Here is a 135,549-nt window from a genome sequence, read left to right as displayed (position 1 = left end):
GTGGAACCAACTCTGTGCAAACCTGGTCAGGTTAGGGGATGGTGGTGGATAGGGGAGTACGAGATCTTTCCTGTAACCACGTGTAAGATATCAGACCTGATGCAAGAAGTGTCCCCAGCTGGAAGAGTGTTGATGCTACAGATGACCAGGAGCATGGTGAATGGGTGTACAGGGGCAGACCATGTTTTAGACACACCATATATGCATGTGTGTGGATGTAATGGAGTACCAAGAGGGATGTAGACTGTGTGGATCCTTTGAGGCAGGCCTTAGTCTGCTCTTTTTGGGGCCAGCCCCAGAAGAGTGTGGGGTACTCAATCATGCATTGGACCCTGCCCACATGAACATCACTTAGCCCTGTGGTTGTCTACCACTGCTGGCAGTGTCCAAATCAGTTTATTATATAGGAGAGAATATTTAAAAAACAATCCTCTATTGTAGCACTACCCCCTTAGGAGTCGCTAGAAAATTTGGGTCCCCTTACGGTCCTGCACAGCCAGGCATCACACATTTCCACAATAGCTTGTAGCCAAAGTCAGAAATCAGTCCTTGAGCTTTTGGTTTTGTTGTTTGTTGAAGGGATTTAGCTTGGATATGGTTAGAGGTGTACAGGATTCCCAAGGGTACCGATCATCTGAGGACAGCTTCCTGGAACTATGTACAAACTTTTTCTATGTACGAACCTTTTCTGCAGTACAGTCTTTGTTGGAGAGCTAGCAAGCATCTCCTTAGTGTACCACCCTAGACTCTAGATGAACTTCTCCTCTTCACCTAGCTATATGGAGGTATCCCTTTCTCTTTAAGGAGGTGAACAGTCATAAGTAGGGGGCTAATCTGATTTCACACCAGAGTGCACCTTCCCCTATCTGCCCAGGGGGTGTAGGTGTACTCACTCAGATCCTCTCCTGTACAGCTTGAGGGTAGGCTGCTGCTCTAGGCAGGGGGGAGTCTCAGAGGGCTAAGTCTGCATAGACTTCCAGCTCCTGACCAAAATTTTACCCCTCTGACTATTACACCTGAGCTGCTAGTCAGCACCTTTCTAACCATTAGGATCTAGCCAACTATAGCTGACTAGGAGGATGGTACACTATTGTTGTCTTATTTATTATGGACATTAGCAGCCACCCTAGCCAGTCCACTGGATTATTGATGGGCCCCCTTTTTGCTTTTTTTATCTCTACCCATGACAGTTCAGAACTTATGTAGGATGATGTTGACAAATACAGTTAAAGTATATGTTCCCTTTATCCATGCAGGGCAAAGGAAATGGTTCACTTAGCTCCCCTTATCCCCAACAACATATACTAACCTCTCCTGACATCCACTCTGATCTGTTCATTCACTGTGAGTGATTGATATACCCAGTACTCCTGGGCATGGGTAAATACGTGACTCATGCTCCCTATCCAATGTGACAGTGCTGGGTACCATTGGCTTTGACAGCATGCTGCCATATGGTGTCGGGAAAGGAATCCATAGACCTGTGCAATCTCCAACACGTTAGTTTGGAGTATACCCTGGGCTTTCTTTCTTTGGTTCCAATGGCTATGCAGATCAGCACAGGAGCAAGGAAAGCACAATTTCAGACAAAAACATCTTTACATGTCCTTGTTGCTGATTTTCTACCTTCACCGAATATGTCATCCATCTTCTGGTTCCCTGAGTAGTTGCTCTGAAATAGTTAATTCATTTTCAAATCAAACTGTTAATTCTCTTTGGTTTCCTGTTTGTAAGACCAGTGGCTGCTATGCCTCCTATTCCCCCAATCACTGGTCTTGTCACATCCCTTCTGTAGTTCTTTCTCCAGGAAGCAGTGATGTAATTCAGCCCCACTTGCAGTGGTGGGCAGAGTGAGACACTGACGCATTCAACATTTACAGGGCTAGTGTAACTGCCCACATTCACTACTATTCCCTTTGGTTGATGGGAACTATAGTTTCGTTTTAATGCAGAGAGAGATAAGAGAGGATATGACGTAATCCCAGCTGTTACACCTCCTATTGGCAGAGCAGATGCTGCTATCTTTTGAATTACAGAGATGACATCAGGAAAATTCAATTAGACTTTTCTCCTAAATAGTAAGGATATTCAAAATTGTATCAACTGTTTAATGTTTTGTGTAGGAGGGTGTACTAATGGGTGATCTTTTTGACTATCCCAGAATTCTTTTTTAAGTAAACTTTTTACTTTGCCTGCAAAGTTCAACTTAAGCAAGAAATTGTACAATTTGATAATATCCTAAAATTAACTGATAGCACCACTATATTGGATACTAGCAAAATGGCAATCTAAAGTGGCCAGCTAAAGCAGAGGTAAACCCTCCCATCAACATCAGAAATCCACAAATAATCCACTCTTCTTTTGCCAATAACTACACTGGCATGTACAAGTAGACATATTGTATTTTAAATTTTTTTGGAGTGCATAACCACAGTCGGAGAAAATTTTGGCTCAGATTTAGTACTTCTCTTCCTGAAATGTGTCACACCACGCCACTAACTTCACACCGAGTCCCCTTTAGGTTTGCAACAGTGTTGCCCTCATGAAGAAGGGAAGGGACTGGCATAATGTTGCTGAATGCAGTGAATCTCGGTACCACCAGTGTGCCGAGAATGATGCATCTGCTGCCTGGTACCTTTGTTGGGCTTGCTTACTATCTGCAAAAGTAAGTAATATAAGCTTTCTGATGGTGGAAATTGAGTTTAATTCTGTGTTATTAAATCTAGTGTGCACTAATGCCAGATAATATTATACAGAATATCGATAGGGATGTATGGTGGTCATCCAACCAATGGCTACCTTTAGAGTACAAGGAACCCATGTAATTTAATATACTGATTGTTCTAAACTCTAAAGTACTGCACTTACGTTTTCATTTTTTGCAGAGCATCAGGCAGAACAAGACACAGCTGCTGAACAAGATTCTGGAAGGTTAACCAGCCATAATACCCACTCTGAGGAGCACAACAATGGAGAAGATTGTCAGACCACATTAGGTAAAAACAGAACTTTTAAAGTTTCTGTCTTATAGCATAATGATATTTTTTAACTGGCTATAGATCTATTTGCTTCACTCCATGTGTTATTAACACCACAAGCCAAAATCAGGAAATTGTGGAGCTGAATTATCTGATTAGATATGCTGAATGTAATATGTAATTTGCATTATGAGTCACTGTTATTGGATGTAGTTAAAGCCCTATTTCATTCAAATCTGTTTCTTTTTTGATAGAGCAGAGCAGAGGAGGTCAGAACACCTGTCAGTATTTATTGCTGTCAGGGTTCCAATGGGGAGATTACTCCTCACGTCCTGATCCTATGCAGGGCCAGAAGTAAAAAGTGACAGGAAATTTCTCCAATACTGAAAGTGACAGCAAAAAACATTCTTTACAGAGAGGGTAGAGTCCAAAACACTGGTGGTCAATTTTCTTGATATGGAGGTCTTCAAATGGCACATCACCAAAGAATTGCACATAAAAAGACTATGGGCATGATACAAGAGATGGTCAGAGACTATGGGCATGACACAAGAGATGGTCAGAGACCATGGGCATGATAAGAGATGGTCAGAGACTATGGGCATGACACAAGAGATGGTCAGAGACCATGGGCATGACACAAGAGATTGTTAGAGACTGTGAACATGCTGCAGAAGAGTGTCAAAGACTGTGGACATACTGTAGATGTTGTTTGAGATGGGGGGTATGCTTCAGGAGACCATTATAGACTGGAGACATATTACAAGAGACTGCAAGAAATCACTACAGGGAAATAGAGAAACACAGATTACTGTTTGCAAGGGCCCCAAGTGCCACACACAAAGTGACAACGGGCTGCATGTAGACCCTGGGCCGCAGGTTGGACACCAGGATCTAAAACCTTTGTGAGGTTTTCATTGCTGTCTGTGCCTTCCTGTTACTGGTGCAACAGGGTAAGACGTCAGGAGAAATCTCCCGATAAAGTCAAAGTTCCAATTTCCCCACTATTTACAAAGCTAAAAACAAAAATCATCTGGAGTTGGTCTATCTACCTATCAGTCTATTTTTCTGTGCATATAAGGGCAATTTTGAGTACAGCTTGCTCATCTAGTATCTGTCAGTCAATTTTGGAAGGTTGCTGAAGCTCAATGACAATACGGTGAATGAAGAAAACAAGTTAACAAATTTTTACTCAGCAAATGAAGAATCTGGCACACGGTTCTAATTTTACTGGTCCTAATTTCCACTAGAATATTGGATCAGTAAAAATATAAGCCTATATGAGATGATTTTATTTCAACCAATGATGGTTAAAATATGCATCCAATAATTATACCAGGAAAAGTGGCCCATCTGCCTTTAGATCAGAACCACTTTGCTGGTTACTACACAAGCCCCCTCCCCACTTGGGATTATATACAATTGAAAAATAACAGCAGGACACCAAAGAGCTAAATAGTGTGATCATCCCATCCAGGGGTGAAAGATTAAATCAATCCACAACGAATTTCGTAGGGTGCCCTGCTTTTTCAGGAGGATATTTAATCTGTTGGTAGCTGTAATTTACTTATGCTTTTCGTATGATAAGTGTTTGTATGTGGGATCCAGGGGATCTAGTGACTGAACCGGTCCACCACAGGAGAAACAAACTGAGCAGCAGGGGACAGGTACCCATATACCGTACATGCTTCCAGATGTAGGGGTTAATCAGGTCAACACTGGAGATTGAGATGTACTCCAGATACTGGCTCTCTTCTCTGCTGACCATAAACATAGATTGGGGCAAACCCCACCAAGGCATAGTTGCAGTATGTAACAACCCCCATTTCAATAGTTTTACCTCCACTTTCCTATTACAGCAGTTGTGCAGGATTTCTAAAGATGACCATGCAGTCCAATAGGCACCAGAGTTACTGTAAACCCAGTGTACACTGTATTCAGCATTCAGTAACTGACCTGGCCTGACATACCCCCTACCTCCCCATCCTTCAATCACAAAACATGTCAGCTATACAGGTCTATAAAGGGTTAGAATTGTATGAAATAAAGTTTCAATTTTCCAGTCTTCGCTAGAGAAAAAAATGTTATTGGTTGCTACTGGCCTCACTTTCGCTCAAGATTTATTATGCGGTCTCAATAATATTGTGCTTTATTAATATACCGTATCACGTACTTTGCTTTTATTTAACAGTAACGCTATACACTTTTACAGAGGTGGAAGGTGTCAATGTCCCACCACATGACTCTCCAGGTCAGGAAGAAACCACCAAACCAGAAGAGCAAGAGGAAAACAAAGCAGAAGCACAAGATATCTTTATGTACAAGCAGGCCAAAACCCTTTCAGAAACTAGGGAAGAAGAGATGCTGACTGAGACAGAGGAAGAAAACACATCCATTGAAACTGACAATGATAATGGACAAGGGTCATGTGATGAACAAGAAAATAGACCCAGGCCAATCTTCTCGGTCAGTCCAAGTGGCAGCCTTCTTGAATCCAACTCAGATCAGCAAGAACCTGGAAACCGGCCAGACATCTCCAGGAATAATTATTCCAGATACGACACCGTATCATATCGGAAGATCCGCAAAGGAAACACAAAACAAAGGATAGATGAATTTGAATCTATGATGAATTAAGTATTGCCAACGCTGCTTTGATTATTTCCTGTTCATGTATGCAATGTGTTGACTAATCATTTCCTCTATGATTTCCTCTGTATAAAGAAAGCAGAATAACCCACTTTCCAGTAGTTATCCTCACATAATATCTTAATGTTTTTCTGGTATACATTGCTATATCTTATTTAAAAAGATTGTGTGGAAAATATATATTCTGATGGAAGAGTTCCCATAGTTAGGAAAAATTTGGAAAATAAAAATGTATAAAATACAAATGGAATAATACACTTGTATTCCCACTGGTATCTGATACTTTATGTATAAAGGGATATAGAATTCTATTAATACTGACATTATTTAGCACAGAAGTATTCAAAGAGTTAGAAAAAAAAGTTCTAAAAGCCTGAAATGTAAACTTTTAATCTTAGTCCCTTGGTATAAGCCTTGTGCTTGCTTACAACTATAGATATCAGATCAATGATGGGCAGTTGGGCACCCAATGAGATCTGGAAGTTCCTGAATGCTGCTGTTGACTGCTCAGTAGGGTTGAATGTCGTTTTATCTTTTTATTATCTTTTTTATGTCTTAAAGTGGAATTCCAGGCATGGACCAATGTAACTATATATACCATACCTGGCTGATGCCCTTAACAGCTGGAAATCACTGAAATGAACATTGCTAATCAAGTGATCGCCAGTTGCTTCTGGGTCCTGTACTGTCTGGCCTGCTGCATTCTGAATACAGGAGGTTGGCCACTTGGTATGGGCTACATTCAGAGAATGCTTTATATTTTCTCTCTCTGATTGGAGGAGGTGGAGAGGTGAGGTGGTGAGTTCATGCTCTCCATCTTGGTGGATCCCTTTGAGAATGTGCGTGCGCACGAAACGCGTCAGAGAGGATCCTACGTGCTGACATCACGCTGCCGCGTCCACGTGATGGTCCGGCGGCCATCTTTGTAAGTGCTTTTTATCCATTGATGATTTTATGCTCCATGTGGTTGCTATCTTTTTAATAAAACCTACTACACTATATGATACCGTCTCCGGGCTCGGTCTATGAGCTTGCCCTCTAGGAGGAATCCCTTTCTTTGGTTCACCATGGGCTGGAGATGGAGACTTGGCTACTCTACTTTTGATTGTTCATTTGGTGTATCACTGGCTTCTGGAGAGATCCCACCTTCAACCGGGTCACCTGCAGGAGGAACAAGCAGGGACACCCCTTAGTGTCATTCTGCTCTGGGCTTGCTTGCTACTTACTTCTGGTGAGTGCATTATGGTGGAGATGCAGTGCGGAAGTCACTACATTTTGTTGATTTGATCACATCACTATTTTTGGGACTATTATGATATTTAGAGGACTTATTTATTTTCATTTGTTATTTGGTATACCGTCCATTTTGTTTCTTCATTGAAGTATTCACTATTCTCTATTTCTTTTTTATGATGTTTCCTTTCTCTTTTACTATCACACTGGTCATCATTGATTATAACACACATTTTTATTAGCGCTGCACATTGATATTATAATGCCCTGTAAAACACACTTGCAGGCTGGGGGCAGTAAAACCCCCCGGTTGAATCACATTTCTACTGCCGCACAATGTCTCCCTCTTTACTTGAAAAGACAGCAGCCGGGGGGTGTACACATGACACAGCCGTGATGCTTTGTGACAGGAGTAATACTGTACCTCCATCATGTTCAGCGGGCACCACTGCCCGCAGAACATGACCCATTTAGGTGAATGGGCTGCTCTGCATCTGCCCTGCAACTGTGTGCCACATGGTGCAGCACTTTGGGGGTTAACACAACTGGTGATGATGCGACATATCGCTTCCTTACCACCTGTCAAACTCCTATGAAAAGCAATCCAGATGGGGACCACATTTAGGAGGAGGAGCAGTCCGTACTGCACATGTGTACAAGCCCTATGAAAGGCTGAAAAGCTGGTACTTGGCAGTTTGTATCAGTTGCAAATTGCCCCGAGTCAGCCTCTCACTGAGTTCTAGAGGCTCCAGGCAGCGGGGACTGGACGGTGCACCTGTACTTCCACCCGCACGAAACACCAGAATCTCATACACTGGGGCTAAAAGCCCAATATGTAGAAAGCCACAAATGGAGAATTATTATAACTGCACAGTCCTAGTCTTTGTCAAAACCTGACTCTTCCGCTTAAATATTGGGGTCACAGGGTCACTTGAAGTATAACCTTTACTGCCATATCTACTGTCTGACCTTACATACTGTCTACCAGCTCCAGAAAGTGCATAAAACAGTGTCAGATAACAAACCCCTAGAACTGCCTACATTTCTGTGTTCATTGGACTTCGCTATTTGATACATGTATACAGTTTCATTTGGAACACAGTGGACCATATTTGCCGAAAGGTAAAGCAATGAGAACTAAACTGAAGTGCAGCCATGATTACTTCAATGTGGTATCAAACCAAAAACACCCGGTGATCTGGTCAATAACACATCTCCTGTATTAAAGTGCCTTCACTCTGGATGAAGGTGAGCAGGGGGCACAGCCAACAGCAGGAAATTCAGTGTATTCAGTGTATGCAACGCTCAATATTTGAAGTAAAACTAAAGGCAAAACTTTTTTTTTAATTTTGGATACAGTGAGGGAGGGTTATAACCTGTCAGCTTTTTTCTTTGCCAACTGTGTCCAGTTGGGGAGATTTCCCTTCACTTCCTGTCCCATAGCCAAAGCGTGAAGTGAAAAGAAGTGAAGGAATTCCCGGTTGTCACCAGATCTAGTGTCCTGTTGGAAGATTTCCCCTCTATTCCTTTTCTGGTGACAACTCAAAATGTGGGATTTTTTTTTACTTTAAAACTCAGTAACAACAGCAAACAGGACATACAGTGAGGGTGAATCTTACTAATGGGGACACAGATGGCAAAACAAATCTGACAGATGTTCTAGTTGCTCTACACTCTGTCCAAATTAAAAAAAAAAAGAAGTTTTGCCTTACTTATATTTTAAATTCTGTCCTCTACGTCTCAAAAGTATGTACAATTTCTCTTGAATACTTTTTTACTGTTTTCAGTGAAAAATTATTGGAAGTACAATATGTTGCTGATGTCTGCATAACTGTCTCAGTTGGCTGTGCAAGATTACAGACATAAGAGTTGCAAATGCACAGTCAGGGGCAAAAATTTTGGCACCCCTGCATTTCTGTCAGATAATGCACCACTTCACCCAGAAAATAGTTGCAATTACCGTATTTTTCGCTCTATAAGACGCACCTGACCATAAGACGCACCTAGATTTTAGAGGCGAAAAACAAGAAAAAAAAATATTCTGAACCAATGGACCGCAGACACAGTACAGGGGATGACCAGAGACTGCGGACATACTACAGGAGATGACCAGAGACTGCGGACACAGTACAGGGGATGACCAGAGACTGCGGACACAGTGCAGGAGATGACCAGAGACTGCGGACACAGTACAGGAGATGACCAGAGACTGCAGACAGTACAGGGGATGACCAGAGACTGCTGACACAGTACAGGAGATGACCAGAGACTGCAGACAGTGCAGGGAATGACCAGAGACTGCGGACACAGTACAGGAGATGACCAGAGACTGCGGACACAGTACAGGAGATGACCAGAGACTGCGGACACAGCACAGGAGGTGACCAGAGACTGCGGACACAGCACAGGAGATGACCAGAGACTGCGGACACAGTACAGGAGATGACCAGAGACTGCAGACACAGTACAGGAGATGACCAGAGACTGCGGACACAGTACAGGAGATGACCAGAGACTGCAGACAGTGCAGGGAATGACCAGAGACTGCAGACAGTGCAGGGAATGACCAGAGACTGTAGACAGTGCAGGGAATGACCGGAGACTGCAGACAGTGCAGGGAATGACCAGAGACTGCAGACAGTGCAGGGGATGACCAGAGACTGCAGACAGTGCAGGGGATGACCAGAGACTGCAGACAGTGCAGGGGATGACCAGAGACTGCAGACCTTTGGGGAGGGAGGGGGAGCGGGTACCTGAATTTGACAGGTACCCGCTCCCACTTCCGCGGAGTTGTCCTTCTCTCTTCTTCCCGGGCCGGCTTCGGTGACAGTCGGGTGCGCACTGCGCATGCGCGAGAAGCGCTGCGCTTTGTGAATGGCCCGGCGCCTTCTGGGACCTGTCATGTGTCCCAGAAGACACCGGATCATTCACAAAGCGCAGCGGGCACCCGGCTGTCACAGAAGCCAGCGCGGGAAGACTGTGCAGCGCTGGAGCGAGGAACAGGTAAGGCCCTGCAGGAGAGAACAGCTGAGCGGCCGGCCCGGTATTCTGACATGGTGGCGGCAGAAATACCGGACCGGCCGCTTTATATTCGCTCCATAAGTCGCACTGACATTTCCCCCCCTTTTTTGGGGGGAAAAAAGTGCGTCTTATGGAGCGAAAAATACGGTACACATTTTTAGGTATTCTCATGTTTACTTCTTTTGTTTGTATTGGATGACACAAAAAAGTGGAGAAACAAAAAAACAAATCTGACACATTCCACGCAAAATCCCAAAAATGGACTGGACAAAGACTGGCACCTTCCCAAAATTGTATGAGATAATTGCATTCCACGTTTGTGATGCTCCTGTAATTAAACTCACCTGTATTAATGAGCAGACCTTAATGTTCCTGTGTCCACTGTGCTCAACATTGTCAAGTAGTTTACAGCCCATGACACTGTAGCTAATCTCCCTGTATGTGGATGAAAGAGAAAAACTTGATCAAAGATTGCAACAAGGGATTGTTCGAATGGTGGCTAAAGAACCTCCATCTTCCAGACAAATTCAAGCTGACCTTCAGGCACAGGGTACAACTGTGTCACCTCACACTATATGTTGCCATCTGAATGAAAAGGGACGCTATAGTAGGAGACCCAGGAGGACCCCACTGCTGACACAGAAACATAAAAAAGTCAAATTGGAGTTTGCCAAAACTTACCTGAGGAAGCCAAAATCCTTTTGGGAGAATGTGCTGTGGACAGACGAAACAAAATTACAGATTTTTGGAAAAGCCCATCATTCTACTGTTTTCAGAAAAAGAAATGAGACCTTTAAAGAAAAGAATACAGTCCCTACAGTCAAACATGGTGGAGGTTCACTGATGTTATGGGTTGCTTTGCTGCTTCAGGCACTGGATTTCTTGGCCTTGTGAATGGCATTATGAAATCTGAAAACTACCAAAGAATTCTTGGGTGCAATGTAGGGCCCAGTGTCAGAAAGTTGGGTCTCCGTCAGAATTCATGGGTATTACAGCAGGACAGTGACTCAAAGCACACATCAAAAAGCATCACAAATGGTATCAGACAAAGCGATGGAGAGTACTGAACTGGCCAGCAATGAGTCTCTGGACTCTCAATCCCATAGAGCACCCGTGGAGAGATCTCAAAACAGCAGTTGGGAAAAGGAATCCTTCCAATATGAGAGACCTGCAGCAGTTGGTGAAAGAAGAGTGCTCCAAAATTCTATTAGAGAGGTGTAAGAAACTCATTGATGGTTACAGGAAGCAATTGATTTCAGCTGTTTTTCCAAGGGGTGTGCTACCAAATATTAAATTGAGGGTGCCAATACTTTTGTCCAGTCCATTTTTGGGGGGGGGGGGGGGGTTTCATGGAAGGTGCAAGATTTGGCTTTTTGTTTATTTACTCTTTCTGTCATACCAATACAAACAAAATAAATACACATTGAGAAATTGCCTAAAGATTTGTAATTTATTTATTTCAGGTACTTATATAGCGCCATCAATTTTATGCAGCGCTTTACATATATATTGTACATTCACATCAGTCCCTAACCCTCAAGGGGTGTACAATCTAAGGTCCCTAACTCAGATTCATACATACACATACTAGGGACAATTTAGACAGGAGCCAATTAACCTAGAAGCATGTCTTTGGAGTGTGGGAGGAAACCCATGCAGGCACAGGGAGAACATGCAAGCTCCAGGCAGGGGGTGCTGTGGCTGGGATTTGAGCCAACAACCCTAGTACTGCCAGGTGGAAGTGCTAACCATTTAGCCACTGTGCTGCCCCAATTTTCTGGGCTAAGTGGTGCATTATCTGACAGAAATGCAGAGGTGCCAATATTTTTGGCCACAACTGATTTATTTCAGGTACATATATAGCGCTGTCAATTTATGCAGCACTTTACATACATATTGTACATTCACATCACTCCCTAACCCTCAAGGGGTGTACAATCTAAGGTCCCTAACTCACATACACATATTAGGACCAATTTAGACAGCATGTCTTTGGAGTGTGGGAGGAAACCCATGCAGGTATAAGGAGAACATGCAAACTCCAGGCAGGTGGTGCTGTGGTTGGGATTCAAACCAACAACCCTAGCACTGTCAGGTGGAAGTGCTAACCATTAAGCCACTGTGCTGCCCATAAAAACCATTGTAAAAAAGTTTGGTTTGCTATCCACTTCCTATTCCTATTGGTCCATAACTATAATGGGTGGCAATAGGAGTCTGTAGGAATTGGGAGAGGGCGGGCAAACATAAACACAAGCGCTGCAGATCAAAGGAGTTCAGGATTCAGGGTTATCCCGGAGGACCAGATACCTCCCATATCGTTGCTGAAAAACTCACAGAAATGGCATCCTCCATCTTGCCTTGTTGCTAGGTTGATGATAAGACACTCCCAGCTGTTTCTGTTCATTCCCTCCACCACAGGAGCGAGCTCCCAAACCCTGGTGCATGCCCAGTTATCTGCTGCATGGCAACATCAATGAACTTTGGAGGGGAAGACGGCGCATGCAAGGGGTCTACATGGGAGAAAGAGCTCACTCCTGTGATGGCAGGCGCAATGGACAGGGGGATACATCTCTGGGAGTTTTCCAAGTAGGCTTCAGGAGGTGTGTAGATGGCCTACACCTATAGCAAGGGCATTATTTAACTTTGTTCAAAGCTGCACCGTTTGTTTTTATCTACAGCCACTCCTTACCGGCATAGGTAGTTTTTTTGGTAAAGGTGAACTAACCCTTTAAATCTTTTGTAAATGTTTGTAAAATATCTGTTTAGGATTGTAGACACAAGGGCTGCAAACTACAGTAAGTCCTTATAAAAAAATCAGCCTGTTTTGTACCAAGAAGACGTCTGATTATCTCTGTATATTTTTTTGTAACCCCTCACTGAAGCACAGCAGAATTTGAGACTCAAAACACTTCGAAAACAACATAAACAGCAAAGTTCTGTCAATTAGATCACATTTTCCGAGAGAAGAATCTTTCTTTTGACACCAAAGAACATCAAACCAGCCAGTGTTGTTTGTATTTCTTTTGTTTCCCAGCACAAAGCAGGATTGACTATGCAAGCCTCGGCAATTCCTTCTCCTCCTCAGAACAGTCAAGTGTTTGTTCCTTCCAGCTGCTTGTTTGCTTCAGCCGGCCTCGGACAATTCAGGCTATTGCTTCCAGTGGTAATAGCTGTGTCCTTGTGTCCCAAATTTACACACTAAGCTTGGAAGATGTAGAGATAAACACAGAAAAAAGTTACTATTGCATTAGGCTGAGCAGATAGAAGAATGGATAAAATCTACATCTAGCCAGGCCAAATTTTTAGGCCTTAGTACACTTACGGATGGAGGGCAGTAAAAATGTGGTTGAGGTCCCCCCCAATTGCTCTTCTTTAAAGTGGTTGTAAACCTCAGACATGAAATATAAACAAATCACACCTTTCTATAGTCTTTTACTTGCCTCTCTTCAAAGCACTAAGTGTAATTTCTCTCTGCTGCCTTGTTCCTCTGATATCAGTATGAGTCACTTCTGACAACTTTTCCTGACACCAAGTGATAAAACGTGATAAGTGAGTGAGCTCCAAGCACATACCCTGTGATTGACAGCCTCAGCTCTGTTCCTTTAGGCCAGTGGTCTCCAAACTGCAGCCCTGGGGCTGGATGTGGCCCTTTGCTTGCCTTCAACTGGCCCTTGGCCCAAGGGCCAGTTGAAGGCAAGCAAAGGGCCACATCCGGCCCCAGGGCTGCAGTTTGGAGACCACTATTCCTTACACTGATAAGACACACTGCTTTGCCAACTGATACCAACAAAATGGGTCACCATTTCGCCCACTGACACCAAGAATGGGGCAATATTCCTCCCAATGTTACCAGTGATGGAGCACTAATACTCCCCCTAATACTGAATGTGGCAATGTTTATTCCCACTGATGCCAAGAAAAAAATCCTGCTGGCCACAGTCCAGCCCCGCTAAAGTCTGAAGGACAAAAAACTTGCCATTTGTTTAGAAAGTTTGGAGACCCCTACTTTAGACTGTGTAAAGGGGGGGTGTCCCTTCCCTCCATTCAGCTCTCAGAGCTCTTGTACTGTGTGTAACTGGAGCTCCCCACCCCCTGCTTTGAGAGTTATTTTAATTTCTGAATTTTACAGGGATGTACAGGACAAATTTCTGCAGATAAACAAGTACAACTTATGTAGTAAGATTTGTTTCACCTCTCAGACCCCATGAAGGGCCAATACCTGTTCTCAACCCAAAACGGGGAAAAGCATTTTGACTAGTGTTTCAGTTTTAGAAGTGACAACAGGAAAAAATGAATGAAACATCCATGTTACTGAATTTTAACACATAACCACTTTATAAATGTCAACATGTAAGTGCAAAAAACAATTCCTATTGTCCAAAAATAATTTATTGAAACATCTTCCCAATTTACACATGAAAGTACATTAAGAGAATAAAAATAAGAATTAATCAAAATGAACATTTCCTTCATAGCCACAAAACATTTCAAGTCCAGCTTAATTAGAAAATGTCGATAATCATTCTACCGTGGAAAGATAATTTTTATTTCATTACTTTTTCATTCATAGCAGAGACCAACCCCAGGAGCTGGATGGCCAAACAGAGAATGTGGTACCTTTTTAATGAATTTTTATATAGCTGTTGTCTGTGGTCCTTGGTTTCCTTAAAGCCCAAATGAAAGTCGCCAAAATAGACATTCAGACACATGAACTAACAATACTAACAACTTCTACTTTTATGATCTTACTTACTGTTGCAGCAGTTGTGGGTGGTGTCTAATCATGAATATGCAGTTCAATAGGCAGTAGAGCTGGACCTAGTGCTCTCAGCAATCAGCACAGCTGGTCAGACATGCTCCCTCCCTTTCACTGTTGGAGGAGGTTTGTGCTGAGGGGTGTGGCTGTTACTCTGCTCTGCCTGCACAGAGGACATCAAAGTCACATGACAAGTTGCAGGCCATTCTTTTCACTGGTACATGTTCAAATCAGTGTGACTTAAAGTGTTACTAAACCCAGAACACTAAAATCAGTCTGTATATGCAGTAAAGCATGCTTGTTATACTCACTGTGGAACCTAATGGGTTAATCCTCTGCATTGTGTAAAAAGGCTGTTTGATCCTGACTTCTCTGCTCCTCCTCTTGTTCAAATGTCCACAACTTATCTCCTTATAAGACAGACTGAACTGTTGCCCTTCTGCACATGCTCAGTTTAGTGTGCATTGCTAGAGAGGTTTTTCTTTCTTGGGAGAGTGCATGTGATCAGCACAGGGCCAATCAGCACTGTCCAGACAGAAAGTCAGGAGTTCTGCATCTTCCTAGAGCAGATAGAAAACTTCTCCGAGCTTTAACCAGTGCTCTGCTGAACACTGATAGAAGTCACAAGACTGCTTTAACTGCTGATGAGAAAAGGTATTTAGCAGTTTATATTTACTGCAATAATTGCACTTCCATGTTCTGTGTACTGTGGGAGACCAGATATAGTGATTGCAGGGTCCGGGGAGACCAGATATAGTGAATGCAGGGTCCAGGGAGACCAGATATAGTGAATGCAGGTTCTGGGTTTAGTAACACTTTAATGTCACAATGACTGCACTACATTGATGTGGGTTCTGGTGCAATTTTGATCCAGAAAGTGTAAAGTCAGATCAAAGTTGCACTGGAAATCTCATGACTTTGGAGTTGCACAAGTGTGAATGGACCCTTAAGGCATGTTGTGAATGATAACTCTCATATTTTCTTGTGCGGTTTTCTGACCTTTTAAGCCATCAAATGGCTGGGGTCATAACTGATGACATGTGCAGCATCATGGCAACTGCAGATCAAACAGAGGCTAAGATGGCAGCTTCCTTGGCAGTAAAGGATAGGAAGGTTTAGTTCCGCTTTAAGTGAGCAAAGCATGTTTCAGAAAGTAAGAAAAAAACTGTGCTGAATGGGTAAGTTTGGGGTGGGTGGGTAATTAAATTTTTCCTAGTGATGGACTTTAAATATATTTACTGCTAAACATATTTTTTGATTAGATGAATGACTGATGCAATAACATTTATAATATTCAAAATATTACTCTGAAACCCATTATGTCACAAGATCAGAACATCAAGAATCTAAATGCAGCATATGGAAAATACAAGCTTTGTTCTTTCTCCAAAATCAATGATCACAGCTGATATCTTATACTTTTTATAACATTAAATAACACCTCTGACTAATTCTCATATGACCACGTCCACGCTTCAAGTCTGTACAATGATTAAAGAATATGTTACCCCAACATTTCCTATTCCTGATATGAGTCGATTGTGTCATGTACTTGAGGCAAAAAGTATACTGACCTCTTTGCATTGCTTCTTTTGTGTGAAATTCTTGGTGTTCCTGCAAGTCCTCCTGCTCTCCTATTTAAAACTGACCACACCAGGCATGAGAGCACATCCATCCCAGTGTGGTCAGTTTCCTGGCTGTGGTGGGAGAACAGCCTGCCTGTCCTCCAATGGACAAGATTTGTGCTGACATGCCCACCCAGCACAGCCATGCATTGGGAAGACCATTGTACTGCTGTTACTCCACCTCCACTTCTCTATGAAGTTGAGAACAGAGGGTATGTGATCACTTATAAAAAACGGACAAAAGGTATAATGTTTTTTTTTTATGCACAATTGTTTTGAACCTTCATTTTAAACCAAATGGATTGTTTTACAAGGTGAGGGTTCACATATACTTTAAAACTGCAAAAGATTTCCAAGTAGAGCTGCACCATCCTGATTGGGCTCAGACCAGTTATAACCTCAGGGAGTGCTTGTAGTGACTGCAAGGGATGGCAGCATGCATAACCAAAAGTAAGTCATCGGCATTTCAAATAATGATGTTTCCCAATTTCCAGTTCACCTTGAAGAAGGGGACCCTGCAAGCACGAAACATTGGTATTGCAGGTTGACCTATATGACACAATACATTCAAAATAAATTGTGGAATTCCATATTTCTGGAGTGCTGGTGACTTTTTGGCAGAAAGGCCATTTAAGATCAACCTTTAAGGAAAATGCAAGATCTACTTCTGTTGCAGCCTCTCACATCCCCAATAAAAAAGGGATTAGTGAAAGCTATAAAGCAGCCTTTCTCAACCTTTTCAACACAGAGGAACCCTTGAAATAAATTAGATATTTACATCTCACGATACATTAGCGTGATGGTCAGTGGGAAGAATGCTCCTTACACTTGTGCACAAGACAACAAATAAAGGAGCACTCCCAATGCTGTGGAAGTCAATAGAGTCACAAGTTCAGGAACAGATGAAATCAAAATGCACTTTAATTTTCGGTTAAAAAGCATGACATTGAGAAGTTCCCAGATTTATGTATCACCAAGCCAGTGGAGAGGGGAAACACATATTCCCAGAAGCTGGAAGATAACACATGATCCTGAACCTAACAGTAGGTTGCTCAGCGCAGGAGCCTCAGGACAGTCGGAGGAGTGTGTGGATGACGGTTGCCAAGATCACCAACATGGCGCTTCCACCAGAAGTCACCTGTCCCGGAACCATTTGTGGTGTCATACGCCTGGTGAAAGATTGCCTGAACAACGGCTGGTGAGGGCAAACTGGAAGCCTAGGAGACCACTCAAACCATGTCAACCCCATGTCTCATGCTATTTTAGCCCAAGATTAAAGTTTAGATTTTATCTGTTCCTGGGCTTGTGACTCTATTGACTTGCACAGAGTTGGAAGCACTACTTTATTTGTTGTTTTGTGCTCATGTCTCATTGCTCGTTGGATGAGTTTTTGGAGCTGCCCATACTGTGGTTATTTACATATCCCATGGAACCTCATTGCACTTGGTATTTGCATTTTTTTCCTTACACTTGTGGCCATTGGGATGAATTCCCATCTTACAGACAGCTAAAAGAGTCAGTGGTGTCAGTGGGAACTTATCCGAGAGGCAGAAATTGCTCATTGATCAAGCAACCTCTGGAGGAACCCTAGTTGACAAACCTTGCTATAAAGCAATAAACATCTGAAGAAAAATGTTAAGAGCACTAACTTTACACACTAGCATACTAGGCGAGGGTAATGTCACTGAGCTCCATCAGTGGAACCTGGGAAATCTGCAGATTCAAAATTCTTAAACGATGTGCCTCCACAATGTGTTGACGCATCTGCTTATGATATTTTGGATCCTCAGCCTTCATAGGATCCCACACTGAGGACCAGAAATGTCACCAGTAAGAGGATGGAAGCTCAAATATCTCATTATTTTATTGCTATTACTGAGCATGTTTTATTCATGGAGGTGGGGGAGCAACATAAGCAGACCTTGCATTTCTAAAATTAAATATTTTTGTTACTCACTTTTCAAACTGTCACCAAAAACAGTTACAAATCAACAGTTACAGAGCTAGCGTACAGACTTCACAACAATCAGCGTATAGCAGTTTAATGCAGTTTAACATTTTTGATGTTATGATTTACTCCACTCTGCACGTTCCTGCTTGCATGATCATACCAGGGCCAGAAATAAATAAATAATTTAATGGTGGCCAAAATGAGCACATATATTAAAATTAACCAACAAACAGACACATTGTAACAGTATTGTACCATTTAGCCTAAACTGAAACTCCAGTTTTGTTGAGAAAAAAAAATATATACAGTATACTGCAAGGATCTTTAGCAAACATTACTGAAACTGAAATAGGCCACTCAGATGCAGCTGCCTAGACGGGTTACAATGATGCTAAGTGGAAGGTTCTGTGGTTTTGTGGTCCTTCGTAGTATTATAAAAAAATAATATTAAGGTATTATCAGCATCCTTTTAGATGTGCAAAAACAAAACTTCCAGTGCAGTAATCATAAGGACATTCCCAGGGATGGTATATTCTAAACAGTGGGTTGTCCATGGCAGCAGCAGAGGAAGGGGAGTGTTTGGAGAACATGGCCTCACGCAAATTGGGCGTTTAGACCTGAAACATTAGGCTCTAGTGTTTAACTGTGGCTGAAAGGCTCTCTATGAGAGTCTCACAGCTATTGCAGCTGAACGGGGATGGATGGTACACCTAGCCATATATACCTTTAGTAGCTGGTTTGTGCTGGAGACCGGGCTGGATTGACCAGATCAGTCACTGGTCATGAGTGGGTGATTGTGTGGGCAAAGAGGAAGAAATCTCTGCCAGTAGGTTGTGCCCAATGGTGAATGGTGGTGTTGGACCCTCTTGGAGGCTTGGTCTGCTACTTTTCCGATATGGCCTTATGGTTGTTTCAGCGAGAAGACCAAAGACCTGGGTAGGATAGAAGTAGTGCCCAATGTCCAGAAAACTGTAACTTTGATGTATGATTATAATACAATGTGTAAACATGTACATTGGTCCAACGCTTCTCCAAAAACACGTTGGCTCGATGTACATTTTTAATAAATGTCTTATGAACCATACATCAAAGTTTCAGTTTTATGGACACCAGGTGCTCCTTCTATCCTGCCCAAGTATGCATGTTTAGGGCAGTATGCATCCAGCGACTGAATGCTTAGAATGAAAGCAGTCTACGTTCTGGACATTTATCCTTGGACGCACAGTGCCCTAAATTGAAGTGCCAGCGGGTGCACTGCCCAGCTCTTTCCAGCTGCACTAGCTGTCAGACTCTCATAGTGCTTGACAGACTGCTGGCAGCAGACCTGGATGGTGTGCCTATGCCTTCCAGCTGCAGCTAAACACCGGAGCCTCATGCACCAGGGCTAAGTGCCCAAGGTGCATGAGGCCTATAGAGAATTATTTCTATAGCTGAAAATAAAAAAGTTACCTATTTTTCAGCAGTTACAGAAAATCATCGCTGGCTACAGAAACAGAAATGCCATTTTAAATAAAATAAAACTGCAAAAGGCTTCTGTTGCAGTTGGATATGTTATATTAAATTTTCAAAAAAACTGGAGTTTTTGCCTTCAAAAATCTGTGCACCTCACTAACCCTAATTTAAAAAAAAGTTTTTTTAGCAAAATTTTAAGGAAGATAGCTACAGGCCTCCCAAAGTCACATTTACAGTAAGTCCGTGCTCTTTCCATGGTATAAGGTCACAGTGTTTGGTCCATGTCTCACTATGTTATAAAAATAGACATAAGTTTGTAATGGCGGCACCTTCAAGGCACAAAGTATTTCTCAAACTGCCACTTTTGAAGCTTATTGGCAGGATTGCAGGAGTTTGTTCTTACTGTCTTGAGAGTAGGATCCACCTCTAAACACGTTGGCCGCGGTATGCTTTCCAAAACAAAATGGGATTCCTGTAATGCAAAAAAATAACATAGCACTCAATTACTGTGATTAGCAAAGGAAGAACATACTATCTGCTTAAAGTGCTCATAGATGGATCAGTGACCTCATGTCTGCGATTCACTCCCAAACTGTCTACACACATCCAGACTTACCAAGCTTGGGGAGGATATCTTCCTGGGGGACCAATCTTGGAGGAGGACATCCTTCGGGGGGACCAATTTTAGGGGAGGACATCCTCCTGGGGGACCAATTTTAGGGGAGGACATCCTCCTGGGGAACCAATCTTGGAGGAGGACATCCTTCTTGGGGACCAATCTTAGGGGAGGACACCCTCCTGGGGGACCAATCTTGGAGGAGGACATCATCCTAGGGGACAAATCTTGGAGGAAGACATCCTCCTGGCAGACCAATCTTGGAGGAGGACATCCTTCTTGGGACCAATCTTAGGGGAGGACACCCTCCTGGGGGACTAATCTTGGAGGAGGACATCATCCTAGGGGACAAATATTGGAGGAGGACATCCTCCTGGCAGACCAATCTTGGTGGAGGACATCCTCCTAGGGGACCAATCTTGGAGGAGGACATCCTCCTGGGTGACAATTCTTGGAGGAAGACATCCTCCTGGGTGACAATTCTTGGAGGAGGACATCCTCCTGGGTGACAATTCTTGGAGGAGGACATCCTTCTGGGGGACCAATTCTAGGGAAGGAAATCCTCCTGGGGAACTAGTCTTAGAGGAGGACATCCTCCTTGGGGATCAATATTAGGGGAGGACATCCTCTTGAAGGACCAATCTTGGAGGAGGATATCTTCCTGGAGGACCAATCATGGAGCAGAACATCTTCCTGGGGGACAAATCATGGAGGAGGACATCCTCCTGGGGGGCAAATCTTGGGGGAGAACATCCTCCTGCACCAATCTTGGAGGAGGACATCCTCTTGGGGGACAAATCTTAGGAGTAGGACATACTCCTGTACTAAACTTGAAGGAGGACATTCTTCTGGAGGACCAATCTTGGGAGAGCTGAAATTGATATTTAAATGGTATTGTTCCACCCAAAATACCAAAGCCATCACATGGCATAAACATAGATGCTCTGCGAATATGAGCATACAAGCTTATCAAGTGGTTGCACTTCAAGATTCTCACAGATACAATGCAGCTGTATGAATATGGAGCAGTCTTCAAAGTTTTTATTTAAGATTCAAAGGCTTAGTCTTTTTTGTTCGCAGCCTTGGTTTTGTTATTTATTTATTGCTCATTATTGTGGTCTGTTGGGGTTCTTAAAAGTTGGAACTGATATGCTGTGTCCCAAGGGTGTGGATGGAATATAGACTACTGGGATCTATCTTGCATAGCAATCGATCATTTGTGCTTTTCTTCCTGTATGGTTATCCTCTTAAGTGCTGTTTTGATAAGTAAAAGCAGAGGAAGAAGAAATCACAGCAACAACTTATTTTTTTACAGAACATTTTGTGTTTTTTCTAAAATTATCAAAGAAACTAATGAAGAGCCTCTAAATATAGAATATTACAAGCTTAAAGCACATGCTAAGCACAACATTTTTTAAAAATTATAACAGGTGGTTCGTGTGACCAATTTAAACTAAAGAGTTTTAATGGAATTATTTAAAGATTAATTCCACACAGGCAGTTAAATACACAGTCCAGATATATTTATATGAACTGTTTAATCTGCCAAACAATTTATAATGCTTCCTGGCCAGGGATATGATTCAGTCACCCCTGCCAGACAGCACAGCCAGGTCTTGCACTGCTCTGAAGATTGCAGTGAAGTTAAGAAGGGTAGCCTGGTCCAGGATGTTCTCCAGTCTATGGGTGGACATGAAGGAACAGCAGCACATCTCTTTGTACTGATGTCCTGTTAGCATGTTTACAGACAGCACTGTTCAAAGAATTAGAGCTCTGATTGCTTTAGAGTGCTACCCCTCCCTCTTCCAGTCTGAGTGCTACTTTGCAAAGAATTATAGGAAGATGATTTCAAGACAACTTCAGGCACATATACCAGACAGATGGTGAGGGGATTTCCCCACAACTGGACACAGGTATCAGTAAAGACTGTACAAAGGTTCTTAACCTGTCACCTTCATTCCTGGACACATAGGGCCCCAAACGCCAGTACCACCTGGCACAGCTTTTACCCCTGTCCAGCTACAGCCTGCTATGGACTGTGTCAGGCAGGCCTGGGTACTGCACCTGTCCCTCTCGGTTTTTTAGGTGCACTAAAATATCAGGAGGGTGCAAGGGGCCTTACAAAGAGAGTTAGTGTGAAGGTTACAGGAAGGGTTGGTGTTATAGAAAAGATAGTGTTAGGGTTACAGGGAGAGTTTGTGCTACAGGAGGTATGAGGTCACATAAAGGGTTAGTGTCAGTAGCACAGGGAGGGTTAGTGTGAAAGCTACAAAGAAGGATAGTATTAGTATTAAAGGGAGAATTAGTGTTAGAGTTACAGGTAGAGTTAGTGATCTAGGGAGAATTAGTGTTAGGGTTACAGGCAATGCTAGTGATCTGGGGAGAATTAGTGTTAGGGTTACAGGCAATGCTAGTGATCTGGGGAGAATTAGTGTTAGGGTTACAGGCAATGCTAGTGATCTGGGGAGAATTAGTGTTAGGGTTACAGGCAATGCTAGTGATCTAGGGAGAATTAGTGTTAGGTTTACAGGCAATGCTAGTGATCTAGGGAGAATTAGTGTTAGGGTTACAGGCAATGCTAGTGATCTAGGGAGAATTAGTATTAGGGTTACAGGTAGAGTTAGTGATCTAGGGAGAATTAGTGTTAGGGTTACAGGTAGAGTTAGTGATCTAGGGAGAATTAGTGTTAGGGTTACAGGCAATGCTAGTGATCTGGGGAGAATTAGTGTTAGGGTTACAGGCAATGCTAGTGATCTGGGGAGAATTAGTGTTAGGGTTACAGGCAATGCTAGTGATCTGGGGAGAATTAGTGTTAGGGTTACAGGCAATGCTAGTGATCTAGGGAGAATTAGTGTTAGGTTTACAGGCAATGCTAGTGATCTAGGGAGAATTAGTGTTAGGGTTACAGGCAATGCTAGTGATCTAGGGAGAATTAGTATTAGGGTTACAGGTAGAGTTAGTGATCTAGGGAGAATTAGTGTTAGGGTTACAGGTAGAGTTAGTGATCTAGGGAGAATTAGTGTTAGGGTTACAGGCAATGCTAGTGATCTAGGGAGAATTAGTGTTAGGGTTACAGGCAATGCTAGTGATCTAGGAAGAATTAGTGTTAGGGTTACAGGCAATGCTAGTGATCTAGGGAGACTTAGTGTTAGGGTTACAGGCAATGCTAGTGATCTAGGGAGAATTAGTGTTAGGGTTGCAGGCAATGCTAGTGATCTAGGGAGAATTAGTATTAGGGTTACAGGTAGAGTTAGTAATCTAGGGAGAATTAGTATTAGGGTTACAGGCAATGCTAGTGATCTAGGGAGAATTAGTGTTAGGGTTACAGGCAATGCTAGTGATCTAGGGAGAATTAGTGTTAGGGTTACAGGCAATGCTAGTGATCTAGGGAGAATTAGTGTTAGGGTTACAGGCAATGCTAGTGATCTAGGGAGAATTAGTGTTAGGGTTACAGGCAATGCTAGTGATCTAGGGAGAATTAGTGTTAGGGTTGCAGGCAATGCTAGTGATCTAGGGAGAATTAGTATTAGGGTTACAGGTAGAGTTAGTAATCTAGGGAGAATTAGTATTAGGGTTACAGGCAATGCTAGTGATCTAGGGAGAATTAGTGTTAGGTTTACAGGCAATGCTAGTGATCTGGGGAGAATTAGTATTAGGGTTACAGGCAATGCTAGTGATCTAGGGAGAATTAGTGTTAGGGTTACAGGCAATGCTAGTGATCTAGGGAGAATTAGTGTTAGGGTTACAGGTAATGCTAGTGATCGAGGGAGAATTAGTGTTAGGGCTACTGGTAATGTTTCAACCAAAGTGTATATGTGTATGTTATATTCGACATGAAAACAAAAACCTTGTCTTGTATAGTGCATGTCCTTGGACACCAACAGCATCTGGTCATTCGTGGGTTATGTGGGGTTTGTGTTTCCAGGGTCACAAAGGTAATTCCTTTGTTTTGGCAATCGTACAAAAAAAATGATATACGGTATGTTGTTATTGTTATTGACCGATCACTTTCCATCATGGAAACGATTTGATTCTATCAGTTAGTGGACATGTCTCACACTGCAACCGGCCACAATTCTATATATGTATGTCCAGCCTTAGTGTTGGTGTTACAGGATGAGTCAGTGTTAGGGTTACAGAGCAGGTTCATGTTAGAAGCGGTATTAGTGTGAGGGTTACAAGGAGGGTTAGTGATACAGGGTGGGTTAGCGTAAGTGTTAGGCCCCTTTCACACAGTGGGTCAGTTTTTCAGGCGGAAGCTAATCAGAAGGTCCATTCACCCCTATTGACATGTGAGTGTAAACGAACTTTACACCCTTCTACCTCTGGGTCCAATCTGGTCCACTCAAAAAAAACAGAAGGGGATCCGTCCTCTTCCATTTAGGTGGATTGGAGGGTAGTTGGGTGTAAACAGACAGCAGAGTCCATTTACTCGCAGCCGCCCATAGAGCAGAGTGGGCTCTGTCTGTGTCCGCTCTGCAGAAACTGAGCACACACAGATATACCATCCGCCTGCTCTGCTCTGATCAGCACAAAATTGTGAACTGATCCCCTGTGACCAGAACAGAATCCACCCCATAAGAAGGCCTTAGAGGGAGGGTTAGACTGATGAACACAGGGAGAGTTATTGTTACAAAGGATTAGTGTCACTGTGAATGTTAGGGTTAAAGTGAGAGTTAGTGTCATAGTCAGTGTTACAAGGAGGGTTAACCTGTACGCAAATATGCAGCTTCTGGGCAGCTGGGCCTTGATTTGCATACCCCAAGTAGACACATGTGTCGAGAGAGCATGCCCTGCGCATTCTCTGCACATTGTCCCCTGCCTCACCTTTCCGATCACGTGACCGCTGTGACAGCCAATCACGGCGGTCACATGACCCTAAATCCTACTCCACTACCCAATGTCTCAAACCCCTTAAAGGCCTGGGATTAAGTTGTTAAGATGGGGCACCACTCTGCTCTGGACCGAAAACTACCATCATGTTTCCTACAACTAAACGCTAATGCAATATGTATCCCTTCCACACTCAAAACTATAAAAAATGTTTTTGCTGGATCTGAAATTTAAAGTAGAATTCCGGGCAAAAACATTTTGTACCATGCAGTGGGGTTGTGCCCGCGATGCATGGGCTAAGTGCTCACTTGCGTCTAGTTGTGATAAGAGCGGAGATATACGTACCTATTCTGCCAATCCTTCGAGCGCAAGACCGGTCCCTGCCGCTTCTGCCCCCCCTGCATGCTAGCGGCCTTGTGAATGGAGTGTTCCTGGTGCCACCTCGCCCATAGACTGGCTCCAGGTGTGAAGACGGCAGGAACAGTCCACCGATGGATGTGGGGGAGTGCTGTTTTTGGAAGGTTCAAAGGACAGGGTAAGTATAGCCTTTCAGGGCCCCACCCCCGGATAAAACAAGCGGTTAACCCATGCAGTGCAGACACAGCCCCACTGCATGAGACCAAAAAAAAAAATTTATAGATATTCAGCTTTAATATTTTGAGATTTTGGAAGATTCTTTTATGCCCATGACACAATCAGCAGCGTGGTCTCTCTGCCAGCTTAACCAAATGTAAACCACGATTGTGAGATATCAGCCGCAGGATTGCATCACAGCAAGAATGGCCAATGCTCACAATGAACACGGATCTCTCAAAGCAAAGGGGAACATTTGTTTTATTTATCTTAATAAAACTTTCCTTGGCAGATCACTCCTCAGGGTGAAGCGGCCTGCTGGGGACAAGGTCAGCACACAAGGTCTGCTTAGAGTCCACATTTCACCTGACGTGCGAGCGTTCTGTCCTCAGAGAACTCAGAGAAACCTTCTTTTTCTTCTGATCAAAGTGAATGTAGGGTGGAAGTTTATGGACTCACCAGCGCTGGCTGAAACGTCGTCAGAGATTTGTGTAACCACCGGAGGTTCCCGTTTAGATTGTCACATTGTCGTAAAGCCAATTTCTCTTTGTCCCCAGGGGCGATGCAGAGATCCCGCTGTTTAATTAGTCTTAACCAGGTGAAGTTAAAATGCTGGTTCTGTAATTACAAGAAGAAAGTTCAAAATAAAGTAAAAAAAGAACCTCATTACACTTGCCGTATGGTATTTGGAAAAGGTAAAAAAAAAGAAAGAAAGAAAAATTGACTTCCGCATTCCCACCGCAACATTCCATCTTCTGGAAAGCGGTCCTTGAAGGCAGCATTTTGGGGCAGGAAGCAACTCCATATTAAAGGAGAAGTACAACCAAAGTTTTTTTGCCTGTACTTCTGTGGATGACAGGAGTGCAGTTCGTTCTGCACTTCTGTGACCCGTTTTCAGGTGACAATGTTGGCTGACATCACTCAGCTGATCCAGGCTGGGGAAAGATCCTGACTTTAAAGTCAGGATCCACCCCAGAGTCTGGAGCGGCACCTGGCTCAGCCTATCAGCGATCTGCTAAGGCTGGCCATACATGGGTCGATTTGCAAACGATTTTTAGTTCAAAAATCGGACCTAAGAATAATCGGCTGATTTTCGCTCTGTTAGTGGAACAACGGCACCGGCCGATTTTCCTCCCCATGCCGTTTATGGGGCATGCTGGAAGATTCGTGAAAAACGACCGATTTTCGAAATCACTGGTGGCACCATCGGATTACAGAACAAATGATGTTTTCAATTTTTGTTCGCAAAAACGTTCAGAATTCGACCTATGTATGGCCTGCTTAAGAGCATGAGCCTCCAATGAGCGTGGGGGGGGGGGGAGGGGGAATCACAGCAGATAGTGGTGGCTGATAGCCAACACTCTCTGCTCACAGCAGCGGTGAGAACTCAGCGATCAGCAGTCATATAATCTCCAATTTCTCACACTTACAGCCGGCAGGGGACAGATGCAGCATCCACCTAGATAACTATGATTTAAAAAAAAAACAAAATCCTATACTTCTCTAATAACCATGAAAAGACTAGGCTTTTTCTGGCACTTTTTGTTTACATGTAGCAATCAGTATGTTTTGCTACAAAATTCCTTAGAACCCCAAAACATTATATATATATTTTTTTAGAGCATAGTTTGGTGGGTGTTGCTATTTCTTATGTCACACGGTATTTGCGAAGAATGCAATTGTTTTGGGAAAAAAGACACTTTAATGAATTTTAATGCACAAAAACACAATATAATACCCAATTGTTTGGTAAATTATAAAAGATGAGGTTACGATGTAAATAAACACCAAATATGATTTACAGAGGATCTCTGGTGCTAGAATTACTGCCCATGATCTGACATTCGCAGTGATACTTCACATGTGTGGGGCGATATGTGCAGGACCGATGCATGCATTTGCCTTGTTTTCTTTTGTCTCTGGTCAAAGTTTATGGGGTAATGTCACCCGCTTTGTGAGTGAACGCTGTGTGCAACAGTAGGCTTGGTGTGATTATATTTTGTTCAGCTTGAGTCCTAAAGACTAAGCAGTTTGGTATTATTGCTAGAACTTGTTGCTTCATTCTTTGTAAGTTTTAATTTTAAATTAAATAATGTTATGATTAATATTTCAAAAGCCCAACCATCTGGTGTGTGTGTCTATTCATTTATCTGTATAGTAATTTGTTTTGGATTTTGGGAGAACGTATGGGCGTACAATCCCATGTGAATGGGTCTGTGGCACATAAAGACAAGAATAAAAAGGCTGGAAACAACATAAGTCAGGGACCTGTCATTTACCGCTTGAAACGTGGCAGATTTGCAGCCAGAGGTAATGTCACCAGTGTAGGAATATGTCTTCTTGTTATCCACTGGATTATCCATGGCCAGGGTATTCAATAATCATTCACTATATGTACATATAATTAATGTTATCGTGTAGCAATCACGGATTTTTAGTTGACTTCTGTAGTCATGTTGGCATGTTTGATAGACACATTTAATTAATTGTTATTAAAAAGTAGCATTTTTGCGGCACAGTGGTAGCACTATGATTATGTTTTGGATTTATGCACACATTGGATTTGGATTATGTTTTGGATTTATGCACACATTGGATTTGGATTATGTTTTGGATTTATGCACACATTGGATTTGGATTATGTTTTGGATTTATGCACACATTGTGGGAACACAACTAAGGCTACCTTCACACTGATCCGTGGCAAAATACGTTTTTACCACATTTTTTACAGGACATGTGATTCAAAAACTGCACCAAAAACACAACATGGGTGTGTCTTTGATGCAATTTCTAATGCGTTTTTGCCATGTTTTCCATTGATTTCAATGAAAGGGTGCATTTTTGGTGTGTGTTTTTTTTACCGCACCAAACCTGCACAAAAAATGCAGCAAACAGGATTTTAAAAAACAGACTGGACCTGCAATGGATCAGTGTGAAGAGTTCCATAGGAATACATGGTCAAATGTTATTCTTCTGCTCTTTTTAACGAAAAAGCGGAAGAAAAACGGATCAGTGTGAAAGCAGCCTTAGTGTTAGCAGTCACCACAATGTTGTGTTTGGTTGTATTTGGTAGTGCAGGAGTTACATAGTTACATAGTTAGTCTGGCTGAAAAAAGACAAAAGTCCATCCAGTTCAACCATTTAAAAAAAAAAAAGTTATAATCCTATACCCACAGTTGATCCAGAGGAAGGCAAAAAAACCCCCAGCAAAGCATGAACCAATTTGCTCCTGCAGGGAAGGAAAAACTCCTTCCTGACACCTCGAGAGGCAATCGGATATTCCCTGGATCAACTTTACCTATAAATGTTAGTAACCAGTTATATTTTGTGTATCTAGGAAAGAATCCAGGACTTTTTTAAAGCAATCCACTGAGCTGGCCAGAACCAACTCTTGAGGGAGTCTATTCCACATTTTCACAGCTCTCACTGTGAAGAAACCTTTCCGTGTTTGGAGATTACATTTTTTTTCCTCCAGACGTAAAGAGTGCCCCCTTGTCCTCTGTGATGACTTCAGGGTGAATAACTTTACACCGAGTTCACTATATGAACCACTGATGTATTTATACATGTTGATCATATCCCCCCTTAATCTCCTCTTCTCAAGAGAGAATAAATCAGTTCCTCTAATCTTTCCTCATAGCTGAGCTCCTCCATGGCTCTTATCAGTTTGGTTGCCCTTCTCTGTACTTTCTCCAGTTCCCCAATGTTCTTTTTGTGAATTGGTGCCCAAAACTGAACTGCATATTCCAGATGAGGTCTTACTAATGATTTGTACCGGGGTAGAATGATATCTCTCTCTCTGGAGTCTATACCTCTTTTAATACAAGAGAGGATTCTGCTCGCTTTAGAAACCGCAGCTTGGCATTGCATACCATTATTAAGCTTGTGATCTACCAGAACTCCCACTGATCCCCCCAGTTGTACTCCCCCCAGTATGTATGAGGCATGCATATTCTTAGCCCCCAAGTGCATTATCTTACATTTATCAACATTAAACCTCATTTGCCACATAGTTGCCCAATAAAACAGTGCATTGAGGTCGGCTTGTAGGTTGGAGACATCCTGTAAGGAAGGTATTCCACTGCACAGCTTGGTGTCATCTGCAAAGACTGAAATGGGATTTTTCTTTATTTTAATATTTTAACACTTCATTTGGATGGTATTTTAGTGACTACTTGAGATTTGTGGAAGCGCGACCTAATAATGTTCTGACCATAAGTCGTGGACCTATTGACTCCAATTGAACCACCTTGAATACAGCTCTCCACTTGCTCTGAACATTCACAGTCCAAATCTCCAAAGAATCCCACCACCTCTCAATTTTTATAGATTTATCCAAATGGAAACCTGAATGAAATTATTTATTATTTTTAAAAAAATCAAAGTAGTCACACATACCGTTTTACTGGCATCGCAGTTATCAAGGATTAGAGTGGAGTTTTGCAATGAAAGACATTTGCCCAGGGCGATGTTTGCTACCTAGGATAAAATGAAATTCACAATCTATAAGTCTGACTGCATTTCACCAACAGAAGATAAAACACAAATCTATAAGTTTGACTGCATTTCACCAACAGAAGATAAAACACAAATCTATAAGTCTGACTGCATTTCACCAACAGAAGATAAAACACAAACTGTACAACCAAAAGGGAAGTTATTTTCCTCTTAGTAAACAGAGCTGTGTTCTAGTGCACTCTAGTGGTAACTATCGAGAAATACAGAAAAGCAGCAAACTATGAAGACCGCAAGCAAATGTGCAAAATCTGAAAAGGTCAGAAATGAGTTTCTTACAGCGACAAGTCAGATCGCTAGAACTCAGGACAGAGAAGTAAAGAGCATCTATGCTGAAACGACTTTTAGTTTTAGAGTGGGGATATTTATAGTCTCCCTTGGGGAGGTTCACCTTCTCTATTTGTCCTGATGATCAATGTCACCAGGACAAAAAGTAATTGGAAACTGAAAAGATTACAGCTGTTGTCAAAGCAGCAGGTGACAACTGTCTGAATGGGGAATCTTTGGAGAGATTCCCCCCTTCACTTCCTGTTGTGTCTCTAGAAGAGGAAGTGACAGGAAATCTCCTCAATGGGACACAGAGAGCATAAAAACCCTGGAAGGGGTTATAGCCATTCTCTACTGTATCCAAAACTAATAAAAAAAAAGTTTTGGCTTTAGACATATCTTAAAGTGTTACTAAACCCACAACAGTAAAATCAGTCTGTATTTGCAGTAAAGCATGCTTGTTATACACACTGTGCAACCTAAGGGGTTAATTCTCTGCATTGTGTAAAAAGGCTGTTTGGTCCCGTTTTCTCTGCCCCTCCTCTTGTTCAAATGTCCACCTGCTAAGACAGTCTGAACCCGTAGCCACATGCACATGCTCAGTTTGGTGTGTATTGCTAGAGAGGGTTTTTTTTTCTTCTGAGAGTGCACGTGTTCAGCACAGGCCAATCAGCGCTGTCCAGACAGAGGTCAGGGGTTCTGCATCCTCCTAGAGCAGAAAGAAAACTCTTCCTACAAGCTTTAAGCAGTGATCTGTTGCAGTCACAATACTGCTCTAACTGCTGATGAGAAAACTTATTTAGCAGTTTATATTTACTAAAATAATTGCATTTCCATGTTGTGTGTACTGTGGGAGACCAGATATAGTGAATGCAGGGTCATGGGTTTAGTAACACTTTAAAGTGTTACCAAACCAAGACCAGGGGCGGACTGACCATTTGGAAACTCGGGCACTGCCGAGGGCCCGGGGTCAGTAGGGGGCCCCATGAGATGCCCCTGATACCTTTTTCATAGGCTTTTTTGAGTTTGGGCGAGGACACAGGGGCCCCATGATCCCCTATTGCCCGGGGGCCCCATAAGTTGTTAGTCCGCCCCTACCCAAGACCCTGCATTCACTATATCTGGTCTCCCACAGTACAGCAGAGCACTGATTAAAGCTTTAGGAGGAGTTTTCATGCTCCTTTCACTGTCCTATGAGACTGCATAACCTCTTGCCCTCTGTCTGGACAGGGCTGATTGGCCCTGTGCTTCACTATATCTGGTCTGCCACAGTACACAGAACATGGAAATGCAATCATTTTAGTAAATATAAACTGCAAAATACCTTTTCTCATCAGCAGTTAGAGCAGTCTTGTGACTTCTATCAGTGTTCAGCAGAGCACTGGTTACAGCTTGTAGGAGGAGTTTTCATTCTCCGCTGATTGACCTAGTAGGCTGCATAACCCTTGACTCTTTGTCTGAACAGTGCTGATTGGCCCTGTGCCGATCACATGCACTCTTCCAAAGAAAAAAAAAGCTCTCTAGCAATACACACAAAACTGAGCATGAACTGAGTGACTCCAAGAGCTCTGTGCTATCAGCAGATGGATTGGGAACATTAGAAGAAGGAGGAGGATCAGAGAAGTCAGGATCAAACAGCCTTTTCACACAATGTGGAGTATTAGGTTAGGTTCCACAGTGAGTATAACAAGCATGCTTTATAATTCATATTCAGACTAATTTTACTGTTGTGGGTTTAGTAACACTTGAAAACCCAACTCAACTGTCCCCTTCCAGCATGCTGCACAAAAGGACCCCTGTGCTCTGTGTGGAGGCAGTGGTCTCTCTGCTGAATTAGCTCTATAGCTTGCAAGAAAAAGTATGTGAACCCCTTGGGATTACGTGGTGTTTTGCATGAATTGGGCAGAAAATGTGCTCTGAACGTCATCTAAGTCACAACAATAGAAGAACACAGTCTGCTGAACATAATACTACACAAACATTAGAAGTTGCCATGGTTTAATTGCACATGTAAACATTCACAGTGCAGGGAGGAAAAAGTATGTGAGGCCCTAGCTTAATGACTTCTCCCAGAGCTAACTGGAGCCAGGAGTGAGCCAACCTTGACTCCAATCAGTGTGATGATATTGGATGTGTTGCTGACAGCTGTCCTGCCCTTAAAAAACACACACCTGTTTTGGGTTTACTGGTTTCAAGAAGCACTGTCTGATGTGAACCATGCCTCGCAGAAAAGAGCTCTCAGAAGACCTACGATCAAGAATTGTTGACTTGCATGAAGCTGGAAAGGGTTACAAAAGTATCTCCAAAAGCCTTGATGTTCATGTGTCCACGGTAAGACAGACTGTCTACAAATGGAGAAAGTTTAGCACTGTTGCTACTCTCCCTAGGTGTGGTCATCCTGTAAAAATGACTGCAAGAGCACAGCGCAGAATGCTGCATGAGGTAAAGAAGAATCCCAGAGTGTCATCTAAAGACCTACAGAAATCTCTGGCACATGCTAACATTTTTGTTGACACATCTACAATAAGGAAAACATTAAACAAGAGTGGAGTACTGTCAGGGCAGGGCTTTGGAACGGACAGGTAGGCCTAGTGGCAGGGTAACGCACTGACTGACGACAACCACCACCAACAGACCGAAGTCCCGCAGGGCGCAGAGTCTAAGTCCCAGGCTGCCCTTCACCAGGGCCCCTGATGGTGGGGATGGACTTGACGCAGCCAGGAACCAGGTCGCGGCCCCCGAGACACCCCGGCTGCGGTAATGGCCGCCGCCAATGGCGTAGCTGGTAGGAATGACAATAGCGTAGTCAGGCAGGCCGGGTCGACAACAACGGGACAAAACGGTACAGAACAGTAGACGAGAATCACAGGTCATGGGCCGGGTTCAGCAACGGAAGGTCAGATCAAAGGAAAACACAGAGAATGGTCTAGTCACAAGCCGAGTCAGATTCCAGAAGAGTCACAAGAGTATAAACAGAGCTGTAGCTACACAAAGACACAAGACACAAGTGCAAAGAGCATGTGCGGATCACAGGCTTATATGTGCTCAGCCACACCCCTCTGGGGGATGGATCTCAGAGACCTGAAGGCATAAAAGACTCCCACCATGCTCTGCAGAAACCCAAGATGGACGCCAGCACATGAAGCCGCACAATCTCCGGGAAAAGGTAGGACCTTGACAAGTACATGGGAGGACACCACGGAGGAAGCCATTGCTGTCCAAAAAGAATATTGCAGCACGTTTGAAGTTTGCAAAAGAGCACCTGGATGTTCCACAGCACTACTGGCAAAATATACTGTGGACAGATGAAACCAAGATTGAGTTGTTTGGGAAGAACACACAACACTATGTGTGGAGAAATAAAGGCACAGCACACCGACATCAAAACCTCATCCCCACTGTAAAACATGGCGGAGGGAGCATCATGGTTTGGGCTGCTTTGCTGCCTCAGGGCCTGGACGGATTGTTGTCATTGATGGGAAAATGAATTCCAGAGTTTATCAAGACATTTTGCAGGAAAACGTACGACCATCTGTCCGCCAACTGAAGCTCCGCAGAGGATGGGAGATGCAACAGGACAATGACCCAAAGCATACAAGTAATTCAACAAAACAATGGCTGCAACAGCACAGAATACGCCTTCTGGAGTGGCCCAGTCAGAGTCCTGACCTCAACCCGATTGAAATGCTGTGGCATGACCTTAAGAGAGCGATTCACACCAGACATCCCAAGAATATTGCTACACTGAAACAGTTTTGTGAAGAGGAGTGGTCCAAAATTACTCCAGATCGTTGTGCAGGTCTGATCTGCAACTACAGGAAACGTTTGGTTGAGGTTATTGCTGCCAAAGGAGGGTCAACCAGTTATTAAGTCCAAAGGTTCACATACTTTTTCCTCCCTGCACTGTGAATGTTTGCATGTTATGTGCAATAAACCATGGCAACATCTAATGTTTGTGTAGTATTATGTTCAGCAGACTGTGTTCTTCTATTGTTGTGACTTAGATGACGTTCAGAGCACATTTTCTGCCCAATTCATGCAAAACTCCACGTAATCCCAAGGGGTTCACATACTTTTTCTTGCAACTGTATTTTGGGTTGTTCTTTGGTGGTAGGTTATGGTAGCAGCAATTAATACACAGCTAAATTTAAAAAAATATAATCTGGGACAGTTTTCCTTTGATAGTAAAACAAAAAAAAATCAGGATATATCTGTCACCATTTACCACCAAAAGAAAGCTCAATTTGTCCTGAAAAAAACAAGGTATAATCCATCTGAATACACAAAGTTGTTGTGGTGATATGTACAGTTTTATCAACATATGCCAAAGTTGCAAAATTGTGTCTAGGCATTAACATTTGTTTTACCCTTAGGTGGGAAGGGGCTGTTAAAGTTGGATGTGATCTGACTTTATCGGTGTGTGCCTTTCTGCTCTCCTATGATGCCAAACATACCAAAAAAATACACTGCTCAAAAAAATTAAAGGAACACTTTTTAATCAGAGTATAACATCAAGTCAATGAAACTCCTGGGATATTGATCTGGTCAGTTCAGTACAGTAGTAGAGGGGGTTGTTAATCAGTTTCAGCTGCTTTGGTGTTAATGAAATTAACAACAGGTGCACTAGATAGAAAACAATGAGACGACCCCTAAAACAGGAATGGTTTTACAGGTGGAGGACACTGAAATTTTTTTCCCTACCCAACTTTTTTGACTGTTTTTCACTAGTTTTGCATTTGGCTAGGGTCAGTTTCACTACTGGTAGCATGAGGCGATACCTGGACCCTACAGAGGTTGCACAGGCAGTCCAACTCCTCCAGGATGGCATATCAATACGTGCCATTGCCAGAAGGTTTGCTGTGTCTCTCAGCACAGTCTCAAGAGCATGGAGGAGATTCTAGGAGATAGGCAGTTACTCTAGGGGAGCTGGACAGGGCCATAAAAAGTCCTTAACCCACTAGCAAGACCGATATCTGCTCCTTTGTGCAAGGAGGAACAGGATGAGCACTGCCAAAGCCCTACAAAATGACCTCCAGCAGGCCACTGGTGTGAATGTCTCTGACCAAACTATCAGAAACAGACTTCATGAGGGTGGCCTGAGGGCCTGAGGTCCTCTAGTGGGCCCTGTGCTCACTGCCTGGTACCACAGAGCTCAATTGGCATTTGCCATTGAACACCAAAATTGGCAGGTCTGCCACTGGCGCCCTGGGCTTTTCACAGATGAGAGCAGGTTCACCCTAAGCACATGTGACAGATGTGAAAGGGTCTGGAGAAGCCGCGGAGAACGTTATGCTACCTTTAACATCGCTCAGCATGACCGTTTTGGTGGTGGGTCAGTGATGGTCTGGGTAGGCATATCCATGGAGGGATGCACAGACGTTAACAGGCTAGACAATGCACCCTGACTGCCATTTGGTATCGGAATGAAATCCTTGGACCCATTGTCAGACCCTACCCTGGTGCAGTGGATCCTGGGTTCCTCCTGGTCACAATAATGCCCGGCCTCATGTGGTGAAAGTTTGCAGGCAGTTCCTGGAGGATGAAGGAATTGATACCTTTGAATGGACTCCACGCGCGCCTTACCTAAATCTAATAGAACACCTCTGGGATATCATGTTTTGGTCCATCCGACCACGCCAGCTTGCACCTCAGACTGTCCAGGAGCTCAGTGATGCCCTGGTCCAGATCTGGGAGGAAAATACCCCAGGATACCATCCGTTGTCTCATTAGGAGCATGCCCCGATGTTGTCAGGCATGCATACAAGCACGTGGGGGCCATACAAACTACTGAGTACCATTTGGAGTTGCTGCAATGAAATTTCAGCAAAATGGACTGGCCTGCTGCATCATTTTTTCACTTTGATTTTCGGGGTCTTTGAATTCAGTCCTCTGTAGGTTGATAATGTTCATTTCCATCAAACGATGAGGCATCCTGACGTTCCGAACACATTACCCAGTCCATATCAGTATAGATATCCAGCATGATATTTTTGCCCATTAAGATCTGATGTGTTTTCAAAGTGTTCCTATAATTTTTTGAGCACTGTACGTTCTGTGTACACATTGAAGCAATTCACAGAACTCCTCTCCTTCTGACTTCTTAATGAATGGATCTATGATCTGACAAGCAGCTGAGATGCCAAACAGACCATTAAAGAATATCCAACATTTCATATACCTGAGATGTGCCTGCTGTACCACGTACTTGTTTGAAAAAGTATCCTGTTCTCTTTGTATTGCTTCCTTTCTGTGAAATCCCTGGTGTTCCTGCCAGTCTCTCTGCTTTCCTATTAAAACTGACCACACTAGGCATGAGAGCATAGCATGGTCAGTTATCTAGCTGTGCTGGGAACTCAGCCTGTTCTCCTCCAATGATCAGACTTGTCCTGACACACCTCCCTGCATAGCCATTTATTGGGAAGACTAGTGTCCTGCTGTTTCTCCTCCCCCAGCTCTCTGATCTCCTTATACAGTTGAGGACAGAGGGGATGTGACCATTTAGAAAAAAGGGGAAAATGGTAAACACAAATATTTTACCTTTCATTTCTATTTTAAATGGAATGGGTTGTTTTACAAGGTGAAGGTTTACATATGCTTTAAATAGCATATTTCTGGGAAGAGATCCTGACACTTACCACTCCGGAAGCTCTGACCAGAGGAGCGTCCAGGTCTGGAAAGACGTTATCTAAGTACCACTTGAAGCTTTTGCACTGCAGATTCTTCCTGAGTTCTTTTTGCTGGGTCAGGTCCCCGATGTTGTTAATCTCTTTCAGAAGGTGGTATCCATGACCATAAAAAATCTCCTTGTACTCATCCAGCCAGACTTCGGCAACACGGGCCAAGTTCCTCTCTACCGTTTTTACCCGGTCCTTGGGGAATGAGTATGGGTTGTCATTTCTGAAGATATGGCCGACTCTGGAACAGGGGATAATCTCAATCTCTCCACCGCACATCCAGATCTAAGAAGGAAAGTGAACAAGGTAAATTACCTGAAGTAGTAAAACAAAAAAAATGTATTTAGTGTGGAATGTCAGCTACTTTTTTTAGTTTTCATAAAATGGAGATGAATAACTTCTGATTTTTCACTGGTCAAAAAAGCAGGAGGAAATTTGTCAATGGGGACACAGCAATAAAAGCTTTTTTTTAGTGGAGTAGGGAAACGTTCTAATCCTTGTAAAGTTTTTATGGCTCTCTGAAATTTTATCATCTTCTGTATAGATATGGACACATAATCAGGAAAAAATTCATCACTGGGGAGAGGTACAGTAAAAATTTGATTGAGAAGTGGTGCTTGGAACAAGGGTGATTGGTGATACAGATCTGGCAAAGGTCAATCTTATTCAATTTTGTAAACCAAAATGGTCCTGGCAAGGCTGCTCCTGCCAAACATGGTGTCCTTAACTGGGGTTCCTGGAGTGACCATCCAAGAAATAGAAGCTGCATAAAGATCGCCAGACAAAAATGAGTACAAGAACAGTTTAAGGCACGGGTGTCAAATTGGAGGCCCTCCAGCTGTTGCCAAACTACAAGTCCCATGAGGCATTGTAAGATTGACAGTTACAAGCATGACTCCCAAAGGCAGAGGCATGATGGGACTTGTAGTTTTGTAACAGCTGGAGGGCCGACAATTTGACACCCCTGCTTTAAGGGCTCACATACTCCAACAGTTTGGTCCATACAATGTAAATTACCAGCGTTTTAGGCACCCAGAAAGCACAGGTGCGGTATACATCCAGCTGCCATAAGCCTGTCAAAATCTATGGGGAGTGGCTGGATGCTGTACCAGGCAGTACTTGCATTTAAGGACATATGTGACAAACATGAAATTCCTGTGGCATACATCTCTGAAATGCAAGGGCCAAACTGCCTGTGTGTATTAGCCCTAATCACTCATCAGATAATTTATACAACAGCCAACACATTACAGGGGTCTGAACATCCCATTTTCATCAGAGCTTAGATATTAAATACAAACATGAACTGGTGACTTGAAAGAACTCAAAGTAGCAAAATGAGTTATGTGAAAAAAGATAAAATCTTTGCGCTTAGCCCAATATTGTATATAATGAAAAATTGAACGATCTCCAATCCCAGAGGACGCCATTTTTGGGGAATCGTGTTAGGCGCAGTCTTTCTGTGACGTCACCACGCATGAGCCGATGGATTGACACCACGGCTGATTAGTCATGTGTTTTTCCATTGCTCTCTTTAATTCATGCAAATGTAAGTGCAATACTTACCATAAGTTATAAATAAACATTTGTTTTTAACAGGAATGCACTATGAAGTATTTTCTTGTTTAAACCCTTCCATACATTACTGCAGAGAGCGGTATGAAGTGGTTGAGCTGGTTCCTGGTGTGAACACGCAGTGATCCATCCATCCTCCCTGGATCTGTCAGTGAGACTGTCAGTGTGGAGTTTAGACACTAACCGCTCATTTGATCTCTATAGCTTGAGATTAATTTGGTTCGGTAAGTGGGTTACCTGTTTTTCTGAGGAGCACCTTTTGAGCACAGCAGAACTTTATTGGAATATTGATTTGGCATGCAACACTTTTTTGCTCACGTTGGGTTGGGGACTTATTTATATGTGTTTATTTTGCTCTACATCGCACTGTATATGAAATATTATTTGGTGGTATATGTATTTTAGGTTGCACAGTTTTGTATTTCATATAGATTAATCATTGTTTGAGGATATAGGAATTCTTAGTTTGCACATATTCCTTTATTCATTTATCACATTTAAAGTGAACAGTGCTCTTTTTTGTGTAGCAAAATGAGTTGATTGAATTTTTATACAATAACAAACTGTACAAGATAAAGCTGTATGCTAGCATAATTAATTTGGACACTTTGTTATCCACACTAATTTTATATGAAATAAATCAAGTCATTTTGAAATTAGACAATCCAAACCAAATGGCACCATTCAAAACACAAAGCCTTTCATCCACTGTGGCTACGATGGCGTCACAGACAGATGTTCTGCCACTTCCCACTTCTTGTCAAAACTAAAGAAAAATGTTCCAGATACACACTAGATCTCTATTTTATGCAAGTTACCTAAGCAACCATGTTAAAGTTGTGTTTTAGAAATGTATTGACATCTCCATGAACTGAAAAACAGATCTGTCACGATGCAAGAAAGTACACTTAACTCAAGCAAAAAGAAAAAAGAATGATAGAGTTTAACCCCTTTATGACCACCCAACATGTATATGTAGCAGCAAAAAGGTAGACTTTAATGCTCACACAATGTACTTATGCATCATTTCTGACAGTGCTCTCACTGCTTGCTCCTAGCAGACAGACCGAGCTGTCCAAAACAGCTCTTGGTCCGGACTACAGATCTGTAGTCAGCAGGATCAGTTTATGCTCATGTGACCACTGTCACAGTGGTCACATGATTGCCAATCCTTTCCACCCCTCAGGCATTCAGAACTGTTTAAAGGGAGGCCAGAGCAGTCGAAAAGGGGTTAAAGTGCCTGTCCAGGCATAATAAAAAAACACATTCTGTATATGCCCTCAATATATTCACATTTCTCCATGTTTTATTTCTTCACAAATGCAAAGTGCATAAAATACCTCTCGAACTCCCAGAAATGTAGCGAGCTCCTAAATTCCTATTTGATCTGACAACACAGTGCCTCTGATGCACTGAAATCCCAAACAGTGTTGTCAGCCCTGTCCAGCTCTCCACTCTTTCTCCATTATCCTATTAAATAAGGGGGAGGTCTGTAATCCAGCCAGGGAAGCTTGAGAAAGTCTGTTTGGGATTTAAAGTGGTTGTAAACCTCAGACATGAAATATGAACAAAGTATATCTCTCTATGGTGTGTGTGATTGTCCTAATCCAGAGCACTAAGTGTCGTTCCCTCTGCCGCTTCATTGCTCTGGTATCAGTATGAGTAATGTCCGATGAGTTTTCCTGACACTAAGAGAAAAATGGTGACAGGACACAGCCTGTGATTGACAGCCTTAGCTCTGTTCCTGGGTGCTGTGTGAAGGGGGGTGTGTCCCTTCCCTCCAATCATCTCTCAGAACTCTCCTCACTGAGTGTAACTTTAGATCCCTGCCCCCTGCTTTTCAGAGTAGAGAGATCTTGTGTAAATTCTACACTTTGATTGGATGTAGGAGAGAGATGGCTATAAACAGGTACAACTTATACAGGAGGATTTGTTCAATGTGTATCACCTGCCAGCAGTCACTTCACTGGGTACATGTAAGGGATTACAAGCACTTTAGGTGCAACAAAAGCAGAGTGTAGAGAATGTTAGGAGCTCCCTGGATTTCTGGCCGGGTCAACAGGTATTTTACTGTACTTACAGCATTTTTAATGGGATAAAACATGGGGATAAGCCTGTGTATTGCAGAGATGTACTGAATATGTTTTTATTATTTTTATGGAAACGTTTGGTCTGCTATTGCCTTGTGTTGCATGATACACAGACATACAAATATTGATGGATACCTTAAATGATATTTCCATGTTTTCTCCTCCCCATACATCCAGTCCTGGGTCATAGGTACCAAGCTCATAGAAGTATTTCTTATCAATGGAAAACAATCCTCCAGCCATAACTGGACACCTGAAATAGCAGTTAAAATATAGAAACATAGTACTGATCAAAGGAAAAATTAGAAACACGAATGTCACTATCTTGTAGGACATGCTTTCATAAAGTATTCAGACCCCCTGCACTTTTTTTCAATTTTGTTACGTTGCAGCCTGATACTACAGTTGTTTAGATCAGGGGTAGGCAACCTGCGGCTCTCTAGCTGTTGTGGAACTACATTTCCCATGAGGCATTGCAACATTACAAAACGGACAGTTACAGCTATGACTTGCAGAGGCATGATGGAACTTGTAGTCCTGACTTGCAGAGGCATGATGGAACTTGTAGTCCTGCAACAGCTGGAGAGCCGCAGGTTGCCTACCCCTGGTTTAGATTAAATTGTTTTTGCTTTTTTGCAAACTCTAAGCGGTCTTTCATGTGTTTTGCACTGAGGAGAGGCTTCTGTCTAGCCACTCTTTTATAAAGCCCAGATTGGCGGAGGGCTGCAGTGATGGTTGTCCTTCTGAAACTTTGTCCCAACTCCACACAGGATCTCTGGAGCTCAGTAAGAGTAGCCATCGGGTTCTTGGTCACCTCTCTTAATAAGGCCCTTCTCTGCCGACTGCTCAGTTTGGCTGGGTGACCACCTCTTGGAAGAGTCCTGGTTGTGCCAAACTTCTTCCATTTGAGAATTATGGAGGCCATTGTGCTCTTGGGGACCTTCAGCACAGCAGACAGTATTTGCAGCCTTCCCCAGATCTGTGCTATTCAATAATCCTGTCTCTGAGCTCTGCAGGCAGTTCCTTTGACCTCAAGGCTTTTGCTCTGATACAGTATGCATTGTCAGCTGTGAGCCCTTCATAGAAAGGTGTTTGCCTTTCCAAATCATGTCCAATCAATTTAATTTATCACAGGTGGACTCCAATCAAGGTGTAGAAACATCTCAGCAACGATCAAGAGAGAGGGAGGCACCTGAGCTAAATTTCAGGTGTTGTTGCAAAGGATCTGAATTCTTATGTCGATTTGACATTTCAGTTTTAACTTTTTCATAAATTTTCAAACATTTCTAAAATTCTGTTTTCACCTTGTCATTATGGAGTACTGAGTGTAGATTCATTAGAAAAAGATGACTTTAAACAACTGTCATATCAGGCTGCAACGGAACAAAATTAAAGAGAAAGTGAAGGGGGTCTGAATTCTTTATGAATGCACTGAATTTGGACAGATCTGGAAAAGTGATTCTGTGGGGTTGATTCTAAAGGCAAATAGGTTGTTCACTTTGTAGGGGTAGTTTCACTTTGCAAGGGAATTTTGTCTAGAGCTTATTGAAAGTGGTGAAATGTAACTTTAAAAAAATACTCAATCACATGCAAAGGAAAAAAAACAGCTTTTTTGCTTTCACATGATGGGATGATGAAAGTCAACAGATCCTCACCTCATTCACTAAGCTCTGGTACAAATCCCCTTGTAAAGTGAACAGCCTATTTGCCTTTAGTAAATCAACCTGATCTGGTTTAGGTGTACTGATAATGCATCTTAAGACCTTATTGATGAAAGACAGCTTATGGTCAATTATTATAAACTGGACAGGGTGACTACCCATTATAAACTGGACAGGGTAACTACCCAACCACCCATCTCCTGCTTAATGCTTATATTGAGCCAGTGGTGTAACTAGAACCTTCACAGCACCGGTGCAAGAAACCATGAAGAGCCCCTTTGACCCCTGACCTGGGTCCTTCCCTCTGTGCCCAGTGGCAGAATGCTAGGGCCCGGTTGCAAATCCGACCTTTGTAACCCTGGTAGTTCCGACGCTGGTGTCAGTAGTTTTTTATGTTTGTTATTTAATTTTTTTTCTTTACCTTTTTTAATTTTTTTTTTACAAAATTATTTTTACATTATTTTTGACAATTTTACAATTTTTTTAGGAGCCCTGTTGGAGGGTTTTGGTGAAATATCAGGGGTCTAAACAGACCTCTGCTGTTCCACCTTCGGGACAAAGAAAGGAGTTTGAGACACAGCCCTCAATCTCCATCTGTGCAGCCTCAGCTGCACAGAATGAATGGACAGAAATAGCTCTGTACAGAGCTTCCCCTCCATTCAAAAACTGAAACATAGTAAACACACTTTACTATGTTTCAGTTATGAATGGACAAGAGTCAGTGATCACTGACTGACCATTTAGGAATAGGCCAGTAAATCTCACATTTACTGGCCCTTTTCCTGCTCTCCCTCCTTATAGATCCCCCCGCAGCAGCTGGTGGCAGAGGGGAGGGGGGGACCCAGCAGAGATGTGGGGGGGGGGGCTAGGAAAGAGCACAGTGGGGGCCTAAGAGCCTGGGGGCCTTAGAGCATGGGGGGGAGGAGGGGCGGAGAGCACAGGGGCCAGAGAGCATGGGGGCCAGAGAGCACGGGGGCAGCGGCATATAGAGGAATCAATCTCTCTATGTTCCTCCTGAAAGCCTCTGAATACCTGCAGGAGTGAGAGGAGGAGAAGCCAGCTATCAGGGGCTCCAGGAGGAACATAGAGAGATCGATTCCTCTATTTGCAGCTGCCCTCACCACTCCTCCTATCCAGGAGTACTCCCTGCAGCATGAGGCTGGGTTGCGATTGCTACCCTTGCGACTCCTGTAGGTACGACCCTGTGTTGAGCAGACTGTCTAAGGGGGCGATTTACCAAAACTGGAGCATTCAGAATCTGGTGCAGCTGTGCATGGTAGCCAATCAGATTCTAACTTCAGCTTGTTCAATTAAGATCTGCACCAGATTTTGCACTCTCCTGTTTTAGTAAATAAATAACTGTACAACAAGAGCAGGAGGAAAATGCATCTGTAAACCCATCGTGTGTTAAAAGACTTTTTGTATAGATAGCAGATTTTGAACATAGAGAACATTAATCTGTTATCGGCAGAGATTTGAAAATGACAGAAAATGAAAATAAATGTGGGGCTAGCACTTTAACTCCATGGACTGCTATATCATCTAGAGCTAGAGATGATGAGAAGGAATCCAATTCTAGAAAGACTAGACAAGCTTACTTTATTGGGTCCATCTCTGTAATTTTTTTCTCCTGAATAACTGCAGTAGGGATTGGTTTCCAGCCAAAGTTCATCGGCCATGAAAAGACACCTCGCTGAAAATTGTCCACGGACATGTAGCTGGAATATAAAGACAAAAATATTCAGATCATCATGACCTTGGCATTTTTTTTGCTACAGATGTAAGACAAATTTACTGTACATGTATGTCACTGTGCATGGGAATACTAGAGAATACCTTTTCAAGCTATGTTTTATTGTGCCATTGTTCCAAAATGAATGCAGAACCAGTTAGAATCCACTCAGCTCTGATGATTTAGAAACCAAATGAACTACCTTAAACTGAAACTCTAATTCAGGTTTTTTATCACAATTTATGGCAGATTACTTTCTTCTACATTGGATTTAGGCCAAGATCATACCATTGTGTTGAGTTAGAACTCGTTAAAGTGATTCTAAACCCTTATATATACCCAGTGAAGTGACTGGTCTACGGTGATACACAGAGATGAAACAAATCCTACAACACAGGTTGTACATGTTTTCTGCAATCTTTAATTCCCTTCACCCATTCAAAATCCAGAATTCATAAAGCTTGTTTGAGCATGAGAACAAATGGGGTGGAGAGCTGAAATTACACTCTGCAGAGCTCAGTGAGAACTCTGACAGCTGATTGGAGGCAAGGGACACACCCCCTGCACAAAGCACACTGCTGATGCTGTCAATCTGCTGAAGGTCCCTCCCCTGTCACCTTTTATTCTCTTGGTGTCAGGAAAACCTGTCAGAAGGTTTTCATACTGATAGCAGAGCAATGAAGAGGCAGACAGATATGCAGTTGTGTGCATTAAAGCTAAATTTGTGAATCCGGTCTTAAACTTTTCTGACACTCTACACGAAAAATTCTAAGATAAGCTTCCTGGTCATAGCAGCTTGCAGTTAGCACTTACATGTGTTATTGTGGCGTATTCCATTAAAGTATAACTAAGGGCATTTTTTTTTTAAATTGTGGACAGAGTGGAGAGGGATTAGAACACTGGTTAGGTTCTTATTGCTGTTTGTGCATTGGGAAGATTTGTCCTATCTGTCCTGTTTACTGTTATCATTGAAAGTGAAAGAAATTCCCAAATTTTGGGTTGTCCCCAGAACAGTAATACAAGGGAATCTTCCAATGGGGACACTAGTTCTGGTGACAACAACAAAGGGTTTCCTCACTTTGGAGGAATATCTTCGCTTTTCCTGTTTTGGCTATGGGACAGGAAGTGAAGGAAAATCTCCCCAATGGGACAAAGATGGCAAAAAAGACAGGGGTTATAACCCTCTCGTACTCTATCCAGGATAAAAAGAAAAATATTGTGCACTGTGTCCCTCGGACACAGCGGATCACCGATCAACGTAAAGAACCAAAGATGTCGGCTCGGTCATGTGATCAGCTGTGTCCAATCACAGCTGATCGCATGTAAATAGGGAAATGCCGGTTATCTGCATTTCTCTCCTCAAGAGCTGTCACGCTGACAGCTCGTGAGGAGTGGAGAGCCAGTAATCGGCATCCCTCAAAGGGGACATGTACACTGATCATCAGGGCACTGATGATCAGTGTAGCCCCAGCAGTGCCACCTGTCAGTGTTCATCAGTGTCAGCTGTCAGTGCTCATCAAAGCCACCTGCCAGTGCAAATCAGTGCCACATCAATGCCACATATCAGTGCCTACCAGTGCACATCAATGCCACATATCAATGCCCATCTGAGCTGCCTTTCAGTGTCACCTATCAGTGCCAGTCAGTGCCACCTATCAATGCCAGTCAGTGCCACCTATCAGTGCTGCCAATCAGTGCCAGTCAATGCTGCCTATCAGTGCCAGTCAGTGCCACCTATCAGTGCGTATCAGTGCCACCTAACAGTGCCCCCTATGAGTGCCAGTCAGTGCTGCCTATCAGTGCCACCTATCAGTGCCATATATGACTGCTGTCTTTCAGTGCCCATCAGTGATGCCTGTCAATGCTCATCAGTGCCACCTGCCAGTGCCCCCTCATCAGTGCCCTTCAGTGCCACCTATCAGTGCCCATCAGTGCAGCCTATCAGTGCCCATCACTGCAGACTCATTAGCAAACATCAGTGAAGGAGAAAAATCACTTGTTTACAAAATGTTATAACAAAAACTAGAAAAAAGTTTTTTTTTTCAAAATTTTCAGTTGTTTTTGGTTTGTGAAGCAAAAAATAGAAAAACCATAGGTGATTAAATACCACCAAAAGAAAGCTCTATCTGTCTCAAAAAAATGATACAAATATCATATGGGTACAGTGTTGCATGACCACGCAATTGTCATTCAAATTGCAACAGCTCTGAAAGCTGAAAATTGGCCTGGGCAGGAAGGGGGTATAAGTGCCCGGTAGGCAAGTGGTTAAACTCCGATGTGTGCATGGACACATAGGCTAACATAGAGGAAAGTTTAGGGGAAGTAAATAAAAAAACATCAAATGCCTGTAAAACAGACGTTTATAAGCTGAAGTGTGTATAAAGCCTAAAACCTATCTTTAATGGAGCTTCAGAAAAACAACAACCTTGCATGAATATGCGGAAGGGCAAGCAGAAAATGTCTGACTTACAAACTTCTGTGGAAAAAAAGCACATCGAACAACCTGTACACATAAACCATAATTATCTGGAATAGAAAAAACAAGCCAGCAGCTTACCTCATGTCCTTATCGCTAATCACTTCAATTACTGGGCAAGCGACTTTTCGTCTGTTTACTCGAACTTGTTCCAGGAGAGGCTCCAGCCATCCTACGTTACATTCGACGTGTGAGTCAAGGAAAGTCAAAACATCCCCTGCAAGAGTGAAAGGCCACTTTATCATCCAGCAAGTGTAGGATGTATGGTGTACAGAGAGGACATGTACTACATGTGTCTGCACTTTGTGCTCTTCAAATATTTACACAGGACTGATTCTACTACATGGTTCTGGGTGGAAAGCAGTTCAATACAGAAGAAAGACTGAGGAGATTTATGTCTCAGGTACTTCAAGGCTAAAAAAGGCCTCCTAGAAAAATATTTGGGCTGGTCCAACTGGAGCCAAGGCAGAATGTGGCTCTCCAAACCTTTACCAAATACAAGACTCCTTGAGTCCTCATGCACACGGGATGTTTTGATAACGCTGGTAATGTTAGCTGTGTAAAGTCATGTTAAAAACTTGGTTTTTTTAGCTATTTTTGTGTTTTTGCATTAGCGTTTAGCAGCATTTTTCCACGTTTGGGTTTTTAGTGGGTTTTTTTGGGTCAAAAAAAGTCCAAAATGCCCTAAACCCCGCCTCGCCTCCTGGCTTCTGAAACCCATAAAGGGCCGGGAGGCACCGGTGCCAAGGGGTTAAAGAAAAAATTGCAACCCTTAAAATGGGACTCCTGCCAATACTGGTTTTATCTAGTTTTGGATGGAGTGAAGAAGGTTTGAAGCCCTGTCAATTTGTATTGCTCTTTGTGCCCCAGTTGAGGGAAAAATAACCTCATTATTTGTCCTGCTGTTCATGGGAGAGAAAGTAAAATGCATTTTCGCCTAAGTAGACAAAATCCTTGCACTGGCTCTGGGTAGGGCCTGCAGTGTGGGTTTGCTCCTTGCTGCCTGTCAACTTAGCAAACATTAAAAGTCCCATCCCAGAGATGGGATTTAGTACAGTATAAAATTTCTTTTTGGGATTTGGTGCCATTGGTTGCCCTGTTTTAAACATTTTAAGGTTGTCACCAGAGCAGGAGTAGAAGGTATTTTTACTTGGAGGGAAACAACTGTCAGGAATGGGATTTCCCCTAATTTTAGCAAGATTTTTACTTGTTTGTGTCTCTGGGCACAGGAATGTCAGGAAAATATTTACAATGGGGACACAATGAGCAATAAAAACTGACAGAGGTTCTTACCCTTTTTGCAGTATCCAAAACCAAAAAATTGATTCATAAATATTTGCTGAAGTCACCAAAGGTAATCTGATTAATTCTTCTCTTTCTCTGTGTCCCCGCTAGAGAGATTCTACTTTCTGTATGCTCATCAGGACAGGATATGGGGGGAAATCTCTTCAACAGGGACACAGACAGGGATGAAAAGCTTGTAAATACGAGTTAAATTACGAGAGCATCCAGTATAGGGAATGGTCCATATAAGAGTTTTATTTATCACAATAAAAGGTGCTATCAAGAGTTGATATCCAACACGTTTACGGGTTTAAGCACACATTCCCTTCATCAGGGCTTAGATCTATTGTGCAAGAGGAATCTTGCCGAGTTAAGTTATTTGGATGGCAATATTTTACATGCATTTAAACAGAAAATTAAACCTTAGTTTGGCCAAATCTTAACAATATTTCAGATCAAAGTCATCTGAAACCTACACGGGTCCTGCAGCAGAAATATGATCAACATTACCTGTGGCAATATTTGCTCCAGCAATTCTGGCTCGAATTAATCCATGCCTTTCCTTTAAATGGAGAACCTGTACTTTGGGATATTGCTTCAGGTAGTCATCCAGGTTTTCTTTGAGGTAAGCTAAGAAAGTCAAGAAACAGGAGAGAAGTAAAATAAATCGGGATCTTACAGGAGATACAACAAAGAATATTCAGCCTCATTCATCATTTGTCCTAAAGTGTAGGGCAGCTTTGGTACAATTACAGTTCTACAGTACCTTATCCCACCCTCAGCTACCCCTGTGAATCTCATATTTACCTCTTTGCGATCCAGTAAAATATTACCCATGAATTGAGAGAGCTGACAGCATATTCTGGACAGGGCCTGTGCATGCGCTGTACACTTTCCATTCAATTCTCTGGAGGGTTGATACATTGCTGTGAGCAATAACTTGCTACATCAGAAACAGGGGAGTATATGACTTGCAGGGAGGGAGGGGTTGGCGGATGTGCAGTTACACTTTATAGTAATACTAAAGACAAAATGTTTACTTTTTAAAAAAAATAAATATGTCATACTTACCTGCTTTGTGCAATGGTTTTGCACAGAGCAGTGCCGATCCTCCTCTTTTTCGGTCCTCCACCAGTGCTCCAGGCTCCTCCCACCTGCTGAGTGCCTCCATAGCAAGCTGCTTGCTATGGGGGCTCTTGTGCAGGCTTGCTCCTGAGCCCCGCACCGTGTGTCCACTGACACAGAGAGCACGGCTCAGCCCCCCCCACTCCCTCTTCACTGTCTGTGATTGACAGATGCGGGAGCCAATGTCTCCAACTGCTGTCTCTGAGCCAATAAGGAGGGAGAGAGCCTGGAGAGCTGCCGCTCTCATGTACACCACTGGATCGAGATCGGGCTCAGTAAGTATTGGGGGAGGCTGGGGGAATCTGCTTGCTGAAGGTGTGAATGCATGAAGGTAAAAGCCATTTAGCCTTTACAACCACTTTAAAGAGTACCAGTCACCACTTGACTTATGCAAAAATCTGAATATTCCACTTAAAAGGATCATAACTTATTATGAAATAGATAAGAAGGTATATTGTATTTATTTGATTTAAACTTTTTTTTTTTACATTTCTTCAGTTAGTTACTTCCTGGTTTCTGTCCTAAGCCAAAATTATGTCATACATCCCAGGAGTCTTCATAGGCATTTTTTTTCTTTCACCTCAAGAAGGGACTTTCTCAGCTAAGCACACCATCCTATCCGCATGCCTGAGATAAGGGCAGATGGATACCAGGAAGTAAATGCTACATGAATCTGCTATTACTCAAGATGACTGTGGCTATAAATGCTAGGGTTGTGTTTTTCAAAGTAATTTCTCAACAAAATAAAGCATTGAAACATGGATGGATGGGTGAGTTTGCTCTGAATAATAAAAATGAATAAAACATTTTTTTAGCTTGTGGTGCTCAGTTAAATTCTACTTTGGATGCCAGAACTCATAATATCTTCCAGCTTCTTAGTGTTTATAACAATATCAAGTAATAGATCCAGTGTACAATGAAAGGTCTGCTAATTTTTGAACTGCAGAGAATACAGTCAACCATGGAAGAAGCACTTCACTCTTTTTTTTTTAATTTCGGTCTGGTTCTCATTTCCAAAAACAGAGCTCCCCAAAATGTGTCATCCTAGAGGTACATTCAGGTACAATAACTAATGATGAATAAGGGATTGAAAGTGTGAGTGTAATAAAAGTAGTAGTGATATCATCACTGTGCTGTACATAGCCTGTGCAGGCAATAGAGCTGTGGAAGGGTCCTAATAGGCCCCACCCACTACAGGCTGCTTGCAGAAAACTACAGGAGGGGGTGGAGACAAGACCAGTCACCCTCCACAAGGAGAGAGAGAAGCAGTGACAGGTCTTTATTACAGGATGCTCCTGCACAAAATTACACAACGGATTACTGCACAGATCTGGAAGAAATAAACAAAGCACTCCAAGATTCCAGTAAGAATACACCTGCCTCTAGTACGTAGACAATATTTGCTTATTCCAAGGTTCAGCTTTAAATTGCTTGGCTGAATGCTTTCATAATAATTAAGAGTAATGCACACCAGACTGATCAAAGTAAACGTTGCCACAGTACATTAGTGATCTATGCAGGTTTTTCTTATATAAAAGCCTGGAAGGTTTCCACACAATTTATACCGGGACCTTTACAAAAGAACAAGGCACAATGTAACATGTCACAGCAAATTGCTTACTCCACCTTTTGTGCTGAAGTCATCCACTAGAATGATCTCTTTGATAAGTTCGGAAGGTGATCGGTTTAAAACGCTGAAAACTGAGCGGAGAAGTGTAGACCAAACCTCGTCCACAAAACAGATGATGATGCTTGTGTTGGGAAGATCGTCATGGACTAGCTGGTCAGAACACCTGGAAAACAGAGAGAGTAAATTATATATATATATATATCTATTATAAATAATATATATCTCATACTCCGGACAGATGAGTTACTCCACAGGCTAAGAAATCCAACATGACTGTCAAAAGGCACTTATCAGAAGAATGTTATGAATAACTTTAGATGCTTTCAGGATAAGCCCCTCTCCTGTCGGCTTTTGATGTTGGTGATAACAAAATGACTGTTCCATTTTTACCCATCCACCATGTTATAAAAAAAGCCTTCTCTTTGGCATGGTCCAGGCATGGCTATAGACTAATCTATAAGAACTTTGGAACTGACCAGCATGCCTCTTTGGGACTAGTGGAAGAATCACATCACCCTGCAGCCAGGTGTTTTTATTGTTGTCTGTGTCCCCATTTGGAAGATTTCCCCATTTTTCTAAAATATTTGCTGGACAAATGTCACAAGCATTTGCCCACTGTCATGAAGTGTGGCTGTATTTTATTTATTACAGCGATTTGCCATGGTCTTCAGCTCCATCCAGTGGCCATAATGCAATATTTTCCTGATTGAGATATTCAAGGAAAAAAATGCATTATGGCTTCTGGATAGAGCTGATGATCATAGGAAATCAATACATTAAGAAAAATATGGTCAGAATTTGTGATGAATGCTTGTGACATTTGTTCAGCAATTTTTTTTAGAACTTCTAGATCAGCCTTTCTCAATCTTTTCAACACAGAGGAACCCTTTAAATACCTTTCTAGTGTCAGGGAACCCCTGCTAAAATGATCATATCTACAACTCATGATATATTAGTGTGATGTCAGTGGGAAGAATGTTTCTTACACTTGTGGTCGTTGGGAAGAATTACTCTCATATAGATAACTAAAAAGATCAATGTTGGCAGTGGGAACTTATCTGAGAGGTAGGAATTGCTCACTGCTCAAAGAACCCCTAGCAACCTCTGGAGGAACCCTGGTTGAGAAACCCTACCTTAGATTTTCTGGTGACTGGTGCCAACTGGGAGAGGAAATAAAGGAAAAGAGAATACAGGGAGTAATAAAGAAAAGGAAAGGGTATGTTAAGGTGTTACAATATTAAAAACCCATGAACACATCCATGGTACAACACAAACTTATCTTCCTCTTTGAACCTTGTATCTCCATTGCTTGACTTTGTAGTACTCTCTGCAAACTTATCTCTACCTGTTTTACGAACGTCTTGCCTCTTCTCATCATTATTTTATACTCAATTCGTTGTACCTTTCTACGTTCATAATACCATTTTGTTGGCGGCATGTTCATGTTATTTTGATTCCTAATAAAACTTTCAAACAAGAAAAGAAAAGGAAAGGGAATGTGAGCATAGCATCATTGGGGACTACCCAATACCGGAGAAAATAGAAAAGAAAGAGCAACTCATGGTCACATGGCCGTCTAGAAGCCTTCACTACTTAAAGTGTGTAGTGGCAAGGTTTTAAATGAACTGTCAATATGGAAGTGGGTTACATGGCTGGAGGAAGGCATAAAAGGGATTGGAGGGGTTCCAACACATAATTCTGCTTAAAAAATCTAGTATAGTGAGGAGGGTTATGTTCAGTTAGAGACATTCATCTAGGCTAGGGCAATCCAGCAGCAGACATTCAGATCCCGATTACAGAACTTTGTGGTTGATTTACTAAAGCTACTTTTCAAGTGCAGTTGCTCCAGAGCTTAGTAAATGAGGTAAAGCTTTGCTCTGCAAAGAACGCCCAATCACATGCAAGGAAAAGAAAAAAAAACACAATTTTTGCTTGCATATGATTGGACGACAGAAGTTAGCAGAGCTTCCCTTCATTTACTAAGCTCTGGAGCAACTGCCTTGCAGACTGCACAGTCTATTTACCTTTAGTAAATCAACCCCTATGTGTTCAGCACAGCCTGACATACTGTATAGACCAGCCTTTCTCAACCAGGGTGCCCTGGCACCCTCGGGGGCCTTGAAGTTTCTTCAGGGGTCCCTTGACAAAATGACTAAAAATTGGCCAACACATGTATACAAGCCAGGGGGTGGAACAAGCCTGCCTTTTATTTACAAAAAGCAACAGGTTTTCACGGTGCACCATCACGACCTTCTAGCCACTGGAATCCTGACAACCAATGACATCATCAGTTGATAAGGAGGATGTTGGTTGTCTGCACAGCATCCTAGTTTGACCCTGCCCTGCCCCTCTCCATCAGTGCTGGGGTCACATTAGCTCAGTGATGGAGAATAGAAAGTGAGGGAGAAGAGAAACACTGGAATACTAGTCAGTACCAGTGTGCAAACGTGTATTTGCTTAGGAAGAATAAATCACCACTAATGTTGGGTGTCCTACATGTGTGGATGTTGCTGCATTATATAAAAACTATTAGAATAGCCTTTCACATTTTAGAATGTGGTGCCCTTTTCAAATTATGCACAGTCCCGAGGCACCCTTTAAATTATGGACAGTCTTGAGGCACCCCATTCTAAAATGGAGTGCCTCAAGACTGTAATTTAAAAGGGTGCCTCAGGACTGTCCATAATTTTAAAGTGTGCCTCAGGACTGTCCATAATTTTAAAGGGTGCCTTGACTGAAAAAAGTTTGAGAAACACTGGTATACAGAAGGCAATTAATTGTGCATCCTATGTATTCAGTTCATACCCCGCACTCTTGGTGTGCGCTGAGAAAAAGTTTGACGTGCTGTATTTTTATGTAGTGCAACCTGTTATTGTGAAGCAATAAACCACACCAGACCACACCACAACCCGCTGACAAGCAAAAGGACTAATTAAATGAGTGACTTTTTAATAAAGTTACAAAAAAAGGTAAACAGTGTAATGAGTTGTAATTAGAGCATCGCTCTGTCCCTTCACAGCACACACCACCAGTCGCAGTATAACTGGCTGTGTTGGGACCTATTCACACCAATGGGTATCGCACCAAAACAAACCACAAACGGTGCATGTAGAATTTATGGCAGTGCACCAAACTGAAGGACTAGTGATGTTCAGAAACCATCCAAATAACTGAAGATGTCTTTTAGCACAGCTCCATATATAAACATTCAGGTGACCTGACAGCTTAAACATATGCTAATGTCGATGCCAGTGATCTTGGGGCACACAATATCGATTTTCAGGGCCAGATTCAATATTAGGCACACTAGGCTTGCAGCAGGAATGAGGTGGCTTTACCCTGTGCAATTATTGGCCACATAATTTTTTTCCATCACTAGCAGAGTTACAGAGGCTGATTTACTAAAGAAGCTGAGGATCGTCACTCCAAAAATTGTGTGAATATTCAGTTCAGTTATCCAATCATGTGAAAAGAAAATTCCAGTTCACTTTAAATACCAAACAAATGTGCAGAATTGTTTCTCATGGTTGGATAATTATGAAACGTTCACACAATTTTTTGAGCGAGGATTCTCAACTCTTTCAGTAAATCACTCCACCTGTCTTCCCATATAGCAGGGGTATTCAAAAAATCTTCAGGGGGGCTCAGTCAGTAAAACTTTCTTCCTGGTCCAAATCACGTTTGTGCTATGGCCCCCTTACATCAGACCTCCCTATCAGAGTGCCCCCTTATATTAGGTGTCCCCATCAGCTTGTCCCCTTACATCAGGTTTCCCCATCAGAGTGGCCCTGCACCTTTTATGGCCAGACAAGCAGAGGACAGGAGGTTGAGCAGGCTGCAGGTCTGGATAAAATTAGTTCCACTTCTGTTCTCCTGTGATGCTGCAGGGGGGGCACACATATGACATCATTGGTTGTTAGGATGCTGTGGTCCTTACAGACAATCACTGTGGGGGAAGGGAACCTGCACTGGGGACTGGCTGGCTGTCCAGATACAACTGTCCCTCAGTCCAGGTCCAGACCATGGTCCACCATTTTGTGATTATTTACAGCCTTATTTATGCAATACCACAATCTTCTAAGCCAAGTTAAGACCAGTAAAACAGAAAAATGTTCTTTGTGACTGTGCTGATCCTTGTAGAAAGCTTTCATTTTGGGTGCCACTGAAGGCCAGCACCTTCCTTCTCTCTGCGTTCTATTCTTGTCTCAGGCAAATGCCTGAAGCTGGAGATAAGCATTGGCTATCATTGCAGCCAGCACCTTGCTAACTGCATTGCTGGATGGCCATGTGGGGGATGGGGGGAATTTTTATGACCACATAGCCTTCCACAGCACAAAGGAAAACAGGACAAATTAGTGCAAGTTCTTTGTCCCCTGAGGGCCAGAACACTGTAATAACAAAGAAATGACACTTCCTATGTATGACATGTAAATCCAGCAATGTCAGCCCAGATTTTGTCATCTCTCAGCGTCTAGTGTCTGCAGATGTCAAAAGATATGAGATTGTGGCCTGATCCAACCAAAATCATTGTCAATATTCGATAATAATCATCCTAGATACGCCCTACAGCTACAGAATTTGAGCATTAGACGTGAGAGAAAAACCTTATCATTATGTCCTTTGTTTACGTCACGCTTCATGCTTTACTTCTCGCTTCAGCGGTGCCCCTGTGTATGTCAGAGATTTAATCTGTCCCAATTGTGCGAAGAGCAAGGTTTGTTTTTACTTTACAGGATCCCTGGATTGAAATTCTAAGTCAGTGGTGGTCAACTTTCGTAATATGAGGGTCCCCAATTGTGGCCCCCAACAATACCAAAGGGTACCTAAGATTATGTAAATATTCAATATTAAAGACAGCAGACACACAACAGTTTAATAATAAGACTACGGGTATGACACAAGAGATGGTCAGAAACTGCAAACATTATAAAAGAGATGGTCACAGACTGTAGAAATAATACAACAGATGGTCAGGGACTGTCGACGTACTACAAGAGATGGTTAGAGACTGTGGAAGTAATACAAGAGATGTCAGAGACTACAGACATAATGCAAGAGGTGGTCAGAGACTGCAGACATGATACAAGAGATGGTCAGAGTCTGTGGAAGTAATACAAGAGATGGGTAAAGACTGCAGACATAATGCAAGAGATGGTCAGAGACTGCAGATTGTGGAAGTAATACAAGAGATGGTTAAAGACTGCAGACATAATGCAAGAGATGGTCAGAGTCTGTGGAAGTAATACAAAGATGGGTAAAGACTGCAGACATAATGCAAGAGATGGTCAGAGACTGTGGAAGTAATACAAGAGATGGTTACAGACTGCAGACATAATGCAAGTGATGGTCAGAGACTGTGGAAATAATACAAGAGATGGTTAGAGACTGCAGACATAATGCAAGAGATGGTCTGAGACTGCAGACATAATGCAAGAGATGGTCAGAGACTGCAGACATAATACAAGAGATGGTCAGAGACTGCAGACATAATACAAGAGATGGTCAGAGACTGCAAACATATTTCAAGAGATGGTCAGAGATTGCAGACATGCTGCAAGAGATGGTTAAAGACTGTGGACATAATACAAGAGATGGTCAGAGATTGCGAACATAATACAGGAGATGGTCAGAGATTGTGGACGTAATACTAGAGATGGTTGGAGACTGTGTACATAATACAAGAGATGGTCAGAGACTACGGATGTAATACTAAATGGTCAGAGATTGTGGACACAATACAAAAGATGGTTGGAGACTGCTGACATAATATAAGAGATGGTCAGAAATTGCAGACATGCTGCAGGAGACTGTGAACATGCTATAGCAGTTGCTTGAGACCGATGACATGCTTCAGCAGACCGTCATAGACTGGAGACACATTACATGAGATTAGTAGACATCACTACTGTAACAGGACAATAGGGAAACACAGATTAGTATCTGCAGGGGCCCAGATGGCCCCACAAAAAGTGGTAAGGGGCTGCATGTGGCCCCAAGTCCCAGGTTGGGCATCAGAGTCCTAGGATAAAAAACAGGGTTGCACTAAGGGAGGGAACCAATCAGTCGGTGAGAATGACTATGTACTAAATTGTCACTTAGCAAATACATTTATTATACATTCACTTGAATCATCCAATCACGGTCAAGCAAATTGTTTTCCTGTTTACTCCTTGCACTTCATTCACTAAACTGAATGAACATTCTTCACTCCTCTAGAAGTGGGGAAAATCCAAACGCTTCAGTTGTCATCAGAACAGGTATTGAGGGGCTGAGCTGCAGTTTTACTGGAATCCCCCCGACCACCCACTTTATCCTAACATGGAGAATGGACGGGGCGGTCTAAGTCCTTCATTGGAGTGCTGCCTAGTCTATGACTACCTCCCAACTTTCTGAGATGGGAATGAGGGACATCTATTAGTAAATGTATGAAGGCATAAGACACGCCCCCGCCATGCCTCCCTTAAAGGAGAATTGTACAAAAAAACAAAGATTGGTTAACCACTTGCCCTCCAGAGGATTTCCCCCCCTTCCTGACCAGGCCATTTTTTGAGTTACGGCGCTGCGTTACTTTAACTGACAATTTTAACTACTATTCCTTTATATTGGCTTTTAGAATTTACAAATGCAGCAATTTACACATTTTAGCACTGTAAGACACTTTTTGGTAGAAAATAGTGAATTTTATAAACAACTATATAGGTCAGACCAGGGGCGGACTGACAACTCATGGGGCCCCCGGGCAATAGGAGATCATGGGGCCCCTGTGTCCTTGCCCAAACTCAAAAAAGCCTATGGAAAAGGTACTAGGGGCATCTCATGGGGCCCCCTACTGACCCCCTGGGCAATAGGGGATCATGGGACCCCTGTGTCCTTGCCCAAACCCAAAAAGCCTATAAAAAAGGTACCAGGGGCATCTCATGGGGCCCCCTACTGACCCCAGCCCTCGGGCAGTGCCCGAGTTTCCAAATGGTCAGTCCGCCCCTGGTCAGACCAAAATGAGGTACAAATGAGGAGGAAAGAGAGACAGAGGGACTTTGAATCAAATGAGGGCAGTCCCTTGAAATCAGGGACGGTTGGGAGCTATGCATATGCTATATGACTACAGCCAAAAAACAATTTGAAAAGATTTCCAGCAGCTTCACATCTGGACAGATAATATCAGAAAAGTTATCTGGAAGATAGATTTAGTTTTAGGCTCCATGCACACTGGGCATTCTAATAACGCTGGTAACGTTTGCGGTGAGTTTCTCAGCATTTTTGTATTAGCATTTAGCGGTGGTTTGACGCATTTTTTTCACACTTGTATTGTATTTTAGAGGGTTTTTTGCCGCGATTGACTGTGTTTTGCTGCGTTTTTCAGCGTTAGAGCGTTTTTACAGCTAAAAACCTCATGTAGAAACTGTGACGGGAGTTACTTTGGGTGGGGGGCCCATGGAAATCAGCTCACTTTAAAGAGGTGGGGAGACCCCTGTATGAGCTCTCCATATCCCTCTTATGTGTAAATCACCCTGTGCCTGTTAGGGGTACAGGGTGATCTGTCCTAATATTGGGGTGGGGGGTTGTTGATTGTTTAATGTTATGTGGCTGCATCCCATGGTTCTATTGTTTGGGAGCAAACTATTATGGGATGTATGTGTTTATGTGTATTAGCTTAGTGGGGGGTTGTCTTCAGCAGCCCTCCCTCCTGATGAGACTGTCTGCTGCTGTGAAGTTTGAATACCTGTGTGTCTCCTGTTACTAATGTAGATTGCCCCACCCTGTGTCATTATGCAGGGAGGGGGGATTGTTCTCTGAGTGTATATATCTTGTATTTGTGTTCAAATAAACTAGTCTATGTTGGGAATGCAACAGCATGTACTAGATAGTATTGTGTGTTAATATCACTTGAACAGTAGATGGCACTGAACACTAAGATTACTAGTTGTGCATATGTGTAAAACTTGTTGGTTCTCTTTATCCTCTCTTCCTCTCTTCAAAACCAAGATGTCTGCTGAAATGTGTTCTGTATGTTTGCATCTTAAGCCACACAAGTAAAACAGTGTTCTGCCTCATCACAAGCTACCAGTGTCTTCTCTAACACATAACCAACAGTCTACCTCCTGGTTTACTTCAAGACTGGTGTCGTCTAGTCTTGTATGGTCGGCTGTGGTGTCTGTTGTCGGTGTTCGGACAGAGAAGCGGTATTCTAATGGAAGTACTCAAGCGCAGTCTGGGTCGGTTCTGTTACAGAAACCCACTAGTCCTGGGTTTTTTTCCAGCCAAAAAAACGCCCCTGCCAAAAAACGTTGATTACAGTCTATGTGTGCATGGACACATAGGATAACATGCAGGGGAGTCTACTGGATGTAGAAAAAAAGCGTCAAAAGCCAAAAACAACAGCTGTAAAAACGTCCAGTGTGCGTGAGGACTTATGACTCGGTATAATTTATAAAACAGAAATCCCCAATAAGGAAGAGATCTGATAGGCAGGACTCTGATATGAGCAGATAGGTCTAATAATATCCCGGCTATCAGCTCTCCCGTTCTGTATATGATGTGTACTCTGGCAGACTGACAATGTGATATTGGGCGATTTCCAGAAACACGCCAACCACACAGAACTTCGAATCCATCTAGAACGGATCTGCCGAGAACTCTCTAATCTCTGTGTATCTTCTGGGTGTCTTCTCTGCAAATGTGCAAAGCAGTTTCAAGACAAGAAGCAACTTTTTCCATTAAAGTAGAACTCCAGCCAAAACGTTTAAAAGCTCTGAGAAAGCAAATGAGGGGAGACCGACAAAAAAAAAAAAATTAGAAAAATCAGTCATTAGTTGATGCAAGCGGTAGCATACTGAAGCATCTACATTTCAAGGCAGCAAGGCTTTAATTCCTTCCCTCCTGGCCCTTTAAGAGGATCTAAATGCCGGGAGGCGGAGGTGGGCATTTTGATCATGTGACTGCTGAGATTGGCATCTGACCTCCAAAGGCCAGGGGAAAAGAAGCTGCAGGAAGCAGCCTAGCAGCACAGAGGAGCCTGCAGGAGCAGAGAATCAAGTAAAACTGCTTTACCGACTCCCCTTGCCAAAAACCCTTGCAAAGTGGCTTTTATTTTTTCTGCAGTTCGTCTTTAAAGCAATATTAAACCCAAAACCAAAAATGTAAATATATTGCAGTTTACTAATCCTTATATGTGGTGGCTAAATTAGTTTTCTTTTTTGGGCCAGTTTATACCAGATACAGTCCATTGCATTTTTTTCTGCATCAAAAATGCATGCACAGTGTTTTCCATGTATGCCAATGGCCCTAGTTCACACCAGTGCAGTCAGTTCCAGTCAGTTTCCAATGCAGAAAAAAATTTAAACCTGCTGCATTTTTTCTGCACAAAACCAAACTGGAACATAGCAAAACATATCAAAAATGCAAGAGAACGGAGTGTGGCGTGAACTGTAAGCAAAAACGCACCTGGAACATATCCGGGGTGTTTTTTTGTGGTGTGAACTGGCCCTTAGGCTTTTTCCCCCGTTTTCACCTGGTGATCTGGCCAGTAACACATTTCCTCTACTAGAGTGCCTCTACTCTGGATGAAGAAGCACAGGGGGCACAATTTTAAGCAGACCTCCAGCTAACACTATAAGCAGTTACAGAAAACAGTTTTTTTCAGAAAAAAATGTTTTACATAAATAAACAAAAGCTGAAGTCTAAAAAAAGAAAACTAATGCAGTTAATACATCTAAGAGTTGGTAAGCTACAATATAATAAATGTTTGCCCTTGAATTTAATACTACTTTAACAGATGAAGCATTAGGGAAATTTTTGAGAAAGAAAGAAAGAAAGAAAGAAAGAAAGAAAAGAAAAGGAGGAATCCTAACCCTAAAAGAAAACAAAAGAAAAGGAAAAAAAGGAAGGAGGGAAGGAAAGAAAGGAAGGAAGGAAGGAAGGAAGGAAGGAAGGAAGAAAGAAAGAAAGAAAGAAAGAAAGAAAGAAAGAAAGAAAGAAAAAGAGAGAGAGAGAGAGAGAGAGAGAGAGAGAGAAAAGGAGGAACCCCAACCCTAAAAGAAAAAAGAAAAGGAAAAAAAGGAAGGAAGGAAAGAAAGAAAGAAAGAAAGAAAGAGAAAGAAGAGAGAGAGAGAGAGGGGGGGGGGAGTGAAAGAAAGAAAGAAAGAAAAAAAAGAAAGAAAGAAAGAAAAAGAAAGAAAAGAGAGAGGGGGGGAGAGAGAGAGAGAGAGAGAGAGAAAGGAAGAAAGAAAGAAAGAAAGAGTAAAAAAAGAAAGAAAGAAAGAAAGAAAGAAAGAAAGAAAGAAAACGTTGAAAGAAAACTAATGCAGTTAATCTAAGAATTGGTTGCCCTTGGGTTTAATACCACTTTAACCGATGCAGGTCAGGGAAAGTTTCGAGAAACCTGGAGTTCAGCTTATTGCTCTGGTAATCACTACATGACTCTGCAAATCTCTCCCAATGATTCAGGTTCATCCAACAAGGAGATGCAAAAAAGCAACACTGACGTGCAAAATCCAGTAATCAGTATTAATCAAATTTGAGTTTACTGTCAGATCAGCAAACAGGGCCAGCGGGCATGTCATATGTCTTTGTATGGGACCTGAGCCCTGCACTGGCAGTTATTATTTAAAGAGCAGAGATGATTAGCATTGGGCGATCCTCCCATGGGGTAGATGTAGAGATATCAGGACATTGTTTGATCTTGTAGCTGTAGGAGTTGTCTCATAAAGTAGGTGTGATAGAATCTCGTGTCACTTTACACGCACTTCATGGTGACGTCATAATACGGAGAGTGATAAGGCAGCAGGCTGCCCTATGTACGTGTGACTGGGCCACTGCAATGTGACATAGGCCTATAATGAGTCATGCTGAAGGAATTAGCCATAAGCTGCCAGAAAACAGAGAACCTGTATAGTACGAAAGCCAGGATTGACATAGTACACCACATTACCGATAATCAGCTCTACGACAAGCTCTGACATGCAGACTACAGAGGACGGGGACACATCTGTATTGAAAGGAATGACATCAATGTATAATATTCTTTAACAACTTGCCATTCTGGAACATTTACCCCCCTTCATGACCAGGTCACATGGCGCTGCATTACTTAAACTGACAATTGCTCAGTCATGCAACACTGTACACAAATTACATTTATATAATTTTTTTTCACACAAATAGAGCTTTCTTTTGGTGGTATTTGATCACCATTGGGCTTTTTAATGTTTGCGCTATAAACAAAAGAAGACTGAAAAAGTTAAAAACAAAATAATAATTTTTACTTTTTGCTATAAAACATATCTAATAAAAAAAATTAAAAAAAAAAAATTCTTCATAACCCTAGGCCAAAATGTTTTCTGCTACATGTCTTTGGTAAAAACAAAATCCCAATAAGTGTATATTAATTGGTTTCCGTGAAAATGATAGCATCTACAAACTATGGTATAGATATTGGATTTTTTTTTTTAATACAGCAATGGCAGCAATCAGTGACTTAATGTGGGACTGTGATAGTACGGTGGGCATTCTGACAAACTGACACTAGGTGGGAAGTAGCTGCCACTGACATCTCCACTGGCACACTGACACGACACTGACACAACACTGATACACTGATCACGCTTTGACAGCGTGAGGAAAGTGCTACCGATAACCGGCAACTGTATTTACTTTGTGATCTGGACAGGGGGTGCGTTCTGGGAGGACGTCCATGTACGCCATCCCAGAACTGGACAATCACGCTAGAGCCGTCTTTCGACTATAGCAGGGTTGGGAAGCGGTTAAAGCAGTAGTAATCCTACAAAAAAAAAAGAAAAAAGATTTTCCCCTGGAAGGAAATGTCATAATGTGCTAGTATGAAAGACTTACCTGAAAACGAAGCCCTCCAGCGGCACGCTGTCACTGCTGCAAAGGCTTCCATTTTCACGCGGTCTTCCTTCCGGGTTCCTGGGCTGAGGCCACTTGAATGGCCTAAGCCGCCATGACATCACTCCCACGCACGCTATGGTCATGGCACACAGGTCTGAAGGAATGGCATGGGTATGCTGTTCTTTCATTGGGCATGCCCCAGTGATGTCACTGGCTGCTGCTCACTAGAATATCTCCTAAATGGTGCACATTTAGGAGATTTTCATTTTACCTACGGGCAAGCCTTATTATAGGCTTACCTGTAGGTAACAGTATAAAAATTAGTTTACTACTACTTTAGGCAAGTTGATGAGGGGGAGAGAGATGTACCAGGGAAGACAAAATATAAGCAGATTAAATTTCAGTTTTAAAGAATCTAGCTGATGTTATCAAGCTCCCATGTCTCATTCTTCTACCGGCAGGGCTGGTGCTTCCACTAGGCAAACTGCCACCTAGGGGTGCCTAGGCGCAGCACAGGCCATCACTCTCTCTGTGTGGGACACCGCCACATTGTGAATAATCCTTCAGATGAGAGGAGGGGTGGCAGAGGGGAGAAAGAAAGGACAGAGGAAGATGCCGGGTGTCTGGGGCCAGTGCAGCAGCTGAGCTGCCGCGCTTTCCAGTGTTCCTCTCAGATTCAGTCCCTTACTGCAAGCCGGCTGGCAGCTGCTGATCACTGTGGAGTTCCAGCCCTTCTCTTCCCATTCATCAGCAGAGGTGAATCTGCGCCTGCGGAGAAAGGTAATGTCTGACTCTGATGTCTCGTGTCTGTGTAAGTGTGACCCGGCTGGCCGGCCATCCATCCATCACATGTACAATGTGTCAGTGAGCAATGACATTATAGAGATCCCACAGCCTTTGGGATTGCTCAGTTCAGCTTCCTGCTGTCACAGCATTTTATCTCCCCCCATTGCCTGGGGAATTCCAGCCTGGCATCTGTCAGAGTGTGGATCCATCATCCTTCACTCACCGCAGCTGTCACCCTGCCACAGCCAGCCACAGATACAGTCCATCTGTGACACTGATTTTGGTGTCCTTTTATCATGCAGCAGTAAATGACCGCTACTCAGTTCTCCAGCATTCTCAGAGGAGAGAGTTCTCCTCTCAATGCCTTTTTATGAAGCGGTGTAGATCGCTTCTCCAAATGAAGAGAGAAGTGATCTACAAATGCCTTGAACGCTGGAAAACGGCTGCTTTTACTATAATCTTGTGAGAATACAGTAAGAGATCAGTCAAACACCGTTTACTAAGCAGCGGTAAATTATTGCTGCTTAGTTTGTGATTTCCCCGATTCTCCAGCCCTGGGCTGGAGAATCTGGAGGGAGAACACAGATCACCAGTGAAGGGCTGATATCGCTCCTTCATATACTGGCCATCTGTGTGCTGAGATGATCAGCGGAGAATATGTTCTCTGCTGATCATCTCTGTTTCCTAAACCACTAATGATCGGAGATCAGCAACGATCCTCAGGATCGCCGCTGATCTCGGTTTCATAAAAGGACTCCTTTGTCTTTAATATTGGTGCTGGTGGCATCTTATGGCACTTATTTTTGTAAATCAAAAGAAATTTAGCAGTTTCATGTTTTGTTGATTTAATATTTTCTACTGTCTTTAAAATGTTTTATTTTTTTTTTTTGGCGCAAGTAACTGGTCTTGGCTAGGGCACAAAATAGTCTAGCACCGACCCTGTCTACAGTGTTTCCTTTTTTTCTAATGGTAGCGTTACATTCCACTTCTTTGTGTATGATACAACTCCCAGTGTCCGTTCACCATTTTCCATTCCCTTAGGCTACATTCACATCGTCATTGTAAATGTAACGGCAAAATTTGTGCGTTTTCGTCAGCCATTATCGGCACCCTTTTTCCTATTGGCAAAATGCTGATAGCACTATTTTCGGCTGATACATTTAAGCCATCGATATTTCGGTGCATCCCTAATGCAGACAATATATCCAAGAGGAGCTTGTGATGGAGATTTTTTGTAACTGTTGGAAGTGCTTGTTAACATTACCCAACATGTGGGTAAGCAGTAAAGTACATGGATGAAATACACATAAAGGAGTTCTTTTACCTGCCAAAGGTTTGCATTTATGTCCATTCAGCTCTGAGATTTACACAGCTCTGCTGCACAGTAAATGGAGAGGAGTACTGGTAAAGCCTTATTTTCCAGGCTCCATGTTTTTATATCATTTAGGTGGTGAAAGAGTCGCTTTAATGCAATAATGTCGTCATTTGCAGTGGGCCTGTGATCTTTATCCCATATGGTATTGCACTAGTCCTGCTGTCTATCTCTGCCTCATTAGAAAGAGATCCTACAGCTCATAGTTTACTGACCACAGAGGAAAGCTGGCAGTGGAAATCCTGTCTGCAGAAAGACAGACAAAGGGCAATATATACGGTATATATATATACACAGTATATACACAGTATATTAAGTGTATTAAAATTTTGGTAAAATGTTCTGGTGATCTCAACATAAACAGAGCAATCATATGTGTAGATCTACTCAAATGCAACTCATAATCCTATATCTATCAAATGTAGTTTGTGTTTTACTTGTAATATTATTTATTTCTTTATTGCACCTCTTGATAATTCAAATAAAAAGGTGAACACCCTAGGTCTAGCAACGCAAGCCTGCTGTCTGAAATTCAGCCAACCTTCTATATATGTTTTGGACCTGCTCCCATATAATGGTCTTTTGAACTGAATTCTACAGTCTCCTGGAAACTAGCCTAGACCTAGGCCTAGGCCCAAAAAAACCCCAAAGATGTGCCTCCTCGGCATTCTTGACAACTTTGTCCCTCATGCGTGTAGTCATTCTGTGTTCTGTTTACTCTTCTTTCTTGTCAGGAAAGTTACAGTTTTCTGCGGTATTGGAAGAACCCTGCTTCACCTACCATGTAATATGCCTGTCACCTGGCAAACTCTGCTTCACCCAAATATAAAATAATCTATGCTGGCAGGGCCTCCCCGAATAAATTTACCAAGTATCCATAGCTAGATACTTTTGCTTCCCAGATGGCCAAACCTTCTACCTCATAACTTGTCCATATGGTGGTATAGTTTCCCTATTGTGGTTTCTCTTGGAATCGTAAAAAGGTTGCTGTAGTATGACACATCACTCAAGGGTTCTAGCCAACGGGAGGTAATGGCAAAGTATGTCTGTGTGTATGCTGGTTGTTTCCTGTTGAAGCTAACATGTCTAGTCACTTGGATCAAGTCAACCTACAATATTGTAATGTTTACTGTTATTACTACTTTATATGTACGGTTCTTTCTTTTCATAATGGGCTCTGTGAAGCCAATCACTGTCTATGGTATGCCAATTGGCAGTGTTTTTGTATACTATTTCACATGCCTGATGAAGGGGTCCTGCGAGACTCCGAAACGTTGCTTTGCTGTAACTATGTGATCGTTCATTAAAAATGTTGGACCCATATTGGTAATCCTCAGTGTACTGGTGACATTCTCCCTTTCTGTATACTCTGTCTTCTTTCAAAACTATAAATGAATGCCTATTAAAAATAAAGGTGAACACAAATGTAGGATGCAGTTCTTCCTACCATCACTCACTCTAAGCTCCCTCTCAGCATTTCCATATTCCTGCAGGTCTGTGTTGGCGAGCAGCTCAGACAAAACCCCATGCCTTCTGCAATTCTGAACCACTGCTACATGGCAAGAGCACCTCACTGATCACAATGTTATGTCTCACACAAGTGGTGACGAATCAGCGTTACTGCTGACCTCTATAGTATTACAAGATGCCTTTGTTGGAGTAAATGAAGGCTGAAGACAACAATAACAAATAGGCCCCTGGAGTGCAATTCATCTCATATTTCCCTACAGCTTTATATACTACAATAAGGTATAATTGTTCTGTCTGTAGACAACATAACACAAGCTGCTATAATACTTAAAGTAAAACTGAAAGCATTTTTTTTTAGTTTTGGATAGAGTGGAAAGTTTTGAATAGATTAGACCACTTTTCAGGTTTAAATTGCTGTCTGTGTCCCCGATAGTGAAATTCACCCTTTCTATGTGTACTGAAAGTGGTCACCAGAACTGGAATGGATGGGAAATCTTCCAATAGGGATGCTAGTTTTTGTGACCCTGGTGTGTACCGGGGATTCCCTCATGTTGGAGGGATTTCCTCCAAATTCCTGTTGTGTTTATGTAACAGAAAGTGAAGGGAAATCTTCCCAATGAGACACGGAAGGCAACAAAATATAGGCAGCACAGTAGCTAAGTGGTTGGTGCTTTTGCCTAGCAGCAACAGGGTTGTCAGTTCAAATCCCAACCACAACACTACCTTTCTGGAGTTTGCATGTGTTCCCTGTGCCTGTGTGGGTTTCCAAAGACATGCAGGTAGGTTAATTGGCTTCTGTCTAAATTGGCCCTACAATGTGAGTTAGGGACATTAGATTGTAAGCCCCTTGAGGGCAGGGACTGATGTGAATGTATAATAAGTATGCAAAGCATTGTGTAAATTGACAGTGCTATGGAGGTACCTGTAATAAATAACCAAAAGCAACATTATCCAACATGAATACTTTAATGGGGCTATCCAGAGATTACATAAATGTACTATAAATCCAAAATTTATAAATACACATTCAAATTGTAAAATTCGGTGCTCCCGGTGAAGAGTGCTGTTAATAATACAGCATACAAAGTTATTTGAGACAGTTATTTACTTTTCAGCCTTGTGACAACAGTTTGGTGATGGCCCTTTCCAATTCTAGAATGATTGTTCCTCTGTGCACAAAGCCCGCTGCCTATAGACATGGTTTGATGATTATGATGTTAAGAAACTGGAGTGTCCTGCACAGAGCTTCAACCTCAACCCTACTAAACACCTTTGGGATGAGTTGGAACGCCAACTGCAAACCAGGTCTTCTCCACCAATATCAGTACCTGACCTTACACTGCTGTTTTGGCTGAATGGACACAAACTTCCACAGACACATTCCAAAATCTCACAGAAAGCTTTCCCTGAGGAGTCCAAGCTGTTTAGCCAGCAATAGCTGGATTGAATCTTGGCCGGTTCAGCAGGGACTGGTTGAGATTCGATCTATCTATGGGCAGGCTGGTTCTACTGAAGGTGATCCTTTCTGTCGGATTTTTTACATACGACTAGTGCCAACAGCTACAGCTGCTAGCAGTGATCATTGTGGGGTTTATTTACTAAAGCTGGAGAGTGCAAAATCAGATTCCCATCTGCATAGAAACCAATCAGCTTTTAACCTCAGCTTGTTCAATGAAGCTTTGGCAATGAAACCTGGAAGCTGATTGGTTTCTATGCAGAAGTGAGTCTGATTTTGCACTCTCCAGCTTTAGTAAATAAACCCCTGTGTTTTGTTAGCCTGGAAGATTCCCCACCAGCATAACACAATACCTTCGCGGGAGGGATTCCCCCATCAACACCGACTACATCAATGGAAAATTGAGCAATTTTCTTTCCTGGAACCCATCTGTGGCCAGTCTTATAGCTGCAAAGGGGAACCAACTCCACAAATAATGGACATGATTTTGGAGTAGGACATTCAATAAGTTGATATAGCTGATATATGTGTCCATAAATCTGAATCTAGAAACTTGAAACTACAAAATGCTCAACAACCAAAATCCATGGTTTTCAATTGTGCCTGTTCACACCTGACAGTGTCGCTTATAGCTAAAAAAAATACATGGGCTTCACTTGAACTACAAGCTTCAACCTTTTTTGGTCACAATAGACTTCAATGGGAGCAGGGGCGGACTGACAACTCATGGGGCCCCCGGGCAATAGGGGATCATGGGGCCCCTGTGTCCTCGCCCACACCCAAAAAAGCCTATGAAAAAGCCAATGATAGGTACCAGGGGCATCTCATGGGGCCCCCTACTGACCCCAGGCCCTCGGGCAGTGCCCGAGTGCTCAAATGGTCAGTCCTCCCCTGAATGGGAGCGTCTGAAAATGCACAAACATGCATTAAAAATGTGTAAAAATGCAAATATTGCACATTTTGTTTCCCGAGTAACCAGCTTTCCATTGGCTAAAAAAAACCCTCAAGTCTCAGACACCTGCAAAAAACATACAAAAACATCTTTTCCAAACACTCAAAAAAAGTGCCTGCAAAACAAGCTATAATGCTCAGGAGTTTTTCCTTACAAATTTCTACTCTACACAGTAGTTAGGAGCCTGTTGGCTGTGAGTGTCCTTGAAAACCAGGTGGGAAGGAAAGAAGGTAGTTGTGGAAAACATGCGGTCTTCTACACAGCGTACAGAGACAGGCACTCCACCTGTCTCTGTATGCCAACTTACAGTTGGTCTTAATTACCTCCATATTCCTTATCTACAAACTGGAGGTAATTATGTTTGGAACTGGTGCAGTAATAGTGCTACTTTGTAAGAACCAACTGAATCTGCCTTACATTTTGGTAATGCTACTGAAACTGGAGGCAGGGCTTTTTGAAACTGGTGCAGGACCTTTTAATGAGTTACCGTATGCCACCAGAAATGTGGTACCAACGCTTTACTGAATCTCTCTGTATGTACTGCTATTAAAAAAATCATCAAAGAAAGAATTAAAAAATTATTATCTAAACTACACTCATATGGAATATGTGTCATTCCTATTTCCCTTGCGCTGTGTGCACATTTTCTCTCTGGAATGGTGTCACTCTTGCAGATTCATTCATACACCCATTACAATAAAAAAGACTACCCTGAAAACAAACAGACTCCACAATATGAACACAACTAAATACCCAACATACAGACTAGTAAAACAACAAAAACAACAATGCAGAATTAATGACAGGATGGGTTAGTAACAATAACAGTTTAAATTCATTAAGGGGATTTTTAGATTTATTTAGCTACTTTTTGGATTTCTCCCAATCCCCCTCGTACACAAAATAAACCTTTAAATGCTGAAGTTTATATTTACTTGCCAGACTGGTTAATTCCATTACACTAATAGCATATTAGGGTTTTTTTTTGTTTTTTTATCTTATTTATCCTGCTTTGTATCTCAGTACTGATCTTCTGCAGCCTCTTTCACCTACTTCCTGCCTACACAGCTTTTAGCATTGGTTGCAGGTCATTGCTCTGGACAAGATACCAACAGTGACAACAGTGGTCCATGCCTCCACAATGTGTGCTGGCACAGCCACTTGTAGTCTCCATCAGTAATGCATGTGAAAGGGTGACAACACAGAAGCACAGCTGGGAGATAGTTGCCACTGCATAATAGGAAGGGTTTGAACAAGGACCTCTTCAGCTGTTATTTTAATGAAAGCTGCAGTTAAAAACTGATCTCCATGTTGCATTTAACTTTGAATAGTTCATCTGGACTAAATTGGTCCAAGATTTAAAGGAGAAGTACAGCTAAAGCTTGTTTGGCTTTACTTCTCCTGTGGATCACAGAAATGCATTTTTCCTGCACTCCTGTGACCTGTTTTCAGCTAACAGCAGGCTAAAGTTCGCTGCCGATTGACGTCACTCAGTCAGTCCAGGCTGGGGAAAGATCACCACCATGTGGTCAGGAACCACCCAAGATTCTGGACCAGTGCCTGGCTTAGCCTCTCAGCAAATCCACTGAGAGCCTGAGCCAGCCGTTCCTGACCCCTCCACAGCCCAGCGGTCCAGTGAGCACTGGGGGGGACAGAGCAGACAGCAGAGATTGACAGTCATGGCTCTCTGCTCAGAGTGGCAGGGAGAACTGAGTGATCAATCGCTCAGTTCTCACTCTTAGAGCCGGCGGGGGAAGATGCAGCATCGGATAGATGTTGCATTCACCTAGGTAAGTATAATAATAAATGTTCCAAACTTCTCTTTTAGCATGACCAGGGGCGGACTGACCATTTGGAAACTCGGGCACTGCCCAAGGGCCCAGGGTCAGTAGGGGGCCCCATGAGATGCCCCTGATACCTTTTTCATAGGCTTTTTTGAGTTTGGGAAAGGACACGGGGGCCCCATGATCCCCTATTGCCCGGGGGCCCCATGAGCTGTGAGTCCGCCCCTGAGCATGACTGAAAATAACATTAACATTTTAAAGCTCATATTAAATTTTATTGATAGAATTTAGATTTATTTATGGGCTACCAGATTTTCATATACTGTATGTACTTGTAAAAATCTGACAGCTATAGTCCCAGAAAATGTAAATGTCATCGCTCAGAGGTCCACTGAAGAGGAAGATGAGCACAAATGATGTATGATATACAAAGGATCATGGACTTCTCCGGAAATGTGTAGTAGATACTGCCCTCCTCAATCAGCAAAATCTTGTGCAAGCTGACATGTTTCGGAGGAATACCTCCTTCCTCAAAGCTAGGCTAACACATAAAAAACCCACTAAAATATAGGAGGTACGCTTCTGAAACGAGTCAGCTTGCCAGTCCAGCCGGATTGCATGGACACACGTGATTTCCCTTGCTGTGGCATCTTGTGGTTTTTATGCGATTTTACTTTCCACTTCAGTGAGCATCCATATGGCATCTATGTTTTGCGAACAATAAATCGTTGCTAATGCACTAGGCGTTTGCACCATCCTGTTTGTTCTTTTTATAATCCCAGAAAAGATTGATTTCTACATTTGTGGTCAAATATCAAGGATGAACACCACTAGGACAGACCCTGTTCATGGAGTCCCAATACTACAAGAAGCTGTAATACCAGATTTCAATAGCAGATGACCAACAAAATCTGGTGTAATAACAATGAGAGGTGTGGTTGTCATTTAGAGTGTTAAGTGTTTAGTGTTTCATGCCCCATTCAAGTATTTTATGTAAGTCTTAGGATGTTGTAAGTACACGTAACACCTTCCTAGGTAGGTTGCTAGGATGATAGGTAAATGTAGTCCTGCATTCTGAAGGCTTCCAGAACATATGGGGCTAGGAGAGTTAAATGGGCAGCTTGAATATTTAGTGTGCTTCAGCCAATCCCTGGGCAGGTGAACCCCAGTAGATGACTGGGGAGAACATAAATAGTTAGGGGCCTGGAGCAGTCCTGTTCTTGACCTGCTAGAGACGTTCCCAGCCTCAGGGTCTGCTGCCCCTTGGAGGTAGTCCTGCAGTCCACTCATCTGGAGTGTCCCACATCACCAGGTCTGGTGCTAGGCAAGACCAGCTACTTGTGCCCACCCCCCCCCCCCCCAAAAAAAAAAATGTAAACAGTAGAAAATTTTAAATCAACAAAACATGAAACTGCTAAATTTATTTTAATTTGCAAAAATAAGTGCTATAAGATGCCACCAGCACAGATCTTAAAGACAAAATATATATTGGAAAATATAAATTAACTGTATTAATCAATCAGGCAGAGAAACTAAAAAAATAAAAACACAGAGTTACAAAACTCCACAGTGATCAGCAACCTCCAGCCGGCTTGCAATAAGGGACTGAGTCTGAGAGGAACACAGTAAGGAGCGGCAGCTCAGCTACTACAATGGCCCCAGATACCCGGCATTGTCCTCTGTCCTTTCTTCCTCCCCCTCTGCTGCCCCTCCCATCAGCTGAAGGATTATTCATGATATGGCGGCGTCCCACTCGATCAATCAGCATCCGCTTCCCTCACCCCGACCATTGTTCGCCCCCTTCCTCCTCCCATCATCGCCATGACCCGCCATCCTACTATTGTAGGCTCGGTTCAGCTCTGATGAAGTGCAGAGTCCAGGCTTCAGCTCTCAGTGAGGAAAGGCGGCCTCCCAGCACTACACCACTTCCCTCTCATACACATTGGGCCCTGATCATCCTACTCACATAGGGTTAGCCCTGAAACCAGAGCACACCCCCGCCTATGGATTAGCTGCAGCTGTGTAGAAGAAGGCGGAGCCAGTGCTGGACACGCCCCATTCAGGGACTAGCCGGCTCCCTGTTACAGCTGGAGGATCATGTGTGCCACTGTGTTAACCGGAGATGTACGTACCGATCCTCTGATCAGAGACTGCTGACCGCCTGGAGTCCTGGGCTAATGTCCTCACTTGCCATCCTAGGAGGAGCCCAGGGGCGGACTGTCCATTCTAGCACTCGGGCACTGCCCGAGGGCCCGGGGTCAGAAGGGGGCCCCATGAAATGCCCCTGGTACCTTTTATAGGCTTTTTTCGGTGTGCTTTGAGTGTGGGCAAGGACACAGGGGCCCCATGATCCCCTATTGCCCAGGGGCCCCATGAGTTGTCAGTCCGCCCCTGGGGGAGCTACATGGAATACTCATACACATCATTCCCTGTGTATGAGGAGAGGGGGACTAAGCGGAGAAATTAAGAATTCATACAAGAGGTCCATAGGCAACACAGAGAGAGTGCCAGCCTGTGCTGAGCTCAGGTAACCCTAAATGGCAGTGTGCCCTAGGCAGCTGCCTAGTTTGCCTAGTGGACCTGCACATTACCCCAACCCCTGTACTGTTACAAGTTCAATAAGCTATAAATCCTAAAACGTCACCCCCTAGGCCAGCCTTTCTCAAGGTCTGCAATACAGAGGAACCATTGAAACAACTGTTTGGTCTCAGGGATGCCCTGAGACTAAGAACTCTATCTACAATATATGATACATTAGTGTGATTGTCATTGGGAAGAATTCTCCTTACACTTGTGGTCATTGGGAAGAAGTAACCCCCCGATAAATAGCTACAAAGATCAAAGGTGTCAATGGGAACTTATCTGAAAACCGGAGTTTCTCATTGCTCAAGGAACACCCAGCCACCTCTGGAATAAGCCTGGGGTTCCATGGAATCCTGGTTGGGAAACTGTGCTCTAGACTGTTTTATAGAGCCAGAGTGAATGGGCTGTTGCTTGAGTGATTGGTGGGGTCTGCACTGTGAAGCAGTTAAAATCAGCGGCTCCTACAGGGGTAGCACAAAACACAACTGGCCTGTGCCAAAAAAAAACAAAACACTAATATATATTTAACACAACACCAACATTTCTACCAAGATTTCAATACTGGGTGAAATACAGAAGCAACAATGAAGCTGTACATGGTTGTCAAATCTTGCATTTGATTAATGACACATAATTTATACAGGTTAAGTAGATTATGTAAACGCCTCACCTAGTTTTCATTAATCTAAAACATGTAGAATTCTTATTTGTCTGTATTTAGAAATGGGGCTGGTCTCCACACCCGGTAACACTGGTTTGGCCATTGTCAATTAAGTTATTGACTGTATCGGGCACAGAATTTGGATCTGCGATCGGTGATAGGTGTCTTGCAACCCATGTTTCTGCAATTCTGAGAAATCAACTGCAAGAATTAATCAAAGACATATATGCCCTGATTTGAGACAGTTTTTCAATTAAAACAAATAAACACCCCGGCTCACATATATGCAGATGTGCGTGCTGTGTTTTGCACGGGCATGAGAGCCCATTCATATGAATGGACTCCCGTGCCCGTGACATGCAGGGAAGAAGTCCCTGCGCTTCTTCCGAAAACGCAGCCCGCGCGGGAACCTCGGTTCCCAGAACGGTTGAGTTTTCCAGTGCGGGCGGCATGCCATTAGAACTAATGGCACCCGGCCACAGGTCCGCATTTCTCTGTGCGGGTGGTGTGGCTGCATGGATTTTTCCGTGGATCTGCAGCGGCACCACCCGCACAGATGTGAACCTAGACTTAGGCTTCATTCACACCGGTAATTAGGGCCGATGTGAATTGTAGCGGCAGTTCCTTCTGCAGATGTCAGCGGGTAGGTGCAGCCACCAGCCCCATTCACATAATGACGGGTCACCAGGGGCTGCACCTATTCGCAGCTCTGCACAGCCAGTGATTACCTGCGGTAATTGCTGTTGGACACAGACAATGGGAATCTAGCGATCACCGCAGGTAATCGCTGGCTGTGCAAAGAGCTGCGAATAGGTGCAGTCACCAGCGACCTGTTGGTATAGTGAACGGGGCTGGCGGCCACATCTACCCGCTGACAGCCATAGGAAAAACCGCCGCTACAATTCACACCAACCCTAATCGCCGGTGTGAATGTAGCCTAAAACCTCATTTACATGTGCACCTGGGGCTATACAACATAACATTTGGCTGTATTTCTCCACAGTTACAGCATACAGCTGCCCATAGAAATCAATGGCTGTACGAGGTGTATGCCAGTTCTTGTGCCTATGTGTGGGCATACAAACCCAGGCAAAAACTGTCTGCACCCTGGGGGTACTTCAGTACAAATGCGCATGTATAGGTAAGTACTGGCGTGTACTCGCCTACAGCCATTGATTTCTATGGCTGGTTATAGGCAGCACCTGTGGCCACCAGGTGGGCAATTACGCCCTAAATGTAAGTTGTACGGCCCCCCAGGTGCCTGTGTATATAATCCCTAGGTGCTTACTGGTGAGCACTTGTGCCGTGCAGCACTAGGGTCCTTAGTGTGAATCCCAACCAGGACACTACCTACATGGAATTTGCATGTTCTCCCTGTGCTTGCATAGGTGTCCCATGGGCACTCTGGTTTCCTCCCACACTCTAAAGACATGCTGATAGGTTAATTGGCTGTCTAAATTAGCCCTAGTATGTGCATGTATGAATATGAAAAAGGGCCCTTGGATTTTCCACTTTTTGAGGTCAGGGATTGATGTGAATGTACAATATGTAAAGAGCTTCATAAATTATTGGCATTATATAAATACCTGTAATAAATAAATAGAGAGGAGGAGTTGTTGAAACAACTGCAATCACATGTAGATCTGGCTCATATTCTGTTTGATTTCTCCTTTTATAGCCTGCAATGGCATGCAGAAATAAATGAATCTGTCCCACACGGATACCTAGGTTCTAATGGCTGTAGTTGGTTAAAGCTGAGCTAAATTGTAAAAATTAAATGGCGAGCAGGCAGGGTCTTTATTGCAGAAGAAACATGCTGGACAGGTGGAATTTTTTATATTACTGTAGTTGGCCTTTAAAGTTAACAACTAAATATAATTATGAAATATATAGGGGTCCAAATATAAAACAGTTGGTGGAATGTCTGACGCATTCATGCAAGCTGAACAAAGTTTCCCTTTATTGTTTCTAATAGATAAATTCCTGCACCATCAGCTCCATCTAATGGACAAATTGCAGTTTATTTTCTCATTCCGGTTTTTAAAAGAAAATACACTGCATTTGGGCTGCTAGATGAAGCTGATTATACAGGAAATAATCTATTTGGAAAATACAGTGAAGTTTCGTTCAGCTTGCACAAATGTTTATAAACAGACTCCATAGAGTGTATGTAAGCTTTTCTATCTGCCAAAGGATCTATATGTCCTACCATCCAGTTCTAAGATGTACACAGCTCTGCCACATAGCACAACCCTGGCAGGAAAAAGATCACATTTCCATCTGCTGCAGTTTGTTTATTTTTTGTTTGTTATTTATTTATTACAGGCACTTATGTACGTTGTCAATTTACACAGCGCTTTACACAGATTTATTGTACATTCACACCATCGCTTACCCCCAAGGAGCTTACAGCCTAAGGTCCCTAACTCACATTCATACTTGCACATATTATGGCCCATTTAGGCAGAAGCCAATTAACCTACCAGTATGTCTTTGGAGTGTGGGAGGAAACCGGAGTATCCAGAGGAAACCCACACAGGCACAGAGAGAACATGCAAACTCCAGGCAGGTAGTACTGTGGTTGGGATTTACACTTACAATTTTGCAGGTTGATGACTGTTCTGCGTATTATAGGGAGATTATATATGCACCCCCCCCCCCCCCCCCCACACACACATTATTGATTGAATCTTTTAATTTACACTTATGCTAACTCAATGGGACTGGAGCCCAGGTTTGGAAGGCTCCATGTAACTCCCTATCAGTGGCCCTGTGTTGCTTCTCCTTCTCCCAGCCTGAGCTCTGCTGTAAATGGACTTCAGGAGGCTGATACCAAGACCAATTCAGGTACTTAAACTGTTTGCAGTGTAAAGAAATACATAAATACAGAGCAACAATAATAAATGCCTTTTATATTTGCCTGAAATTTAGCAGGACGTTGCACACTGAGCCTTCATGCACACTTGACTACCCAGAAGTAGTGGGTCTCTAGAGGAGTTCTGTAGCTTTAAAAATGCTCTAACGCTGAAAAACACTGAAAAACGCGATAAAACGCCGCAAACTGGCACATTTTCCTTTGGTAAAAAAAATGCTAAAAAACGCAAATGCGGAAAAAAGCAGGAAAACTCTGCTAAACGTGGCGAAATGCAGCTAAACGCTAATGCAAAAACGCTAAAAAAAACTAAAAAACTAAAATTTTTAACGTGAGTTTACTCAGCTAATGTTACCAGCGTTATCAAAACTTCAAGTGTGCATGAGGACTAATGGTGTCAGATCACATCCAACTTTATTAAAAGAGAAGTATGGGATTTACTATATATATATATATATATATATATATATATATATATATATACTAACACAATATATTGCCAAAAGTATTGGACCAGCCCTCTAAATCATTGGATTCAGGTGTTCCAATCACCTCCATGGCCATAGGTGTATAAAACCAAGCACCTAGCCATGCAGACTGCTTCTACAAACATTTGTCAAAGAATGGGTCGCTCTCAGGAGCTCAGTGACACCAAGCATGATACCGTGATAGGTTGCCATCTGTGCAATAAGTCCATCCATAAAATTTCCTTGTTACTAAATATTCCACGGTCAACTGTTAGTGGGATTATAACAAAGTGGAAGCAACTGGGAACAACAACTCAGCCATGAAGTGGTAGGCCACGTATAATGAGAGAGTGCATGCTGAAGTGCACAGTGTGCAGAAGTTGCCAACTGTCTGCAGAGTCAATAGTCAAAGACCTCCAAACTTTGTGTGGCCTTCATATTAGCACAACAACAGTGCATAGAGAGCTCCATGGAATGGGTTTCTATGGCCGAGCAGCTGCATCCAAGCCTTAAATCACCAAGGTCAATGCAAAGTGTCGGATGCCGTGGTGTAAAGAATGCTGCCACTGGACTCTAGAGCAGTGGACACATTTTCTCTGGAGTGACCAATCACATTTCTCTGTCTGGCAATCTGATGGACGTGTCTGGGTTTGGTGGTTGCCAGGAGAACAGTACTTGCCTGACTGCGTTGTGCCAAGTGTAAAGTTTGGTGGAAGGGGGATTATGGTGTGGGGTTGTTCTTCAGGGGTTGGGCTTGGCCCCTTAGTTCCAGTGAAGACATTTTGGCCAATTTCATGCTCCCAACTTTGTGGGAATAGTTTGGGGATGGCCCCTTCCTGTTCTAATATGACTGCACACCAGTGCACAAAGCAAGGTCCATAAAGACATGGATCAGTGAGTTTGAGGGGGAGGACCTTGACTGGCCTGCACAGAGTCCTGACCCCAACCTCATAGAACACCTTTGGGATGAATTAGAGCGGAGACTGTGAGCCAGACCTTCTCATCTGACATCAGTGCCTGACCTCACAAATGCACTTCTGGAGGAATGGTCAAACATTCCCATAGACACACTCCTAAACCTTGTGGACAGCCTTCCCAGAAGAGTTGAAGCTGTTATAGCGGCAAAGGGTGGCCCAACTCAATATTGAACCCTACGGACTAAGACTGGGATGACATGAAAGTTCATGTGCGTGTAAAGACAGGTGTCACAAAACATTTGGCAAAATAGTGTACAGTATATACTCACCTAGGTGGATGCAGCATCAATCCGATGCTGCATCTGTCCCCTACTGGCTATGTACTGAGAACTGAGCAATCAAACACCTCTGATTGCTCAGTTCTCCCCTCCACTCTGAGCAGAGAGCTGTGACTGTCAGTCAGTGGCTCCCTGCTCTGCCCCTTCAGCTCTTACTGGAGCGCTGGGCTGTGGAGGGGGCGGGAGTGGGAGTGGCTGGCTCAGGCTCTCAACGGCTCACTGAGAGGCTTAGCCAACTGCCAGCTATCTGGGAGGATCCCGACTTTAAAGTCAGGATTTTTCCTGAGCCTGGACTGTCACTGTGATGTCAGCTGACAGAGGGCTTTAGCCACTGATGGTTCAAAATGGGTCACAGGAGTGCAGAATGAACTGCTCTTCTGTAAACCAAAGGAGAAGTACAGCCAAAATAGCTGTGGCTATACTTCCCCTGTAAAGTGTGACTAAAGGCAAAAATTTTTTTTTCATTTTGGATAGAGTAAAGGAGGGTTATAACCTCAGTCATCTTTTATATTTTTTATATTTTTGCCTTTGTGTCCCACTTGGAGAGATTTCCCTTCACTTCCTGTCCCATATCTAAAGTGGGCAATCCCTGGTTGTCACCAGAACTAGTGTCCCCATTGGAAGACTTCCTCTCTATTACTTTTCTGGGGACCTTTCAAAATTTGGAATTTTCTTTTACCTTCACTTGCTGTGATAATGGTAAACAGGACAAATAGAAAAAGTGAATCTCCCTAACAGGGGCACAGATAGCAACAAAAACATGATGGATGTTCTAATTCCTCTCCACTCTATCCAAAACTAAAACAAAAAAAAGTTTTGCCTTTAGAGAGACGTTAAAGTGGTTGTAACCCCTTACATATACCCAGTGAAGTGACTGGCCTCAGGTGATACACCTTAAACAAATCATCCTACATACAGTCAGGTACATAAATATTGGGACATCGACACAATTCTAACATTTTTGGCTCTATACACCACCACAATGGATTTGAAATAAAACGAACAAGATGTGCTTTAACTGCAGACTGTCAGCTTTAATTTGAGGGTATTTACATCCAAATCAGGTGAACGGTGTAGGAATTACAACAGTTTGCATATGTGCCTCCCACTTGTTAAGGGGCCAAAAGTAATGGGACAGAATAATAATCATAAATCAAACTTTCACTTTTTAATACTTGGTTGCAAATCCTTTGCACTCAATTACAGCCTGAAGTCTGGAACGCATAGACATCACCAGACGCTGGGTTTCATCCCTGGTGATGCTCTGCCAGGCCTCTACTGCAAACTGTCTTCAGTTCCTGCTTGTTCTTGGGGCATTTTCCCTTCGGTTTTGTCTTCAGCAAGTGAAATGCATGCTCAATCAGATTCAGGTCAGGTGATTGACTTGGCCATTGCATAACATTCCACGTCTTTCCCTTAAAAAACTCTTTGGTTGCTTTTGCAGTATGCTTTGGGTCATTGTCCATCTGCACTGTGAAGTGGCGTCCAATGAGTTCTGAAGCATTTGGCTGAATATGAGCAGATAATATTGCCCGAAACACTTCAGAATTCATCCTGCTGCTTTTGTCAGCAGTCACATCATCAATAAATACAAGAGAACCAGTTCCATTGGCAGCCATACATGCCCACGCCATGACACTACCACCACCATGCTTCACTGATGAGGTGGTATGCTTAGGATCATGAGCATTTCCTTTCCTTCTCCATACTCTTCTCTTCCCATCACTCTGGTACAAGTTGATCTTGGTCTCATCTGTCCATAGAATGTTGTTCCAGAACTGTGAAGGCTTTTTTAGATGTCGTTTGGCAAACTCTAATCTGGCCTTCCTGTTTTTGAGGCTCACCAATGGTTTACATCTTGTGGTGAACCCTCTGTATTCACTCTGGTGAAGTCTTCTCTTGATTGTTGACTTTGACACACATACACCTACCTCCTGGAGAGTGTTCTTGATCTGGCCAACTGTTGTGAAGGGTGTTTTCTTTACCAGGGAAAGAATTCTTCGGTCATCCACCACAGTTGTTTTCCGTGGTCTTCCAGGTCTTTTGGTGTTGCTGAGCTCACCGGTGCGTTCCTTCTTTTTAAGAAGGTTCCAAACAGTTGTTTTGGCCACGCCTAATGTTTTTGCTATCTCTCTGATGGGTTTGTTTTGTATTTTCAGCCTAATGATGGCTTGCTTCACTGATAGTGACAGGTCTTTGGATCTCATCTTGAGAGTTGACAGCAACAGATTCCAAATGCAAATAGGACACTTGAAATGAACTCTGGACCTTTTATCCGCTCATTGTAATTGGGATTATGAGGGAAAAACACACACCTGGCCATGGAACAGCTGAGAAGCTAATTGTCCCATTACTTTTGGTCCCTTAACAAGTGGGAGGCACATATGCAAACTGTTGTAATTCCTACACCGTTCACCTGATTTGGATGTAAATACCCTCAAATTAAAGCTGGCAGTCTGCAGTTAAAGCACATCTTGTTCGTTTTATTTCAAATCCATTGTGGTGGTGTATAGAGCCAAAAATGTTAGAATTGTGTTGATGTCCCAATATTTATGGACCTGACTGTAAGTTGTACTGTTTATTTGCAGTCTTCTCTTTTCTACATCTGTTTGAAGTCCAGAATTTATAAAGCTTGTCTGGGCTTTCAGAAAGAAGGGACAGAGAGCTGAAATTACACTCTGCAAAGGTCAGTGAGTAGAGCTCTGAGAGCTGCTTGGAGGGAAGAGACCCCCCCCCTTTACACAGCACACAGGAACAGAACTGAAGCTGTCACTCACAGGTTGTGTGCTGGAGATCCTTCTCCTGTCACTGTTTTTCTCTTGGTGTCAGGAAAACTTGTCAGATAGCAGAGGAACAAGGCAGCAAAGAGAAATGACACTTAGGGGTTGATTTACTAAAACTGGAGAGTGCAAAATCTGGTGCAGCTCTGCACAGAACCCAATCAGTTTCCAGGTTTTTTTTCCGTGAAAGCTTAAAGTGTTACTAAACCCGTGACCCTGTATTTACTATATCTGGTCTACTACAGTACACAGTACATGGAAATGCAATTAATTTAGTAGCAGCACAGTGGCTAAATGGTTAGCACCTCCTCCTGGCAGTACTAGGATCGTTGGTTCAAATCCCAACCACGGCACCACCTGCCTGGAGTTTGCATGTTCTCCCTGTGCCTGCGTGGGTTTCCTCCCACACTCCTGGTAGGTTAATTGGCTCCTGTCTAAATTGCTCTAGTATTTGTATATATGAATGTGAGTTAGGGACCTTAGATTGTACACCCCTTGAGGGTTAGGGACTAAAGTGAATGTACAATATATATGTAAAGCGCTGCGTAAATTGATGGCGCTATATAAGTACCTGAAATAAATAAATAAAATACAATCTTCTAAATACCTCATCAGCAGTTAGAGCAGTCTTGTGACTTCTAGCAGAGCACTGGTTAAAGCTTATAGGAGTTTTCATTCTACCCTGATTGTCCTATGAGGCTGCATAATCCCTCTCTGGACAGTGCTGATTGGCCCTGTGCTGATCACATGCACTCTCCCAAGGAAAAGAAAACCTCTCTAGCAATACACACCAAGTTGTGCATGTGCAGCTTGGCCACAAGGGTCTGTTCTATCAAGAGATGGAATGGGGACTGTAGAAGAAGGGGAGGATCAGAGAAGACAGGATCAAATTGCCTTTTTACACAATGCAGAGGATAAACCCTTAGATTCCACAGTGAATATAACAAGCATGCTTTACTGGATATATGGACTGATTTTACTTTGTGGGTTTAGTAACACTTTATTTGAACAAGCTGAAACTAAAAGTTGATTAGTTTATATGCAGATTTGCACCAGATTTTGCCTGTCCAGGTCTAGTAAATCAAACCATTAGTGCTTTGTATCGAGACATTCACACACTATAGAGGTATATGCTTTGTTCATGTTTTATGTCCAAGGTTTACAACCACTTTAAACAAGGAGATAGCACACTGCAACCCTAAAATTGGCCCTTTTTAACATTTGCAGAAATAGCAAAAAAAAAATGTATTTTCTATGTGACTTGTTCACAGCATATATGTTAAGTGGTGTACATTGCGTGAAAATGCAGCACCTATGCAGTTTTTTACAGAGAGAATCGCACATCACCATTTTGCAGTGCATAGTTAAAGTAGTTCTAAAGGCTTAAAGTTTTTTATCTTCATGCATTCTATGCATGAAAGTAAAAAATCTTCTGTGTGCAGCAACCCCCCAATACTCACCTAAGCCCCCTCTCACTCCAGCGATGTGCACTGGAGTCTCGGCTATCCCAGGACTCCCTGTTTTCACTGGCTGAGACAGAAGCGGGAGCCATTGGCTCCCACTGCTCTCAATCACAGCCAGTGAGCCAATGAGAAGAGAGAAGGGGCGGAGCCAAGCCACGGCTCCGTGTGTGAATGGACACATGGAGCAGTGGGTGCCCCCATAGCAAGCTGCTTGCTCTGGAGGCACTCAGCAGGAGGGAGGGGCCAGGAGGGCCTGCGGGGGACACGAGAAGAGCAGGATCCGGGTTGCTCTGTTCAAATCCACACAGCATGTACGTATAGACATGTTTGTTATTTTTTCCTAAAAAAAAAATAAGCCTTTACAATCACTTTAAATGAAATATCCTTTTATGACATTTCAATGAAGTAAACAATGGGGTGTGTTTTATTGGAACCTAAAGCTCGTCCGTAGGTTTGAATGAGCCCTAACGCTTATTTGTCGAAAATTCTTTCTCGCTGGCTTAGTTGTCTCTCTGTACATATATGGGTGATATAAATAGATGTGACACAGAAAAGCTGGAAGTAGGTCAGTTTAAGGTCTGCTTTAGCTCCAAGAGAAGATTTATGATTCTATACACATGCATACTGTAGTCACAATAATATAAAAGTAAAATAAAAACAAACAGTGAAGCAAACAAAACATATACACCCGTAAAGCACTGTGGAATGAGTTGTAAATGTAATCGCAGAAATATTTTTCCCATATTAAAGTGAACCTGTTAAAAAAATCTCTAGATAGCAGCTGTGAAAACTCTATGTGAATATCACCTTTACCTTCAGAAGTTGGATCTACAATGTGCACTGTATGCTGACAAACACATGCAATTACATCATCCCTCCTTCACCAAAATGTTCAATAGGAAAAAAATAACATCAAGAAAACCAGAAATGAGGGGTGATATCACTGTATCTGGGAAGACATTGTGGACTTGTCTGGGAATTCGAAGGACTGGGAAGGAATGAATGTAAATAATTAGGTAAATGGCTGGCATTTTCGGGGGGGTGGGGGGGCGATTTAACCCCATGAGTTCACATTTGCAGTTGAGGGGCGGTAACAACCTGTACTAGTTTATACAAACAGGTGTATGTCTGATGGACATACACTATATTGCCAAAGTATTGGGACGCCTGCCTTTACACGTACATGAACTTTAATGGCATCCCAGTCTCAGGGCTCGTTCACACTTGACTTTATTTGTAACTCTTGCCAAACACCCCTATAGCATTTGACAGGCGTTAGACAGGCGTTTGGGAAGCGTTTTTAACGCTCCTCAAATGCTCCCAAAATGCCCTATGCGCGGTTTTGAGGAGGTTGATAAGAGTTTGCCAAGCGTTAAAACTGTACTACAAACTCCTATAATGAAGTTAAATGGTATTAATGCGCCGCTGCCGCCTTGCAACCGTGTCGCAACCGCGTTTGCAGATCTACACCATAGACTCCTCCTGACTTGACACGAGGCGTCAGTTTTGCAGCAAAGCAAGGCTAATGCCTCCGTGTGAACAGCACTGTGTGCTGCCATGTGCAGAATATTCATAGGCATTTGAGAAGCGTTAAAAACGCTTCCCAAATGCCTGTCTGATGCCTGCTGACAGGCGTTTGAACGTAGCCTAAGTCTGTAGGGTTCAATATTGAGTTGGCCCGCCCTTTGCAGCTATAACAGCTTCAACTCTTCTGGGAAGGCTGTCCACAAGGTTTAGGAGTGTGTCTATGGGAATGTTTGACCATTCTTCCAGAAGCACATTTGTGAGGTCAGGCACTGATATCAGATGAGAAGGCCTGGCTCGCAGTCTCTGCTCTAATTCATCCCAAAGGTGTTCTATCGGGTTGAGGTCAGGACTTTGTGCAGGACAGTCATGTTCCTTTACCCCAAACTCGCTCATCCATGTCTTTATGGACCTTGCTTTGTGCACTGGTGTGCGCATTGCGATTGCAAGAATTGGATTGCATGGGTGTGAACACCCATGCGATTCGATTCCGATGTGCTAAAAAGAAAAAGCAAATCGAGCTTACACAAAATGAATGGCTCAAATTGCACTGCAAATAATCACATGTGATTTGAACAGGAATGCGATTTCTGTCCGTATCACATGCGATTTCCCATACAACTATAGAATGGATATAAAACGTATACAGTTTGCTACAGTGTTATATTTGAAAAATACAGACCACCTGGCTCTATTCTGTAGATAACAAACAGAGCTCCAGGCAAACAGATAACTGCACAATTAAAATGCAGGTATGTGAACCGCTTTTAAAGTCCAGCTATGGGAAACGTAAGTATTATCCCTTGTAGTGGGGCTGCGTCAGCACTGCAGGCGTTCACAGCTCATCTAGGTCTAGGAAACTTGTTGAGGAATCTCTACTTACTCAATCCTCCATGCTGCTAGACTGGTCCCCGCAGCATATTCTCACCTATGCTCCAGTGGTCTAAGGAAGTGTTTCTCAACCTTTTTTGCAGTCAAGGCCCCCTTTAAAATCATGGACAGTCTTGAGGCACCCCATTCTAAAATGTGAAAAACTATTCTAATAGTTTTATATAACGTGGCAACATCCACACATGTAGGACACCCAACATTGGAGGTGATTTATTCTTCGAAAGCAAATACACTTTTGCACACTGGTACTGACTAGTGTCCCAATGTTTCTCTTCTCCCTCAGTTGTTCTCCATCACTGAACTAATGTTACCCCAGCGTTGATGGAGAGAGGCATGGGAGGGTCAAACTAGGATGCTGTGCAGGCAGCTGACATCATCCTTATCAACTGATGACATCATTGGTTGTCAGGATGCCGGTGGCTAGAAGGTCGTAATGGTGCACAATGAAAACCTGTGACTTTGTAAAATTAAAAGGCAGGCTTGTTCCACCCGCTGGATTGTATACAAGTTTTGGACAATTTGTAGACATTTTGCCAGCGCACCCCTGAAGAAACCTCAAGGCACCCTGGTTGAGAAAGGCTGGTCTAAGGTCCTGAGGTCATCAAGACCAATGCAGGGTCCATAGCCCAGCACTATGTGTTATGATGCTCAGGAACAGTCCACTGCCAGAGCGTGGGGGGGCACCACCTGCCAGTGGAACAGAGGATCAGGTAAGTAAAAGCTATTCTCTTCTCCCCGAGATTGAACTAGTAATCAACCTTTGAAGTGTAGGTAAAGCCCTACTGCAATGAATATTCATTAGCTTTCCCAAAGTTTGGCTTTAAATTCTTTCCAGACACTTTACTGATTAATACATCTCTGCCAAAACAGCACACCCAGGAGGGTGACACTACTTTCTCTGTAGAAATGCTTATCTGGGAACACAGTGGTCTCACCTGCCTGCCTGGTGCCCGCTGATTGGACAAAGAAGGAGCAGCAACACCTATCATCTCAGCTTACTCTGCTTTTACCTCCTGTCAGTGTGTTACCTGTCAGTACATATGCATGCAGCAGAGCCTGACTGGCTTCTCGTTCTGCCTCTCCCTTTCCCAGTCTCAGTGCTGCTGTATTAGGGATGACCGGAGGCTAATAACACAGATTCAGGCACTACTGCTAGATCTATGTAATAATATATTTACTTATTTTGAACTATATATATTACTATCTATATATATATTAGCTGTCTTTAGTATAACTAAAGACAAAACTTTTAGTTTTGGATAGAGTGGAAAAGGATTATAACTCCTGTCAGTTTTCTCCCTTTCCAATGTTTTTTTTTCTTTGTGATCTGAACATATGTGTCTTGGTTGAGTAGGGGGTCTCACTGTCTTGAGCATGGATACTCATTGTCTCAACACCTGGACATCTATTGTTAGTCACCAACTATGACACTGTGTTAACCACTTGCCCTCCAGAGGATTTACCCCCCTTCCTGAACAGGCCATTTTTTGAGATACGGCACTGCGTTACTTTGACTGACGATTGCGCAGTCATGCAACACTGCACCCAAATGAAATTTATGTCCTTTATTCTGCACAAGTGAAGCTTTCTTGGTTTTTCTGCATTTTTTACTTTTGCACTATAAACAAAAAAGGCCGACAATTGTGAAAAAAAAAGTATATTTTTGACTTTTTGCTATTAACCAGTTGCCCCCCGGCCTATAGCCAGAAGGCGGCTGGGCGAACACCTTGTCCCTCTGGGTGGACACCATATGGCATCCTTTTCAGAGCATGCAATGCGCATGCCCGCAGGGCTACGCTGCGGAGCGATCTGTCACCGGCCATGTACCTCGGACACGGCCTATGACAGATCTGTGTACCGGCCCAGGTCACATGACAGTTGTATACAATGGATGGCTTCCTTTCATGCCATCCATTGCATACAAGTGTGTCTAGCTGTAAATGGTCACAGCGATCAGATGCACAAGCTGTGCCAATCACAGCCCAGCTATGTCATGTGATTAGCCGTGGCCAAATCACAGCTAATCACAAAAAAAAAAACTCTGAATGAATCGATTTCATTCAGGTAAATGCTTGCTTATAGCAAAGTAATTCTTTGCTATAAGCAAATTGTGTAAAAAAAAAAAAAATACTGATCACTTCCCCAAAGTAGTACAATGTTACTATGGTAACATTATACTAATTTGGTCATAGTGAAAAATGAAAAAAAAATCTTAAAAAAAGAGAAAAAATTTAATAAAAAATAATAAAATAAAAAAAATAAAAAAAAAAGTTATCAATTTTTTTTTTTTCATACTGTCACCAGTCAATGTCCCTGATCACCGCCATTCCAGTTATATGATGATGCTGTACTGCACTGGTGACAGAATGTAAAAACAAATTGTGAAAATCATTTTTTTAATTTCTTCATTTTCCGAAAAATTCTGACAAAAAAATGACAACTTCAAAAAACTTACCATGCCTCTTATGAAATACGTCGGACTGTCTACTTTGCAAAAAAGGGGTCATTTGGGGGATATCTGTACTGTTCTGACATCAGTACTTCAGGATCGATCAATTTTCAGATATATCCCAGTTTGTGAACTCTATAACTTTCCAACAGACTAAATAATAAATACTAATTTGGGTTATTTTCACCAAAGACATGTAGCAGAATACATCTTGGCCTAAATTTATGAAGAACAATTATTTATTTGCAAACTTTTATAACAGAGACAAAGAAAAACGTGTTATTTTTTCAACATTTTCGGTCTTTTTTTGTTAATTTAGCAAAAAATAAAAACCCCAGCGATGATTAAATACCACCAAAAAAAAGCTCTAGTTGTGTGAAGAAAATGATAACATTTTAGTTTGGGTACAATGTTGTATGACCGCGCAATTGTCATTCAAAGTGTGAGAGAACTGAAACCTGAAAATTGGCCTGGGCAGGAAGGGGGTAAAAGTGCCCTGTATGGAAGTGGTTAAACCTATCCAGTAAAAAAAATGTTAAAAATATGTAGTATTCTGCTCCGTGTCTTTGCTAAAGAAAATCCCAATACATGTAAATTAATTGGTTTACGTGAAAGTTATAGCATCCACAAATGACGGTATATATACTGGAATTTCTTTTCTTTTTTTTATACCAGTAATGGAGGCGATCAGCAACTTATAGAGGAACTGCGGTGGGCATTCTGACACTGGGAGGAACTGACATGGTGTCACTGACATCCCCAGTGACACCAATACAGTGATCAGTACTAATAAAAAGCACTGACACTGTACTAATGACACTTGACAGGAAGGGGTTAACATCTGGGGCGATCAAAGGGTTAACTGTGTGCTGTTTTACTGTGTACTGTGTGTGTTTTACTGTGTAAGCATACTGCTTTATATTGTTCTGCTATGCAGAGCAATACAAAGCTGCATGCTGGAGCTGATAGGGGAGAAATTTGTATTGTTTACATAGAGACCTCTCCCCTGTCAGTGATACTCGGGGGTCACTGGGTGCCGGTGGGGAAGCCGGGTTCCAGTGATCGACAGCTGAAGCCACCAATGGAATATATACATGATTTTGTGCAGCTGTGCCACCCTGTAGCAGTATTTCTTATTGTACTTTGTTTATTGTAAGGCTATGTTCACACTAGCTTTGTCAGAAGGCGTCAGCCAGGCATTTGGGAAGCGTTTTTAACCCTTCTCAAACACCTCTGAAAATTCTGCACATGGCAGCACACAGTGCTGTTCACAGGGAAGCGTTAGTGTTGCGTCACGGCAAAACTGACACCTCTGGTCGAATCAGGAGGAGTTGAAGCCTCCCATTCAAGTCTATGGTGCTGTTTGCGGTGCGGTTGTGATGTGGTTGCAAGGCGTTTAATACCATTTAAACTTCATTATAGGAGTTTGTGGTGTGGTTTTAACACTTGGCAAACGCCTATCAACCGCCTCAAAACCGCGCATAGGGAGTTTTGGGAACGTTTGTGGAGCATTAAAAATGCTTCACAAACGCCTGTCTAACGCTTGTCAAACACTATAGGGGTGTTTGGCAAGAGTTAGAAATAAAGTCAAGTGTGAACGAGCCCTAAAGGTGTTATTGTACTTTGTTTATTTCTATATCTGATGCTGATGATGCCTCAGCCTCTGTGGGACCCGGAGGGACCCTGGTGGGCCAGCAGTTTTATGAGACTCAGAGGGATTGGCTCGACTATTCGCTCTACTTAGTCTAAAGCCTCCGCACAGTGGCTGTACGTAAGTTGCCGACCAGACATGTACAGCTGAGAAATCTTTATTCTGTATTCTTGGAGCACCAATTATTGCTGCTATTCTCTGCCCACCGCAGGGTTCACCCCCTGGGGGGGGGGGGGGGTAAACACGTGTATCTGGCTATGCATATGTGCCTTTCCTTCTATGTATGAATCTCAATATTTTTGTGGATGAAACAATCAAAACATCTATACACGTTATATTTTGTTCCCTTTTTTTCATACAGAAAAAATTTGCAATAAAAACGATTGAAGCAGAACACCTGTCAGGATTTTATAGCTGTCTGTGCCCCAGTTGGGCAGATTAACCCCCTCAATTTGTCCTGTTTACCACTACAACTAAAAGTGAAACAAAAAGAGAATCCCAAATTTTGGGTTGTCACCAGGATAGGAAAAGAAGGGAATTCATCAAATGGAGACACAAGTTCTAGTGACACCGTTGACAACCAGTTATTCCCTCACATTGGAGGGATTTCTTCTCACTTCCTGTTGTGGATTTGGGACAGGGAGTGAAGGCAAAATCTCCCCAATGGGACATAGATAGCACAAAAAACTGGCAGGAGTTAAATCCTTCTCTTAGGCTATCCAAAATAAAACAAAAATGGCTTTTAGTTCCACTTCAACATGTTTTTGTAATTTGTGAAATGGGAGTTTCATTTTAAACATTACACTATATAAACACTTGGCACAGTCATGGCCCAGTCTCCCAAGACACTGGAACCATTTTTTCTTCTTACTGAATTACAGTTCTCATTAGTCTCATTGATATGCGGAGAGCTGTGAAGCTGACATTTATAGAGAAAAACAGTGAAAGGAGAGAACTTAGAGCTCCTACCCTTTTGGCCTGGTGTCCTCGATAGCTCGATCCAGAGGGATGATGTCACTCAAATAGACGTTAAAGTTTCCTTCCTTCCACCGCTTGCTTGCCTCCTGCTCCTTGTCTTTAGGAACTTTCAGAGGTCTCCCAAGCTGACCAGGAGCTTTGAGGTCTCTTGGTCTCTCAGTTGCATCCAGTGTTCGAACTTTGTGCATCCCAGTGCCTGGTACTCTGCTCTCTTGATCATGATGGATTAACTGTTTATTTTCCACATCAGCGTTACTGGAAGAACTAATATTGATACTGGCAAACCTATGTGTAATATTCTTTGTCAAAATTCTATTTACATCCTTGTTCTCTGATTCTACTAAAAGCCCTCCTTTGAAACCAGTCCTGGAGATTTTTACATCAACACCCGCACTGTGTGTAGCTGGCAGTATGGCGCCCTTTGAAATGTTCAACTTTTTAACAGTCTCTTGAGCCTGGGGCTCACCAATGGCTGCACCAGCTTTATTTAATATGATGACTGATCCATTGTTGGCAGATAACGCATTAGGTCTGTCATCTGTTATGTTGAACTTCTCAGAACGTAGGCTTTCTAAGCTTTGTGCTTTGAATTTGTCCAGTTTTAAAGTAGCAGAAGGTGGACCCTCTGCTTTGTCTTTTGAGCCCCCTGCAGCTTTGCCTTCTGCTGCAATTTTAGAGTCTAGTGCATTATTTTCCTTTATTAGAACCTCTGCATCTTTGTCCTTAACTACGACCTTAGAGCCCTCCGCATCCTGACCCTTGACTACAACCTTTGAGCCCTCTGCATCCTTTTCATTGACTACAACCTTAGAACCCTCTGCATTCTGACCCTTGACTACAACCTTAGAGCCCTCCGCATTCTGACCCTTGACTACAACCTTAGAGCCCTCCGCATTCTGACCCTTGACTACAACCTTTGAGCCCTCTGCATTCTTTTCATTGACTACAACCTTAGACCCCTCCGCATCCTGACCCTTGACTACAACCTTAGACCCCTCCGCATCCTGACCCTTGACTACAACATTAAAGACCTCTCCATCCTTTTCATTGACTACAACCTTAGACCCCTCCGCATCCTGACCCTTGACTACAACCTTAGAACCCTCTGCATCCTTATCGTTGACTACAACCTTGGAGATCTCTGAATCTTTGGCTCCTACTATAACCTTAGCAGCGCCTATATCCTTGACTTTCACAGTATCTTTGGAAGCTCTGCTATCAGGCTTTAGGTCTCCTACATCTTTGGCTACCACATCATGTTTAGGAGCCCCTGCATTTTTGGCTTCTACTTCATTCTTGGATTCCATAACATGTTTAGGGTCCAGGGGCTCCCATGCCAGTCTAGCAGCTTCTGCCCCCTTAACCTTCCCTTGAATTTTAGCGATATCATCATCCTTGAATTCCAATGCGTGGTTAGAGTCCTTAGGCTTCCCTACCTTTTTAGAGGCTTCTTCATCCTTCACCTCCCCTTGAATCTTGTAAGTCCCATTATTCCTGGATTTCACAGAATCTTTAAATGTTCCAACATCTTTGGCTCCACCATCTTTGCCTTCCAATGCATCTTTAAAGCCTACTGCATTCCTGCCACCGATGACCCCTGTATTTATTATTTTAGAATCTTCTGAATCACCCACCTTCCTTGTGACTTTAAATTGCACTAATTCTACAGGTTTATCTACCTTGTGTACTGCCCCCTCCCTCACAGCAGAAGCTGTTGCATTTTGCTTGAAAATGAAATTCTTCTTTGCTGGAGCTTTTGACAAATCAGCTTTTGCCTTCAGCCTTTGTGTGACATTCGCTGCCTGTAACTTGTTACCTTTCCCCTGAATGTTCCGATCAAGGGTGAACAACTTGGTCCCAGGTACGCCCATTGGAGCGATCGTTTTATCCAACACCATAGGCTTAATAGTCCTTTTCCTCTGCCTGAATATGCCTTTAGAGTCTAAATTAGCTACCTTACCAAATTCATCTCCAGGAGGGTGGAATATCCCTTTAAGCTTGGTGGTATCTTGGTCCCAGGGCTGCCCACCATCGCCCCACTTGCGGCGGACGCTGCTTCTCCCCGGGAGCTTCCAGGACTCAGAGCCCCCCTTCTCTCTTTTGAAAAGTTCCTCTCTGTTCAGCCTGCTGTTCATCTCATTAAAGGAGAACCTCAGTGCTGCCATGTCAAAGATCAGCCAGATGATAGAGGCAACAAAGATAAATGCCAGGGCTCTGCCACTGCCACGGAAGTACTTTCTTACCCTGTGCATCCTGGGGTCTGCTGCCTGGCAGAGCCAGGGGCCACTACTGCTGGAGCTGGTCACACAGCCGGCTTTTCCCTACAGCACATGGGCTGCCTTGCTCACTGCTGCCTGCGTGGCATTTAGGACAGGAGCTGGACTCTGCTGCTGCTGCGCTGCGCTGGGCTTCCTCCTGCTGCGCTGGTCTGCGCTGCGATCCCCGGTCCGCGCTGCCCCGCCGCAGCATCATCCCCCGTGCGCTGCCCCCCGCATTATTATCATTATCCCGGATCGCGATCTGAGCAGAGGTGGCAGCAGGGCAGACGTGGACTCTCCCCACCCAGCGACTTCTCCTATCCCTCCTGCTTGTGTTGAAACTTGAGAAGCAGCCACATATGAGGAAATGGTGTCAGTGAATGAGCCGGCTGAGCAGCCCTCACCTTGTCAGCCTGGGATAACTCTTTCCTTGCTGGAGAGAAAGGGGAGAAGGAGGCAGAAGGCAGAGGATGACAGCAAACTCAATGAAAGCTTGGAGGAAAAAGAAGGCAGAAATTAAAGTGACACTGAGCCTGGGTTAAAAAAAACAATTCTACTGAAGTATGTATTCCTAACTCAAAACTCCCTTCTATTGCTCTCAGCCTCTTCCAGATCGCCAAATTCCTTCTTTTGCTGCTATGATCTGACTTAAAGGGTGGCTACATTCATTTTCCATGGTCCCAATGTATCAGGGCTGGAGCTAGCCGATCTCATCTGGGAGTGCAGTAAAAAAAAGAAAATCAAGGGGCATAATGTGAACACATTTGTAAGTCACTGACTATCTGTCCCCATCAGAGTGCCCCTTTACATCTGTTCCCATCAGAGTGCCCTCTTGCATCAGGTACCCCTTGCATGGATTTTCCTCACAAGAGTGCCCCATTGCATCAATGCCCCAATCAGAGTTTCCCTTTACATCAGGGTCCCCATCAGAGTCCCCCTTATATCTGTTGTCCCCATCAGAGATGCCTCTTACATCAGGTTCCCCAACAGAGCCCCCCTTACATCAGGTACCCCTTGCATGGATTTTCCTCACAAGATTGCCCCATTACATCAATGCCCCAGAGTTTCCCTTTACATCAGGGTCCCCATCAGAGTCCCCCTTATATCTGTTGTCTCCATCAGAGATGCCTCTTACGTCAGGTTCCCCAACAGAGCCCCTCTTACATCAGGTACCCCTTGAATGGATTTTCCTCATAAGAGTGTCCCATTACATCAATGCCCCCAACAGAGTTTCCCTTTACATCAGGGTCCCCATCAGATTTCCCCTTATATCTGTTGTCTCCATCAGAGATGCCTCTTACATCAGGTTTCCCAACAGAGCCCCCCTTACATCAGGTACCCCTTGAATGGTTTTTCCTCATAAGAGTGTCCCATTACATAAATCCCCCCAACAGAGTTTCCCTTTACATCAGGGTCCCTTACATCATGGTTCCCATTATAGTGCCACCTTACATCAGGTGTCCCCATCAGAGTACCCCCTTACATCTGTTCTCATCACACTGGCTCATGGATTAGTGGATGTCTTCCCAGAGACCAGGGGGGTAAAACTAAAATCCTGGGGGGCACAGCCCACTCCAGCACCCCCTAGCACTGTATACAGGAACATACCCACCCTCTCCTGCTCACTGTGGAATTTGTAGCGTGCATAGAGCAGCGCACATGACTGCAGCTAATGTACACTGCCCCTTCCAAATAAAAGGAGATGAGGAGGAAAAGGAGAAGTCCAGGAGCTCACGAAGGATGTTACAAGGAGGCATAGAAACACAGTTTAGGGCTCATTAACACTTGTGTGCATCGCTCTTCAGAGAACATTTGACAGACTGCTTTACTCCTTGAACACTGCACTAGCACAGCATAACCTGGTGCATTGCATGTGGTTGCTGGGTGCTGAAAGAGTGGGCCAATTCACTTGAATTGGTCGCACTTGGCGGGGGGTGTCTACTAGGACTGGACTGATGCTGCATCCACCTGGGTAAGTATGAGTTCTAAAAAAAAAAAATCCTCATCTTCTCTTTTAAAGAGGAATTTATTTTTTCAAGAATTGAAAGTCAGCCGTTAAAAATACTGTAGCTGCTGACTTTTAAAAATCAGGTACTAAGCAGTCCTGGGATTCCATGGCTGTGTTCCTACAGCTGATTAGAAGATGACTGTGACTGCCTGTGACATCTTTTTCTTGGACAACAATCATACTGAGCAGTCTTGCCACCCTAGGACAGAGAGTAAGTTAGGACTACATAACACGATGTGAGGACTACATAACACCTCCTTCTCTTCTTCGTAACATGGGAGGTGTTTTGTAGTCCACTAAGATCACAAGGAGAGCTGTAGTGAGAAAATAGGTTGCTATTGCTGCCCTTTTTCTAAAAATGCTAGATGCCTGCCTGTTTTGTTCATCCAGCATCTTCAGTGATTTCTGGCCAGCAGATCTAGCCAGCAGACCAGGAGCGCTTCTAGGGACCTAATAGATCAGGAACACATCTGGGCACACAAATTAAAATATCGAGGGACTGGTAAGATACCATGATTACCACTTTGGATTAAATGTAAAACTAATGTCTAGCAACGGCCCTGAACTCTCCTGATCTTCATGGCTATTCTGAATCTGCAACTGAGAATGCAGAGAAGCTAGAGGGCTCAGAGTAACAGCCGGGAAACTAGCATTTTCAGAAGCGAGTCTGCAGTGGAAGCCCCCATATTTTTCTTGCAACAAGTTTACTTTAGAACTGAACTCCAGGCAAAAGATCAATACATAGATGAATTGCATATAATGCCTCGTTCACACTTCAGCATATTGGAATTGCAAGCAGAATTGTGCGGTTCCGGAACTGTGGCAAAATGCGCTACAGGCTTGTGGTGCCATTATTTCTTATTTCTCAATTGTCGCTTGACAAAACACGCAAAAATCATGGCAAAAAGCTAGTCGTCAAACACGTTTAGTGGCACAATTAGGTACATGAGTTTCTTTGGCATGACAAACATCCATAGTGCAGTCCTATGAGTGACCTGCGGAATCACGTGTAAATTGCATGCGCAAAGAAAAATGCGAGCAAGATTGAGTGTTCCTGCTATGCAAAGTATGAATGGGGTTTATCGGAGCTGTTTTTACTGTGAAAGGATTTGTACTTCTGTCCAGCCACATTTGAGATTTTCACAGCTCTGCTACATAGCACAGTCCTGTCTGGCAGGGGAGAAAAGCCAGCATGCCACGGGTGAGGCATATAGTTCACTGAGGTTCCATTGTAAAGTGCAAAAAAAACATTTTCTGTTATTTATTTATTTATTTCAGCTATACACCGTCAATTTTCGCAGCGCTTTACATAAATATTGTACATTCACATCAGTCCCTAACCCCCAAGAGGTGTAAAATTTAAGGTCCCTGACTTACATTCATACATGGGCCAATTTAGACAAGAGCCAATTAACCTACCAGCAAAACATACAAGAAAGTGCAAAACAGACATAACCTGTTTGCACTTTCTTGAATGTGTTTGCAGTTTGATTTGCACTTTACAAACTTTCCCTCCAGAGGATTTACCCCCCTTCCCGACCAGGCCATTTTTTGCCCTATGGCGCTGTGTTACTTTAACTGACAATTATGTAGTCATGCAACGCTGCACCCAAATTAAATTTACGTCCTTTTTTTCCCACAAATTGAGCTTTCTTTCGGTGGTATTTGATCGCCTCTGCGTTTTATATTTTTTGCGCTATAAAAAAAAGGCTGAGAATTTTGAGAAAGAAACAATATTTTTGACTTTTTGCTATTAAACATGTCCAGTAAAAAAAAATTTAAAAATCAAATTTCATCATAAATTTGGGCCAAAATGTATTCTTCGACATGTCTTTGCTAAAACAAAATCCCAATACATGTAAATTAATTGGTTTACGTGAAAGTTATAGCGTTTACAAATGACGGTATATATACTGGGATTTGTTTTTAATTTTTACTAGTAATGGCGGTGATCAGTGACTTATAGCGGGAATGTGGGACTGCAGCGGGCATTCTGACACTGGGAAGAACTGATTTGGTGTCACTGACGTCCCCAGTGACACCAATACAGTGATCAGTGCTAATAAAAAGCACTGACACTGACACTGTACTAATGGCACTGGGCAGGAAGGGGTTAACATGTGGGGTGATCAAAGGGTTAACTGTGTGCTGTTTTACTATGGGGGCTGAGTGTTTGTGCTTCATTGTAAGCACACTGCTATGCATGGCTCTGCTATGGAAAGCCATGCATAGCAGTATGCAGGAGCTGACGGGAGAGATCTGTATTGTTTACTTACAGTTCTCTCCCTCCGTCAGTAATCCTCCTCGATCACTGGGTATCGGCGACTAATCACCGGCCGGACCCAGTGATTGACAGCCGAGGCCGCGAATTAGAATATTTTATCACCGTTGGCCATGCACCCCCCTCAAGGGACAAGAAGGGTATGGTGCTAGGTGGATTGGACTGTTTTGGCAGGGCTGAAATTCCAGTTTTCCCTGCTGCCAGTCAGTAACACTTACAGGTCTTGTCCCTTCCCCCATTCTGCGACTGGACAGGCGGCAAATGTCATCAGCATTCCGGGTGGACGCCATACGGCATCCTCCCGCACATGCGCAGATTGCGCTCCTGCAGAGCGGCGCAGCGGTGCGATCTGTCACCGGCCGTGTACCTCGGACATGGCCGATGACAGATCTGAGTATCGGCCCCGTTGCCGGTACCATGTGACCTGCTGTGACCAATCACAGCAGGTCACATGACAGTTGTATACAGTGGATGGCTTCATTCATGCCATCCATTGTATACTAGTGTTTAGCTGTGAATGGTCACAGCTAATCACATGCACATGTCATATGATTAGCTGTGGCCAAATCACAACTAAGAGCAAAAAAACAAAAAAACCCTGAATGAATCAATGTCATTCAGGTAAATGCTTGCTTATAGCAAAGTAATTCTTTGCTATAAGCAAATTGTGTAAAAAAAAATAAAAATAAAATACTGATCACTTCCCCAAAGTAGTACAATGTTACTATGGTAACATTGTACTACTTTGGTCATAGTGAAATATGAAAAACAAATCTTAAAAAAAGAAAAAAAATTTAATAAAAAATAAAAAAAGAAAAAAGAAATATATATATATTTTTTTTCATACTGTCACCAGTCAGTGTCCCTGCTCACCGCCATGCCAGTTATATAATGACGCTGTACTGCACTGGTGACATATGTAAAAAAAAATAGTGAAACTAATTTTTTTTAATTTTTTAATTTTCCGAAAAATTATGACAAAAAAAATACAACTCGCCATGCCTCTTATGAAGTACGTCGGACTGTCTACTTTGCAAAAAGGGGTCATTTGGGGGATATCTGTACTGTTCTGACATTCTTGGACCTCAAGAAATTAGATTGGCTGTCAGTACTTCAGGATTGATCAATATTCATATCTATACCATAGTTTGTGAACTCTATAACTTTCCTACAAACTAAAAAATACATCCTAATTTGGGTTATTTTCACCAAAGACATGTAGCAGAATACATCTCGGCCTAAATTTATGAAGAACATTTATTTGCAAACTTTTATAACAGAAACAAAGAAAAACTTTTTTTTTTTTCAAAATGTTTGGTCTTTTTTTGTTAATTTAGCAAAAAATAAAAACCCCAGTGGTGATTAAATACCACCAAAAGAAAGCTCTAGTTGTGTGAAGAAAATGATAAAATTTTAGTTTGGGTACAATGTTGTATGACCGCGCAATTGTCATTCAAAGTGTGAGAGCGCTGAAAACTGGCCTGGGCAGGAAGGTGTAAAATTGAATTGGTTAATCTGTCCAGGGATATTTAGGGAGATGTGATCTCAAGCTGAAAACTATACCGTACATAAACTGTGAACAATTAGTGCCGATACTGTATGCATGTGACCACAGTTATGTATTGCATATAATTTCTTTGATGATGATCAGTACTAAAAAAAGAACAATAAATAAAAAAGGTTGTATGTAAATATTCTATAATTGCATATTCAACCAGAAGTTGGAGCTCTTAGCTTTTTTTCAAGTTTCCATACCCTGGAATGTTTGGCCTTGGTACAGACATACAAGGTGACACACACAGGTTAAAATGGCAAATAAAGGTTAATTTCCCACATCTGTGGCTTTTTAAATAGCAATTAGTGCCAGTGAATGAGTTTGTTAGCTGGCTGCACTGAGCAGGCTAGATAGTGAGCCATGGGGAGCAGGAAAAAACTGTCAAAAGACCTGTGTAACAAGGTAATGTAACTTTATAGAGATGGAAATGGATAAAAAAAAGATATTCAAAGCCTTGAATATGCCAGTCAGTACTGTTCAATCACTTATTAAGAAGTGTAAAATTCAGGGATCTCTTGATACCAAGCCAAGGTCAGGAAGACCAAGAAAGATTGCAGCTACAACTGCCAGAAGGATTGTTTGGAATACAAAGAAAAACCCACAGGCAATCTAAGGAGAAATACAGGCTCCGCTGGTAAAAGACAGTGTGGTTGCTTCAAGGAGCACAATACGACAATACTTGAACAAAAATGAGCCACGTGGTCGGGTTGCCAGAAAAAAACCTTTACTGCACCAATACCACAAAAAATCCAGAATACAATATGCCCATCAACATATTGACATGCCTCACAGCTTCTGACACACTGTAATCTGGAGGGATGAGACCAAAATAGAACTTTATGGTCACAACTGTAAGTGCTATGTTTGGAGAGGGGTCAATAGCGACAAGAATACCATCCCCACTGTGAAGGATAGTGGTGACTCACTGATCTTTTTTTGGGGGGTATGTGAGCTCTAAAGGCATGGGGAATCTTGTGAAGATTGATGGCAAGATGAATGCAGCATGTTCTCAGGAAATACTGACAATTAGCATTCTTGTGAATGAAAGCTGCACATGGAACACTCATGGACTTTCCAGCAGGACAATGAAACTAAGCACAAGGCCATGTTGACCCTTCAGTAGTTACAGCAAAAAAAAGTAAAGGCTCTGAAGTGGCCATCATAGTCTCCTGACCTTAATATCATCGAGCCACTCTGGGGAGATCTCTAACGTGTGGTTCAGGCAAGACAACCAAAGACATTTTGCCAAGACGACTGGTCAGCTATGCAACCTGCAAGAATTTGGGGCCTCATAGACAACTATTACAAAAGACAGCATGCTGTCATTGATGCTAATGGGGGCAATACACAGGAATAAGAACTAAGGGTATGCAAACATTTGAACAGGGGTCATTTCATTATTATTATTACCAGGGGCGGACTGACCATTCAAGCACTCGGGCACTGCCCGAGGGCCCGAGGTCAGTAGGGGGCCCCATAAGATGCCCCTGGTACCTTTCATTGGCTTTTTCATGGGCTTTTTTGGGTGTAAGCGAGGACATGGGGGCCCCATGATCCCCTATTGCCCGGGAGCCCAATGAGTTGTCAGTCCGCCCCCGATTATTACTATTATTATACAGGATTTATATATTGCCAACTGTTTGCTCAGCGCTTTACAATATCAAGGTAGACAATATAACAACAGTACAGTTCAATACAAGATGGTTAGGAGGGCCCTGATCCTTGGAGCTTACAATTTAATTTGTTTACTTGTTGCCATGTTTTCTTTTATGATTGTGCCATTCTGTTATGGCCTACAGTTAAATATGAATCCCATAAGAAATAAAATAAATTTTTTGCCTGCCTTTCTTTAAAAATGGTACATATTACCAATTCTACAAGAGTGTGTAAACTTTTGAGCAAAATTGTATGCTGGGTCTCCATTAAAGATGGTGGCACTGAAGAAGAGGGGCCATGGGAAGACATTTGCTTCAAGCAAGGCAATGCTGGACTCCAGTAAGTATGTTTTGTTTTTGTTTCTTTAGGACTTAAACAACTGCTAGAAATTTTTATTTTTTGGAGGGTTTAAAGAGGTGAAGTTTCTCTTCAAACTTTTGAAAATATCACCGAGCCCTGATGAAGGGGGGGGGGGGGGGGGTTGTTTGTCCCTTAATTGTGCTGGAGGTTTTAAGATCATTTTATGTACAATGAAATTATTTTTGGACAGCAATGATCTGGCACTTGTGGTGTATGTACATTCTACATGCCTTGAGTTTTCACTAAGGGGAAGTCTTTTTACGTGTGAGCAACCTTTCCAGAGCAACTTGAAGGATTATGATCTTTCCGTGTCCTGGAATGAATGAGCTTTAAAGTCCCATCTTATCTTTGTTAATCCTTTTTTAGGGCTGTGAAGGTTCCTCCACTGTCATGCGATACAGCATAGGCTTAAGGAGTGGCTGCTTAGGTGCCAAAAACTGCCTTGTAGGGGGCAAAGAGACTGTAAAGGTGTGCTGGGTATTTGTTGGGATCTTGGTGGTGGGGTAGCAAGGTAAGTCCCCTGGTATGAGGTCTTGTTTGGTGTTTGTTCTCTTATAGGTTTACTTCAATGATTGTGGGAAAAATCTTCCAGTAATATAGAATATCCCCTGACTAAAATATCATTTAATTCCATATATTATTGAAAATACATTTTCTACAGTTACAATGTATATACATGTGTTTATGTTATTTGGAGTCTTATATTTTGCTGTGTAATCAGTGACACAGCTGGTCTGGAAAGGACGCTGATGCAGCTGCAGCCTCAGGTCAGTTTGTGAAATCTTAAAAGCACATTAATAATGAATTTTATATTGTCATCAACTGAACTCAGGTCTACAGTATTAGCATCATCTGATAACAATAGCAAGCTTCCCCAGGAAAATATCTCTTCATAATAATAAGTATTTTAGAGAGCAATAATGCTCAAACCATGATATATTATAATAAATAATCTATAAGTAATATAGAGGAATCAATCAGCTGAGTTAACGTGTACACATTAATATAAAAGAAGGAAAAACTAAACCCAACAATTCATCACATTATAAAACATAATAGACAAAGATACACATTGAAATAGTGCAACCTGAACTCATTAATGACAGAAGTGTCTGGGTCATCAAGCTCTGAAAAATAAATGACTAAAAATAAAGTGACGTTCATTGTACCATTACAGTCTTAATTATATAGACAAATAATTTAGTAATAAGAATTAAAAAAATAACATAGCATGAGAAACATGCACAAAATACATAGAGAACTACAACCTGGGAGAAGCAATTCTGCATGTGCAACGAGGCGGAAGCTCATGCAGGTTCCAGGGCTCGTCTGCTCTGTCCATGTATTCTAACATCAACAATCACTGTCCCTACACTGTACACTGTGCCAGTTCTTATTCTTTTGGGAGTAATATTCACAATCATACAATCCAAGAAAATTAAAACACAATTAAACGAACAAATAAATAAAAAAAATATGCATTACAAACGATAAAATCCCTTAGTTTACAAAAGAACCAAACCAAAATATTACAGCTTTATGTCATTATACATAGTATAACATCCAAAATCAAACATTACCACTACAGTTAAAAACAATATAACAAATAAATAAATCAATAAATAAAAAGCCATAAACCTAGAAACACACTTTATTCTATACATCTACAGTGAGGATCGAAAGTTTGGGCACCCCAGCTAAAAATTTGTATTAATGTGCATAAAGAAGCCAAGGAAAGATGGAAAAATCTCCAAAAGGCATCAAATTACAGATTAGACATTCTTATAATATGTCAACAAAAGTTAGATTTTATTTCCATCATTTACACTTTCAAAATAACAGAAAACCAAAAAATGGCGTCTGCAAAAGTTTGGGCACCCTGCAGAGTTAAAATCTTGTACTGCCCCCTTTGGCAAGTATCACGGCTTGTAAACGCTTTTTGTAGCCAGCCAAGAGTCTTTCAATTCTTGTTTGAGGTATCTTTGCCCATTCTTCCTTACAAAAGTCTTCCAGTTCTTTGAGATTTCTGGGCTGTCTGTCACACACTGCTCTTTTAAGGTCTATCCATAGATTTTCAATTATGTTGAGGTCAGGAGATTGTGAAGGCCATGGCAAAATCTTCAGTTTAGGCCTCTTGATGTAATCCCCCGTGGATTTCGAGGTGTGTTTAGGATCATTATCCATTTGTAGAAGCCATCCTCTCTTTAACTTCAGCTTTTTCACAGATGGCATCAAGTTACCATCCAAAATTTGCTGAAATTTTATTGAATCCATTTTTCCTTCTACTTGTGAGATGTTCCCTGTGCCACTGGCTGCAACACAACCCCAAAGCATGATTGATCCAACCCCATGCTTAACATTTGGACAGAGGTTCTTTTCATTAAATTCTGTGCCCCTTCTTCTCCAAACGTACCTTTGCTCATTCCGGCCAAAAAGTTCAATTTTAACCTCATCGGTCTACAGAACTTGTTTCCAAAATGCATCAGGCTTGTCTATATGTTCATTTGCAAAGTTCAAACGATGATTTTTGTAGTGAGGACGTAGAAGAGGTTTTCTTCTGGTGACTCTTCCATGAAGACCATATTTGTACAAGTATCTCTTATAGTGGAATAGTGTACCACAACTCCAGTGTCTGCCAGATCTTTCTGGAGGGATCGTGCAGTCAAACGTGGGTTTTGAATTGTTTTTCTCACAATCCTGCAAGCTGTTTTGTCTGATATTTTTCTTGGTCTTCCAGATCTTGCTTTAACTTCCACTGTTCCTGATGACTGCCATTTCTTAATTACATTCCGAACAAAGGATATTGACATCTGAAAACGCTTTGCTATCTTCTTATAGCCTTCTCCAGCTTTGTGAGCGTCAACTATTTTCAGTTTCAGTTTTCCAGACAACTGCTTAGAAGAACCCACGGTGCTGATTGTTGGGGCAAGGTCAGATGAGTCTGGGCATTTAAAACCTTTGAGATTGACATCACCTGGTCTTCCCAGATGATGATTGAGAACAATCCATGACACTGGCAGGTCTCAGCTTGGCAAAGGGGGCAGTGCATGCTATAAACTCTGCAGGGTGCCCAAACTTTTGCAGACGTCATTTTTTTGTTTTCTGTTATGTTGAAAGTGTAAATGATGGAAATGAAATCTAACTTTTGTTGACATATTATAAGAATGTCTAATCTGTAATTTGATGCCTTTTGGAGATTTTTCCATCTTTCCTTGGCTTCTTTATGCACATTAATACAAATTTTTAGCTGGGGTGCCCAAACTTTCGATCCCCACTGTACATAGGTTAAGAAGCAACTCCCTCCAACAAATGCATGGATCCTTTTTCCAAAAATATATATTTTTTTAATCTACAGGGAGTGAAAAAGAAACCACACACCTGGGCAAGAAACAGTTAGAAATGCCCAGTACTGTACATGCCTTTATCTAGGTCTCCTGATATAACCTATCCTTCTAAAGCCGCAAATATTCCCAACCTCACTGAGAATGTTGTGCATCACCTTGACAGGAAAACGTTTTTGCTGCATGGAAATGTGACCCTTTGCAATTTCATGTGGTAATTGTGTACTACACTAATTTGTTTCAAAGTCCCAACTAGTCTGGAATGCCCCATATACTCATTCAGCATAATTTATGTTGGAAAGGAAAGGAATAACAAAAAAAAACTCCCTACACAATTCCAAACTAATATATTTAAGATATACTGAAGTAAGAAATACTCTTTTGACTTCACTACTCAATACTCCATTCTCGGTCATCAATGGGTTTATACAGAATATTACCTGAGGTCCTCGTTCAAAGAGAGACTTGAAAGACGAGTCAGCCAGATCCCTAAATATCAGGGGGATCCTCTCCAAATTTTTCAAATGAATCCCCATCCCACCAAAGTATTTTTAAACACGGTGACACAGGACTGCATGACCCTTAGACTCTTCAGTCTGTTTTAGGAAAACCAAAGAAAAAGAAGACCAGGTTGGCCATCCCTTCATCACCTTTTCACCTGTGCAGGTATTTCACATTCTGTTGGATGAAGCTGAACTGGAGGAACTGAAAAATATCTGTAGACCCAAGAATAAAGAAAATGGAGACAAAACTGACATGCAAGTATAGTGCTACCCTCGTAAGAGCCACTGGTTCTTGGTCCCCCTTTATTTCCTGCACAGCCAGGAAACACGCATTTTCCAGACACAAGAAATGGTCCATGGTCTTGTTTTTTTTGTATTTATTAGGGAATTTAACTTGGATAAGGTAAAGGGATTAAGGGATGTCCAACTTTATTGAAGAATAACAAAATGAGGATAGTTTCCTTCTTTAGCATATGGCAAAATTACAAACATTTGACTGTGTTTCAGCTGGAACCATGACAGTCTTAAGCAAAGTGACAGCTTTTGGGAGCTCTGGATCCACTTGAGTAGATTTTTACAAAGTCCCAACATGTAGGAGCTCTTAGTCCCCTAAGTGAACACAATACCAGCCCACCTGGTTATAGAAAATGATCCCAGAACAAGGGATTAGGTAAGTTATGAACTGTCCCCTGAAGACTTGCCAAGAACTTGCATCCAGCAGACTTCTCCTTTCTAGGCCCTGGGGGTGTGAAGCTACTCACACTGTCCTTTTCCTGCAGCTGTGGATAGAGTTGCTTTCAGGAATTCAAGCTAGGCTTCTTCCTCTCCATGTTATGCAGGCTGTCCTTCCTCTGTGGACTGCAGGGCAGTGGAGTGCCCTCTTTCAGCTATCCTCTTTCCTCCTTCAGCTTCCAGCCTCCAGCCTGGAGGCAGAACCCCCCTTCTCCGGGGTCCCCTTCCAGGCTACACAGCAGCACCTCTCAACACTCCATCTTCCACCCGACTCTCCTGCTGGCCAGGCTCTATCATATTTATGGGCTAGTCTGCCACACTGCCAGTCCTTCTGCCGAAGACTGGTCAGACTCCCATAAATGTGCAGATCAGCCCCTCCTCGCCTCTGCCTACTGACTTCTCCAAGCTTCTAGAGCAGGGGACGGTACCAGAGGACTGATCTGTAAAGCCCTCCAGCTTAACCTGAAGTAACCGTCTGTCTAAACCAGGGCTTCTAGCAAGCCTTTAACTAATATCAACAAATAATGGGTGCTACACAAGAAAATAGGAATCTCTTTATCTCAGGGATAATCACCACCTTTTCCAGTATGCTACCTTGGCATTGGCATCATCCATCTTGCTCTCCCAATTTGTATGGTCATAATGGCCTGGGCCAAATTTGATGCCAAATACCTTTTTTTCTTGGGTTCTGCAAAGGCATCCAGAGGATTGAAGCCCTCTCTCTCCTTTCTGTATTGCCTCCCTTTGTATTTTCTGTGTCTTTCGTTCACCATTATGACTGAACACAATGTCTGTGATGTGATTACATGCATGCTAGGAATTAAATAAAGAATTAGATCTTTATGCAGCAGTCACAGGCAGATATGTATTGAAGTTAAAGCAGATCTTTGCAAAGACATACTCATCTTAATGTTCCATGGTAGTTTTGTGATGTGTGGAATATATGGTAGTTCTCAGAAGGGCTGATATGTCAAAGATACCAAAAATTATCAGTGCTACAATATTGTGCAGAGATTTGAAAAAAAAGATAAAATAAAATTAAAACAAGAGTAAAAGCAACAGACCCTCCAAAGAAAATAAAAACCCGAATGCTCAACATCTCTGAGCAATCTGACAAACTTCCGGAACAAATTTATATACCATAAAACAAACCAAAAAAAGTTAATGTGCAAGCATAGAGTGTTACAGATTAAACAAGATATTACAATTACTGCACTCATAAACCAGGAAGTAGCAATGCATACAAAAACTTGGGTGGAGAGATGTTCTTATTGTATGCAACGTTGAATTATGGGTATTGCTTCAACACAGTAGTGTGTATTACTGCCATACCTAATATAGGGGACATGACTCTAAAATGGTAAGCAGGTTCATTCCTAGTGACTAAGGTTTGAGTTTTTTCTCATTTTCCTGTAGCATCGTCCTAGATAGGTGTTAGGTTAGGTAAATTTAGTTATTAGTACTTAATCAGTGGAGCTGCCTATAATTGATTTGGTCTGTTCTGAGTTTCACAGGATGTGAGTTTGACTGCTTCCCTCTGTTTTCTGGATGGTTTTGGAAAGTAATGGGCTGGGAGATGCATTGTGAATATTTATGTGGTTCCAGATGGTGGCTGGGAGGGAGCATGAAAGGTCTGAAGCCTGGAGCAGAAGGGGTCTTCTCCAGGAGGAGGTGATCTCAACCTGAAGGGTTGCTGCCTTTCTGGGCAGTTTAGCTGTGCTTTTTTACTGCTGATTGAGGTTGGCTAGCTGGGGGGGGCTATTATATTGAACTCTGCTGAGGCTGATTGAGGGACCTCCTTTTGGGGATCTGGTCTGAAGAATTAACTGGAGATGTGTCTGGCAGAAGGAGGCATCCAACTATCCAAGGACATTTGTGAGTACAGACCTACGTGTGAGACCCCAGTGACTGTATGCTGCTCCTATCCCTCTTGCAACAGAGTCAGCTTGTACTGAAACGTGGATATTTTTCTGTGGTGTCCCTCTGAAGCTTAGCCCATTATTCGTTGCTGCAGGATTGTGCTCAAAATCTGTAGGAGGAAGATAGGTGTCCTCAACATTTCTTGAGTTACCTAGAACCCATCCAAATTCAAGTCTTTCAATAAAGCATCAAAAGAATACCGTTAGACTGATCATTTAGCCAGAAGAGCGACTGAGACTATGCGTCTGGCTACTAGAGCACCTACTAGGGAAAGAACCTTGGGACCAAAACAGCGGGCCCTTTAGAGGGTGAGCGCTACATTCCTTTATTTATAAATGCATAACTTTTATCATTTATATCTATTCACTTTAACCACTCCCCGTCTGGCTGCTGTATATAAATGGCTGGAGAGTGGCAGTGCAGGGGTGGGTTGCCGTTCATAAACGGTGCTCGCCATTTTGGATTGTGCGCGCTCCCTCCGGACACAGCCGAACACTGATCGCTGTACCGGACCTCTGTTTGAAATCTGTGAATGATCACAGAGGTCACATGGTACAAGGCTATTCACAACAGCCTTGTACCATGTGACAAGCTGTGACCAATCACAGCTCACACAGTATTTCTCAATGGCTGCAAGAATGCAACCAGAGAGGATAAATGATTTCCTTTACAGCCTTTATGGGTGTAAAAGCAATCAGTGTAAAAAAAAAAAAAAATCTTCATCACCCCCCACAAGTAGTACAGTGTCACTACGGTGACATTGTACTGCTAGGATGACAGTATGTTAAAAAAAAACATAAATAATAATATATAAAATAAAATAAAAATGTAAAAAATTTTTTTTGACAAATTATAATGTGACAGTGCTAAAAGCCAAAAATTGGCCTGGACAGGTAGGGGGTAAAAGTGTCCGGACTTGAAGTGGTTAACCCTTGTGTTCTAGATTACACTTTGCATCAGTGGATCCCAAGTTTAGTGATTTTTTATTTAATAAAATATAAATATAAAAACTATGCAGTTGGCCTCCAGAATTGGACTGAAAATTGACATTCAGTACAGAATATTTTTGCTTGACAGAACTGAGTGAGCTTAGCTGTGCTCATATAAGGTGTGTTTGAATAACCCGGGGTAGGTTTGTAGGTTCGATCTGGCACTATGTTCATATATTACTCTTTACTCCACCCTTGACCCTTTCTTGTATATGCTGTTTTCCAGAATTGAGACAATTCCATTCTTATTTCACTCTTCCCAGACTCGCATTCCATTGAATACAGATCTGTTGAACATATGGTGAACTTGCACAGGTGGTACTGAGCACTTACTCTCAGCTGCAATGCATTAAGGATGTTTTCTAGTATTTTCCAGCACTCTCTGAAAGGAGGATCTAAACATACTTAAGTTTATTGATTCGTTTTACATTCTACTTGTGAAAGTGGTTTTATCAAAGATTCTCTTTAAGGCCTTTTTCCAGCTTCCAAACACCCCTCCATGTTTATTTAGTTATTGCAGGTACTTATGTAGTGCCATCAATTTATGCAGCACTTCACATCAATTCCTAACAGGGGCAGACTGACCATTTGGAAACTCGGGCACTGCCCAAGGGCCCAGGGTCAGTAGGGGGCCACATGAGATGCCCCTGGTACCTTTTTCATAGGCTTTTTTGAGTTTGGGCAAGGACACAGGGGCCCCATAATCCCCTATTGCCCAGGGGCCCCATGAGTTGTCAGTCCACCCCTGGTCCCTAACCCTCAAGGAGTGTACAATCTAAGGTCCCTAACTCACATTCATACATACACATACTAGGGACAATTTAGACAGAACCCAATTACCCTACCAGCATGTCTTTGGAGCGTGGAAGGAAACCACGCAAAGGGAGAACATGCAAATTCCAGGCAGGTGGTGCCGTGGCTGGGATTCGAACCAACAGCCCCTAGTACTGCCAGGTGGAAGTGCTAACCATTTAGCCACTGTGCTGCCCAATGTTATCCTATTTCTCCATATACACATAGGAGGAGATTTACTAAAATTGAAGCACTCAGAATCTGGTGCAGCTGTGCATTATAGTCACTCAGCTTCTAACTTCAGTTTGTTCAATTAAGCTTTGACAAAAATCCTGGAAGCTGATTGGTTTCTATGCAGAGCTGCACCAGATTTTGCACTCTCCAGCTTTGGTAAATAATCCCCATGGACTTTTAGAAGCTTTTAGTGGCAGGGACTTTTAGGAGCTGTAAAAGTAATCCACTGGCAGCACATCCAAGAGCAGCAGCATTTTGGCAAAAAAACACTTGACGCGTGTAAACGCATCTAAACACGTGTTTAGCACCTGAGTGTTAATTGATTTCAATGGCTAGAATAAATTATTATTCTGGCCCATGAAATGAATTCACGCCCCAGCACTTGACACCAGTAAACACGCCTACACTCTTGTAAAAGGTGTTTTTTCTGCAGCATTTTTAAAACATCCAGTGTGCATGAGGCATAAGAGTCAGAAAGTCCATCTACTTTGAATTGTCTATAGTTCTTTCTTGCAGGGCTAAGCAGAGTTTTGAGAGCATTTCAAGGCCAACCAACCAACCAACCAACCACATCATGCTGCGCTGTGTAACTCAATTTTCAGATCTACTGTGCACAGTGCTTCCAACAGAATGGAGTTGAGATGGGCTAGGGGTGTACATCATTTGATTATGACTGGTAAGGGACACACACTTACCCCTGGTTCACATATATGTGGTCGTGCGGGCCGCGGTTTGCGTAGGCACGAGAGCCTATTCATTTGAATGGACTCCAGTGCCCCTTGACACGCATGGAAGAAGTCCTTGCACTTATTCTGAAAACTCAGCCCGCACGGAAACCTCGGTTCCCAGTACGGTTGCGTTTTCCAGTGTGTGCGGCATGCCATTAGAAATAATGGCACCTGCCCGCGGGTCCGCATTCCTCTGTGTGGGTGGTGCGGCTGTACGGATTTTCATGCAGATCCGCAGCGGCACCACCCTCACATATGTGAACCTAGTCTTGGTCTTAGCTTTGCATAATTATTCATTGCGCTAAGACATAAACAGGGTGTACCAAACGTAATTCAAAAGTGGGCGTAACTTTTTTATTAACTTACATAGGTCATGCAAATTTCACATGTTGGGGAGTACCTCTTCTTTTACAAAGAATTTTATTTCAGAATAGATAGGAGCAAAGAATCAGTCAAAAACAGATGCATTGACCAACAGGAATAAGACATACAAGGCATTCAATGAATATTACAGAATATGTACTGGTGGAGAGACATAGAAATAAACTGTATACTTAAGTGCCATAAAAAAAAAAGGGGAGAAAACAATGAGTAAACAATTAGAGACCAATGACAATATAAACTCTGAGGAAAAATTGTCACTATATCAGCATACAGAAAGCGGAGAAGATATAAAATAGAGCCTCTCCAAATGTAGATAGGTTTTCCACACGCAGGGCTCTCGATGGAGTCCAGCATGAGGATTTAGTATTGCGGGTGTGGCACTCAAAGCAATAATCACAATCAGTACAAATAGTGTAAAAACAGGTTAGACAAGAGAAAAGAGAGGGATGAAGAGTAAGGAGATGAGGACGAAAACAGAAAGGGCTCCAGGTCGATCGCAACAGAAAAAAAAAGAAAAAGAAATTAATACGTAAATTTTATATCGACAGAAGGGACTCGTCGAATCTCGATGGTTGGGCTATATCAAGCCAGGGACGCCATGTCTGCAGGAATTTTGTGTGGGTATCCAACAGTACAGCCGTCAGTTTTTCGTTATGAAGTTCATCCGTTTTTTGACAGTCTCGAAGCTGAGGAGGGGAGTCTTCCAAGCCCTCGAGATTGTCAGCTTGGTAGCCATAAATAGGTGTGATGTCAGCTGCCGTTCAGAATGAAGTAGGCCCGCTAATGGTTTAAATAAAAGCGCTTTATACGGGTTGCACTTAATGTCTGTGTGAAAAATAGTGCGTAGAAGGGCATAAACTCTGATCCACAATCTACAAACCTTAGGGCAAGTCCACCAGATGTGAACCATAGTACCCATCTGTTTACAGCCCCGAAAACAAGTCGGAGAATATGTAGGGATAAAATGAGCTAGACGAGCAGGCGTGTAATACCATCGATAAAGAACCTTATAGGCATTTTCTAGAATGATACGATTCCTAGAACATTTAGATAATGCTTGGGTCATGGTCCGCCGATCCTGTTGATTCAAAGTGCCCCCGAGTTCCGACTGCCAACGCTGATGATAGGAATGGACCGGAGGAGTTCTATAAGAAATAATGGAAGAGTGGGGAGTAACTCTTCTTCTATACAAAGGTACTGCTCAACATAGTCTCTGTCACAAGCCTTGCATGTAAGGCCCCATGTACATGGGACACTTCTGAACGATGGAAACTGACTGCTGGAAAGCGTAGGTTAAAAAATGTCTGTTTAGCTGCGTTTGCATACCACGTTTATGAGCGTTTTAATTTAGAAGCATTTTTTAAAGAGAAGCACAGGAGAACCTCCCAAATGCCCAGAATGCACTGAAAAGTGGTAAATTATTAACTATTTCAGACTGTTTCAGAGAAATACACAGAGTAGAAGCAGAGACAGCAGTTTTTGTTGAGATTAGCTTAGGTGTGAGTTGCTCATTAACATTTCTTTTGTTTCCAAGGGTGGGAAAGGTGTCAGGTGGAGTGAGTCATTAAGGCCTCCTTTTGTTTCCAAGGGTGGGAGAGGTCTGAGGTGTGAATTGGTCATTACAACTTGTGACAAGGTTGGTAGGAACATCCTGTTTTCAGTGTTTTGTTCATCTGAGTACCTTGAAAACACTTTACATGCATTTTTAATGATGAGAAAATGCTCTGGACAGCATTGGGAACTGGAAGAGTTAAAAAAAATTTTCAGACCCAAACACTTATAAATGCATTTTGCCACGTTTAGTCGCGTTTACAAGCATTTTGCGTTTGAAACGCTAATAAAATCGACTGCTGAATGCAAGTTTTCTGCGGTCAAAAAACAACTGTAAACTCAAATGTCTGTAAACGACTGTAAACAAAGATGTGCACATGGACACATAGGAAAACATTAGGGAGAGTTCAGGAGCTGCTGAAAAAAACGCTGAACAGCTCCTAAACGTGCGTTTATCAGCTGCAGTGTACATGAGCCCTAAACCCAACTCTTGAATCTTCTTTGAAAAAAAATTCAAGTGTGCACTGTTGTACCCACTTCTTCACAGCCAATTTGACCTCGTGTGTGTTGTTGTCCCTAAAAATTGTCCTTTTTTGGACCAAACAACTGTAAGTCTAGAGATGCTAAATCTGGACTGTATAATGGGTGGGGGACCACAGACCAGCTGAATTTGCTGATTGCCTGATTTGTTGCCAAAGATGTGTGTGTGGCCGCACATTGTCATGGTGATTGTGAATTGTTTTCAGATTGTGGTTCAGGCTCTTTTTCTATGCTTCTCTAAGCTTCTTAAGTGTCTCAGTGTACAGCTCACTGGTCATGGTACAGCCACGGTCCAGAAAATCAAGGAGAATGACGCCCTTGTTATCCCAAAAAACTGTCACCATGAATTTCTGTGCTGATCTCTGTCTCCTGAGCTCTTGTATATTACAGTTGAGCTGTACAGTTGTGCTCAAAAGTTTGCATACCCTGGCATAAATAGTGAAAGTTTGGCATTGATATTGAAAATATAACTGATCATGCCAAAAAACTGTCTTTTATTCAAGGATAGTGATTATATGAAGCCATTTATTATCACATAGTTGTTTGGCTCCTTTTTAAATCATCATAATAAAAGAAATCACCCAAATGGCCATTATCAAAAGTTTAATCTCCCTAGCGGTCTGATTATGTCCATATTTCTGTGCTCAAAGTGGTACATTTTTTTGCATGGAAATATGTATTTTTTTTACTGTAGGCCTGTAATTTTTAGGAATAACTCACTGAAACCTGTCCGAACAAGAGTCTAGTAAACATCCCGGGTATGTTAAAATTTGAAACACGAAATCATACATTATAATTTAATAAATAATCATAAAAAATAATAATATAATAATAAATTTAATTCAATAATATAATCAAACCAAAAACACTGAAATTTGAAATATAACGCCAAGTTCGCACATCGCTGAGCAAAGTCGCAAAATCATTTTCAGTGTCTGATGACGAATTTCCCCACAAATCATTATTAGAGATGAGCGAATTATTCAAAAATTCAATTCGGCTGATTCGCCGAATTTGAGGAAGAAATTCGATTCGATGCGAATTTAACTTATAAAAAGGGTTTCTAGGCTTCAGAGAGCCTTTAAATTAGTGCAGAACACTGTACCTTTAATTTAAATGCCCTTGGAGATGAGGAAGGAGAAGGAGAAGGAGAAGGATGAGAAGAAGGAGAAGGAGAAGGATGAGAAGAAGGAGAAGGATGAGAAGAAGAAGGATGAGAAGAAGGATGAGAAGAAGGAGAAGGATGAGAAGAAGGATGAGAAGAAGGAGAAGGATGAGAAGAAGAAGGATGAGAAGAAGAAGAAGGATGAGAAGAGGGAGAAGGATGAGAAGAAGAAGAAGGATGAGAAAAAGAAGAAGGATGAGAAGAAGAAGAAGGATGAGAAGAAGGAGAAGGATGAGAAGAAGAAGAAGGATGAGAAGAAGAAGAAGGATGAGAAGAAGGAGAAGGATGAGAAGAAGAAGAAGGATGAGAAGAAGGAGAAGAAGAAGGATGAGAAGAAGAAGAAGGATGAGAAGAAGGAGAAGGATGAGAAGAAGAAGAAGGATGAGAAGAAGAAGAAGGATGAGAAGAAGGAGAATTCCAAGCCGGCAAAAAGTGTATCTGCAGAGCTCCGCTATTTCTTAGCGGAGCTCTGCAGATACACTTAGCGGAGCTCTGCAGATACACTTAGCGGAGCTCTGCAGATACACTTTTTGCCGGCTTGGAATTCTTCTTATTTTCATCCTACTTCTTCTTCTTCTTCTTCATCCTCATCCTCAGAAGAAGAAGAAGAGGATGAGGATGAGGATGAAGAGGAAGAAGAAGAAGTAGGATGAAAATAAGAAGAATTCCAAGCCGGCAAAAAGTGTATCTGCAGAGCTCCTCTATTCTGCAGATACACTTAGAGGAGCTCTGCAGATACACTTTTTGCCGGCTTGGAATTCTTATTTTCATCCTACTTCTTCTTCTTCTTCTTCATCCTCATCCTCATCCTCATCCTCAGAAGAAGAAGAAGAGGATGAGGATGAGGATGAAGAAGAAGAAGAAGAAGAAGTAGGATGAAAATAAGAAGAATTCCAAGCCGGCAAAAAGTGTATCTGCAGAGCTCCGCTAAGTGTATCTGCAGAGCTCCGCTATTTCTGACAGTTCTCTGACATTCACTCCATACAGCGGTTGAAACATTGTATCTATTTGTTTCCATAAATGGAAACAAATAGATACAATGTTTCAACCGCTGTATGGAGTGAATGTCAGAGAACTGTCAGAAATAGGCTATTTCTGACAGTTCTCTGACATTCACTCCTCAACCGCTGTATGGAGTGAATGTCAGAGAACTGTCAGAAATAGCCTATTTCTGACAGTTCTCTGACATTCACTCCATACAGCGGTTGAAACATTGTATCTATTTGTTTCCATAAATGGAAACAAATAGATACAATGTTTCAACCGCTGAGCTCTGCAGATACACTTAGCGGAGCTCTGCAGATACACTTAGCGGAGCTCTGCAGATACACTTTTTGCCGGCTTGGAATTCTTCTTATTTTCATCCTACTTCTTCTTCTTCTTCATCCTCATCCTCATCCTCAGAAGAAGAAGAGGATGAGGATGAGGATGAAGAAGAAGAAGAAGAAGAAGTAGGATAAAAATAAGAAGAATTCCAAGCCGGCAAAAAGTGTATCTGCAGAGCTCCTCTATTCTGCAGATACACTTAGAGGAGCTCTGCAGATACACTTTTTGCCGGCTTGGAATTCTTCTTATTTTCATCCTACTTCTTCTTCTTCTTCTTCATCCTCATCCTCATCCTCTTCTTCTTCTTCCGAGGATGAGGATGAGGATGAAGAAGAAGAAGAAGAAGTAGGATGAAAATAAGAAGAATTCCAAACCGGCAAAAAGTGTATCTGCAGAGCTCCTCTAAGTGTATCTGCAGAATAGAGGAGCTCTGCAGATACACTTTTTGCCGGCTTGGAATTCTTCTTATTTTCATCCTACTTCTTCTTCTTCTTCTTCTTCTTCTTCATCCTCATCCTCATCCTCAGAAGAAGAAGAAGAGGATGAGGATGAGGATGAAGAAGAAGAAGAAGAAGAAGTAGGATGAAAAGAAGAATGAAAAGAAGAAGAAGAATGAAAAGAAGAATGAGAAGAATGAAAAGATTTCATTCTTCTCATTCTTCTTTTCATTCTTCTTCTCATTCTTCTTTTCATTCTTCTTCTTCTTTTCATTCTTCTTTTCATTCTTCTTCTCATTCTTCTTTTCATGAAGAAGAAAAGAAGAATGAGAAGAATGAAAAGAAGAATGAAAAGAAGAAGAATGAAAAGAAGAATGAGAAGAAGAATGAAAAGAAGAATGAAAAGAAGAATGAGAAGAATGAAAAGAAGAATGAGAAGAATGAAAAGAAGAATGAAAAGAAGAAGAAGAAGAATGAAAAGAAGAAGAAGAATGAAAAGAAGAATGAAAAGAAGAAGAAGAATGAAAAGAAGAAGAAGAAGAATGAAAAGAAGAATGAAAAGAAGAAGAAGAATGAAAAGAAGAAGAAGAAGAATGAAAAGAAGAATGAGAAGAATGAAAAGAAGAAGAATGAAAAGAAGAATGAAAAGAAGAAGAAGAATGAAAAGAAGAAGAAGAAGAATGAAAAGAAGAATGAAAAGAAGAAGAAGAATGAAAAGAAGAATGAGAAGAATGAAAAGATTCTTCTTCTTCTTTTCATTCTTCTTCTTCTTTTCATTCTTCTTCTTCTTCTTTTCATTCTTCTTTTCATTCTTCTCATTCTTCTTTTCATTCTTCTCATTCTTCTTCTCATTCTTCTTTTCATTCTTCTTCTCATTCTTCTTTTCATTCTTCTTCTTCTTTTCATTCTTCTTTTCATTCTTCTCATTCTTCTTTTCATTCTTCTTTTCATTCTTCTTCTCATTCTTCTTCTTCTTTTCATTCTTCTTCTCATTCTTCTTTTCATGAAGAAGAAAAGAAGAATGAGAAGAATGAAAAGAAGAATGAAAAGAAGAAGAAGAAGAATGAAAAGAAGAATGAAAAGAAGAATGAGAAGAATGAAAAGAAGAAGAAGAAGAATGAAAAGAAGAATGAAAAGAAGAATGAAAAGAAGAAGAAGAAGAATGAAAAGAAGAATGAAAAGAAGAAGAAGAATGAAAAGAAGAAGAAGAATGAAAAGAAGAAGAAGAAGAATGAAAAGAAGAATGAGAAGAATGAAAAGATTCTTCTTCTTCTTCTTTTCATTCTTCTTTTCATTCTTCTTCTTCTTCTTTTCATTCTTCTCATTCTTCTCATTCTTCTTCTCATTCTTCTTTTCATTCTTCTTCTCATTCTTCTTTTCATTCTTCTTTTCATTCTTCTCATTCTTCTTTTCATTCTTCTTTTCATTCTTCTTCTCATTCTTCTTCTTCTTTTCATTCTTCTTTTCATTCTTCTTCTCATTCTTCTTTTCATGAAGAAGAAAAGAAGAATGAGAAGAATGAAAAGAAGAATGAAAAGAAGAAGAATGAAAAGAAGAATGAGAAGAAGAATGAAAAGAAGAATGAAAAGAAGAATGAGAAGAATGAAAAGAAGAATGAAAAGAATGAAAAGAAGAATGAAAAGAAGAAGAATGAAAAGAAGAAGAAGAATGAAAAGAAGAATGAAAAGAAGAAGAAGAATGAAAAGAAGAAGAAGAAGAATGAAAAGAAGCATGAAAAGAAGAAGAAGAATGAAAAGAAGAAGAAGAAGAATGAAAAGAAGAATGAGAAGAATGAAAAGAAGAAGAAGAAGAATGAAAAGAAGAATGAAAAGAAGAATGAAAGGAAGAATGAAAAGAAGAAGAAGAATGAAAAGAAGAAGAAGAATGAAAAGAAGAATGAAAAGAAGAAGAAGAATGAAAAGAAGAAGAAGAAGAATGAAAAGAAGAATGAAAAGAAGAATGAGAAGAATGAAAAGATTCTTCTTCTTCTTTTCATTCTTCTTTTCATTCTTCTTCTTCTTTTCATTCTTCTTCTTCTTCTTTTCATTCTTCTTTTCATTCTTCTCATTCTTCTTTTCATTCTTCTCATTCTTCTTCTCATTCTTCTTTTCATTCTTCTTCTCATTCTTCTTTTCATTCTTCTTCTTCTTTTCATTCTTCTCATTCTTCTTTTCATTCTTCTTCTCATTCTTCTTTTCATTCTTCTTCTTCTTTTCATTCTTCTTTTCATTCTTCTTCTCATTCTTCTTTTCATGAAGAAGAAAAGAAGAATGAGAAGAATGAAAAGAAGAAGAATGAAAAGAAGAAGAATGAAAAGAAGAATGAGAAGAAGAATGAAAAGAAGAATGAAAAGAAGAATGAGAAGAATGAAAAGAAGAATGAGAAGAATGAAAAGAAGAATGAAAAGAAGAAGAAGAAGAATGAAAAGAAGAAGAAGAATGAAAAGAAGAATGAAAAGAAGAAGAAGAATGAAAAGAAGAAGAAGAAGAAGAATGAAAAGAAGAATGAGAAGAATGAAAAAAAGAAGAAGAAGAAGAAGAATGAAAAGAAGAATGAAAAGAAGAAGAAGAATGAAAAGAAGAAGAAGAATGAAAAGAAGAATGAAAAGAAGAAGAAGAATGAAAAGAAGAAGAAGAAGAATGAAAAGAAGAATGAGAAGAATGAAAAGATTCTTCTTCTTCTTTTCATTCTTCTTCTTCTTTTCATTCTTCTTCTTCTTCTTTTCATTCTTCTTTTCATTCTTCTCATTCTTCTTTTCATTCTTCTCATTCTTCTTCTCATTCTTCTTTTCATTCTTCTTCTCATTCTTCTTTTCATTCTTCTTCTTCTTTTCATTCTTCTTTTCATTCTTCTCATTCTTCTTTTCATTCTTCTTTTCATTCTTCTTCTCATTCTTCTTTTCATGAAGAAGAAAAGAAGAATGAGAAGAATGAAAAGAAGAATGAAAAGAAGAAGAAGAATGAAAAGAAGAATGAGAAGAAGAATGAAAAGAAGAATGAAAAGAAGAATGAGAAGAATGAAAAGAAGAATGAAAAGAAGAAGTATTCCAGTACAGCAAAAAGTGTATCTGCAGAGAGCTCCGCTATTTCTGACAGTTCTCTGACAGTTCCAGCGGTTGACAGCGGTTGAAACATTGTATCTATTTATTTCCGAATAAAAACATCTGTATCCTAAATGGAAACAAATAGATACAATGTTTCAACCGCTGTACATGTGAAGGAACTGTCAGAGAACTGTCAGAAATAGCGGAGCTCTCTGCAGGGACACTTTTGCCGGCTGATCGGGAAAAATCCGATTCGCGCACCCGAATTATGCAAATATTCGGATTCGACGCGAATCGAATTTTTCCTGAAATTCGAAACGAATTCCACTTCGCCTGGTTCAATTCGCTCATCTCTAATCATTATCACTCAATTCTGCAAGTGGTTCTGATTAACTATCGCTGTTCTCTAGCTGGTCTAAAACCGATTTTGACCTAAAGGGAAACTTTTTGGACGCCATGGACATTTCTCAGTTTCCAGGCAATAAGAACAGTAAAAATGCAGGCAGGGCGCAGGACAAAGCACTCGGGACAAAATGTATGTGAAATGGTTTGATACAGTAATGGTTTACTATGTGATTTTAGTGTATTTAGTGAATGTCACTTTTTGTCATTTTCAAATTTCCTGCCAGTTCCGTCTCCCGTACCTCCCGACGTCGCGGGGGACGGAACCCAGATGACAGATGCTGGCACCCGCCAAAGGACATTACAGGGGACACTGCAGGAGGGACATCGCGGGAGCGCAGGACAAGGTAAGTGAAGAACAGATGCCGGAGCAGCGCCGCATGGTAAGCCTGAGTGTAGCTCGGGGTTACCGCTTGTGGTACTGAAACCTTACCTCGAGCTACACTCGGGAATACCGCCAGGGAGGCTACTAGATATAGGGGAAGCTGGTGCTTTGTGGAACTAAAACAGCTGTTGTCATCAAGGCAGGACTTCTTCATACTTGAGAGCAGGGGCGGACTGACCATTCAAACACTCGGGCACTGCCTGAGGGCCCGGGGTCAGTAGGGGGCCCTATGAAATGCCCCTGGTACCTTTTATAGGCTTTTTTTGGTGTGCTTTGAGTGTGGGCAAGGACACAGGGGCCCCATTATCCCCTATTGCCTGGGGGCCCCATGAGATGTCAGTCCGCCCCTGCTTGAGAGTATTATTATTATTATACAGTATTTATATAGTGCCAAAGTGTTTGCTCAGCGCTGTACAGAAGCAAGGGGGACAGAACATGAGACAAGACAGTAACAATACAATACACGAGGGGTTCGAGGGCCCTGCTCTTTCGAGCTTAGCATCTTTAAGCAGTTTTCATGCATTTTGCCATGCAATTTTTGCACGTTTATGCATGTTTTTAGCATTGTCGTATTTTTATTATCCAATAGAGAAAAATATCATCTGTTGCATAATTTGTTGCTAGGTTTTTCAGCTTTAGCTTTTCCATCAGCTTTTATTTCTTTTTTTTTTTTTATTATTTTTCATTTATTATAGTTTTTTTTTATTAGGGTAAGGTGTTAGAGTTAAGGTTAGGATTAAGGTTTGGAGTTAATATTTTATTTATTGTCTTATGATTATTTGTTTATTTTTTGTTGGGGTTAGGGTGTTAATAAACGAATAAATAAATCTAAAATAAATACACAAATAAATAAAAATAATAAACAAATAAAATAAATGAATAATATATAATAATAAATAATAATTAACCCCTAACCTTAACCCCCTAACCCTTAAAAAAATAATAATAATAACAACAAATAAACACCCTAACACAAAATAAATCAATAAATTATTTTTTTTTGCTCTGGTTTGGGTTTATTATTATTATTTTATTACTATTATCGTTATTATTATTATTCATAATTAATTTAATATATAGATTTGTTTTAGGGTTGGGAGTTAAGGTTAGGAGTTAATTGTTATTTTTTTTTAATTAATTTTTATTATTATTTATGATTATTTTTATTGATTTGTGCATTTATTTTACATTTATTTCATATATCATTTCATATATTATCACTATATATTTTTTTTTTACATGTTTCCATTTGAGCAGAAAAACTTGTGGCAAAACATGCGAATACATTCAAAGCGTCTTTGTCCCTCTTATATTGATGGTCAGTGTCTGTGTCTTCTTTACATTGCTGATCAGTGTCTATGTTTGTGTTACACTGGTGATCAGTGTCTGTGTCCTTTTTACATTGGTAGTCAGTGTCTGTTTCCTCTTTAGACTGGTGGTCAGTGTCCTCCCATACATTGATGGTCAGTGTCTTTGTCCATGTTATATTGCGGGTCAGTGTCTGTGTCTTCTTTACATTGGTGTTCAGTATCTGTGTCCTTCCATGCATTGGTGGTCAATGTCTTTATCCCTCTTATATTGGTGGTCAGTGTCTGTGTTTGCGTTACACTGGTAATCAGTGTCTGTGTCCCCTTTAAATTGGTGGTCAGTGTCTGTGTCCCCCTTACATTGGTGGTCAATGTCTCTGTCCCCCTTACATTCATTATCAATGTCTGTGTCCCCCTTTAATTAGTGGCCAGTGTCTTTGTCCCTCTTATATTGGTGGTCAGTGTCTGTGTCTTCTTTACATTGGTGATCAGTGTCTGTGTTCGCGTTACACTGGTGATCAGTGTCTGCGTCCTTTTTATACTGGTGGTCAGTGTCTATGTCCTCTTTACATTGGTGGTCAGTGTCTGTGTCCGTCCTTTTTAAATTGGAGGTCAGTGTGTGTGTGTCTATGTTCTCATTACACTGATGATCAGTGCCTGTGCCCCCTTACGTTGGTGGTCAGTTTCTGTGTCCTTTTACATTGGTAGTCAGTGTCTGTGTCTTCTTTACATTGGTGGTCACTCAGTGCCTGTGCCCCCCTTACATTGGTAGTCAGTGTCTGTGCCCCCCTTACATTGGTGGTCAGTGCCTGTGTCCATCCTTTTTATATTGGAGGTCAGTGTGTGTGTCTCTGTTCTTGTTGCACTGATAAGTGACTGTGCCCCCTTACTTTGGTGGTCAGTGCCTGTGCCCCCCCTTACTTTGGTGGTCAGTGCCTGTGCCCCTTACATTGGTGGTTAGTGTCTGTGCCCCCCCTTACATTTGCGGTCAGTTTCTGTGTCCTTTTACATTGGTGGTCAGTGTCTGTGTCCCCTATCTTAGTGGTCAGCATGCCCCCTTGTGCCCCTTTGTACCACCCTTGTTGCTCAGTGTTGGTCAGTGTGCACCTTCCCTTGTTGTTGCTCAGCGTACTCCCTTTACTAGTGGTCATTAGGAGCAGTTTTACTCACAGAATTTTCAAAAAGCACAGGCAGAGGATGGGGTGGGCTCTCAAATATAAACAAAAGTTGTGTTTACATTTGTGATCATTGTGATTGGCCATCACATTGATCACAAAGCACAGAGCCACTTTGATTGACTGTGTACCCTTTGCCTGTGTACAGACACTGGTGATTCCCCAGCACCCCAGTTTTAAAAGGCTGGCCAGAGGGACTTTCTACAATAGGGTGACAACACTAATCCACCAACTTCCAATACTGCCTGGAGCACTATCTTCCTTCTATGCAACTACAAACAGCTGTTGTCTGGCAAAGAGGGAGATTTACTAAAACTGGTGCACAAAGAATCTGGTGCAGCTGTGCATTGTAAAAACTCATCCTCTAACTTCCACTTGTTCAGTTAAGCTTTGACAATAAAATGTAGAAGCTGATTGGTTACTATGCACAGCTGCACCAGATTCTGTGTGCACCAATTTTAGTAAATCCCCTCCAAGTTGCAGTTTGCACCCCCTTCAGTGGTTGATGGACAGCAGCTCTCCCTATTTAGCAGCCAAGACTGGGACTTCTTCTGCAGAAGTGTCACTGGCTTTTCTTCACCAAGAGTCCTGGCTTGCAGGGACAGTCCCTCTGATATAGTGGTCATATGACCACTAATAAAGAAAGGTGTTTAATTGAAATGAATAAACATACACAATATTAATAGTTTATTCCCCCACTTTGCCCAGTGGGATTGTGAAAGGTGTGGTCCACTTGTACCTTAACCACTTCAACCCCTTAGGATAAAACTTTCAGCAAGTGAGGGACTTTACTGTAGAAATGACTCAAACCCCCCCCAATACCACCCTCTGCCTTTGCCAAGCTCTCCCATGCAATTGTGGAGCCCAGTACTACCGCCGCCACTTGCTGTGCTTGTACTCTGAGAGGGGAGGAAGGTACATCCGTACCCGCCTCTTGTAATGTAAGAAATCAGAAGTAATGAGGATTTCATCCTGGTTTTAGTTGGTTGTTTACAAGCTGTTACTGGTTTGTAAAGCAGATCAGAATGACCTAGGGCGGTTGTATCTCATACTTTCTGGGCAGAGGAAAGATTTGGGCTAATGGAGTAATTGCAACAACCACCATTTTATTCTCCAGGGTCTCTGCCTACAAAAAATATATGATGTTTGGGGGTTTTAAGTAATTTTCTAGAAAAAAATGCTGACTTTTACATGTGAAAAGTGTCAAAATTGGACATAACAGAAGTAGTTAAAACATATTTCTTATGAGTTTCTATATAATACTGCGCTAATTTATGCACGTGTATATTTGATATTTTGTCTTAATTAATCCATTGGTGATTTGGTATTTCTATTTTTATATGTGTTTGTTTATATAATACTGCCCATCGCTGCTGTTTTCCCAGTGTTATTGGAAATAAAAAATGACCGCACGCTTTCCAACTAACAGACACTATACCTGTATGATCTATGTGCTCTCTACAAAATTCTTACCCCTGACCTTGACTTCTACAAGCTGAGCAAACCTCTCTGTGGTTCTTGTAAAGACAAGGTTAATATACGTTCTGTGCAGCTCGCTCACTGCCTACAGCTCTTTAGCTATAATTGATTTGAAGCAGGTGTCTTGCTTATGGTACTTACACCATATGGGATATAATTTATCAACAGCGTGCAACAAGATTCCCAGCAACCTTATCTAAACAAGCAGTAGGAACTTTGTTCAGCAATTTCTCAGGAATGAGTACATGTTTTGAAAACATAATGTGTAATAAGATATTCCCACGCCTTTCTATCATTTATGACACTCACACAAATGGCAGAAACATAGTGGGTAGTAGTTTAAAGAGGAACTTCAGTCGCCCTCACCTGCCCAGGAGATCCAAGGTTGTTCTGCTGAGATCCCCTGATGGGGTGCAATAGCCCGGATCCTACGTCACCATCACTGTCCTCAGATATCAGAAGACAACGGTCTCTTCTGGGCTCAGGCAGCCGGCCCCGATGATGACCACAGCTATGCCCAATGGCTGCTGTAAGGCTCTACTCTTGCAGCCACCTGGGATATGTGGTGTGGAATCCCAAGAGGCTGAGGCAACAGGGACATGTCATTCTTGCCTAGGTGAGAATGGCGGCGGGTGGGTTAAAATGGAACTATGCTCACCTTCAGTCCAGCGATGCAACATCCAAGAGTTCCCCACTGGCTGCTTACATCGGCCGGCTGACTTCCCGGCATTGATCGCTGACTGCTCTCATTGGCTGGGTGGAAGTGACGTAACTCCTACGCATGCACAGGAGTTTAGTCAGTTTTGTATTATGAACTTGCAAAATGAGCTAAGCATGTGCAGCTCAGTGTACAGGGGCGGACAGGCCAGTAAGTAACTTTACATGCCTATTCTGCATTAAAAATCCTGCCTGTCTGCTCATTTTTAATTTTTACATAAAGTTCCACTTTAACAGAAAAAAAAATAAAGAGCTTGCTATGGGGACACTCAGTGGGGGGGTGGAGACAGAACCGCCGCTGGGGGACCCGAGAAGAGAGAGGATCGGGGCTGTTCTGTGCAAAACCATTGCATGGAGCAGGTAAGTATACCATGTAGGTTATTTTAATATTTAATAAAAAATAAAGCCTTACATAGTTACATAGTTAGTCTGGCTGAAAAAGGACAAACGTCCATCCAATTCAACCATTAAAAACAAAAAAAAAAGTTATAATCCTACACCCACAATCAGGGGTGGACTGACAGCTCATGGGGCCCCCGGGCAATAAGGGATCATGGGACCCCTGTGTCCTTGCTTAAACTCAAAAAAGCCTATGGATAAGGTACCAGGGGCATCTCATGGGGCCCCCTACTGACCCCGGGCCCTCGGGCAGTGCCCGAGTTTCCAAATGGTCAGTCCACCCCTGCCCACAATTGATCCAGAGGAAGGCAATAAAACCTCAGCAAAGCATGATCCAATTTGCTCCTTATGATCATTTTAACTGCCTCCCGCCCGATGTATTGGGAAATGATGGACGGGTGGGAGCTATCTTGTTCTGGGAAGACGTCATATGATATCCTTCCACTCTTGCCACACATGCGTGCCCCTGAGGGTGCACGGTTCAGCGATCGGTGGTGAGCTGAGTCCCTTGGACACAGCGCATCACCGATCGAAGTAAAGAGCCAATGATAGTGGCTCTTTATCATGTGATCAGCTGTGACCAAACATAGCCAATCACAAATGTAAGCACAGAGCAGTAGATCCTGTGTAAGGAGAGGAATCTTCTAACAGTAAGTTACCGATCTTTACATTGTACAGTTCCTACACACTACACAGTACCCCTGTCACAGTGCCCATCAGCAGTGTTACTGTCACCCATCAATGTACCTGTCAACCATCAGCAGTGTTACTGTCACCCATCAATGTACCTGTCAACCATCAGCAGTGTTACTGTCACCTATCAGTGTACCTGTCACCCATCAGCAGTGTACCTGTCGCCCATCAGTGTAGCTGTCTCCCATCAGTGTACCTTCACCCATCAGCAGTGTACCTGTCGCCCATCAGTGTATCTGTCTCCCATCAGTGTACCTTCACCCATCAGCAGTGTACCTGTTGCCCATCAGTGCCCATCAGCAGTGCACCTGTCGCTTATTAGTGCCCATCAACAGTGTACCTGTCGCCCGTCAGTGTATCTGTCGCCCATCAGTGTACCTGTCACCCATCAGCAGTGTACCTGTTGCCCATCAGTGCCCATCAGCAGTGCACCTGTCGCCTATTAGTGCCCATCAGCAGTGCACCTGCCGCACATTGCCCATCAGTGCTGCCATCAGCCAATCAGATCATCTATGCCAGGCATCACCTCCGGACAAAGAAACATTACTTTCTGGACCACAGCCTCACCAAATAGATGCCTGAATGTCCTCCCCCCGCTGCCGACTTGCCCGCCCGCCCGCCACTGCTGCTATTATCATTAAGGAGTGTAGGGAGGTGCAGCAGGTCTTTCCCTTTCATAATATTTCAGCACTCGCCCCTTCCCACACTGTCCTACCTTATTCACACAAGCCGGGAAGCACAGCATGTCTGGACATAGGATGGGGCTTTTTATGTTAGGAAGCGAGTGATTGATTGGTTGCTAGGCAGTGAGTGATTGGTTGCTAGGCAGTGGGGCAGTCCAAGCAATCATGTATCCTTTAACATAAAAAGTGTTGCCCTATGTCCAGACCTGCTATGCTTGCTGTCTTTTGTGAATAAAATAGGACAGTGTGGGAAGGGGGGAGTTCTGCGATATTACGAAAGGGTCTGTAATATGCAGGGAGGATTGAGATGAAGGGGGGGGGGGTCTGTTATGAGGGAGGGTCTGCGATGGAGGGATAGGTTCTGCAGCAGGTGAGTCTGTGAGTATGGGGTGAGTCTGTGATAAGGGGATCTGTTATGAGGGGGGTCTGTGATGAGGGCGGTCTGTGATGGAGGGGTCTGTGATGAGGGGGATCTGAGATAAGGGGTCTGTGATGAGGGGATCTGTGATGGGGGATCTATGATGGAGGGGATCTGTGATGACTGGGGTCTCTATTGAGGGGTTTGTCATGGATAGGATCTGTGATGAGGGGTCTGTGATGGGATGGTCTGTGATGGAGTAGTCGGTGATGGAGGGTTTGTGATGGGATGTCAGTGATGGGACGGTCTGTGATGTAGAAGGGGGGGATGGGGGTGGGGGGAAGAACTGTGATGTGCACGGGAGGCCGTGATGTGAAGGTTCTGAGTCATAGCACCAACATGACACTTGGACCTCTGCTGGAAGAAAATTTTACTGACTAGACCCCCATGAATTTTAATTCAGTACCCCTGATTTATGCCTTGGCTAAGCAAATTTTTTTCATTCAATCTCAGGTTGAAGGAAAGAAAATTGTTAGATTTCCCCTTCAAAACAGTGTTGATGGCAGAATCCCTCCCGTTGAGCTATTGTGTTCGGCCAGCGGGGACCCTTCCCATTCAGCAGAACACGATGATTACAGCTAGAGGCTATAGTCTCCAGCAGTGATCACATGTAAAAAATGCAACAGGCTGGTTGTACCCAAGTCGATTGATCAATTGACTTAGGTACAACCAGCCAACCCATAGACAGATCAAATCTTGGCCGGTCCCTGCTGAACCATTCAAGAATCGATCCATCTATGGCTGGCTGTAATGTATGGCCAGCCGAAGAGTAGCCAAGATTAGAATCTCAATATGGGGGGGTTGTTGGATTTCAATGATCAAATGCTACAGACCTATTTAGCAACAAGAAGGTTGTGTTTTTGGTATAAAAAAGTTGACTGCTTTTGACGTTTTCTCTGGGTTTTTTAAATCCTGGGACAGGGTCTGTTAGAATGGAGGCTTCGAAGAGATTGGGTGGGACAAAGACTTTTCCCCAGTCCTAACTAAATGAGGTCCTAAGCCTGATGTTCCTGCCTGCTGCCTGGACCAATACTTTGGCTGTGTTGACCATATCTCTGCCTGCTGCCTGTAATGTCTTAGGACTTTTTATGGGCCATGTTCCTGCCTGCTGCCTGGACAAATACTTTGGCTGTGCCGACCATATCTCTGCCTGCTGCCTGTACTGACCTAGGACATTTTATGGATCTTTTTCCTGTCTGCTGCCTGGATGTCAGTCTGCTGCTTGTACTGACCCTGGCATGTTTATGGAGCATATTCTTGCCTGCTGCCTGGATGTCAGCCTGCTGCCTGTTCTTACCCTGGCATGTTTATGGAGCGTATTCCTGCCTGCTGCCTGGATGATTCCTTTGGCTGTTGCCCACCACATCTCTGCTTGCTTCCTGGACCAGTGCTCTCCTCAAACCACAGGTAATCTTTTGTTTACATTGTTTCCTATACAGTGTTTGTTGATGTTTGTGTTACATTTGTTGCAATGTTGGATACATTGCATTGAAAAGGTCTAACGCATTTGGTATCCCCATAATCAGGAGGAGTAGCAGAATGTATTTTGGGGTGCAATTCTTGGTATGTCCATGCTGTTTGTTAGAAGTATCTTATAGACTGACAACTTTGTGTTAAAAAAATACATTTTCATTTTCTTTCCACATTTTCCGAAAACTTTTGGAAAAAATTGATATGTTCAAAAGACTCATTATGCCTCACAAAAAATATGTTGAAGTGTTTTCTTTGCAAAATGGGGGTCATTTTGTGGGTGTTTCCACTTTCCTGGTGCTCCAGGGCCTTCAAAAACATGATAGGTTGTCAGGAAATTAGATGTGTAATTTTTGCCCCTAGAACGCTTAAAGGTGCTACTTGGATGTTGGGCCTCTCTATGTGGCAAGGCTGTGAAAAAGTCTCACAGATGTGATAGCGCCATACTCAGGAGTAGCAGAATGCATTTTGGGTGTAATTTTTGGTATGTACATGTTATGTGTTAGAAATATAAATCGACTTTGTGTAAAAAAAAAAAAGACATTTTAATTTTCTATTCGCATTTTCCAAAAACTTGTGGAAAAAAATAACTTATTCAAAAGACTCATTATGCCTCACAGAATATATGTTGGGATGTTTGCTTCTCAAAATGGGGTCATTTTGAGGGTAATTCCATTTTCCTTATGCTCCAGGGCCTTCAAAAGTGTAATCAGTATTCAGGAATTATTTATATTTTATATTGTATTTTGGGGTTTAATTCTTGGTATGTCCAAGCTGTTTGTTCGATATATCTTATAGATTGATAACTTTGTGTTTAAACAAATATATTTTAATTTTCTTTCCACATTTTTCAAAAACTTGTGAAAAAAATGAAATGTTCAAAAAACTCATTATGCCTTTTAGAAAATACATTGTGGTGTTTGCTTTCCAAAATGGGGTAATTTTGTGGGTGTTTTCACTGTCCTGGTGTTCCAGGGCATTCTCAAATGTGATAGGTAGTCAGGTAATTAGATGTGTAATGTTTGCCCTTAGAACACCTGACAGTGCTCCTTGGATGTTGGGCCCCTCTATGTGGCTAGGCTATGAAAAAGTCTCACACATGTGGTATCCCCATACTCAGGAGGAGTAGCAGAATGTGTTTTGGGGTGTAGTTGCAAGTATGCATATGTCGTGTGAGAGAAATAACCCCTTAATATGTTAATATGACAGTTTTGTGAAAAAAAAAAAAAGAATTCAAAAGAATTGTGGTAAAAAATTACAGCTTCAAAAAACTCACCATGCCTCTTACTAAAGACCTTAGAATTTCTACTTTCCAAAAAGGGGTAATTTGGGAGATATTTATACTGCACCCTTTTGCTCCCCCGCTCTGCCCCTGGGTTTGGTGTCCTCACACAGGGAAGAGGAGAGAAGTTAGTTGCTGGAGGTTCCGTTCACTGCTGATCTTGGATATTTGAGCATTTTACAGTTTGTGGAGAAATCTTTTATTACATGTTTAACGCCACAAGCTCTGGTTTCATCCAACTCATTTTAGAGTGGTTGGAGCCATCATATACAGGGAGATCGTCTTGGGAGGATTACCAGTCTTTTCCTTGGGTAACCAGAGGATGATTATAATCGTCCATTTCCCTTGATGTCACCAATAGCATTTTGATCACTCTTATCACATATCTTCCAGTAAGCCTTGCATGCAAGTGGTTGGTGTCACAATTGGCTATCCTTAAAAGTCTTCTGATCTCATCATGGCATTTGGGGACTGTTCTGCTTTGTCTCACCATATGATATTTCATTTATGAACATTTTGAGATTAATTATTCATTATTTTTCAAATAATTATTTTTCACATTTTAATATGATTTTTGTTTGAAATGTTCTAAGGCCCGCCGAGGACATTTATCTGGCCCGCCGGCAGTGGCGTATTTGCCGGGAGGAAGGGACACTAAGTACAGGGGCAGGCAGGGGGCTGCTGTATCTTACCTGGCACCGTGTCCCAGTCCCACGACGATCCAGTCCAGGAAGCGCTGCTCCTTCATTCACTCCGGCCACTCCCTCACTCGATGTTCGCGCTGCCGCTCGGCTCCGCCTCCTCACCGGTGATTGAGCGCCAGAACTGTAGCTCAGGAAAGGCACACAGGCGGCCAATCACCTGCGAGGGGGCGGAGCCGATCGGCCCCATGAACATCGAGTGAGGGAGAGGCTGGAGTGAAGAAGGACAGCTGACAGGTAAGTGTGCCATGCAGATGGTGCTGCTGCAACCAGGTATGCTGGCTGCAGCAGCACCATGCTGGAACAGGGGTCAGCAAGTTAAGTGTCATTGGTGTCAGTGGGAGGAATAGTGCCCCATCATTGGTGTCACTGATACTAATGATGGGGCATTATTCCTCCCACTGACACCAACGATGGGGCACTATTCCTCCCCCCACTGACACCAACGATGGAGCACTATTCCTCCCCCCACTGACACCAACGATGGGGCACTATTCCACCCTCCACTGACACCAACGATGGAACACTATTCCTTCCCCCTCTGACACCAATGATGGGGTACTATTCCTCCCACTGACACCAATGTTGGGACACTATCCCCTCACACTGACACCAATGACGGGGCACTATTCCCCCCCACTGACACCAATGATGTACTATTCCTCCCACTGACACCAAAGATGGGGCACTATTCTTCCCACTGACACCAATGTTGGGACACTATCCACTTCCCCCACTGACACCAATGACGGGGCACTATTCCCCCCCCCACACTGACACCAACAATGGGGCACTATTCCTCCCCCCACTGACACTAATGATGGGGCACTATTCCTCCCACTGACACCAATGATGGGGCACTATTCCTCCCACTGACACCAATGATGGGGCACGATTCTTCCCACTGACACCAATGATGGGGCACTATTACTCCCACTGACACCAATGATGGGGCACGTTTTTTCCCACTGACACCAATGATGGGGCACGTTTCTTCCCACTGACACCAATGATGGGGCACTATTCCTCCCACTGACACCAATGATGGGGCATATTTTTTCCCACTGACACCAATGATGGGGCACGTTTCTTCCCACTGACACCAATGATGGGGCACTATTCCTCCCACTGACACTAATGATGGGGCACAATTCTTCCCACTGACACCAATGATGGGGCACGATTCTTTCCACTTACACTAATGATGGGACACAATTCTTCCCACTGACACCAATGATGGGTCACTATTCCTCCCACTGACACCAATGATGGGGCATGTTTTTTCCCACTGACACCAATGATGGGGCACGTTTCTTCCCACTGACACCAATGATGGGGCACTATTCCTCCCACTGACACTAATGATGGGGCACAATTCTTCCCACTGACACCAATGATGGGGCACGATTCTTCCCACTTACACTAATGATGGGACACGTTTCTTCCCACTGACACCAATGATGGGGCACTATTCCTCCCACTGACACCAATGATGGGGCACTATTTCGCTCCATAAGACACACTTGGGGGAAAATGTCGGTTCGTCTTATGGAGCAGCCGGCCCAGTATTCCCGCCGCCGTTGTATGTTCGCAGTCTCTGGTCATCTCCTGTACTGTGTCCGCAGTCTCTGGTCATCTCCTGTACTACGTCTGCAGTCTCTGGTCATCTCCTGTACTATGTCCGCAGTCTCTGGTCATCTCCTGTACTACGTCTGCAGTCTCTGGTCATCTCCTGTACTGTGTCAGCATTTGTTCATAGTTTATTTTTTAAACTATAGTTCGGCCCTCCAACGGTCTGAGGGACAGTGAACTGGCCCCCTGTTTAAAAAGTTTGAGGACCCCTGTTCTAAGCGCTGCACTTTATTTGAACACTGATTATGAGATGCCTGGTATCGAGGTACAGTGTCCAGCTGCTATTTATCTCTTAGTGCAGATTTTGGGTAATATTTAAAATTATACAATATAAACAAAGAAAATGCCTATTTTTTTTAAATGTTTGGTCTTTTTTCATTCATAGCTCAAAAAATAAAAACCCCAGTGCTGATTAAATGTCAGTAAAAGAAAGCTCTAATTGTGTGAAAAAAAGGACAAAAATGTAATATGGGTACAGTGTTGCATGACTGACTAATTGTCAGTCAAAGTGTGAGAGCGCTGAAAGCTGAAAATTGGTCTGGGCAGGAAGGGAGGATAAGTGCCCAGTAGGCAAGTGGTTCAAACCAAAGTTTAGGCATGGCACTTTTTAATTTTTTTGCATTGGACTGCACTATGTATGTAATTTAGCATTAGTACAACTTTATTACTGCATTTCTCAGTGGTATGACCCTGCCTCCCCTCTATATTGAGGCTGGTTAATATGTTTTTTTTTTTATACCCTCCCTTCTTCTTCATGTTTCAGTGAACTGCTAGCCTTCATAGCAGTCTGGAAGCTGAAGTTTAGGTATGGCAATTTTTACATAGTTACATTGTTCCAGCCTGTTCCAGTGGTGAGACACAGATTACACCAGTCATACGGTTACAGGTTGACTTGGCGATAATTCAGTAATATTCTGCTTTTTTTATTGGATCTTTGTGAGTGTATTTTAACGGGGAGAGGATTATTTAATACATTATTTGAATGGGATTACACTATGTGGATCGTTCTTTCGCTCCCTTTGAATTTTACTTATTTATGATTGCCGCGGTGGAGACTGCCAACCAAGGGTGGAGCTACTGCTGTGAATGAAGGAATGATGAAAGTTAAGCCGATTAGATAAATGTGAGACAAATATTTTTGGCGAGTGCGGTTTTTGGAGGGGCGTGTGGCTCACCGGATGAACTGTGGTGATTAAAGCTGGTAACTTCAAGAGGTTATCAACAGTTTATGGACTTTAATGAAAGGACATTTACTGGTTGACTGATGGTCATGCACTCTTCACCTGGTGGTGGCAAATGATCTGAGATAATTATTTACGCTAATGTGGTGGAGCGCTGCTACTGAGTGATTGCTATTCACTCCTAATAACTGTTAGTACTGTTCAATCACTTATTAAGAAGTGGAAAATTCGGGGATCTTTTGATACCAAGCCAAGGTCAGATAGACCAAGAAAGATTGCAGCCACAAATGCTGGAAGAATCGTTCGGGATACAAAGAAAAACCCACTGGTAACCTCAGGAGAAATGCAGGGTGCTCTGGAAAAAGATGGTGTGGTTGTTTCAAGGAGCACAATACGACGATACTTGAACAAAAATGAGCTGCATGGTCGAGTTGCCTGAAAGAAGCCTTTTCTGCACCATTGCCACACAAAAAAAAACATGTTCCTGACAACACCTTGACATTTCTCACGCCTTCTAGAATACTGTAATCTAGCAAGACCAAAATAGAGCTTTATGGTCACAACCATAGGTGCTGTGTTTGGAGATGAGTCAACCAGGCCTTTAGTAACAAGAATACCATCCCCACTGTGAAGAATGGCAGGGGCTCACTAATGTTTTTTTAGAGGGTGAGCTTGGGGAATCTTGTGAAAATTGATGGCAAGAAGAATGCAGCATGTTATTAGAAAATACCATTGGACAATTTGCATTCTTCTGCACAAAAGCTGCGCATGGGACACTCTTAGACTTTCCAGCATGACAATTACCCTAAGCACAAGGCCAAGTTGACCCTCCAGTGGTTACAACAGAAAAAGGTGAAGATTCTGGTATGGCCATCACAGTCTCCTGAGCATAATATCATCGAGCCACTTTGGGGAGATCTGAAACATGCAGTTCATGCAAGACGACCAAAGACTTTGCATGACCTGGAGGCATTTTTGGCAAGATGAATGGGCATCTGTACCACCTGCAAAAATTCAGGGACCTAATAGACAATTATTACAAAAGGCCGCAAGCTGTCATTGATGCTAAAGGGGGCAATACACAGGATTAAGAACAAAGGGTATGCAGACTTTTGAACAGGGGACATTTCATTTGTTTACTGGTTCCCATGTTTTGCTTTATGGTTGTGCCATTCTGGTATGACCTACAGTTGAATATGAATCCCATAAAAAATAAAAGAAATGTGTTTGGCCTGCTCACTCATGTTTTCTTTAAAAATGGTACATACTGTATATTACCAATTCTCCAAGGGAATGCAATGTTTTGAGCACAACTGTTCAACCGAATCTTGAATTGCTGTCTATGGGTGGCTGTATGCAGCAACTGTGTCCCAGGTTCTGGACCCTCTTGCAAGCTGTAGAGCCCCTTACAGCTGTATGTATAAACCTTGAGACTGGCTTCACACTGATGCAGTGCGGGAAATGCTGCGAATCCTGTGCGTTTCCCGCATTGAATTGCAATCATGGGATCTGGTGTGGGTGTCAATGTTAAATTAATGACACCCTGAAACATCGCAAAACGTGATGCGATTGACAGAAATGGCAACGCATGGGTGGCAACACCCATGCCACGTGATTCAGGTGTGGGTAAAAAATTTGGTCCTACGCCTTTTTGGTGAGGATGCGATGCAATTTGAGCCATACAAAATGTATAGCTCAAATTGCACCGCACAGACATGCAGTGTGATTCCAGTGAAAATGGCATGCGATGTGCCGTACCACATCACTGTGAACCCAGGCTAAGATTTGTCACCAGAACAAAAGGGGAATTCACCTGTTTTCATCTCTTCTGGTGAAAACTGTCTAAGGGCTCGCTCATCTGTATGGCTATACTGCCACCCCTTTGAAAAGCAGCCCATGGTGGATCGCTTTTCAGAGGGCGTTTGATAATTGATGAGTATGCATTATATTACCTTTTTACCATCTGCTGTACCCCTCAAAATGTGGACTCAGCGTGTCACTATTGTGTGCATGGCACGTAGTTGCAGGGTGTTTGCAATGTGTCCCTATTCACTTAAATAGGATTGATGGCAGGATGGCAGAACTGCCTACCAAATGTGGCAAGCCATTATATTTTTCATGGGTGCAGCCCTGAGCGGCTGTATCTTTGTGTTGAGGTGGGCAATCAGGGGGCAGTAAAACAGCGGATCACCCGCCTGCTTTTACTGAACCCCCTCCAGCTGACCACGTGAACGAACACTAGAAGAGAATTTCTCCTCACTTGCATTGTGTCTGCAAAATAAATAAATGAGGATCAACATTCCCAAAAGGATACAGGCAACCTAACAAGGGTCTTCACCACTTCATTTCTCTGTTCACAGCTAAACAGAAAATTTGGGGTTTCACATATACAAGGGATATCAGACCCCAAACCAAAAATGTAATATATTGCAGCTTACCAATCAGATGTAATGGCTGCATTAGTTTTTTTTAGGCTTTTTTCCCCTCTGTCTTCACCTGGTATTCCAGCTTGTAACACACCTTCTGTATTAGAGAGCCCCCACTCTGGATGAAGGAGCACAGGGGGCACCTTTAAACAACAGCACTGTCAGTTTGGAGGGAGGGGAGTGTTAGAGAATTTAAAAACACTAACAAATTGAGGTCAAACTTGAGCTAAGACTTGATAAGCAGTTACAGCAACCATTTTCGTTCCTTTTGGGATAAAGGTTTTACATAAATAAATAAAAGCTGATCATTTTAAGCACTCCTGACAGTGGTAAATGGTTTGTCTCAACACTCTTAACTGCTACATGTGTGGGACAGCTTGTTCTGTTAAAAAAAACAACAGACTTACTGGCCAGATCACCAGGTGAAGCTAAAATAAAGAAAGCATGAAAAGAAAACTAATGCAGCCATCACATCTACAAATTGGTAAGCTTTTGGGTTTAATACGTGAAGCCAAGATACAGCAAAATTCAAGCAACAGTTCTTATTATAAATTCTCACTAAACAGAAATATGCATTTTGATTGGTTGTAGCGGTTGCTTAGCCAATATATCACCACTTGTCTGTACATCAAACAATAGTCCAGTGTTCTGTAATTGCCTTTTTCCCTGCAGTGAAAAGTGTGAATAATTTTCAGTGATCATACTGGTCTCTATTCAAGTCAAGTTCATCAGTCAATACCGCAAATAGCAGAAAACGTACAAACACCTTCTCGTCTGCGCAGAGGTCATGTTTAGTTACTTAATATGTAGACACAGACCTCACATAAACGCCAATGGTAAAATCTGACACACTGACATTTTGTAATTTCTAATTATGCCTACCGTGATCATTAAATTCATTAGCAACTTCATTAGCAAAGAACAGCAAAAAAAAACTGCAGTTATCCCTATGTAATATTTAAGTAGTCAGGTCATTGCCTGTAATTGTTATGTGTCATTTGTTGCATAACATTATGTTTAACTCATTTCCACAATCACAGAATAATGTTTAATTGTAGCTCTATTCTTCATTCCTTCCTAGAATACAGATTGGAGAACAAGTCTACAAAGGGGGTCACTTTACAAAACAATGTCAGGCACTGCCGAATCAAATATGACAACACAGTAGGCAATACATTAAAGACATAAAGTGAATCTAAGGCCTCATGTACACGGGACATTTGGAAAACACTTCTGAACGATGGAAACTGACTGCTGGAAAATGTAGGTTAAAAAACAAAAAATAAACCACAGCACCCAGGACCACCCTCCTCACACTATCTTAAAGTGAAATGCCGCTGTGCACAGGTATTAAACCACAAGATTAACAATTTGAAAAACAGCGCAAAACACAACCTTAACTCGCACCAATAAACATATGTGAAAAATATTGATTA

General features: G+C 42.3%; 2 protein-coding genes across 3 annotated transcripts in view; one reads left to right on the top strand and one right to left on the bottom strand.

The window, feature by feature from the left end:
• ERMN (ermin) overlaps positions 1 to 6,628 on the top strand; it is a 15,188-nt gene extending 8,560 nt beyond the window's left edge. Inside the window, exons 2-3 of one of the 2 annotated variants that reach the window (XM_089659709.1) lie at positions 2,886 to 2,996; positions 5,170 to 6,628. In XM_089659709.1, the coding sequence (XP_089515835.1) occupies positions 2,886 to 2,996; positions 5,170 to 5,615 (557 nt within the window). In that variant the 3' untranslated portion in view covers positions 5,616 to 6,628. The remainder of the gene's footprint in view (positions 1 to 2,885; positions 2,997 to 5,169) is intronic. The other variant, XM_089659718.1, reaches the window with a different exon arrangement.
• Positions 6,629 to 14,252: 7,624 nt separating this feature from the next.
• Positions 14,253 to 92,533, bottom strand: GALNT5 (polypeptide N-acetylgalactosaminyltransferase 5). The gene is made up of 10 exons (XM_089659699.1): positions 89,952 to 92,533; positions 50,716 to 50,882; positions 48,475 to 48,594; positions 46,762 to 46,897; positions 44,071 to 44,190; positions 40,947 to 41,064; positions 37,108 to 37,431; positions 30,089 to 30,169; positions 26,147 to 26,305; positions 14,253 to 20,137 (listed from the first exon to the last, which is right to left on the bottom strand). Exons 1-10 carry the CDS (start codon positions 92,210 to 92,212, stop codon positions 19,997 to 19,999), a joined length of 3,627 nt encoding a protein of 1,208 aa, XP_089515825.1. The 5' UTR covers positions 92,213 to 92,533; the 3' UTR covers positions 14,253 to 19,996.
• Between the last annotated feature and the right edge of the window lie 43,016 nt (positions 92,534 to 135,549).

This window comes from Staurois parvus, unplaced genomic scaffold (assembly GCF_062004578.1).
Source record: "Staurois parvus isolate SC_StPar_1 unplaced genomic scaffold, SC_StPar_1.0 ptg000031l, whole genome shotgun sequence".
Taxonomy (NCBI): Eukaryota; Metazoa; Chordata; class Amphibia; order Anura; family Ranidae; genus Staurois; species Staurois parvus.
Note: the sequence above shows the minus strand (reverse complement) of the source record. Positions and strands in the feature narration are given on the sequence as shown.

Bases quoted from the DNA above. Each gene is read 5' to 3' on its own strand.
- GALNT5 (XM_089659699.1), bottom strand. From the start codon at position 92,212: ATGCACAGGGTAAGAAAGTACTTCCGTGGCAGTGGCAGAGCCCTGGCA. The intron at 41,065-44,070 runs GTAAGCTTGTCT...CTGCTATTTCAG, and splicing joins ACAGAGATGGACCCAATAAA to GTGTCCAGTTATGGCTGGAG. The intron at 20,138-26,146 runs GTGAGTCCATAA...TTTGCATTACAG, and splicing joins CGACGTTTCAGCCAGCGCTG to GAATCCCATTTTGTTTTGGA.